The sequence below is a fragment of the Aythya marila genome, assembly GCF_965140915.1.
Source record: "Aythya marila genome assembly, chromosome: W".
NCBI classification, from domain to species: domain Eukaryota; kingdom Metazoa; phylum Chordata; class Aves; order Anseriformes; family Anatidae; genus Aythya; species Aythya marila.
The window spans coordinates 14,191,164-14,311,695 of NC_139081.1; the positions used below are offsets into that span (position 1 = coordinate 14,191,164).

Genomic DNA, 120,532 nt, shown 5'->3' on the forward strand with positions numbered 1-120,532 from the left:
CTAGTTCGGGTCACCTGTCCTGGGTCTGTCCCCTCCCAGCTCTTACTGCACCCCCAGCCTGCCTGTTGGCAGGACAGAGCAAAAGTCTGAGGTGTCCTTGGCTTGGTATAAGCACTGCTCTGCAACAATTAAAACATCGGGGTGTTATCAGCACTCTTCTCATCCTAAGCCAAAACACAGCATTCCACCAGCTACTAGGAAGAAAATTAATTCTGTTCTAACTGAAACCAGGACAGGCTTTCAGTGGCTAAGGGTAGGCAGAAGAAGGGGTCTTTTAAATCCAGTACGGTAAACCAGACTTGACTGTTCTTTAATTTAGTCAGCAAAGTATAAAGGTTTGCCACTACTGGATGTATGTCCTCGGTGATCTTATTTATGGCCCTCAGATCCTGAACTAGCCTATAGCTTTTTCCATCTGCCTTTTTAATTGGCAATATGGGTGTATTGTATTCTGATTCACATTCAATCAATAATCCATACTGTATAAATCTATCAATTATCTCTTTAATTTCTTTCCTATCTTCTATCCTCAAAGGATATTGCTTAACCTTAATGGGTTTTCTTTCCTGGCTTTAATTTTATAATTATTGGGGTCACATTTTTAGCTCTTCCAGGGACTTCAGTGGCCCAAACTCCTGGATATACTTGATTTATGATCTCTAAGGGTATTTCACTTTTAGGGTCTGTTTGTATTAGTGCCAGGCTTAACACATTTATTAGTTGTTCTTCTCCTATCCTTAATTCCATTTTCCCTTTTTCAAAGATAATTTCTGCTTCTAATTGTTCTAACAAATCTCAACCTAATAGAGATTTTGGAGATCCAGGTGGATATAAAAACCTATGTATCCCCATTTGTTTCCCGTTATAAATGAGGTCTGAATTTTGTAATATTTATAAAACAAATATTTCTAAAAGGTATTAAAGTCAAGTAAACAGTGCTGGGTGTGCGGGGAGTCTATGCTCCATTAACACGCACACACAATCATCAAACTTTATAAATACATGTATACAGAACATTGCTTTACATAATAACCCGAGTATGACTATACTTACATACAATCAGGGTAGGTAACTGTGGTGGTTTTACTGTGCTGGGCAGCTAAACCCCACAACCGCTCTCTCACTCCCCCTCCTTTAGATAAGGAGGGGGAGAAGTAAAGCAAAGAACAACTCACGGGTTGAGATAAGGATAATTTAATTAAAGGGAAATAATTATAATAATTAAATAAAGACTACCATGAACTAAACAATTTAACTAAGGGGAAAATAAAAGGGAAAGGGGAAAAGGGAGGAAAACAAACAAACAAAATAAATGAAAGCTATATGGAAGTGCAGAGGAAAGAAATTACTCTCTACTTCCCACAAATGAGCGATGATTGACCACGTCCTTGAAGCAAGGCCTCAACGCACGCAGCCGGTGTTCGAGAGGAGGACCGACGTCTTCTCAACGAGAGCCCACCCCTCCCCTCTTCTTCCTGTTTCCACCTTTTATTGCTGAGTGTGACACCACATGGTATGGAATATCCCTTTGATTGGTTTAGGTCAGCTGCCCTAGTGATGTTTCTCTCCTCACTTTTTTGCCCACCCCCTAGGAGGGTTAGAGAAAGGCCCAACGCTGTGCCACTGCTGCTCAGCAGTAGACACAACACTGGTGTGATAACACTGCTGTTCCAGCTACAAGTACAGAGTACGGCACTGTATGGGCTGCTGCCGGGAAAGTTAACATTCCAGCCAGACCCAGTACAGTAACAAAATTTCTGCTAGTCAGAAAGCTGGTTTTGGTCTCTCAAAAATATTTGTAGGTGAATTTTAGGTTGGTCATATGTGATGTAATTTTTATCTCTAAGGCTGATTGCTAATAAAGGTAAGGAACTGCAAATGCTCAGCCTACTGTATCAACTTTGACAATCATTCTTTTTGGGGATCACATCACAAAACACTGAAGATTTTTGAACTGTGAGTTATATTGTGAGAAACACTCCGTAGCCAATAACTTAGGCTCAGGCGAGGATCTCAGTGAAGTAGTAATTTATTCACGATTGCAATGGCGGGCGCTCACAAGCAGGAGAGAGAGCACATCTACTAGTTCCAAAATACAGTTTATATACTTTTTGATGACAGGACCCTCCCCTGTTTCCCCACTGAGTGGGTAATCCAGGTTCACAATCTATCTGATGCTTCACAAACAATGCATGGCCTTTCATTAAATTTCAATTTCCTTTTGCCATTTTTACTGTTTGAAGTGGTAATGTTTCTTCACTTATCTGACTTGACTTAACAGTGTGATTTTCACCTAATTGTCCTAAGGAGTCTGGTTGTCTGCATTTTACAAGGTCATCTGCCACATTCCTTCCTTCTAAACAATGTAACTCTACAAAAACAACATTTATTTTCCCACAATTCCTCCCTTTTCCTTTTTTATAAACTGTTGATTTTTGCAAAAACTCTTTTTAAACTTTTTTTTTTTTTTTTAAAGGTGTAATTTGGTAAATATCTTCCTCTTCTTCACTTTCTTTGCTCTCCATTTCCTCTAATATCATCATTTTATCTGAGTAGGGTGGTGGATCCATGGTCATTTGTTTCAATAATGCGGTTTCAATTAACCGCTGAACAAGTCTCCTTACACAGGGGAGAATGCAACAGCCAATAGCTGTCAAAACTTCTGCTACTATGATCAAGGATGTAAATATGGACATTACCATCCCTTTCCGTTTACCAAATGTCCTGGTTTCAGTTAGAACAGAATTAATTTTCTTCCTAGTAGCTGGTGGAATGCTGTGTTTTGGCTTAGAATGAGAAGAGTGCTGATAACACCCCGATGTTTTCATTGTTGCAGAGCAGTGCTTATACCAAGCCAAGGACACCTCAGACTTTTGCTCTGTCCTGCCAACAGGCAGGCTGGGGGTGCAGTAAGAGCTGGGAGGGGACAGACCCAGGACAGGTGACCCGAACTAGCCAAAGGGGTATTCCATACCATCTGACGTCATGCTAAACAATATATAGGGGTGGCTAGCCGGGGGGAGGGGGCCGGACTGCTCGGGGTTAAGCTGGGCATCGGTCAGCGGGTGGTGAGCAATTGCATTGTGCATCACTTGTTTGTACATATTATTATTAGTAGTACTATTATCATCATTGTATTATTATTATTATTATTATTATTATTATTTTCCTGTCTTATTAAACTGTCTTTATCTCAACTCACGGGCTTCACTTTCCATTTCTCTCCCCCGTCCCAGAGAGGGAGGGGGGAGGGTGAGCGAACGGCTGCGTGGTGTTTAGCTGCCAGCCGGGTTAAACCACGACAGTCTTTTTGGCGCCCAACGTGGGGCTCGAAAGGTTGAGATAACGGCAGATCTGACCAGAGTGTGTTAAACTAAAATTGGTATAAGTATTAGACCTGCTTAATAGTCACTTGTCATAATGCTGATTGCTTTAATCTCAACTGTGCTGCGCCTGTTTTCCAAATTGAGTATTATAGCACGTTATTTTCCGTATGTGCTCTCTGTCATGTTGTTTATCCTCTCCGGGCCCTGGTTTCAGACCATTATGGTACTGTGTGTTGTATCAGTGGCTTATGAGATGATGAAATATCTGGCCATGACTCTAACCTGGTATTTGTACTCAGTAACATCTTCGATTCTATACTTTGGAAACTGTATTTTGGAAACTATTAGCAATTGTATCTGTTGCCTTTTTTCATTAGGGAGTCAATCTGTGGAGGGGAAAGGGGAAGATAATTTTTCTTACTGGATCACTCTCCCTTTCTCCTTCACCACCCCTGTACCCTCCTTGATCACTCTCCCTTCCTCCTTCACCACCCTCTTATCCTCCGAGTTTATTACAATAGCTCTCCAAGATATTGAATATCCTTGGGATACTCAGACCAGCATAGTCTTGTTGTTCTGCCTCCTGAATGCACTTCAGGTTCTGCTTAAAGTTAAACAACTACTTAGGAAGCTCATCCGGAGATCTGCCCGGAGGCAGTATAGTTGTGGGTGGCAGGGAGTATGGGAGGATATGGGCAGGCATCTAGACCAGTTGGCACCCCCAGTGTTTTGGAAATTCACCCCTGAACAAGTGCAAAATCCTCAAAAACTGGCAGAATGCTTGAATAAAAGGTGTCGCGATTCGGGAAGTTCCAAAGTAACACAAATCATTGTAACATGCTGGGGCCTGGCTTACGCCTATCGAGCTGCCATTGATACTGCTATCAACTTAGTGACAGACCCTGCGGCCACTCCAAGTCCCGTGACAGATCCAACGGCCACTGTGACCCCTACGGTGGATTCTGCAGCCGCTCCAGTCCCAGCTCCTGCAGCCGCTCCAGTCCCAGCTCCTGCAGCCGCTCCAGTCCCAGCTCCTGCAGCCGCTCCAGCTCCAGCTCCTACTGCTGCTCCAGTCCCAGCTCCTGCAACTGCTCCAGCTCCAGCTCCAGCTCCTGCAGCTGCTCCAGTCCCAGTTCCTGCAGTCGCTCCAGTTCCAGCTCCGGCCGCTACTCCAGTCCCAGTTCCTGCAACTGCTCCAGTCCCAGCTCCTGCAACTGCTCCAGCTCCAACTCCAGCTCCTGTAGCCGCTACAGCTCCGGTTCCTGCAACTGCTCCAGCTCCTGTAGCCGCTCCAGCTCCTGTGGCCGTGTCAGAGAAACGAGCTGTAGCAGTGCAAGTTGACCCTGCAGAGGGCATTCCAACCCCTGTGGCAGACCCTGTAACAAAGTCAGAGAAACGAGCAGTAGCAGTGCAAGCTGCCCCTGTAGAGAAGGTGAAAATATGGTATAGAAATTCAAGTCGTTTAGAACGCAGAGAGTCTTCTGCCAATCCAGGTAAGGCTTCTGCCAAAACTAAGTATAGAGATGACGAAGATGATGACGACGCTGGGCCGTCAAGGATTCAGGAGGAGGAAGATGAGGATGCCGAAAGAGCAACAGTAACTACCCGAAGCCTAAACGAGCGCGAGCTACGAGATGTGCGAAAAGATTTTGGTCGCTGTATAGGTGAGCAGCTTGTCACCTGGCTGCTCCGGTGCTGGGACTCTGGAGCCAATTGTGTGGAATTAGACGGCAGGGAAGCCAAGCGGCTGGGATCCCTTGCTCGAGACGCCGGCATTGACAAAGCAATTGCAGATGGAGCACGACCCACCAGCCTCTGGAGGCGTCTCCTCTCAGCTGTGAGGGAAAGGTATCCCTTCAAGGAAGATATTTTATGTCTACCAGGCAAGTGGACCACTATGGAGAAGGGAATCCAGTACCTGAGGGAATTAGCCGTACGGGAAGTGATTTATGAGGATCCAGACCTCAAACAAACATCCACAGATCCAGATGAAGTCAAGTGTACACGACCCATGTGGCGGAAGTTTGTACGGAGTGCACCATCATCATATGCCAGCTCATTGGCAATAATGGCCTGGAAAGAGGATGAGGAACCCACAGTGGGTGAAGCGGCTAAACAACTCCGGCAGTACGAAGAAAGTCTCTCCTCTTCCTTACAGGCCTGCGTCTCAGCTGTGGAGAAACTTTCTGAAAAGGTTCACCAACTTGAAGAGAATCTATTGTCCTCCCCACCTGAACCAACCAGTGCCCACCGACCAAAGGAGAACACTTGGGAGAAACTTTCTGAAAAGGTTCACCAACTTGAAGAGAGATTATTCTCCTTCGCACCTGTACAAAGCAGTGTCTCAGCTGTCAGGGGTAGGCGTTCACCCACACAAGGAAGACGATATGGTGGGTACTCACCCCGTGCCACCCTGTGGTTTTACTTACGAGACCATGGAGAGGACATGAGAAAGTGGGATGGAAAATCTACCGCGACCCTAGAGGCACGGGTACGTGAGTTGCAAAAGAAAACAATCAGGAAAAAGGGATTCTCCGAAAAGTTTGCTGCTCCAACTTCCAGCAGACAGTCCTTCAAACACAAAAACGAGGAAGATTCTGACCAGGATTAGGGGGGCCCTGCCTCCAGCCAGGGGGAGGAAAGGGACAATCGAGTTTATTGGACTGTGTGGATTCGATGGCCTGGCACATCACGCGCACAGAAGTATAAGGCTTTAGTAGACACCGGTGCACAATGTACTATAATGCCATCGAGCTATAAAGGACCAGAGCCCATCTATATTTGTGGAGTGACAGGGGGATCTCAGCAGTTGACTGTATTGGAGGCTGAAGTGAGTCTGACTGGGAATGAGTGGGAAAAGCACCGCATTGTGACTGGTCCGGATGCTCCATGTATCCTTGGCATAGACTATCTTAGAAGAGGATACTGCAAGGACCCAAAAGGGTTCCGGTGGGCTTTTGGTATTGCTGCCTTAGAGACAGAGGGCATTAAACAATTATCTACCTTGCCTGGTCTCTCAGAGGACCCCTCTGTTGTGGGGTTGCTGAGGGTCGAAGAACAGCAAGTGCCAATTGCTACCACAACTGTGCACCGGCGGCAATATCGCACTAACCGGGACTCCCTGATTCCCATCCATAAGCTAATTCGTCAATTGGAGAGCCAAGGAGTGATTAGCAAGACTCATTCACCTTTCAATAGTCCCATATGGCCAGTGCGAAAGTCTAATGGCGAGTGGAGACTAACAGTGGACTATCGTGGCCTGAACGAAGTGACGCCACCACTGAGTGCTGCAGTGCCGGACATGCTGGAACTTCAGTATGAACTTGAATCGAAGGCAGCCAAGTGGTACGCCACAATTGATATCGCTAATGCATTTTTCTCCATCCCTCTAGCAGCAGAGTGCAGGCCACAGTTTGCTTTCACTTGGAGGGGAGTCCAATATACTTGGAATCGACTGCCCCAGGGGTGGAAACACAGCCCTACCATTTGCCATGGGCTGATCCAGTCTGCACTGGAGCAGGGGGAAGCTCCTGAACACCTGCAGTACATCGATGACATTATTGTGTGGGGTGACACAGCAGAGGAAGTTTTCGAGAAAGGGAAGAAAATAGTCCAAATCCTTCTGAAAGCTGGTTTTGCCATAAAACAAAACAAAGTCAAAGGACCTGCACGAGAGATCCAGTTTTTAGGAATAAAATGGCAAGATGGGCGTCGTCAAATCCCAATGGATGTGATCAACAAAATAACAGCTATGTCTCCACCAACTAACAAAAAAGAAACACAGACTTTCCTAGGTGTTGTGGGGTTTTGGAGAATGCACATCCCAAATTACAGTCTGATTGTAAACCCGCTCTACCAAGTAACCCGTAAGAAGAATGAGTTTGAATGGGGCCCTGAACAACGACAAGCCTTTGAACAAATTAAGCAGGAAATAGTCCATGCAGTAGCCCTTGGGCCAGTTCGAACAGGACCAGATGTAAAGAATGTGCTCTACACTGCAGCCGGGGAGAACGGCCCCACCTGGAGCCTCTGGCAGAAAGAACCTGGGGAAACTCGAGGTCGGCCCCTGGGGTTTTGGAGCCGGGGATACAGAGGGTCTGAGGCCCGCTACACTCCAACTGAAAAGGAGATACTGGCAGCATATGAAGGAGTTCGATCTGCTTCAGAGGTGGTCGGTACTGAAGCGCAGCTCCTCCTAGCACCCCGATTGCCGGTACTAGGCTGGATGTTCAAGGGAAGGGTCTCTTCTACGCATCATGCAACTGATGCTACATGGAGCAAGTGGATTGCACTAATTACTCAGCGGGCTCGAATAGGAAACCCCAGTCGCCCAGGAATATTGGAAGTGATTATGGACTGGCCAGAAGGTAAATACTTTGGGATATCATCAGAGGAGGAGGTGGGTCGTGCTGAAGAAGCCCCACTGTACAACCAGTTACCAGAAAATGAAAAGAAATATGCCCTGTTCACTGATGGGTCCTGTCGTATTGTGGGGAAGCATCGAAGATGGAAGGCTGCTGTATGGAGTCCTACGCGACGAGTTGCAGAAGCTGCTGAGGGAGAAGGTGAATCGAGTCAGTTTGCAGAAGTGAAGGCCATTCAGCTGGCTTTAGACATTGCTGAACGAGAAAAATGGCCAGTTCTCTATCTCTACACCGATTCATGGATGGTAGCAAATGCCCTGTGGGGATGGTTACAGCAATGGAAGCAAAACAACTGGCAGCGTAGGGGCAAACCCATCTGGGCTGCTGCATTGTGGCAAGATATTGCTGCTCGGGTAGAGAACCTGGCTGTGAAAGTACGCCACGTAGATGCTCATGTGCCCAAGAATCGGGCTACTGAAGAACATCAGAACAACCAGCAGGTGGATCAGGCTGCTAAGATTGAAGTAGCTCAGGTGGATCTGGATTGGCAGCATAAAGGTGAATTATTTATAGCCCGATGGGCCCATGATACCTCAGGCCATCAAGGTAGAGATGCAACATACAGATGGGCTCGTGACCGAGGGGTGGACCTGACCATGGACGCTATAGCACAGGTTATTCATGACTGTGAAACATGTGCTGCAATCAAGCAAGCCAAACGGTCAAAGCCTCTTTGGTATGGAGGACGATGGCTGAAATATAAATATGGAGAGGCCTGGCAGATTGATTACATCACACTCCCTCAAACTCGCAATGGCAAGCGCCACGTACTTACAATGGTGGAGGCAACCACCGGATGGCTGGAAACATACCCTGTGCCTCATGCCACCGCCCGGAACACTATCCTGGGCCTTGAAAAGCAAGTCCTATGGCGACATGGTACCCCAGAAAGAATAGAGTCAGACAATGGAACTCATTTCCGAAACAACCTTATAGACACTTGGGCCAAAGAACATGGTATTGAGTGGGTGTATCACATCCCCTATCATGCACCAGCCTCCGGGAAAGTTGAACGATACAATGGACTGTTAAAGACTACATTGAAAGCAATGGGCGCTGGGACATTCAAAAACTGGGATACGCATTTGGCAAAGGCCACCTGGCTAGTCAATACTAGGGGATCTGCCAACCGAGCTGGACCTGCCCAATCAAACCTGTTACGTACTGTAGATGGGGATAAAGTTCCTGTAGTGCATGTAAAAAATATGCTGGGTAAAACAGTCTGGGCTACTCCTGCCTCAGGAAAAGGCAAACCCATTCGTGGAATTGTTTTCGCTCAGGGACCTGGATACACTTGGTGGGTGATGCAAAAGAACGGAGAGGTCCGGTGTGTACCTCAAGGAGATTTAATACTGGGTGAGAATAGCCCATGAACTGAATTGTACCATGTTAATTGCTATATAATACTGTATGTTATCACTACTATGACTACTATAGGTGACTAATTAGAATGTATGGAAAAGAGTGTAACCTGAGCATGACATAAATGGTATGGAATAAGGGGTGGATAGATGTCCTGGTTTCAGTTAGAACAGAATTAATTTTCTTCCTAGTAGCTGGTGGAATGCTGTGTTTTGGCTTAGAATGAGAAGAGTGCTGATAACACCCCGATGTTTTCATTGTTGCAGAGCAGTGCTTATACCAAGCCAAGGACACCTCAGACTTTTGCTCTGTCCTGCCAACAGGCAGGCTGGGGGTGCAGTAAGAGCTGGGAGGGGACAGACCCAGGACAGGTGACCCGAACTAGCCAAAGGGGTATTCCATACCATCTGACGTCATGCTAAACAATATATAGGGGTGGCTAGCCGGGGGGAGGGGGCCGGACTGCTCGGGGTTAAGCTGGGCATCGGTCAGCGGGTGGTGAGCAATTGCATTGTGCATCACTTGTTTGTACATATTATTATTAGTAGTACTATTATCATCATTGTATTATTATTATTATTATTATTATTATTATTTTCCTGTCTTATTAAACTGTCTTTATCTCAACTCACGGGCTTCACTTTCCATTTCTCTCCCCCGTCCCAGAGAGGGAGGGGGGAGGGTGAGCGAACGGCTGCGTGGTGTTTAGCTGCCAGCCGGGTTAAACCACGACACCAAACCAAGATTCCAACCATCCTGTGATGGAAGTGTCTGCTCATGAATTTTCTGCCAATTCATTGGCAAGGGTGGTAAGCCTTTGCAATGCTCTTGTTACTGTGCCATCTGGGGCAGTATTGTTAGGGATGAAAGTACAACAACGGTTGCCCAGCATCATGCATACACCACCCTTCTCCGCGAGCATCATATCTAATGCTATCCTGTTTTCCCAAGCCATTTTGCTGATGGCATCTAGTTGTTCAGCAATTCCTCTTATCGCATCCCTGGTATAATTGATGAATCTCTGCTGATTATAATAGATATAAATAATCCAATCCACATTCTTATTGATTGTTACCCACCAGAACACTGACTCAAACCCTGCAGCAATTTGATTCCTGGCTTTCTGTTCATCGGGAACTCCTCTAGGCACCCCAATAGAATCTATGTACACTCTATCATCAAATGATAAGCCTCCTAAGCCTCTTTTACTTCTTCTGGGTATTTGTGATGTTTCTCTTTCAAATGCCGGGGTGAAGGGTATAGCTAATTGAACAAGTGCACAAGTGCCTCCCCAATTAGATGGTACGGTGGACCGTAAGATCTTCTCTCCACAGTACCGCCAGAGATCTGCCCTGGGGATCTCAAGTCCTGAGTAATTTCCCATCAAGTCCTTGGTAGTAGCATTCAAGGTCCTTGTGCACAAGGCAAATTCTCCCAGATGCTGGGTAGCATTCACACCCTGCCGTGAGAGGCAGGCTGTATGGTTACCTATGGCTGTGGAGAATACAGGAGGAGCGCTGATATTGCTATTATGCAAGGAAGGGAATAGCAAAGAGAGAGACTTACAGGCCTCATTTCCCCAGGCAGTCTTTTCTTGGTGCAATGCAATCAGACATCACATCCCTTGGGATTCTTCGGTCCACCCCAATGGGAAGGGCACTATCTGGGCAATTGTAGTGGGTTTACGTGACAAGGTTTAGGTAGCAGGGAGCCATAGGGGTGGTTTCTGTGAGAAAGATCTAGAAGCTGACCCATGTTTGGTAAGGGCCCCATTGTTTTCCAGAGCTGAGCAAATAAGCGATGTTTCTTTGAGCCTCTGTGAGAGCATATTTAAGACAGGGAAAAAAACGCTGCGCCACACAGCAGCCGGGAGAGTCAAGGGAGTGAGGAACGGCACCAAGGTCAGTGTAGAAGGAGGGGGAGAGGTACTCCAGGCGCTGGAGCAGAAGTCTCCTGCGGCCTGTGGTGAGGACCATGGTGAAGCAGGCTGTCCCCCTGCAGCCCATGGAGTACCACGGTAGAGCAGGGTTCCACGCTGCAGCCCGTGGAGGAGACCATGCAGGAGCAGGTGACCTGGCAGGAGCTGCTGCCCGTAGGGGAGCCAGGTTGGAGCAGTTTTCTCCTGAGGGATGGACCCCGTGGTACGGACCCATATCTGGAGCAGTTCTGGAAGAGCTGCTGCCTGTGGGAAGCCCACGCCGGATCAGTTCATCAAGGACTGCATCCTGTGGGTGGGACCCCACAGCACAGGGGACGAGAGTGACCGAGAAGGAGCGGCAGAGAAGAAGTGCTGTAGACTGACCATAACCTCCATTTCCCCGTTCCCCTGCGCCGCTCGGGGGGAGGAGGTGGAAGAGGGTGGATGGGGGGGGAAGGTGCTTTTGTTTTTTTTCCCTTTGTTTTCTCACTTCTCTAGCTTGTTAGTAATGAGCAATAAATCTTACTATCTTCTTATGCTGAGTCTGTTTTGCCCGTTACAATAATTATTGCGTGATTTTCTCGTCCTTATCTCAACCCTTGAGCCCTTTTCACATATTTTCTCCCCATTCCTCTTTGAGGAGGGGGAGTGAGAGAGCGGCTGTGGTGGAGCTCGGCTGCCCACTCAAGCAGAACCACGACAGCAATCGGTCGTCCCGAGGCACAAGCATAGCAATTGCTATGGTTGAGACTCTGGACAGTATATCTGACCCATTCTATCCAGGCATTCACATCTCCATACCCTGTTTCAATCTCAAATGTTTGCCTAAGATATTTTATTTCTTTAACTGTGACAACTGCTGTATTTCGAAGAGGTTCTCCTGTTTTCTCTCCTGCTTTCTCCTTGAGTTTCTCCTTGAGTTTCTCCCTTTCTCTGATGGCAGGAGAGTATCGTTCCCTTACAGCTATTCTCAGTCTGGCTGTTGGGTCTCGTCCAGTTACATCTGCTCCAAGACCATAAGTACGGTTTGTAAGGTAGTCAGCCTGATTAACTGTTATAGTTATTGGATTACATTGTAGATGCTGACAGTTGGGCTGAACCATTCCTTTAAATATGTTAATTTGTTTCTTTAATCTCATAAAGTAGATAGATGAGGTGGGTGTAGATGACCATCCTTTATGATTGGTCGTCCACCATACATCAGCCCAATCCGGGCAATGGGGTCCTTCAAACATACTGCTTGTCTTAGGTTCAGGGCAGAGATATTTGTGTTCTTTGCTCAATCTCCACAAGTTAACACCTCACAAGCATCAAACGTAATAGATTGTGGTTCATAACTCTCTGTCACATTCACCCATAATTTGACAGGATATCCTGTCTTTGCTATCATCTGGTCAAATCTTTTCCAAGTTTCCACTTGACCAAGGCCTCCTCTGAGGCTTATAATTACCAGAAACAAAATTAATAATTGATTTTTCCCTATCATCGTTTTTAAATCTTAGGCTTCCAAATAATTATTAATACACAAAAAAACAATAAAAAAAATAGGATGTACTATAATAAACTCCTCTTGGGAGCAGTTCAATTTGTTATAGGTCTGTCCTTTTTAGTTACCTGTGAAAATAAAGGGTTAGTTTACAACTATAAGCTTTTATCCTGCTCAGAGTCTATTACGAGATTTTTCTTTTTGATTTTAACTTTCAACAAGTCTTCTGTAGGAACAACTTCCCAGGCACTAGGGTCAGTAGATGCTTTCACTCGAGTATAGTGAGTCCAACCTTTTTCCGCAGTTCTTATGGCCGTTTCAGTGGTTAGCAGTACTTGGAATGGTCCTTCCCATTCAGGCCGAAGTTTTGATTCTCTGCAGGTGCGTATCAGGACCCAATCTCCTGCATGGAATGAATGTACTGGGAATTCCAAAGGCGGAGTTTGAGCCAACAGTCCACAAACCCTGAGAGATGCTAAGGAAGAAGATAATCCAAGTATATAATTTTTGAGAAAAATATCTTTAGTTTCAAAAATAGGTGTCTCACCGTTTCTACCGAGGTATGGTAGTCCAAACAACATCTCATATGGTGAAACTCCTACATCTTTTCTAGAAGCAGTTCGAATTCTGAGAAGTGCTAAAGGTAAACACTTTGTCCAGGGAAGCTTAGTCTCTAAAACCAGCTTTGACAGATGTTTCTTTAATGTCTGATTCATTCGCTCCACTTTCCCTGATGAGAAAGGATGCCATGGAGTATGAAATTCCTATTTTATTCCCAAGGCTCCCATTAATCCTTGTAAAATAGATGAAGTGAAATGACTTCCTTGATCTGAATCTATATTTTCAACAATCCCATATCTAGGGATTATTTGTTCCAGGATTACCTTTATCACCACACTAGCTGTTGCTGATGCTGAAGGAAAAGCTTCTACCCATCCTGACAAATGGTCAATCAACACCAGCAAGTACTTAAATCTGCCTACTTTAGGTAATTCAGTAAAATCTATTTGGATGCTCTGAAAAGGTCGAAGCCCTGGGTCCCGTCCGCCCAGGGGTTGTTTCCGTAGAGCCTTCTTATTCACTCGTTGGCATGTTATGCAACTATTACACACTTGTTTAGCTACAGTATACATGCCTATACATATATATTTTCTTAATACAGCGTCACACATTGCCTGGACTCCCCAGTGGCTTCCTTGGTGTAGAACAGCTAAAATTTCTCTCATTATCTGTTTGTTTACCATTTCTCTCCCATCAGGGAGAGTCCACTGCCCTTCGGACTCTTTTGTTCCTAATTCCCTAAAGACTTCTATTTCCTTTTTACTGAATATTTGCTTTTCAGGTGGAGGTTTTATTTCAGGTACAAGAAGCAGCTTTGCTTCTACTTCCAATTGCAAAGCTGCTTCTTTAGCCTTTTCATCTGCAATCCTGTTTCCCCATTCAACTAGGGAGTTTCCTTTTCAATGTCCTTTCACATGCACCACAGCAACCTCCTCTGGTAGTAACAGACTTTCCAAAATCTGTCTAATTAATTCTTCATGGACCAATTCCTTTCCCTTGCTGTTTCCTAAGCCCCTTTCTTCCCATATTTTTCCAAATGTATGTACCACCCCATATGCATATCGTGAGTCAGTATATATAGTTCCCTGTTTCCCTTTTAATAGTCTTCCCATTTCTTCGACATTCCCATCCATTCCTTCAATGATGGCATAACCATTACATCTCTTTCCTTGTACCACCTTAGAAGATCCATCTATAAACAATATTTCCCCTTCCTCTAAGGGCATCTCTTGTAAATCTAATCTTACCTTTGTCTGGTAATTTATTAAATCTAAGCAGTTATGTTCCATATTTATTGGATCCTCAATTCCCTTTGACAAGAAGGAGGCAGGATTCAAAACAGATTCTGCAGTTATAGTTAAATCATCCTTTTTAATTAGTATAGCTTCATATTTTAGTATTCTGGAGTCTGTCAGCCACCTTCCTGCTTTCTGAGTGAGAATAGCCTTCACTTGGTGAGGGGTAACAACAATCAGTTGTCCTCCAAAGGTTAATTTCCTGCTCTCTTCTACTAATAAGGCAGTTGCTGCTACTGCCTGAATGCATTCTGGCCATCCCTGGGATACAGGGTCTAATAATTTAGACAAATATGCTACAGGTTTCTTTTTATCTCCCCATTCTTGGGTTAACACCCCCAAAGCAGCACCCTCACTTACAGTTATAAAAAGATAAAATGATTTCTTTAGGGCAGGAAGAGCTAAGACTGGTGCTGTAATAAGGTCTTTTTTTATTTTTTCCATTACTTCTTCTTCCTCTTTAGTCCAGTTCAGTATATTAGGTTCTTCCTCCAATAATTTGAGATATAATTTCTTTTTTTTTCTGTGCATATGCTTCTATCCACAGTCTGCAATATCCAATTAAACCCCAAAATTTTCTCAACTCTTTCTTTGTTTTAGGGAGAGGAAGTCGCACAATTCCCTGAATCCTCTCGGGGTTTATTCTCCGTCTGCCCTCAGAGACTAAATGTCCCAAATACTTAACTTCTTTTTCTACATACTGTAATTTATCTTTAGATACCCTTAGCCCATGTTCTCCTAAAAAATTCAGGAGTTTATTGGTGGCTTCTTTTACCTCCGATCTTTCTTCCCCAGACACCAATAAATCATCTACATACTGTAACAATGTCACCCCTTCTGGAATCTGAAATGTTTCTAAAACCTTTTCCAATTCTTGCCCAAACAAATTGGGAGATTCAGTGAATCCCTGAGGCAAAACAGTTCATCTATATTGCTCTTTACGACCTGTCTCAGGGTCTTCCCATTCAAATGCAAAAATATCTCGACTTCCAGGATCTAATGGGCATGCCCAAAAGGCATCCTTTAAATCTATAACACTGAACCATTTGTGCTCATAAGGGATTTTACTCATCAGGGTATAAGGGTTAGGAACCACAGGGTGGCGCTTCCGTGTTATCTTGTTAACTTTTCTCAGGTCTTGTACTAATCGGTATGAACCATCTGGCTTTCGTACTGGTAAAATCGGAGTGTTATATGGTGACATACAAGGCTCCAAAAGACCATCTTTAACTAAAGTTTGCACTATAGGTTTCAGGCCCATTTTTCCTTCACGAGAGATAGGATACTGTCGTTGTCTAACTATTCCGCTCCCTTCTTGAACAGTTATCTTTAAGGGAGTTATGTTAAGCCCTCCTCGATTTCCTTCCCTTACCCATACCATGGGATTTATTTCTTTTTCATCGTTTTCTGTTAATAATTTCATTGCGACTGTTATTCCTTTTTCACAGGTCTTCGATTGTAATCCTAATTTGACTATTAAATCTCTCCCTAATAAATTGGTCCCTGCTTCAGGTACATATAACAGTTGCCCAGTGACGGTTTTAGTTCCTCAAGATAATTCAGTAGTTTCAAAAAGTGACACTACCATACCAAATCCTTCTACCCCTGTTACTCGTAGAGTATTATTAGTTAAATTGAGTCCCGAAATTTTATAAGCTAAAGAGGATCTGGCTGCTCCTGTATCTACTAAAAATACAACCTCTTCTTTATTAGGTCCCACTTCTAAATTTATCAAGGGCTCTGGGTGGGACCACTGTTCAAAGAGCCCCTGACCCCCCTATTCAGTGTTTATGATGGTAAACAATCTTTCTTCCCTTTTCCATTCAGGACATTCTCGTTTAAAATGTCCCGTTTTCCCACATTTATAACATCTTCCCTGTACCTGCCGTGGCTGAGGAGGCAGTGGCCACTTTGATCTCATATTCCTGTTTCCTTTTTCTTCCTGATCCCATCCCAAACCTTGTTTTTCTTGAAACCCATTTTCCCATCGGTTCCCCATTCTCTGCCCCACCACTTGATTCACTGTGGAGATCATCATTTTCGTCTTTTGTTTCTGCTTTTCATCTTCCCTTCTAACATACACTTTCTGCGCTTCCCTCAAAAGTCTTTCTAACGGCTGTTCATTCCATCCCTCCAGTTTCTGAAGTTTCCTTTGTATGTCCGGCCACGCTTTCATTACAAAATTAATCTTCAAAAGACCCTGCACTACAGGGTCGTCAGGATTCATTCCTGAATACCTTCGCATCCTATCCCTGAGCCTTTCCAAGAAATCACTTGGGGTTTCATCTTTATTCTGCTGAACCTCAAATGCTTTAATAAAATTCTGAGACTTAGGTACAGCTTCTCTAATTCCTCTAATTACCATTTCTCTCAAGTCTCTCATATTAACCCTATCCTGCACATTATTGTTGTCCCAATTGGGGTCCACATTTGGAAACTTTTGTTCTGCTGGAATCACTCCATCTCCTGGAGGATGATCCTTTTCCCATTCCCGCATTGCTGCCCTTCTGATCATTTCTCGTTCTTCCCCTGAGAATAGCAGATTCAGAATTGCCATCATTTCTCCCCAGCAATATAGATTGAGTCCCAAAAACTGATCTAACTGTTCTGCTAATCCAATGGGATCCTCAATCAGAGATTTCATTTCCTTTTTAAAATTTCGCACTTCTCCGCTAGAAAGGGGGGCATTTACATATCCTATCTGCCTAGGTCCCAGCGGCACTTCACGGAGAGGATACATAGCAGCTTCATTAGTGTTAGTAGTATTAGCACCAGGGAGTGGAAAATTCTCAAGGTCTTTTTTGCATTGTTCCAATTATTTTACAAGTCTGGGGTACCCCCTGTTCCCAGAGTTAATGTTATTTACAGTTCCTGTTTCTTCTCTCAGAGAAGGTGTTACAGTGACTGCTGCTATTGCTGCAGCCTGGGGGTTATAAGGAGGAGGTAAGTTATCCAAAAGGTCCCATTTATCACTTGTCTCTTCCCCTTTCTTTTCTTCTTTATTCTGATTTTTGCTTAAAACCAAATTAGATCCTTGTATCCAACAAGCTGCATACTCCGATTCTTCTTCCGAAAATGGAAATTTGTTATTAACATACAAGTTTAAGGCCTGACATACCCAATCTTTGTCAGACCCGTATTTTGGTCAAAATACTGCAGTTCCTTTAATTGGTTCTGTTATAAATGAGGTCTCAATTCAATCTGAATTTTGTAATATTTATAAAACAAATATTTCTAAAAGGTATAAAAGGTATAAAAGGCAAGTAAACAGTGCTGGGTGTGCGGGGAGTCTACGCTCCACCAACATGCACACACGAACATCAAACATTCTAAATACATGTATACAGAACATTGCTTTACATACTAACCAGAGTATGCCTATACATATGTACAATCAGGAAAAGTTAACAAACAATCCTTTAAGTTCCATAACATAACAGTCTCCATTTACCATTCCTTTTGAACAATATGTCTCGCTTTAAGTTGTCAAGCAACTCAGCCTTCGGGCCTTATGTATCCTGTCCTTCCCAGATTGAAGAAAAACATATCCATCTCCTTTTCAAGGCCAATGAGGCCTGGGTCAAAAGGCACGTCCAGGTCAACAGGGGGCGTAACAGCAAAAGCCTTCGATGGCTGTAGCAGCAGAGGGGCCAATGGCCATGGCGTAGCAGTCGGATCAGTAAAGGAGCCCGCAGCTCCTTCACTATCAGGCAAGCCACACATTTGTGATTGTGGCTCCACAGGGCTCTTTAAGGCCTCAGAGATTGCTCGCCAGGTGCCGAGCAATCCCACTGCAACCTTGTCATTTTTAGTTGCAGGGGCCCACACCTTGACCTCAGTTTGGTCCAATATTTTAGGCTCATAAACTGTCCAATTTTAATAAGGAGAATAAGCTGTAAGGTTACCAGAACAGTCTTTGTTCCTAAGGACGTATGATTCCCCATAATGCGCAACTGCTTACCAGCGAGAGGCAGTTGTGTGCACAGGTCCGCTTCTCTCATCTCGAGCTTCTCTCCAGCTCCAGTGCACCTATTTCCAGCGACTTTCTGTACAAGCTTCTCTGAGCAGTTTGCTGAGTTTGGCCGAACCTATCTTCATGAGGCAATCAAAGTGCCTGTTCCCATCCTGGTCTCCATTCTGCCAGCCTGTTCCTCTTCACTTCTTTTTCCTGCTTCTTTATTGATGACGTAACTTCATCATGCTGCCTCTTTTATCTTGAGGGCAGGCTCCCCTCTTATACCCTTCTCTCCACAGCAGTTCTTTTCAAAACAACTTTTCATTGGTCAAACAACTTTGAATGTAACAACAACAGCAAACACCCAGTGTAGTGGGTTTACGTGGCAAGGTTTTGGTAGCAGGGGGCTATAGGGGTGGTTTCTGTGAGAAAGATCTAGAAGCTGCCCCATGTTTGGGAAGGGCCCCATTGTTTTCCAGATCTGAGCCAATAAGCGATGTTGTTTGCGCCTCTGTGAGAGCATATTTAAGACAGGAAAAAAACACTGCGCCACACAGCAGCCGGGAGAGTCAAGGGAGTGAGAGAACAGCCTTGCACCAAGGTCAGTGTAGAAGGAGGGGGAGAGGTGCTCCAGGCGCCAGAGCAGAAGTCCCCTGCGGCCTGTGGTGAGGACCATGGTGAAGCAGGATGTCCCCCTGCAGCCCATGGAGTACCACGGTGGAGCAGGGTTCCACGCTGCAGCCCGTGGAGGAGACCACGGTGGAGCAGGTGGCCCTGCACCGACAGAGGCTGCCGCCTGTGGAAGACCCCTGCCGGAGCAGATTCCGGGCCGGACCTGTAGCCCGTGGAGAGGAGCCCACGCAGGAGCAGGTGACCATGCAGGAGCTGCTGCCCGTAGGGGAGCCAGGTTGGAGCAGTTTTCTCCTGAGGGGTGGACCCCGTGGTACGGACCCATATCTGGAGCAGTTCTGGAAGAGCTGCTGCCTGTGGGAAGCCCACGCCGGATCAGTTCATCAAGGACTGCATCCCGTGGGTGGGACCCCACAGCACAGGGGACAAGAGTGACCGAGAAGGAGCGGCAGAGAAGAAGTGCTGTAGACTGACCATAACCCCCATTCCCCATTCCCCTGCGCCGCTCGGGGGGAGGAGGTGGAAGAGGGTGGATGGGGGGGGAAGGTGCTTTTGGTTTTTTTTTTCCTTTGTTTTCTCACTTCTCTCGCTTGTTAGTTGTAGGCAATAAATCTTACTATCTCCTTATGCCGAGTCTGTTTTGCCCGTTACAATAATTATTGCGTGATTTTCTCGTCCTTATCTCAATCCTTGAGCCCTTTTCACATATTTTCTCCCCATTCCTCTTTGAGGAGGGGGAGTGAGAGAGCAGCTGTGGTGGAGCTCGGCTGCCCACTCGAGCGGAACCACGACACCCAGAAACATCCATGCCTTAATGGTGGCTGGAGAACAAGAGAACCACCTGGAGAACAAGAAGCCCTGAGACTGCATGGAGTCTCCTGAATCACCCTTCTTTGTTCCCTCTAAACTCTTTTATATTCCTGATGGCCTCGTCGTTAAGAGTCTAATGTTATCTCAATCATGGGGTTTTCCAGCCCCCATGGCCACATTCCCAAATCTCCCCCTTCTTTATTAATATCAACCATTTTCTCGACACGAATTACCACTCCATATATAACACTTCTTTTGTCCAGACTGATACACAATATTTAACCATCTTCTTCCTATCTTTCTCCTTAGTTTTGGGGTTATTTTTCCAATTTCTCATCATCCTTCCTAAAGGACAGTCGGTAGGCACTCCCCCAGGGATATCTCCCTGTCCCCTGGAACTCATATTTCCCATTTTTCCTAGCCCTCGTCAGTAAGTTGCTACAGAAATTTCCCTTCTGCAGTGTACCACACACTAACGTTCCGATTCTGGAAAATGGGTGTGTACTGCCAAGCACTTTCCCGTGCAAGGGTTACCGTACACCAAATTTCCCTGGTGTAGTGCCAGTACTTCCCCTTGCGAGGGCTTACCATACACCAAATTTCCCGAGACTCTTCACACAGAGTCTCACCCGACCCCCAAGGCAATACTTAATATTTCTTACCTTGGTGTGTGCACAGAGTTACGGGATCGATTCTTAAAAACCTGGAGTGCCGACCTTCTTCCTTTCTCCACTACTTCACAGATCCTGCCTCTTTAACCAGACTCGGGCCCTCTGCCAGCTTTCCACAGAACAGCCACCGTTAATGCACAGGACCGCTGAAATCAGCGGGGAATGCCTTCCTGCTGCTGTGGCGGTGGAGCTCCCCAGTAGGTGACTGGATCCTGGACGAGCCCCCAAATTGTGAGAAACACTCCGTAGCCAATAACTTAGGCTCAGGCGAGGATCTCAGTGAAGTAGTAATATATTCGCGATTGCAATGGCGGGCGCTCACAAGCAGGAGAGAGCACATCTACTAGTTCCAAAATACAGTTTATATACTTTTTGATGACAGGACCCTCCCCTGTTTCCCCACTGAGTAGGTAATCCAGGTTCACAATCTATCTGATGCTTCACAAACAATGCATGGCCTTTCATTAAATTTCAATTTCCTTTTGCCATTTTTACTGTTTGAAGTGGTAATGTTTCTTCACTTATCTGACTTGACTTAACAATGTGATTTTCACCTAATTGTCCTAAGGAATCTGGTTGTCTGCATTTTACAAGGTCGTCTGCCACATTCCTTCCTTCTAAACAATGTAACTCTGCAAAAACAAAATTTATATTCCCACAGTACATAAGACGATATCTAGGCTTCTAGCAAGCATCTAAAAGCAGTATAGGTTTGCGTGTTTTTTTTTTTTTTTTTTTATTGTTTTTTGGGTGTAGGGAGAGATTCATCTATTAGACCAGTAAATATAGTTGAAAAGACACTGACAGACTTTTGTGTATACAATTCCTTCATCAGGTCTGTCTGTATAAGGAAATAACACATTTTGGTCCAGTTTCCTAAAGGAAGCATATGTAGTAACAATACATACTTTTAAAAAACATAACAATTTCTACATTGATTGTGGGCAAAACTTGCAGAAAATCCTTCTAAAACTGTTTGTTCAGTTTAATTGGATATGAAAATTTCCTAAATGTATTTAGGTGTTAAAAAATTAGGGAAATAAAATGTTAAGTTGGTGTCAATACAGATTTTAAAAGAAAAAAAGGATAAAGCATATAGATTTGTCTGTGAAATTAACTTCATTAAAATAGGAGATCTGCTCAAATTTAAATATGTGCAAGATCCTGTCATCATACTGGTCATCTGGTCTCCTTATTTCAAAATCAACATGCTCTAAGTTCACAAGTTAGCTCGGTGCATTTTAAGAAAAACACAGGAATTTCATTTCATAGAGAGAAGTGTAGGGTAAAGATAAGTAAATTAGTAAAAAATAGTCATTTAGTATTGTATGTTTAGTTTATAATTCCTTCAACTTGTTCCTTTTCATCTAAATTGTTCCTTGTGATTAATAGTTATTATTTTGAAGTTTTTGAGAAATTTAGAACAGTGGGTATTCACTTGCTGTTATTTCACTTTCCTGGGAGAACCAGGACAGAAGTTGAGTATATTTAGGATTTACTTGCTTATTATTTTAGTGAAGGTATATAGTCATATAATAAGACTTTGATGATGGGATGAAGTATGAGGCCAAAAGTTTAAAATCTAAAGTCATATATATATGGTGTATATGTGACTATGACTATGGTGTAAATTCATATAGATATAACTTTATCATTAAACAGAATAAATATCATGTAGACAGCATTCATTTGGGACATATTTGAAGAACAGTTGCACCCTTTAAACCTCAATTCATTAGATGGATAATTTACATGAAAGGACTGCTAATCAATGTAGAAAAAAAAAAAAACATTTAAAATAGTTTTATATAACTCTTGTTTTATTATTACTTAATATTTTCGAAACAGTCCTAGAGATGAATGCTCTTATTGCTAAAGGGGAAAAAGTTACTGGTCAGGCTATTTTCAGTTACAACATGGGTGAAGAACTTGAAATGGAGAACCTATTCTTTTAAAAGCTTGATTCTTTAAAAAAAAATTTACCTTCCAATTAGTATAACAAAAGAATGGCCTCTGGGTTCTTATCCTGGCTTTTCACTAGTGTCACAAAAATATTGATAACATGAGAAACACTCTGTAGCCAATAACAGGTTCAGGCGAGGATCTCAGAGAAGAAGCATTTTTATTTGTGATCGCAATGGTGGGTGTCGTGGTTTAACCCGGCCGGCAGCTAAACACCACACAGCTGTTTGCTCACCCTCCCCCCTCCCTCTCTGGTACTGAGAAGCTTCAGTACCAGAGAAGCTGCGCTTCAGTACCGAGAACATCCGAAGCAGATCGAACTCCTTCATATGCTGCCAATATCTCCTTTTCAGTTGGAGTATAGCGGGCCTCAGATCCTCTGTATCCCCGACTACAAAACCCCAGGGGCCGACCTCGAGTTTCCCCAGGTTCTTTCTGCCAGAGGCTCCAGGTGGGGCCGTTCTCCCCGGCTGCAGTGTAGAGCACATTCTTTACATCTGGTCCTGTTCGAACTGGCCCAAGGGCTACTGCATGGACTATTTCCGGCTTGATTTGTTCAAAGGCTTGTCGTTGTTCAGGGCCCCATTCAAACTCATTCTTCTTACGGGTTACTTGGTAGAGCGGGTTTACAATCAGACTGTAATTTGGGATGTGCATTCTCCAAAACCCCACAACACCTAGGAAAGTCTGTGTTTCTTTTTTGTTAGTTGGTGGAGACATAGCTGTTATTTTGTTGATCACATCCATTGGGATTTGACGACGCCCATCTTGCCATTTTATTCCTAAAAACTGGATCTCTCGTGCAGGTCCTTTGACTTTATTTTGTTTTATGGCAAAACCGGATTTCAGAAGGATTTGGACTATTTTCTTCCCTTTCTCAAAAACTTCCTCTGCTGTGTCACCCCACACAATAATGTCATCGATGTACTGCAGGTGTTCAGGAGCTTCCCCCTGCTCTAGCGCAGACTGGATCAGCCCATGGCAAATGGTAGGGCTGTGTTTCCACCCCTGGGGCAGCCAATTCCAAGTATATTGGACTCCTATCCAAGTGAAAGCAAACTGTGGCCTGCACTCTGCTGCTAAAGGGATGGAGAAAAATGCATTAGCGATATCAATTGTGGTGTATCACTTGGCTGCCTTCGATTCAAGCTCGTACTGGAGTTCCAGCATGTCCAGCACTGCAGCACTCAGTGGTGGCGTGACTTCGTTCAGGCCACGATAGTCCACTGTTAGTCTCCACTCGCCATTAGACTTTTGCACTGGCCATATGGGACTATTGAAAGGTGAATGAGTCTTGCTGATCACTCCTTGGCTCTCCAATTGACGAATTAGCTTATGGATGGGAATCAGGGAGTCTCGGTTGGTGCGATATTGCCAGCGATGCACAGTTGTGGTAGCGATTGGCACTTGCTGTTCTTCGACCCTCAGCAACCCCACAACAGAAGGGTCCTCTGAGAGACCAGGCAAGGTAGATAATTGTTTAATGCCCTCTGTCTCTAAGGCAGCTATACCAAAAGCCCACCGGAACCCTTTTGGGTCCTTGAAATATCCTCTTCTAAGATAGTCTATGCCAAGGATACATGGAGCATCCGGGCCAGTCACAATGCGGTGCTTTTCCCACTCATTCCCAGTCAGACTCACTTCAGCCTCCAATACAGTCAACTGCTGAGATCCCCCTGTCACTCCGTAAATACAGATGGGCTCTGGCCCTTTATAGCTCGATGGCATTAGAGTACATTGTGCACCAGTGTCTACCAAAGCCTTATACTTCTGTTCGTCTGACGTGCCAGGCCATCGAATCCACACAGTCCAATAAACTCGATTGTCCCTTTCCTCCCCCTGGCTGGAGGCAGGGCCCCCCTAATCCTGGTCAGAATCTTCTTCATTTCTGTGTTTGAAGGACTGTCTGCTGGAAGTTGGAGCAGCAAACTTTTCAGATAATCCCTTTTTCTCGATTGTTTTCTTTTGCAACTCACGTACCCGTGCCTCTAGGGTTGCAGTAGATTTTCCATCCCATTTTCTCATGTCCTCTCCATGGTCTCGTAAGTAAAACCACAGGGTGGCACAGGGTGAGTACCCACCATATCGTCCTCCTTGTGTGGATGAACACCTACCCCTGATAGCTGAGACACTGCTTTGTACAGGTGCGGAGGAGAATAATCTCTCTTCAAGTTGGTGAACCTTTTCAGAAAGTTTCTCCCAAGTGTTCTCTTTTGGTCGGTGGACACTGGTTGGTTCAGGTGGGGAGGAAGATAGATTCTCTTCAAGTTGGTGAACCTTTTCAGAAAGTTTCTCCACAGCTGAGACGCAGGCCTGTAAGGAAGAGGAGAGACTTTCTTCGTACTGCCAAAATTGTTTAGCCACTTCATCCACTGTGGGTTCCTCATCCTCTTTCCAGGCCATTATTGCCAATGAGCTGGCATATGATGATGGTGCACTCCGTACAAACTTCCGCCACATGGGTCGTGTACACCTGACTTCATCTGGATCTTTGGATGTTTGTCTGAGGTCTGGATCCTCATAAATCACTTCCCGTACGGCTAATTCCCTCAGGTACTGGATTCCCTTCTCCATACTGGTCCACTTGCCTGGTAGATATACAAGTTCTTCCTTGAAGGGATACCTTTCCCTCACAGCTGAGAGGAGACGCCTCCAGAGGCTGTGAGGTCGTGCTCCATCTGCAATTGCTTTGTCAATGCCTGCATCTCTAGCAAGGGATCCCAGCTGTCTGGCTTCCCTGCCCTCTAATTTCAGACTCTTGGCTCCTTTGTCCCAGCACCGGAGCAGCCAGGTGACAAGCTGCTCACCTATACAATGACCAAAATCTTTTCGCACATCTCGTAGCTCACGCTCGTATAGGTTTTGGGTAGTAACTGTTGATTTTTCGTCATCCTCATCTTCCTCCTCCTGAATCCCTGATGGCCCAGCATCGTCGTCTCTATACCTAGACGTAGCAGAAGACTCTCTGCGTTCTAAACGACCTGAATCTCTATACCATTTTTTCACCTTCTCTACAGGGGCAGCTTGCACTGCTACAGCTCGTTTCTCTGACCCAGCCACAGGAGCTGGAGTGGCTGCAGGAGTTGGAGCTGAAACAGCTACAGGAGCTGGGACTGGAGCAGCTGCAGGAGTTGGAGCTGGAGCGGCTGCAGAATCCACCGTAGGGGTCGCAGTGGCCGTTGGATCTGTCACAGGGCTTGGAGTGGCCGCAGGGTCTGTCACTAAGTTGATAGTAGTATCAATTGCAGCTCGATAGGCAGGAGCCAGGCCCCAGCACGTTACAATGATTTGTGTCACTTTGGAACTGCCAGAATCATGACACCTTTTTTTCAAGCATTCTGCCAGTTTTTGAGGATTTTGCAGTTGTTCAGGGGTGAATTTCCAAAACACTGGGGGTGCCAACTGCTCTAGATGCCTGCCCATATCCTCCCATACTCCCTGCCACTCACAACTATACTGCCTCCGGGCAGATCTCCGGATGAGCTTCCTAAGTAGTTGTTTAACTTTAAGCAAAACCTGAAGCACATTCAGGAGGCATAACAACAAGACCATGCTGGTCTGAGTATCCCAAGGATATTCAATATCTTGGAGAGCTATTGTAACAAGCGCGGAGGATAAGAGGGTGGTGAAGGAGGAAGGGAGAGTGATCAAGGAGGATAAGGGGGTGGTGAAGGAGAAAGGGAGAGTGATCGAGTAAGAAATAATATCTTCCCCTTTCCCCTCCACAGATTGACTCCCTGATGAAAAAAGGCAACAGGTATAATTGCTAATAGTTTCCAAGATACAGTTTCCAAAGTACAGAGTTGACGATGTTACTGAGTACAAATACCAAGTTAGAGTCATGACCAGATATTTCATCGTCTCATAAGCCACTGTTACAACACACAGTACCATAATGATCTGAAACCAGGGCCCGGAGAGGATAAACAACATGACCGAGAGCACATACAGAAAATAATGCACTATAATACTCAAATTGGAAAACAGGCACAGCAGATTTGAGATTAAAGCAATCAGCATTATGACAAGTGACTATTAAGCAGGTCTAATACTTATACCAATTTTAGTTTAACACACTCTGGTCAGATCTGCCGTTATCTCAACCTTTCGTGCCCCACGTTGGGTGCCAGAAAGAGTGCCATGGTTTAACCCGGCCGGCAGCTAAACACCACACAGCCGTTCGCTCACCCTCCCCCCTCCCTCTCTGGGACGGGGGAGAGAAATGGAAAGTGAAGCCCGTGAGTTGAGATAAAGACAGTTTAATAGGACAGGAAAATAATAATAATAATAATAATAATAATAATAATAATAATAATAATAATAATAATAATAATAATAATAATAATAATGTGTACAATCAAGTGACGCACAATGCAATTGCTCACCACCCGCTGACCGATGCCCAGCTTAACCCCGAGCAGTCCGGCCCCCCCCTCCCCCGGCTAGCCACCCCTATATATTGTTTAGCATGACGTCAGATGGTATGGAATACCCCTTTGGCTAGTTTGGGTCACCTGTCCTGGGTCTGTCCCCTCCCAGCTCTTGCTGCACCCCCAGCCTGCTCGCGGGCAGGACAGAGCGAAAGGCTGAGATGTCCTTGGCTTAGTATAAGCACTACTCTGCAGCAATTAAAACATCGGGGTGTTATCAGCACTCTTCTCATCCTAAGCCAAAACATAGCATTCTACCAGCTACTAGGAACAAAATTAACTCTGTTCTAACTGAAACCAGGACAGTGGGTGCCCCACAAGCAGGAGCGCGCCTACTAGTTACATAGCAGTTTATATACTTTATTTCTTGACCAGCGGGACCCTCCCCTGTTTCCCCATTGACTGGGTACTCCAGGCTCACAACCTATCTGACCCTTCACACATAACACATGGCATTCGGTTGCCAGCCTGTTAAATTTCAAGTTTCTCTGATTTTTTATTCTGTGAGGTGGTAATATTTCTTCCCTTATCTGACTTGACAACGTGATTTTCACCTAATTGCCCTAAGGAGTCTGGTTGTTGTCTGCATTTTACAAGGTTGTCTGGTAAGCTTTCTTATCACTGCCAGCATGTCTCAATATCACATTCATTCCTCCTAAACAATGTAACATCTCTTTGCAAAAACACAAAAACACTCTTTCTTACAATAACAGTCCTTATCTTTAGAAAGATAAAATGATCAATTAATTCCAGTAACATAAGCCAAAATTTTACTTCTGTCATTCAAAATGCATACCTCAGTATTACTTCAAAGTATGAAATTAGTTATGTACAGCTTTATTGAAGTCCTTGCACAGACTAAATGCTGTTCCCATTAAAGTCAATGCTTAATATAAAAAATAAATTATTGAGAAACAAATGAGTCAACAAGCCTTTTATGTTTTAATTTTCAGACACTTTTAGCACTTGCCAGCTGTGCTGGCACTGGACACCAAGATGCTCAGAACTGTTATAAATGAAGTCTCAACTCAATCTGAATGTAGTAATATTTATACTTATAAAAGGTATAAAAGGCAAATAAACAGCACTGGGTTAATAATCTGTAAGGTTACCAGGACAGTCTTTGTTCCTAAGGACGTATGATTCCCCATAATGCACAACTGCTTACCAGAGAGGGGCAGTTGTGTGCGCAGGTCCTCTTCTCTCAGCTTGAGCTTCTTCCCAGCTCCGGTGTTCCCATTTCCAGCGACTTTCTGTACGAGCTTCTCTGAGCGGTTTGCTGAGTTTGGCCAAACCTATCTTCATGAGGCGATCAAAGTGCCTGTTCCCATCCTGGTCTCCATTCTGCCAGCCTGTTCCTCTTCACTTCTTTTTCCTGCTTCTTTATTGATGACATAACTTCATGAGATCGTGTTGCCTTTTTTATCTTGAGGGCAGGCTCCCCTCTTATACCCTTCTCCCCACAGCAGTTCTTTTCATTGGTCAAACAACTTTGAATATAACAACAACAGCAAACACCCAGCAACTTCCATGCCTTAATGGCTGGAGAACAAGAAACCCCAGACTGCATGGAGTCTTACCACTCTATATATAAGTGGACTCTTGAAAAATCAAATAATTAGAGGTTAAACATCCTACAATGTAAATACTAATGTTCATTTAACAGTCAAATCTCATTGTCTTATTTGTATAAGTAGACCCACTGAAATCCAGAAGCAAATGGAAAAGTCATCTTACCTTCTTTCAAGGCAGGGATAATAGACAGGTACCATTATTTTATACCAGTGTTCGTTATGTTACTACAAATGATAATGACTGGATGTTACTGTTATAAATTCTGAGTCAATTTAGCTTTATAAGGTTTATTTATGGGGTTAATAAAAGGCAAATGTTATATATGGAGTGGTAATTCGCGTCGAGAAAATGGTTGATATTAATAAAGAAGGGGGAGATTTGGGAATGTGGCCATGGGGGTTGGAAAACCCCATGATTGAGATAACATTAGACTCTTAACGACGAGGCCATCAGGAATATAAAAGAGTTTAGAGGGAACAAAGAAGGGTGATTCAGGAGACTCCATGCAGTCTCAGGGCTTCTTGTTCTCCAGGTGGTTCTCTTGTTCTCCAGCCACCATTAAGGCATGGATGTTTCTGGGTGTTTGCTGTTGTTGTTACATTCAAAGTTGTTTGACCAATGAAAAGTTGTTTTGAAAAGAACTGCTGTGGAAAGAAGGGTATAAGAGGGGAGCCTGCCCTCAAGAAAGGAGAAGAAGAAAAAAAAAAAAAAGGCAGCACGATGAAGTTACATCAATAAAGAAGCAGGAAAAAGAAATGAAGAGGAACAGGCTGGCAGAATGGAGACCAGGATGGGAGCAGGCACATTGATTGCCTCATGAAGATAGGTTCGGCCAAACTCAGCAAACTGCTCAGAGAAGCTCGTACAGAAAGTCGCTGGAAACAGGCGCACTGGAGCTGGAGAGAAGCTCGAGATGAGAGAAGCGGACCTGTGCACACAACTGCCTCTCGCTGGTAAGCAGTAGTGCATTATGGGGAATCTGTCCTTAGGAACAAAGACTGTTCTGGTAATCTTACATCTTATTCTCCTTATTAACAATTGGACAGTTTATGAGCCTAAAATATTGGACCAAACTGAGGTCAAGGTGTGGGCCCCTGCAACTAAAAATGACAAGGTTGCAGTAGGATTGCTCGGCACCTGGCGAGCAATCTCTGAGGCCTTAAAGAGCCGTGTGGGACCACAGTCAGAAGCATGTGGTTTGCCAGACAGTGAGGGAGCTGCGGGCTCCTTTACTGATCTGACTGCTACGCCATCGCCATGGGCCCCTCTGCTGCTACAGCCATCGAAGGCCTTTGCTGTTACGCCCCCTGTTGACCTGGACGTGCCTTTTGACCCAGGCCTATTGGCCTTGAAAAGGAGACAACTTAAAGCAAGACATTGTTCAAAAGGAATGGAAAATAGAGACTGTTAAGTTATGGAACTTAAATGATTGTTTACTTGGTTACCTATCCTGATTGTATGTATGTATAGGCATACTCAGGTTATTATGTAAAGCAATGTTCTGTATACATGTATTTAGAATGTTTGATGTGTGTGTGTGCATGTTGGTGGAGCGTAGACTCCCCGCACACCCAGCGCTGTTTACTTCCCTTTTATACCTTTTATAGCTTTTATACCTTTTAGAAATATTTGTTTTATAAATATTACAAAATTCAGATTGAATTGAGACCTCATTTATAACAGCATCAATAATGTGCCTATAAAACGAACAGGACAGACAGGTTTTCGGAAAAACCTCTTCATACAATAGCTTGAAATTCTTTTATTGTTTTTAAAATTATTTCTTAAACTTGTGATTTTGACTGAATTCTACTCGTGTCATCCTGCGCTGTTTACTTGCCTTTTATACCTTTTATAGCTTTTATACCTTTTAGAAATATTTGTTTTATAAATATTACAAAATTCAGATTGAATTGAGACCTCATTTATAACACAAGTAAACAGCGCTGAGTGTGCGGGAGTCTTGGCTCCTCCAACATGCACACACATTACATCTCAGGCGGCTGTTTTTTATGCTCCTAGGCTAATACATATTCATTAATACTTCTAGAAAAGGTAGGGTTATTGTAATTTGTTCCCGGAATCTGAACCCTCCCACTGGTGCATGCGTATCAGTCTCTGGTGATCCCTCTGGGGGTCTCTTGTGCTGAAGGCTCGTAGTTTTCCTCCCAGGCTTTGTCCTTGTCCTTGTCCTTTGTCCATCTTGGCCGGATATCAGAGACTTGCGCAGCGTTCCATGCAAGCTTTGTCTTTTAGTCATCCCTCGTCCTTCGCTTCCCTTTTCTCCTTGATCTCTTGGCCAGATACCAGATACTTGTGTAGTGTCCCATGCGATAGTCACAATAGTTAGCAGTTATTCTGAAACCCCTTTGTTCTCTTATCCCTGGATATCAGAGACTCAAGGTTTACCCTTCAAGCCCTCTATTGACACAAATTGCTGGAACATTCCTTACATTGCTATGTACTTTTGTATGCTGATTACATTCTTTTGATATTACTTCTTAAAATGTTTCATATTGTGAACATGCAGATGAAACATTTAAAACCTGGAAACGAGGTGTCCTGGTTTCAGCAAGGACAGAGTTAATTTTGTTCCTAGTAGCTGGTAGGGTCCTATGTTTTGGATTAGGATGAGAAGAGTGTTGATAACATGTTGATGTTTTAATTGTTGCAAAGCGGTGCTTATGCTAAGCCAAGGACTTCTCAGCTTCTTGCTCTGTCCTGCCAAAGGGCAGGCTAGGGGTGCAGCAGGAGCTGGGAGGGGACAGACCCAGGACAGTTGACCCAAACTGGCCAAAGGGGTATTCCATCCCATCTGACGTCATGCTAAACAATATATAGGGGTGGCTAGCCAGGGTGGGAGGGCCAGCTGCTTGGTGATAGGCTGGGCATGGATCAGCAAGTGGTGAGCAATTGCATTGCGCATTGTTTGTTTCGTACACATTATCAGTAGTAGTACTATTATCATCATTATTGTTATTATTAGTGTTATTATTATTTTCCCGTCTTAATAAACTGTCTATCTCAACTCACAGGCTTCACTTTCCCGTTTCTCTTCCCGATCCCAGAGAGGGAGGGGGAAGGGTGAGCGAATGGCTGTGTGGTGTTTAGCTGCCGGCCAGGTTAAACCACAACAAGGGCATATGTCTTCTCATTTTCTGGTAGCTTGTTGTACAGTGGGGCTTCTTTAGCACAGGCCACCTCCTCCTCCGATGATATCCCAAAATATTTGCCTTCTGGCCAGTCCACAATCACTTCCAAGATCCCTGGGCGACTGGGGTTTCCTATTCAAGCCCGCTGAGTAATCAGTGCAACCCACTTGCTCCATGTAGCATCAGTTGCATGATGTGTAGAGGGGACCCTTCCTTTGAACATCCAGCCAAGTACAGGCAGTCGAGGTACCAGGAGGAGCTGCGCTTCAGTACCAAACACTTCCGAAGCAGATCAAACTTCTTCATATGCTGCCAATATCTCTTTTTTTTCAGTGCGAGTGTAGCAGGCCTCAGATCCTCTGTATCCCTGTGCTGGTTTTACTGTGCTAGGCAGCTAAACACCACAACTGCTCTCTCACTCCCCCTCCTTAAAAAAGGAGGGGAAGAAGTAAAGCAAAGAACAACTCATGGTTGAGATAAGGATAATTTAACTAAAGAGGAAAAAAATAATAATTATTAAGGAAAGATTATTATTAATCAAACAATTTAACTAAAAAGAACAAAGGGAAAGGGGAAAGGGAGGGGGAAAGGGAAAACAAAATAAAACAAGTATAGGCTATGTGGAAGTGCAGAGGAAAGAAATTACTCTCTACTTCCCACAAATGAGCGATGCTTGACCACGTCCTTGAAGCAGGGCCTCAATGCACATAGCCAGTGTTCGGGAGGACAGGTGTTTTCACAACAAGAGCCCACCCCTCCCCTCTTCTTCCTGTTTCCACCTTTTATTGCTGAGTGTGACATCACATGGTATGGAATATCCCTTTGGTTGGTTTAGGTCAGCTGCCCTGGTGATGATTCTTGCTCACCTTTTTTCCCACCCCCTAGGAGGGTTAGAGTGAGTCCTGATGCTGTGCCAGCACTGCTCAGCAGCAGACACAACACTGGTGTGATAACACTGCTGTTCTAGCTACAAGCGCAGAGCACAGAATGGTATGGGCTGCTGCAGGGAAAGTTAACATTCCAGTCAGACCCAGTACAATCCCCAACTCCAAAACCCTAGGGGTCAACTTCGAGTTTCCCCAGGTTTTCTGCCAGAGATTCCAGGTGGGGTCATTCTCCCCAGCTGCAGTGTAGAGCACATTTTTTTACACCTGGTCCTGTTCAGACTGGCCCAAGGGCTACTGCATGAACTATTTCCTGCTTAATTTGTTCAAAGGCTTGTCGTTGCTCAGGGCCCTATTCAAAATCATTCTTCTCATGGGTTACTTGGTAGAGCAGGTTTACAATCAGACTGTAATTTGGCATGTGCATTCTCCAAAACCCCACGACACCTAGGAAAGTTTGTGTTTCTTTTTTGCTAGTTGGTGGAGACATAGCTACAGTGAAACACGGAGAGACACGATGAGATTCGGGATGCGGTGAAATGCGGAGAGACGCGGTGAGACGCGGTACGCGGTGAGATGCGGAGAGACACGGGACAAGGAGAGACGTGGAACAGAGACCCAGTGAGATGTGGGTTGCGGAGAGACGTGGAACAGAGATGTGGTGAGACACGGAACAGGGACACGGTGAGACGCGGAACAGGGACGCGGTGAGACGCGAGACGCAGAGAGACGTGGGATGCAATATTTTATCAGACTCGCAGTATGCTGAGCAGGACCAGTGTGGGTACCAGCCGATTTGTGAAGGCTGCCCAAGATGTCTCAAGGGACTGGGAAGTTGCTGATGGTGATTCTAATACTGCCAGCAGGGCTTGCGCTTGTGACCAACATCGAGGTGGAACGAAATCTGTGGATAACATGGGCTAATCAGTCTGGTATATCAGAATTTTGTCTGTCCATGGCATCGTCCACAGATGCGTTCAGGACTTGCCTCATAGGTATACCTGTGTATGAGCCTTCTGAGTTTGGCCAGTATGCTACACGATATTAGTCCTTTCGATCAATGACTCACTGATTTGTTTGGGACGATGCCTAGATGGTTACAGGGATTAATCAAAGAGGGATTAAGGATTCTGTTTATTATGGTGTTAATCATCATTGTGTGTTTTATTGTAATAAATGTGGTTAAAAGCTTACTTGCAAAACTGTTACATCAGGCTTGGATTGCTCAAAAAGAAAAAGGGGGAATTGTTGAGGGATTTTTGAAACAGCAAGGAGGCCATGACTTGCTGCAGCTGAGCAAACCAAGCTACCAGGACGACTACAAGGAGTTGCTATAGCGATGTTGTTCTATCGCCTGATTGAGGAATTAAAAATATTGTTGCCAGCAGCCAGCATTTCTTCAAGGACAAGGTCTACATGATTGCTACCACAAGGGGGGTGTTTTCTTCCAGGTGGGGTTGTTTTCTTGCAGTTATTTGTCTGAGTTCTTTCGACCAATAATCTTGTGTGAAACACTATCCGCCCGTGCTGAATTTACTATAAGAGTCAAGCTATTTGGGTAATAAAGGTAGAACATGATCTGACCATATTGGTGTGTGTCACTGACTTCGGCCACTAGTCCTGCAACACATAGCTGTTATTTTGTTGATCACATCCATTGGGATTTGACAACGTCCATCTTGCCATTTTATTCCTAAAAACTGGATCTCTCGTGCAGGTCCTTTGACTTTATTTTGTTTTATGGCAAAACCGGATTTCAGAAGGATTTGGACTATTTTCTTCCCTTTCTCAAAAACTTCCTCTGCTGTGTCACCCCACACAATAATGTCATTGATGTACTGCAGGTGTTCAGGAGCTTCCCCCTGCTCCAGCACAGACTAGCAAATGGTAGGGCTGTGTTTCCACCCCTGGGGCAGCCGATTCCAGGTGTATTGGACGCCCCTCCAAGTGAACGCAAACTGTGGCCTGCACTCTGCTGCTAGAGGGATGTAGAAAAGTGCATTAGTGATATCAGTTGTGGCATCCCACTTGGCCGCCTTTGATTCTGGTTCATACTGAAGTTCTAGCATGTCCAGCACTGCAGCACTCAGTGGTGGCGTGACTTCGTTCAGGCCACGATAGTCCACTGTTAGTCTCCACTCACCATTAGACTTTCACACTGGCCATATGGGACTATTAAAAGGTGAATGAGTCTTGCTGGTCAGTCCTTGGCTCTCCAATTGATGAATTAGCTTATGGATGGGAATCAGGGAGTCTCGGTTGGTGCGATATTGCCACCAATGCACAGTTGTAGTAGCGATTGGCACTTGCTGTTCTTTGACCCTCAGCAACCCCACAACAGAAGGGTCCTCTGAGAGACCAGGCAAGGTAGACAACTGTTTAATGCCCTCTGTCTCTAAGGCAGCTATGTTAAAAGCCCGTCAGAACCCTTTTGGGCTCTTGAAATCTCCTCTTCAGTATGCATGCTCCTTAACCCTACCGGGAAAGCATCATTTTTGCAGCTCAGGTCAAGGTAAAGGATGAGGTAGAAAAATGAGACTGCAATGCAATTAAGGTTGTGATGGGCACCTAAGAAAACCACCACTGCTGTTAGGAATTGGAATTGGGGCTGAGTAGTCAGAATTGACCTGAAGGGAAATAAGACCATAGTGCTCTCTGAGGTTTTCTCATTTTTAATGGTGGAATTCTCATGTATCTTTCTACTTTCTTGTTAATTTTTGCTTTCTAGTAATTTTATTTTCAGAGAATATATATGTCTGCAAAACCCATTTAAAAAATCCTAAGATTTGTCAGGATGATGAGATTTTTGTCTAAAAATCAATCCATCATTTCAGTTCCTACAATAATTTAAATTAAATAGAGGAAACTGCCAATCAAAGAAAATACAGAATCAAATGCAGGTTCTGAAAACATTTGCCAGTACAATTTCTAATGACATTTAAGCATATTATTGTATATTTTTTATGTAGCCAATTGCAAAATAGTTTGACTTGCAATGGAAACGAGTTTTCCAAATTGCACAGTGTAATTTCAGGCATTTAGTTTCCAGGCCAAATGAAGGTGCATCGTATTTCTGACACAGTGAAAACTCAATAACCAAAGTTTTTAAGCAGGTATTCTTTATTACAGCGGTGGGTGTGAGGGGGATCGCTCCGCCTAACAGACACACCAAGGGTTACTGGCTGTGTGCTTATATTAGTGGGACAAATACATGTTCATTTCATTTCCTGTAAGGCTCTTGCATATTCATCAGGTCTCTGAAGAATCATTAACGTAGGTTCCCGCCCCTATTCGCATGCATAATGGAGTCCTTGGTTGGTCGTCAGATGTAATCTGGTGGTCTTTTGATGAAGGCCAGATGTCTTCCTTGCTGCTCAACTCCTGACCCTTCCTTTCTTTGACAGACTTCAGCAGTCAAGCCAGTTCTTGCTGGTTCCATTATCTATGTGTGAGGAATGTTTTAACAATTTGTGTCCATAAAGAACAATTCTGTTTGAATCCTGTCTGCCTCTGGGCCCTGCACTGGCAATTTAATTCTTGAACCACAGCTGCAGTGTGTCCCAGTCTCCCCCTCATTCTAGTCAATTTATCACTTCTTAAATTTATGAACCTGTTTGCTTTTGTTATTCCGGACTTCTATTTCTAACACTGCTATAGATGTGTCTGTGAATGGCTGGGGAAGAATGTTTTAATTACTCGTGTGTCTGGGAGTTTCAGAACAACTGATAACAACTAGTGACTGTTATGGGATACTATGCGGATCTTTGGTATCTGGTTAGGGGGGGCCGAGAGATAAAGAAGAAGGAGAAAGAAGCTGAAGGACGGCTGGGAGACAAGACTTGAAGAGGATGTTCTGTAAACTTGGTATGGTGCCCAGTAAGTACAAAGGGGGAGAGGAAGACTACGAGCCTTCAGCATGAAAGACCCCTAGAGACCCCCAGAAGAGACCCCAGAGGAGACTGCGCATGCTCCAGTAGGAGGGACTGCACCCCGGAAGCTAATTTTAATAATCTATTTTTTTTAGAAGTAGTCATGAATATGTATTAGTCTAGGAGCATAAAAATCAGCTGCTTGATGTAACTGGTGTGCGTCCTGGTGGAGCGGAGACTCCCGGTGCACCCAGCGCTGTTTGCTTACCTCTATTCCTTTATATTCTTTCAATAAATCCTATTTTTTTTATTTAATCCTAATTTGAATCCTGAGCCATTTATAACATATGCATACAGTCTTTTACTGCCTTATCTTTGGGGCCGTTTACATACCATTGCGCTAGCTAAGACCTACGGAATCAACATCCTTTATCTTGTTCCCTGACTCACTTCTTTAAAAAAGGTACGCGTCAAATGCAATATGTTAAACGTATTTTCACTCGTAAGTTCAAGCTATTTTTATAAATTTAATGAAAATGCTATTTTTTTTAGTTAGTTTGTTTAAACGGTGATACTGGGCTCTCACTAGTTTCAAATCCGGCGAGCAGGGTAACTTAACTCTGTTGCCTTTGCTAGCAGCGCTCAGCCAGCCGCTGCGGGCAGCGGCTGGGCCGCGCAGTTCCCTACGCAGCCCCGCCCACCCGACGGTGGGTGATGTTCTACTGGTCTCTTCCGCCCACATCCGTGGGAAGATCGTAAGGCATGCATCTTTCAGCGGTGTCTGGGATGGTTTGTATGATCGCGGCCTGAGCGTTCGTTTCAGTGACTGGTCCTGGCCACTCGGCGGCTTGTACCAGTGTACGGCCGCTAGGGCCAGTAAGGCTGCGCCGCCGCACAATTCATTACGTCGGTGCTGGGAACTCCCGCGGGCGAGGCAGGACGCACGTTAAGGATTTCCCCGCCGTCCCGCGTTGAACGTTCGGGATTGTTCTCATAACGTCACGGCAGAGAACTCCTGCAGGCGAGGTGGGGTCGCATACCTCGTCGGCGGCCGGTAAGCCCCACCTCAGGCTCCTGTGGAATCGCGCGGTAGCTCTCGCGAGGTTTGGGCGCGCTGAACGTTGTAGCTCGGAGTGGCGCCATTTTGGGAGTGAGGTGATTGGTGTTTGTACATGTGTGTTTGCGTGTGTGGTGCTCTTGCGTCTGGGGGTTCTTCGTGATTCTTGGGGGTGGAGAGTCGCTGTTGCTGCGTACGGTGTGGTGGCGGCAGCAGCAACAACAACCGCCGCCAGGGAGCAGAGGTGGAGTATTTAGGGTGGGTGCTATTGTGAGGGGTGTGGGGCTGCCCCTCTTCTTCCCTTGCCGTAGGGTCCCGTGTGGCGGGAGGCCCGCCCAAGGGAAGGCGGGGGGGAGCCCTGCCTGGGGAGGCAGGTCTGGCGGAACCCTTCACGGCTCCCGACGCTTTATCAGTAGCAAAAGCTCTCGCGGAGAAGCTAGGGATTTCCCTGGGCTGTTCCCCCACGCTGTGGCCGGCTGCCTGCCTGCCTCGGTGCTGCTCCCTGCGGCTCAGGATTCCTCGGGCAGCCCCCGCCACTTTTTCGGGTTTGCTTCGTGCCTTGTTTGCTGTCTCTAGTCTGGGTCAGCGCCTTCCTTCTCGGGTGTCCTGCAGGCTGATTTTTTTTCCCAATAAAATGAGAAGCGTCCTTTTTTTTTTTTTTTTTTTTTTTTTTCTCCTCTTTTCCTCGGAGACCGGAGAAGAAGATGCCTGCTTCTTTTATAAGGACAGGAGAACGTTAGCACTGAAGTGCTGTGTTCTCCGGTGCATGCCCGCTGCGCTCTCCAGGGTGTGAGTGCAGGTTTCACTAGCCTTCTGTATTGGGATTTTGTTGCCTGACTGCATGCACGTTTACTTTTTAAGATTCAGATATATCTATTTGTTTGTAATGCCGGTTAAGATTTCAAAAGTGAAAACTGATGGCTCTGATTCTTTTCCCTTAGGTAATTTGGATTACAGAGAGAGCCCTGGATGTTTGGCTTGTTTTGCCTTAGCTGGTAGGGAGGAAGAATGGTGGAGATCGACCTGCTGTAGTTGCTTTTTTTTGAAAGTGGGGAGATATCGGACACTGATTGTGGATTACTTGTCCAAGTGTATCCTCCTGAAAAGGCTTCTGGAACAATCAGTAGGCATCTGGAAAGTGAATTGGAAGTTGTGAGCTTTCTCTTTCTAGAAGCACAGAGCGCTTCACCCTTGGACACTTCACATGTCATGGATACATGGCTGAATGTATCAAGTTTGGAATGCTTTGGTTGTCAAAATAACGTGCTTCTTGGTTTTTAGTTACTTTTTTTCTTTCAAGCGATGTTCTGTCTGAGTCATAGGCATAACCAATTTTGTGAACTGACTCCAGATTAAGTGCAGCCTGAGTTACTGTGTAGATGTTGCTGAAAAGTTTCATGGCAGATATTTTTACCCCCCCCCTTTTTTTTTTGATTTTCTAATATAGTCTTTTGTCATTTTGCACTAAGACCTATTTTCTAAATGAAAAACATAACAGTAATTTGTTTGTAATTACTTCTGTTGAAAAATGTTGTTGCCGGTAAGCAATAGAGTGATATCCAGATAGCTGTTGTTTACAAATGTCTCTGCTCTCTGAAATTAGGAAATGCTATTTAGTTCAGATATAAAAATTGTTGGTTTTTTTTTGGCTTTACAGTTTACAGTATAAAAAGTGTATTTATTTCATCTGGAGTTGATGCTTCTTATAGTGATATGTATATGGAATAGATGAGAGGAGAAGCCTTCAGAAAGAAACACAAGCTTCTTAAGTTAGAGACTTAGCAAGCTTTGTAAATAGCCTTGTGGAATCTGTAAGCAAGAAGGATGGGTAGCTGATTCCTGTGATGTCAAATTCATGTCAAACAGCTATGAATGTAGTATCAACAATAGCTTGTGATATTATCTCAAGGAAAACAAACTGGAAAAACATAAATCACGTGGTGCTAACGACACCTCGTGTGGTCCTCTTGGATTAGGTAAGTATTGTAGTGTTCATAAACAAATTTACACTTGAATAAATATTTTGTTGGTAGAATGGTTAAATTAGTAACAGTTTCTGCCTAGAGGATGCTGTTTTTCTTTTGAGAACATTGAAATGAGCTTGCAGAATCTAGGTTTTATTTGTCAATTAATGGAATATCTGTAAGGATTTGAAGAATACATGCACTACTACAGAGAGCAATTTGTATGTAGGAGTGTGATTCTTCTGGGAGACTTAAAAAATACATCTAGACTGAATCCATAGGTAACTTATCCCTTTGTGTTAATATTGTAATCTCAATAGTGAGCTGTTATGCTTCTTGAATAGGTCTGTTGGATGGCTTGTCCTTCCAACAGGCATTTTTGTAGCACGAAGGTATTGATGTAGCTTTTTAAAATCTATTTCCTTTCGCTGTTCTTTGTCCTGTATGGAAGCAAATTTCTATTCTTTCCATTGAAACTTTAAGGTTGTATTCAGAGTAATTTCCTGTTCTGTAATGGGAATGAGTCTGGTTTGAAACTATATCATAACAAAAAAAGCAACCCTCCACAACTTTCTTGTGAAGGATTTAAAACCAAAATATATTGGCTAACTAACCAATTTTATGTGTTAGTTGTATTGGTGCCATCTTCCCCTGTAATTGATTTATCAATGTAGATACAGTTAACCGTGGAAATTAATATATATTTGTAATATTTTTCTTTGCAGGCTTGATTTCAGCTGAATTGCTACTGCCTCAAGGAAAATTAAGATGGACGGAACAACTTAATTCAAAAGTCAGTGGTAATTTTATGTAGTCGTGTGTCGTTTCCCCCCCCCCCCTTCCCCCCCCCCTTCCCCCCCCATTTATTCATAAAGCTTTAAATAATTAAAGCATTATTGGGTAGACTATAAATCGAGTCTCTGTTAAAGGTGACACATTTATTGTAGTCACCATCTTTTCAAAAATAATTCAGAGACTCTGTGATACTAAACTATTAGTAATACTGAGATAATAAAATAAAAAGAAAAAAATCTAAGGACATTGCAAAGATTTTTGAGAATATGGCTTGCGTTAAAGCCTGGCAGAAAAGTAACTTTAAGCATGGGAAATTATGCTGAAGGACTGCTACAGTGGTTTTTTTTTTTTTTTTTTTTTTTTTTCCTGTAACGTTTTATTTTTACTACAAATAACACTTGCTTCTAAGTAAATATTTTAAATTTCTTAGGATCAATGAAGTAGTTCTATTTTGTGTTACCTTGTCAGTATCTAAAAGTTGGATTTAGCTTCGGTATTTTGTTTTCTTTGAATGACTTTGCTGTTTTGTTACTTTAACTTCTGTCTTTTCAAAACAGCAAAACTGAAATAGGAACTGTTTAAGATAGGAGTCTTTCTGTAATTTCTTTCTTTTCTGCATTGAGTTTTTTAGTGTGGCTGGGATTTGAGTGAATGAACTGAGCCACTTGTAAAGGAACCAAACTAATAGAATTGCCTTCATTATTTTAGCTGGAGTAGTCTGTTTTGCTTTAAACCATTTGGTGAATGGAAAGAATTCAGGCATAAGTGGCTATTAGATTTTGTTTATTATATGCCCACAAACATAGTAAAATGCATACTTGTTCTTAATAGAAAAAAATCGTCTGTTTTTCAAGCTATTAACTTTCAATACTACAAGAAACTTTTACTTCTTGATGGGGGAGGGGGTTCATGCTGAAACTGAGGAACTATATCCCCTTACTGCTTGAAATCACATCTTTCTCTTGTGGATGTTTTGAAGTTTGCCTTTTAACTTTATTAAATTATTTATTTAATCATACCAGCAACCAGAAAGATGTATTCTTTTTTGCCTATTTTTATACTGTTTGCACTTGGAAAGTGCAACTGTTCTGATTTGTATGCATGTGCATTTGACGTGGTGTGCTTTACAGCTGTGCCCTTGTACAGTGAGCAAAATTCAGAGTTGGATGAGGCCTATTCAGGAGAAAATGCTTAGCATGACGGTCTACTGTAATACCACCTTTAGGTTTTTATTTGTGTAGTGCTGACAGTACGTTAAGTGGTTTGTAGATAAACATGAAAATAAGGTACTTGCCCCAGGGAGCTTATACTTCAAGCCTTTATTTAAACATACCTTTTGTATTGGAATAAACGAAGTGGAATTTGCCGAGGCGATCGGCTCCATTTGCCGAGGCGATCGGCTCCGGGGCAGACGCGTTCTGCAGCGGAGCGGGGGATCGGGCCAGGCAGGGCTAATTTTTTCCGGCATCGAGCCTACTTGAGGGAGCCGCCAGGACCCGGCAGCCCTCGTGAGGGAGGCTGACGAGGCGAAGGCGGAGCCAGCAGCGCCCCCTCCCCAGCCGTTCAAAAGCTGCCCCTAGGGAGCGCGAGCGACCAGGGCGTGGCGCGTCAGAAGGGCGTGGCGCGGCAGTTCGCGCAGGCAGGGCGCGCAGGAAGGGCAGAGCGCTCCCCCTACACACAAACAACACCTCGTTAACAACAGCCGTAACTAGGTGATAATGGTCGCCACCAGGCACGGTGCGCTCTCCAGAAAGTCGGTACACACGCAGACCGACTACCCGTTAAAAAATGCAGCAGTTCAGGTCACCGGATGCATGGAGTGTCTGAGCCTGTTGCTGCCATCGGCAGGAGGCAGAGAAACTGCGTGCATGAGGTGCGAGCAGGTGGATGATCTGGTCCGCATGGTGGCGGAGCTCAAGGAGGAGGTGGAGAGGTTGAGGGCCATCAGGGAGTGTGAGCGGGAGATAGACTTCTGGAGTAACTCCCTGCAGGGCCTCAAGGGGAGGTGCTGAGGTGAGACTCCTCAAATGGGGGTGGACCCCCTGCCCTGTCCCCATCGGGCAGAGGGAGGGGATCTGGGAGCTGAGGAGGAATGGAAACAGGTCCCTGCTCGACCTCGCAGGCGATGCCCTCCCCTTCCGGCCCCACCTTCCCAGGTGCCCTTACGCAACAGGTTTGAGGCCCTGGAGCTCGACAGACCAGTAGCTGAGGAAGAGGTGGCAAATGTTCCCAGGAGGATGCCTGGGGCGAGGAGGTCAACTCCGCGCCTCAGGACTGCCTCCACCAAGAAAGACAGGAGGGTTATTGTTGGAGACTCGATTCTTAGGGGAACAGAGGGCCCTATTTGTCGGCCTGACCCTACCCGTAGGGAGGTCTGCTGCCTCCCTTTGGCCAGGGTCAGGGACGTTGCCAGGAAGCTTCCTAACCTGGTACGCCCCTCTGACTATTACCCCCTTTTGATAGTCCAGGCGGGCAGTGATAACATCGAAGAGAGAAGCCTGAAGGCTATCAAACGAGACTTTAGGGGGCTGGGCCGGTTAGTGGAGGGAGCGGGAGTGCAGGTGGTGTTTTCGTCCATCCCTACAGTGGCAGGGAGGGGTTCAGAGAGGACACGGAAAGCCCACCTGTTAAACACGTGGCTCCGGGACTGGTGCCAACGCAGAAATCTTGGGTTTTTTGATCATGGGGCACTTTACTCAGCACCTGGCCTGATGGCCGCAGACGGGTCCCTATCTTTTAGGGGAAAAAGGATCCTGGGCCAGGAGCTGGCAGGGCTCATTGAGAGGGCTTTAAACTAGGTAGGAAGGGGGATGGGGCTGAGGCTAGGATTGTTGGGGCTGTGCCAGGGGGAACAATGGCAAGGCCAGAGGATAAGGCAATGACCCAGCTGAAGTGCATCTACACCAATGCACGCAGCATGGGTAACAAACAGGAGGAGCTGGAAGCCATCGTGCGGCGGGCAGGCTACGACTTGGTTGCCATCACGGAGACGTGGTGGGACCAGTCTCATGACTGGAGTGCTGCAATGACTGCCTATAAGCTCTATAGAAAGGACAGGCAGCATAGAAGGGGTGGTGGTGTGGCTCTCTATATTAGAGAGTCTTTTGAGGTTGTAGAACTCGAGGCTGGGAATGACAAGGTCGAGTCCCTTTGGGTTAGGATCGGCAGGGTCAACAAGGCTAGTGTCCTAGTCGGGGTCTGCTATAGACCGCCGAACCAGGATGAGGAGACGGATGAGGAGTTCTACAGGCAGCTGACAGAAGTTGCGAAATCTTCAGCTCTTGTACTCGTGGGGGACTTCAACTTCCCTGACATATCCTGGAAGCACAACACAGCCCTGAGAAAGCAGTCTAGGAGGTTTCTGGAGAGCGTGGAAGATAGCTTCCTGATGCAGCTGGTTAGTGAGCCTACCAGGGGTGGCGCCCCGCTAGACCTTCTCTTCACAAACAGAGAAGGACTGGTGGAGGATGTGATTGTCGGGAGCTGTCTTGGGCAGAGTGACCACGCAATGGTGGAGTTCTCTATTCTTGGCGAGGCCAGGAAGGGGACCATTAAAACCGCTGTATTGGACTTTCGGAGGGCTGACTTTGAGCTGCTCAGGACACTGGTTGGTGGAGTCTCTTGGGAGGCGGTTCTGAAGGGCAGAGGAGTCCAGGAAGGCTGGGCGCTCTTCAAGAGGGAAGTCTTAATGGCGCAGGAGCAGTCTGTCCCCACGTGCCCAAAGACGAGCTGGCGGGGAAGAAGACCGGCCTGGCTCAACAGAGAATTGTGGCTTGATCTTAGGAGGAAAAAGAGGGTTTATAAGCTTTGGAAAAGTGGGCAGGCCACTAAGGAGGACTTTAAAGAAGTAGCGAGGCTGTGCAGGGACAAAATTAGGAAGGCCAAAGGTCATCTGGAGCTCAATCTGGCTACTGCCGTTAAAGATAACAAAAAACGTTTCTATAAATACATCAACACAAAAAGGAGGACTAAGGAGAATCTCCATCCTTTACTGGATGCGGGGGGAAACTTAGTTACAAGAGATGAGAAGGCGGAGGTGCTCAATGCCTTCTTTGCCTCAGTCTTTAGCGGCAATACCGGTTGTTCTCTGGATACTCAGTACCCTGAGCTGGTGGAAGGGGATGGGGAGCAGGATGTGGCCCTCATTATCCACGAAGAACTGGTTGGTGACCTGGTACGGCACTTGGATTTGCACAAGTCGATGGGGCCAGATGGGATCCACCCAAGGGTACTGAGGGAACTGGCAGAGGAGCTGGCCAAGCCACTGTCCATCATTTATCAGCAGTCCTGGCTATCGGGGGAGGTCCCAGTTGACTGGCGGCTTGCAAATGTGACGCCCATCTACAAGAAGGGCCGGAGGGCAGACCCGGGAAACTACAGGCCTGTCAGTTTGACCTCAGTGCCAGGAAAGCTCATGGAGCAGATCCTCCTGAGAGTCATCATGCAGCACTTGCAGGGGAAGCAGGCGATCAGGGCCAGTCAGCATGGCTTTATGAAAGGCAGGTCTTGCTTGACGAACCTGATCTCCTTCTATGACAGAGTGACGCGCTGGGTGGACGAGGGAAAGGCTGTGGATGTGGTCTACCTTGACTTCAGCAAGGCTTTTGACACCATTCCCCACAGCATTCTCCTCAAGAAACTGGCTGCTCTTGGCTTGGACTGGCGCACGCTTCGTTGGGTTAGAAACTGGCTGGATAGCAGGGCCCAAAGAGTCGTGGTGAATGGAGTCAAGTCCAGTTGGAGGCCAGTCACTAGTGGCGTCCCCCAGGGCTCGGTGCTGGGGCCGGTCCTCTTTAATATCTTCATCGATGATCTGGACGAGGGCATTGAGTGCACCCTCAGTAAGTTCGCAGATGACACCAAGCTAGGTGCGTGTGTCGATCTGCTTGAGGGTAGGAAAGCTCTGCAGGAGTATCTGGATAGGCTGCACCGATGGGCTGAGGTCAACTGCATGAAGTTCAACAAGGCCAAGTGCCGGGTCCTGCACCTGGGGCGCAATAACCCCAAGCAGAGCTACAGGCTGAGAGAGGAATGGTTGGAGAGCTGCCAGGCAGAGAAGGACCTGGGAGTGATGGTGGATAGTCGGCTGAATATGAGCCAGCAGTGTGCTCAGGTGGCCAAGAAGGCCAACGGCATCCTGGCTTGTATCAGGAACAGTGTGACCAGCAGGGCTAGGGAGGTGATCGTCCCCCTGTACTCAGCTCTGGTGAGGCCGCACCTTGAGTCCTGTGTTCAGTTTTGGGCCCCTCGCTACAAGAAGGACATCGAGGTGCTTGAGCGGGTGCAGAGAAGGGCGACGAAGCTGGTGAGGGGCCTGGAGAACAAGTCCTACGAGGAGCGGCTGAGGGAGCTGGGCTTGTTCAGCCTGGAGAAGAGGAGGCTCAGGGGCGACCTTATCGCTCTCTATAGGTACCTCAAGGGAGGCTGTGGAGAGGTGGGGGTTGGTCTTTTCTCCCACGTGCCTGGTGACAGGACGAGGGGGAATGGGCTTAAGTTGCGCCAGGGGAGTTTTAGGTTAGATGTTAGGAAGAACTTCTTCACTGAAAGGGTTGTAAGGCATTGGAACAGGCTGCCCAGGGAAGTGGTGGAGTCACCATCCCTGGAGGTCTTCAAAAGACGTTTAGATGTAGAGCTTAGGGACATGGTTTAGTGGGGACTGTTAGCGTTAGGTCAGAGGTTGGACTCGATGACCTTGAGGTCTCTTCCAACCTAGAAAATTCTGTGATTCTGTGGAATTGAATCTGTAAAATGATGTAGGGAAACTGTGTAGATAATTAGCTTTCTTAGTTAGTGCTTCATGAGCTAATGTACTTGAAGTTACTTTTCTTCCTCTCTCTTCTGAGTTGCTTCTATTTTAAAATGTGTGGATAAAACAGTTTGACAATTATAATTTATCAGGGATGTCTGGGGAAGTTGCTCATTTCTTTTAGTACTGGGAATACTTTTTACCTGCAAGGAGAACTATTCACAGATCTGATTGAAAATTAACTTGAGTGAGGCTTGGCACACTTCTTTTTTTTAATTTTGTTATTGTGTTTTTGAGTAGTAATGTTACACAGTGACTGATGATAAAATTGTATGTCGTGCTATCAACTCTTCCACAGTTTTTTTTTTTTGTTTTTTTGTTTTTTTTTTTTGTAAGTATGCTCAGGGAAACAGCTGAAATACATAAAATCATTTTTCAGCTTTATATACTTGGGGTATTTCAAAGCTGCCATCTTTTACAACTGTTTTTTCTTTAAATTCCTTGTGAAGACTGCAAAGTGCATACAAGTGTTAGGTAATGTATGCTGAACTGATGTTTCACTAATGTTTCAGCTTTTGGACTTTGGTCTCTTGCCTTGTAAGGTTCAGTGTTTATCCAGTTTTCCACTAAATGGTACTGCAAGTGTAGGATTTCAAGCAGAAAGAACCTGGTTGTAGTTTACCTTCAAATAAGAAGTTATTCAGTGCTACAGAATACCACTATTTTTGCTTTTTTTTTTTTTTTTTTTTTTTTTGGGGGGGGTGGTTTAGTTCAAAGAAGACAAGCTTTTTTTGGATAAAAGTAGTGATCAAGTTATTTTAAGCTTTCTCACAATCCTGTCTGTTTCTAAAATGTCTAAAAGATGTTTTGATTTGTGACACTAATACTGAAGTCACAGGAGTGACCTAAACTCCACTGCTCATAAAGCATATCTATATACAGAAAACAGACCATATGATAAAGAATAATAGCTGGGAATTTTAGAACATCTGTCTCTCAGGAAGTCTACTGATGTTCTAGGTCCTTACAATGGTAGTAAGTATTCCTCAGTAGAGTCATCCCCATGTGAAGAACTTCAGCACTAAGTAGGAATGAAGGTGGGTTTTCCTTGTATTTTTGTTTGTTTTGCTAAGTCACTATAATGTTGGGTCTTACAGTTGTATCTTTACCAGATTATTAATGTTGGCTTAAATGATTAAAAAATTGACTGATGCAGTTTGATGTCCTGCAGTTCTCATACCTTGGCATGTCACAAGACTTCTGGAGGTGTTCAAATCTGATGGGGACTTCATCCAGTTCCCAGTGCAGGAAGCCGTAGTTCTCATGCAATTATTTTTAAAGATGAGGCAAGAAGGTAAATTAAAAAAAAAATAAATCATTTTTTCTCCCTCATTTTCCAATGCTAGAGTTCTCAACAGAACAATTCTGTATTGGATGGTGAAATAGTGAAACAAACTGGAGATTTTACTTGCTCTGCAGTAGCACAGTTGAGAAAGAAGAGACTTCAGCTAGGTTGTTCAGAACTTCTGAACATACGTTGACCCTGTGTGAGAGAAGACCTTTAAAGGTTCAATTATATTGTCAAAAACTTGCACCTCTAATAAAGGTAAACAAATTTCAGAGAACCACAGAACTTTAGGGAATTACTGTATCTAAACTTAACCTTGTTTGTAAATTTTTTTGTCTGTAAACCATCTTCTACCTTGAAATAAGGGGTGGAATTTACACCCACACTTTCCCTTTAAAGTGTTTTAAGGTTAATTATAAAGATTTAAGCTTACTTTGTTACAGTGTTACAGCTGTGGCTGTGCATCTACATAGAGAGAAAACAAGGAAATTAATCTTTTCATGGAATTATAGTCATTAAGGTTGGAAATGACCTCCAAGGTCATCTGGTCCAACCATCCCCCCCCTACCATCAGTATCACCTACTGAACCATGTCCCTAAGCACCACATCCAACCTTTCCTTAAACACTCCTAGGGACAGGAATTCCACCACATCCCTGGGCAACCTGTTCCAATGACTAACCACTCTTTCTGACAATATTCTTTTTTCATAACTTCCAACATGAGAACTGTTTTGTTGTAATAGTTGACTGGTCATAAATCACTGCAAAAGCACAAGTGTTTGCACTTTCAAAAATGGCAAAGCTTATGTTAGGACTTGAATGTTCTTTTCTCTTATGAATGTACAGTTTTTAGATAGCAAAATAACTTGAAATTAGCTTGTTTCGCTTTGTTCAAACTAAATGAAAATGTAAGGAAGTTCTCTAAAACGAGAATAAAATGGAGGTATATAAGGTTTAAACAGAAGTATTGTTTAAAGCTTACACTTAGAAACTTCAAATTAGTGCTACTCTGAACTTAGAGAAAACAGGGAAGGATGTGTTATCACAAGAAATTTTCTGTTTAAAAGAAGGTGGTTTTGCAGAAAAAGGAAAAACTTTTATTTAACTACTTAATTGAGGTAAAGATCCTGAACATTTCTCTTTATGAAGAGGGACTAGTCTGGCTAGGACTTGAGCATATACTATCTTAGAATTCAGAGCAAAATTTTGTAATTCTGCAGTTGATGCTGTATCAGGTGAGGTAAATTAATGAACCTGGCCCAAGATGGGAAACCTGTAGGGTCAATTCATTCTGTAGCTTGGTTATTCCAGAGTTGCTCTGTTTCAGTGAGCATGTTGCCTGCTACTTCTCCAGAAAGCCCTTTGACCTTGGCAAATAGATTTCTCTTTGTATTGTAATGAAATGCAGTACAGTTGGTGCTCGATATCTCTGCTAGTGTGAACATTGTTTTAATTTCCCTGTAGAAAATCATGTGTCTTCATTTCCTTCTATTGTGGTTTAACCCAGTCAGCAGCTGAACACCACACAGCCATTCACTCACGCTCCCCCCCCATCCCTCTCTGGGATGGGGGAGAGAAACGAAAAAGTGAAGCCTGTGAGCTGAGATAAAGACAGTTTATTAAGATGGGAAAATAATAACGCTAATAATAACAATGATGATGATAATAGTACTACTAATAATAATGTGTATGAAACAAGTGATGCACAATGCAATTGCCCAGCCTATCCCTCAGCAGCTGCCCCCGCCACCCCGGCTAGCCACCCCTATATATTGTTCAGCATGACGTCAGATGGGATGGAATACCCCTTTGGCCAGCTTAGGTCAGCTGTCCTGGGTCTGTCCCCTCCCAGCTCTTGCTGCACCCCCAGCCTGCCTGCGGGCAGGACAGAGGGAGAAGCTGAGACGTCCTTGGCTTAGCGTAAGCACTGCTCTGCAACAATTAAAGCATCAGTGTGTTATCAACACTCTTCTCTATCCTAATCCAAAACATAGGACCCTACCAGCTACTAGGAGGAAAATTAACTCTATCCTAGCTGAAACCAGGACATAAATCCACCCCTTATTCCATACCATTTATGTTGTGCTCTGGTTGCACTCTTTCCAATACATTTAAATTAATCACCATTTTCATCTATCGTATATAGCAATAATGGTAGTGATGACATACAGTATTATATAATAATTAACATGATACAATTCAACTCATGGGCTATTCTCACCCAGTATTAAATCTCCTTGAGGTACACACCGGACCTCCCCATTCTTTTGCATTACCTACCAAGTGCATCCAGGTCCCTGAGCAAAAGCTATTCCACGAATGGGTTTGCCTTCTCCTGAGGCAGGAGTAGCCCAGACTGTTTTACCCAGCATGTTTCTTATGTGCACTACAGGAACTTTATCCCCTTCTACAGTACGTAACAGGTTGGATTGGGCAGGTCCAGCTCGGTTGGCAGATCCCCTAGTGTTGACTAACCAGGTGGCCTTTGCCAAATGCGTATCCCAATTTTTGAATGTCCCAGCGCCCATTGCTTTCAGTGTAGTCTTTAACAGTCCATTGTATCGTTCAACTTTCCCAGAGGCTGGTGCATGATAGGGGATGTGATACACCCACTCAGTGTACTCTTTGGCCGAAGTGTCTATAAGGTTGTTTCGGAAATGAGTTCCATTGTCTGACTCAATTCTTTGTGGGGTGCCATGTCGCCACAGGACTTGCTTTTCAAGGCCCAGGATGGTGTTCCAGGTGGTGGCATGCGGCGCAGGATATGTTTCCAGCCATCCGGTGGTTGCTTCCATCATTGTAAGTACGCAGCGCTTGCCATTGCGGGTTTGAGGGAGTGTGATGTAATCAATCTGCCAGGCTTCTCCATATTTATATTTCAGCCATCATCCTCCATGCCAAAGAGGCTTTGACCGCTTGGTTTGCTTGATTGCAGTATATGTTTCACAGTCATGAATAACTTGTGCAATAGCAGTCATGTTCAGGTCTGCCCCTCGATCATGAGCCCACCTGTATGTTGCATCTCTACCTTGATGGCCTGAGGTGTCATGGGCCCATCGGGCTATAAATAATTCATAGAATCATAGAATATCCTGAGTTGGAAGGGACCCTTAAGGATCATCAAGTCCAACTCTTGACACCGCACAGGTCTACCCAAAAGTTCAGACCATGAACTAATAATTCACCCTTATGTTGCCAACCCAGGTCCACCTGGGCCACTTCAATCTTAGCAGCCTGATCCACCTGCTGGTTGTTTTGATGTTCTTCAGTAGCACGATTCTTGGGCACGTGACCATTAACGTGGCGTACCTTTACAATCAGGTTCTCCACCCAGGCAGCAATATCTTGCCACAATGCAGCAGCCCAGGTGGGTTTGCCTCTGCGCTGCCAGTTGCTCTGCTTCCATTGCTGTAACCACCCCCACAGGGCATTTGCTACCATCCATGAATCTGTGTAGAGATCGAGAATTGGCCACTTTTCCTGTTCAGCAATATCTAAAGCCAGCTGAATGGCCTTCACTTCTGCAAATTGACTCGATTCAGCAGCATCTGCAACTTGTCGTGTAGGACTCCATACAGCAGCCTTCCATCTCCGATGCTTCCCCACAATACGACAGGACCCATCAGTGAACAGGGCATATTTCTTTTCATTTTCTGGTAGCTTGTTGTACAGTGGGGCTTCTTCAGCACGGACCACCTCCTCCTCTGATGATATCCCAAAGTATTTGCCTTCTGGCCAGTCTACAATCACTTCTAAGATTCCTGGGCGACTGGGGTTTCCTATTTGAGCCCGCTGAGTAATCAGTGCAACCCACTTGCTCCATGTAGCATCAGTTGCATGATGTGTAGAGGGGACTCTTCCATTGAACATCCAGCCTAGTATCGGCAGCCTGGGTGCCAGGAGGAGCTGCGCTTCATATGCTGCTCCTTTATAAGCTGCCAATAACTCTTTTTTCAGTGGGAGTGTAGCGGGCCTCAGATCCTCTGTATCCCTGACTCCAAAACCCCAGGGGTCGACCTCGAGTTTCCCCAGGTTCTTTCTGCCAGAGGCTCCAGGTGGGGCCATTCTCCCCGGCTGCGGTGTAGAGCACGTTGTTTACATCTGGTCCTGTTCGAACTGGCCCAAGGGCTACTGCATGCACTATTTCCTGCTTGATTTGTTCAAAGGCTTGTCGTTGCTCAGGGCCCCATTCAAACTCATTCTTCTCATGGGTTACTTGGTAGAGCAGGTTTACAATCAGACTGTAATTTGGCATGTGCATTCTCCAAAACCCCACAACACCTAGGAAAGTTTGTGTTGCTTTTTTGCTAGTTGGTGGAGACATAGCTGTTATTTTGTTGATCACATCCATTGCAATTTGATGACGTCCATCTTGCCATTTTATTCCTAAAAACTGGATCTCTCGTGCAGGTCCTTTGACTTTATTTTGTTTTATGGCAAAACCAGTCTTCAGAAGGATTTGGACTATTTTCTTCCCTTTCTCGAAAACTTCCTCTGCTGTGTCACCCCACACAGTAAAGTCATCGATGTACTGCAGGTGTTCAGGAGCTTCCCCCTGTTCCAGCACAGACTGGATCAGTCCATGGCAAATGGTAGGGCTGTGTTTCCACCCCTGGGGCAGCCGATTCCAAGTGTATTGGACTCCCCTCCAAGTGAACGCAAACTGTGGCCTGCACTCTGCTGCTAGAGGGATGGAGAAAAATGCATTAGCGATATCAATTGTGGCATCCCACTTGGCTGCCTTCGATTCTGGTTCATACTGAAGTTCTAGCATGTCCAGCACTGCAGCACTCAGTGGTGGCGTGACTTCGTTCAGGCCATGATAGTCCACTGTTAGTCTCCACTCACCATTAGACTTTCACACTGGCCATATGGGACTATTGAAAGGTGAATGAGTCTTGCTGATCACTCCTTGGCTCTCCAATTGATGAATTAGCTTATGGATGGGAATCAGGGAGTCTCGGTTGGTGCGATACTGCCATCGATGCACAGTTGTGGTAGCAATTGGCACTTGCTGTTCTTTGACCCTCACCATCCCACAATAGAAGGTTCCTCTGAGAGACCGAGCAAGGTAGATAATTGTTTAATGGCCTCTGTCTCTAAGGCAGCTATGCCAAAAGCCCACCAGAACTCGTTTGGGTCCTTGAAATATCCTCTCCTGAGATGCACGGAGCACTGCTCTGCAACTAGTAAAACATCAGCATGTTATCAGCACTCTTCTCATCCTAATTGAAAACATAGCACCCTACCAGCTACTAGGAGGAAAATTAACTCTGTCCTAACTGAAAGCAGGACACCTTGTAAATGATCACTCTTTTGTAAGATGTCCTGCAGGCTTGCTTATTGGGTCTCTCTGAAACTCATATGCTTGATGCACCTTCCTGAGTTAAGAAGAATTTGATTTATTTGCCATAGCTCATTACCAAGCAAAGCAGCAGCACCTATCTGAATACGAACAACATTGAATAATATATACCTATGTTTTTTTAAGTCATAATGAAACTATAGTATATTTTAATGCTGATGGCTTATTTATTTTATCTATTTATACATATACTGACCTTATGATGGTAAGGTGGGGGTAGATTATCAAACAAGTTTGTAGCTGAAGGGTAGAGTTAAGGTTCCAACTTACGGTTTGTGGTATGCTGTATTTAAGGTAATAATCTGTGAGGCAGTAGGTAAAAGATCATAAGGTATGTGCTGTTTAGATGTGCATACATGTCAATTTTAGATTTTTCTGAAAACTGTGTGCATATATGTGTTTTTATTCTGTACATGTGTTTCGCTATACAAATCAATAGACTGAAGTTCTAAACTGCTCTTCAGGGAGCATCAAGAAATTTGAATTTGTCTTCATTTAAAATCTTATAAAATCTAACTTCGGGAATTCATGGCTAGAAGCTTCCTTAAATTTAATATATTTACTACTTCACTCATAAGCTTCGAGTATTCCTACTTGTTTGAGTTTATAATTGTGTTTTTTAATCTTCTAACAACCTCTGAAATACCGTGTCATAGAAATTGCTTCCTGTAAAATAATTTAGGCTATCCACTAAGCATGAGAAATATAGAAACTGAAAATGTAGAACTATTATTTCCTTGTATCTAGCTTCTGGTCATGGCTTCAGCTGTCAGGTTTTTCTAATTTTTAGTATTTTGAAATTTAGTTTTTGTATAATACTTTAGTTGGCTCTATTTAAATGGATTGTATTTAAGATGATAAATCCTTGAAATGGTCAAAAGTAAACAATCTTTTAGTAAATGAAGTTTAGATTCTAGGTGTTGTGGTGACTTTACTATTTTTCTGAACAGCTTTCTCCTTACTATAGTGGTGCCATTGGTCTTATGCCTCCCTGCTAGGACATAATGAAAAAGCAAAACTATTTTTATTTGTTCCAGTGGTTCAGACAGTGTTATGGACTCAAATATTTCTTGCCAACAGTAATGAAGCATGTCTTCAATATTGAAGACAGTTCTCTGGGCTAAGGAAGTATTTCTTCTGTATACTGAAGAGAACTCCCTTCTGCTGGCCCTCTTCAACACCAGTGGGACTGTCTTTCCTCTGCCTGCTAAATACTGGTTAGACAAGTTAACATGCTGTTAAAATTGGGTGGGGACAGTCTCTGATCTCCTGTCCTTGTCATCTTGATGTTCTGCTGTGCTTTTTTTTTCCAACCTCAGTAGAAGGAGATCATGTTAGGGAACACTTTAAGATATACAGGAGTCCATGGGGCCTGACCAGATACACCTATGAGTGCTGAGGGAGTTGGCTGATGTCATTGCAAGGCCATTTAAGCTTCTAGAAGATCATGGTGATTGGGATAGGTTCTAGAAGAGAGCACACGTTAATCCTCATCAGAAAGGGGATCCAGGGAGCTATAAGCCTGTTAGCCTCTCTTCAGCCTAGAGAAAGATGGTGGAACAACTGACCCTGGATGCAATTTCCAATTGCCTCTTGGTCCTTTGTGTGTTTGGGAACAGTCAGCATAGCTTTATGAAGGGGAATTCATGCTTAACTAAGCTAATAGCTACAGTAAAGCAACTAGAATGGTAAATGAAGGGAGAGCAGTGGATGTTATTTATTTTCAGAAGACATCAAAAGTCTATTACATTCTCAATAGAGAACCTGTCAAAGTATGTGTTAAACAACTGAACAATCCCAAAATAGGCTGAGTGGCCAGGCCCATCTCTGGTGGGGTAACTCAGTATAAACTCAGGTGGGCAGATGAGTTCCACCGCAGCCGCACTCCCCCTCTTCCTCCTCAAAGGGGAAGAGGGAGAAAATATGACACACAGGGATGAAGGTTTGAGTTAAGGATGATCCAATTTTTAGGAATAAAATGGCAAGATGGACATCGTCAAATCCCAATGGATGTGATCAACAAAATAACAGCTATGTCTCCACCAACTAGCAAAAAAGCAACACAAACTTTCCTAGGTGTTGTGGGGTTTTGGAGAATGCACACGCCTGTCGTGGTTTAACCCGGCTGGCAGCTAAACACCACGCAGCCGTTCGCTCACCCTCCCCCCTCCCTCTCTGGGACGGGGGAGAGAAATGGAAAGTGAAGCCCGTGAGTTGAGATAAAGACAGTTTAATAGGACAGGAAAATAATAATAACAAAATAATAATAATAATAATGTTACAATGGTGATAATAGGAAAGTAATAATAATATGTACAAACAAGTGATGCACAATGCAATTGCTCACCACCCGCTGACCGATGCCCAGCTTAACCCCGAGCAGTCCGGCCCCCTCCCCCCGGCTAGCCACCCCTATATATTGTTTAGCATGACATCAGATGGTATGGAATACCCCTTTGGCTAGTTTGGGTCACCTGTCCTGGGTCTGTCCCCTCCCAGCTCTTACTGCACCCCCAGCCTGCCTGTTGGCAGGACAGAGCAAAAAGCTGAGATGTCCTTGGCTTGGTATAAGCACTGCTCTGCAACAATTAAAACATCGGGGTGTTATCAGCACTCTTCTCATCCTAAGCCAAAACACAGCATTCCACCAGCTACTAGGAAGAAAATTAATTCTGTTCTAACTGAAACCAGGACACCTATCCACCCCTTATTCCATACCATTTATGTCATGCTCAGGTTACACTCTTTTCCATACATTCTAATTAGTCACCTACAGTAGTCATAGTAGTGATAACATACAGTATTATATAGTAATTAACATGGTACAATTCAGTTCATGGGCTATTCTCACCCAGTATTAAATCTCCTTGAGGTACACACCGGACCTCTCCGTTCTTTTGCATCACCCACCAAGTGTATCCAGGTCCCTGAGCGAAAACAATTCCACGAATAGGTTTGCCTTTTCCTGAGGCAGGAGTAGCCCAGACTGTTTTACCCAGCATATTTCTTACATGCACTACAGGAACTTTATCCCCATCTACAGTACGTAACAGGTTTGATTGGGCAGGTCCAGCTCGGTTGGCAGATCCCCTAGTATTGACTAACCAGGTGGCCTTTGCCAAATGCGTATCCCAATTTTTGAATGTCCCAGCGCCCATTGCTTTCAATGTAGTCTTTAACAGTCCGTTGTATCGTTCAACTTTCCCGGAGGATGGTGCATGATAGGGGATGTGATACACCCACTCAATACCATGTTCTTTGGCCCAAGTGTCTATAAGGTTGTTTCGGAAATGAGTTCCATTGTCTGACTCTATTCTTTCTGGGGTACCATGTCGCCATAGGACTTGCTTTTCAAGGCCCAGGATGGTGTTCCAGGCGGTGGCATGAGGCACAGGATATGTTTCCAGTCATCTGGTGGTTGCTTCCACCATTATAAGTACCTGATGCTTGCCATTGCGGGTTTGAGGGAGTGTAATATAATCAGTCTGCCAGGCCTCTCCATATTTATATTTCAGCCATCGTCCTCCATACCAAAGAGGCTTTGACCGTTTGGCTTGCTTGATTGCAGCACATGTTTCACAGTCATGAATAACCTGTGCTATAGTGTCCATGGTCAGGTCCACCCCTCGATCACGAGCTCATCTGTATGTTGCATCTCTACCTTGATGGCCTGAGGTGTCATGGGCCCATCGGGCTATAAATAATTCACCTTTATGCTGCCAATCCAGGTCCACCTGAGCTACTTCAATCTTAGCAGCCTGATCCACCTGCTGGTTGTTTTGATGTTCTTCAGTAGCCCGATTCTTGGGCACATGAGCATCTACGTGACGTACTTTCACAGCCAGGTTCTCTACCCGAGCAGCAATGTCTTGCCACAAAGCAGCAGCCCAGATGGGTTTGCCCCTGCGCTGCCAGTTGTTTTGCTTCCATTGCTGTAACCATCCCCACAGGGCATTTGCTACCATCCATGAATCGGTGTAGAGATAGAGAACTGGCCATTTTTCTCGTTCAGCAATGTCTAAAGCCAGCTGAATGGCTTTCACTTCTGCAAACTGACTCGATTCACCTTCTCCCTCAGCAGCTTCTGCAACTCGTCGTGTAGGGCTCCATACAGCAGCCTTCCATCTCCGATGCTTCCCCACAATACGACAGGACCCATCAGTGAACAGGGCATATTTCTTTTCATTCTCTGGTAACTGGTTGTACAGTGGGGCTTCTTCAGCATGACCCACCTCCTCCTCGGATGATATCCCAAAGTATTTGCCTTCTGGCCAGTCCATAATCACTTCCAATATTCCTGGGTGACTGGGGTTTCCTATTCGAGCCCGCTGAGTAATCAGTGCAACCCACTTGCTCCACGTAGCATCAGTTGCATGATGTGTAGAAGGGACCGTTCCCTTGAACATCCAGCCTAGTACTGGCAATCGGGGTGCTAGGAGGAGCTGCGCTTCAGTACCGACCACCTCTGAAGCAGATCGAACTCCTTCATATGCTGCCAATATCTCCTTTTCAGTTGGAGTATAGCGGGCCTCAGATCCTCTGTATCCCCGACTCCAAAACCCCAGGGGTCGACCTCGAGTTTCCCCAGGTTCTTTCTGCCAGAGGCTCCAGGTGGGGCCGTTCTCCCCGGCTGCAGTGTAGAGCACATTCTTTACATCTGGTCCTGTTCGAACTGGCCCAAGGGCTACTGCATGCACTATTTCCTGCTTGATTTGTTCAAAGGCTTGTCGTTGCTCAGGGCCCCATTCAAACTCATTCTTCTTACGGGTTACTTGGTAGAGCGGGTTTACAATCAGACTGTAATTTGGGATGTGCATTCTCCAAAACCCCACAACACCTAGGAAAGTCTGTGTTTCTTTTTTGTTAGTTGGTGGAGACATAGCTGTTATTTTGTTGATCACATCCATTGGGATTTGACGACGCCCATCTTGCCATTTTATTCCTAAAAACTGGATCTCTTGTGCAGGTCCTTTGACTTTATTTTGTTTTATGGCAAAACCGGCTTTCAGAAGGATTTGGACTATTTTCTTCCCTTTCTCAAAAACTTCCTCTGCTGTGTCACCCCACACAATAATGTCATCGATGTACTGCAGGTGTTCAGGAGCTTCCCCCTGCTCCAGTGCAGACTGGATCAGCCCATGGCAAATGGTAGGGCTGTGTTTCCACCCCTGGGGCAGTCGATTCCAAGTATATTGGACTCCCCTCCAAGTGAAAGCAAACTGTGGCCTGCACTCTGCTGCTAGAGGGATGGAGAAAAATGCATTAGCGATATCAATTGTGGCGTACCACTTGGCTGCCTTCGATTCAAGTTCGTACTGAAGTTCCAGCATGTTACAATGATTTGTGTTACTTTGGAACTGCCAGAATCATGACACCTTTTTCTCAAGCATTCTGCCAGTTTTTGAGGATTTTGCAGTTGTTCAGGGGTGAATTTCCAAAACACTGGGGGTGCCAACTGCTCTAGATGCCTGCCCATATCCTCCCATACTCCCTGCCACCCACAACTATACTGCCTCCGGGCAGATCTGCGGATGAGCTTCCTAAGTAGTTGTTTAACTTTAAGCAGAACCTGAAGTGCATTCAGGAGGCAGAACAACAAGACCATGCTGGTCTGAGTATCCCAAGGATATTCAATATCTTGGAGAGCTATTGTAGCAAGCTTGGAGGGTAAGAGGGTGGTGAAGGAGGAAGGCATAGTGATCCAGGAGGATACAGGGGTGGTGAAGGAGAAAGGGAGAGTAATCAAGTAAGAAAAAATATCTTCCCCTTTCCCCTCCACAGATTGACTTCCTAACGGAAAAAAGCAATAGGTATAATTGCTAATAGTTTCCAAGATACAGTTTCCAAAATACAGAGTCGACGATGTTACGGAGTACAAATACCAAGTTAGAGTCATGACCAGATATCTCATCGTCTCATAAGCCATTGCTACAACACTCAGTACCATAATGATCTGAAACCAGGGCCCGGAGAGGATAAACAACATGACAGAGAGCAAATACGGAAAATAATGTACTATAATACTCAATTTGGAAAACAGGCGCAGCAGAGTTGAGATTAAAGCAATCAGCATTATGACAAGTGACTATTAAGCAGGTCTAATACTTACACCAATTTTAGTTTAACACACTGTGGTCAGATCTGCCGTTATCTCAACCTTTCGAGCCCCACGTTGGGCGCCAAAAAGACTGTCGTGGTTTAACCCGGCTGGCAGCTAAACACCACGCAGCCGTTCGCTCACCCTCCCCCCTCCCTCTCTGGGACGGGGGAGAGAAATGGAAAGTGAAGCCCGTGAGTTGAGATAAAGACAGTTTAATAAGACAGGAAAATAATAATAACAAAATAATAATAATAATAATGTTACAATGGTGATAATAGGAAAGTAATAATAATATGTACAAACAAGTGATGCACAATGCAATTGCTCACCACCCGCTGACCGATGCCCAGCTTAACCCCGAGCAGTCCGGCCCCCTCCCCCCGGCTAGCCACCCCTATATATTGTTTAGCATGACATCAGATGGTATGGAATACCCCTTTGGCTAGTTTGGGTCACCTGTCCTGGGTCTGTCCCCTCCCAGCTCTTACTGCACCCCCAGCCTGCCTGTTGGCAGGACAGAGCAAAAAGCTGAGATGTCCTTGGCTTGGTATAAGCACTGCTCTGCAACAATTAAAACATCGGGGTGTTATCAGCACTCTTCTCATCCTAAGCCAAAACACAGCATTCCACCAGCTACTAGGAAGAAAATTAATTCTGTTCTAACTGAAACCAGGACAACGCCAAATTACAGTCTGATTGTAAACCTGCTCTACCAAGTAACCCGTGAGAAGAATGAGTTTGAATGGGGCCCTGAGCAACGACAAGGGGAAAAATCAGAGGTGGGAGGCTGCTGTATGGAGTCCTACACGACAAGTTGCAGATGCTGCTGAATCGAGTCAATTTGCAGAAGTGAAGGCCATTCAGCTGGCTTTAGATATTGCTGAACAGGAAAAGTGGCCAATTCTCGATCTCTACACAGATTCATGGATGGTAGCAAATGCCCTGTGGGGGTGGTTACAGCAATGGAAGCAGAGCAACTGGCAGCGCAGAGGCAAACCCATCTGGGCTGCTGCATTGTGGCAAGATATTGCTGCCTGGGTGGAGAACCTGATTGTAAAGGTACGCCACGTTAATGGTCACGTGCCCAAGAATCGTGCTACTGAAGAACATCAAAACAACCAGCAGGTGGATCAGGCTGCTAAGATTGAAGTGGCCCAGGTGGACCTGGGTTGGCAACATAAGGGTGAATTATTATTATTAGTTCATGGTCTGAACTTTTGGGTAGACCTGTGCGGTGTCAAGAGTTGGACTTGATGATCCTTAAGGGTCCCTTCCAACTCAGGATATTCTATGATTCTATAAATGTTACTACCTCTGTAAAATCCCTGGATACTCTGTAACAAGTCTTGTATGTGTCTGCACTGTAATCTGTTTTTAAAGTGTGTGGAGATATGAGTTCTGCTAACAGGTGCTTGCTAGGTTCTGCACTATGCTTGCCCTATAATGGTCTTACACTTCCTGGTTAGAAGTTACTGCAATATATTGCCAGTTTGCCTGCTTATTTATCGGTTGTGATTTAACCTGTCAGACTGTTAAATACTACACGCTTGTTTGCTTCCCCCCACCCCCAAGTGGGATAGGGGAGAAAATTGAAAAGTGCAAGAACTCATGAGTTGATAAGGATAGCTTAATAATAAGAAGGAGGGGAATAAACCAAGTGATGCACAATGCAATTGCCCAGGCAGCCCCCCAGCAACGGTCCCCTCAATTTTTATTGTTCTGTGTGACATCCTATGGTATGGACTATCCTTTTGGGTCAGCTGTCCTGGTTCTGTCCCCTCCCAGCTTCTTGTGTACCCTTAGCCTCCTTGCTGGCAGGACAGCATGAGAAGCTTGAAAAGTCCTTGATTTAGTGTAAGCACTGCTCTGCAACAGCTGAAACAGCGTGTCGCCTGCATTATTTTTCTCCTAAGTCCCACACACAGCACCGTACCAGCTACTAGGAGGAAAATTAACTCTATCCCAGCCAAAACCAGGGCATTATTGAAATCCTTCAGGAGTGAAGGAGGGTGAAATCTGTAACTGACAGTTCTGGTGGCAGGAGTCCTTTTTTCCTCCTGGTGAGTGGGGGGGGGGGGGTGGTAAGATTTTTATATATTCAAGAAAATGCAGAAGTCTTATTAAAAAGCCACCTAGCATTTTCAGAATGGAGGAAAAGGAGGAAAATTTTCGGGGGGGGGGGGGGGGGGGGGGTTTAGTCTTGTCGTGGTTTAACCCGGCTGGCAGCTAAACACCACGCAGCAGTTCGCTCACCCTCCCCCTCCCTCTCTGGGACGGGGGAGAGAAATGGAAAGTGAAGCCCGTGAGTTGAGATAAAGACAGTTTAATAAGACAGGAAAATAATAATAACAAAAGTAATAATAACAATAATAATAATAATAATACAATGGTGATAATAGGAAAATAATAATAATAGTATGTACAAACAAGTGATGCACAATGCAATTGCTCACCACCCACTGACCGATGCCCAGCCTAACCGAGCAGTCCGGCCCCCTCCCCCCGGCTAGCCACCCCTATATATTGTTTAGCATGATGTCAGATGGTATGGAATACCCCTTTGGCTAGTTTGGGTCACCTGTCCTGGGTCTGTCCCCTCCCAGCTCTTACTGCACCCCCAGCCTGCCTGTTGGCAGGACAGAGCGAAAGGCTGAGATGTCCTTGGCTTGGTATAAGCACTGCTCTGCAACAATTAAAACATCGGGGTGTTATCAGCACTCTTCTCATCCTAAGCCAAAACACAGCATTCCACCAGCTACTAGGAAGAAAATTAATTCTGTTCTATCTGAAACTTCTGTTCTAACTGAAACCAGGACAAGTCTCATGGTCACCACCTAAGGGAAAAATGACTTAATTGCAATGTTATATTTGTGTGCATGTATTTGTGTAGTTAAACAGTTTCATGTATAACAATTCTTATTTTCTGGCATTTAAGCATAGTAGGAATTGACAGATTTGAATATTTGAAGTCTTAAAGTTGTTCCAGAATCCTGTTCTTCTGATCTTCAAAACCCCATTTCCAGCTGTGTTTTTTTTTTAATTATTTTTTTTTTATTGTCATTTTGTGGTGTTTTGGATTAAAACACCTCTTTTCTCAGTGGAATTTACTCCTTCAGATGTTTATGACCAATGGTTAAATATATCTTAGTTCCTCATTTTGTGAGGCAAAGCAAGCAGAGAAGTTTTCTTAGAGGCTTCTTTTGTCCATGATGACTGAAGTAGTTTGCTATTGCCCTTGGAAAAATTTTGAATTGATGACGGTATTCCAAATGTGGCCTTACTTGTATTTTGTTTTGTGATGATATAAAAAAGAAAATGTTCAGGGAAGAACGACTGTGCTGTTTAACATTTGTTCGTTTGTTTGTTTTTAATTAATTTGGTAAGCCCAAGCTAAAGATAGTTGTTTTAGTTCCATCTTTTTGTTGTGTTTTTTTTTTTTTTTTGGTAACGTGGAGTTCTGGGAGTTGACTCTAGATGATGTTTTTCTTAGCCTTTTCACAGAAGTCTTGACTTCTGATTCATGCGGTTGCTTTCAATTTCCCTTTTCTCAACACGTTACTACTCTTTCTAAAACAGAGGCAAAATATATTAAGCTTTCCTGAATACTGTTGTGCTAAGACAACTTTGTTTTAAAAGTGTCTCCAGCTACTTTAAAACTGATGAAAAATACTTTGTCACAAAAGGACCCTATCAACTCCATCATGAAAAAAAAAAAAAAAGACAAACTGATTTTGATTGTTTGATTATACGGTGTAGTGTTCTCGCTTCAGCTGCTAATGTGGCTCAAAGTGGGTGACTTATCTTTACGAGATCAAATCTCTTCACTGTACAGTGTTTGGAACTAGCTGTTCATTTTTACTTGGTGTTCGCTGCCTTATTGATGTTCAGACCTCACAAAACAATAGAATTAAATTTTCAGTAATTAAATACTGGAATAATTTTTGCACGTTACCTGAAACAAAATTCTTTACAGACTTCTTAGATGACCCTCAAGAAAAAAAAATGAATTAATTTTTTCTTTGCTGCAAGCTATTCTACTATCCACGTGCATAGCAAAACATACATTTTGTGAAGATTTTAATCTAAATCTATACCAATGGAAGGCTTTTTTATGAAGTCACTATGCAGAACTTGAATCAGACATCAGAAACTATTGCTACCGTGAGACTTAATCAGACTGCTAAAAATGTTCAGGAAACTGAAATGCATTTGAACGTTAATAGTAAGAGGATAGCAATATTTCAGTATCCTTTTATTGCCTTTTTAGAATTTTACAGCTCTGTTTCAGTGATGGGCAACCTAAGCCAAGTTAGCTTTCAGGATACTTTTACTAAAGGCAGGTATGTTTTGAGTTTGTGCTACTAAAGAACGATGAGTTCATCGTGACAAATTTTGGGCTTAATCTTTTGTTACCAAGACAGCTTCTGAAAACAGTAGAATCACCGTATTCAGATCTATGGAGCTTACCTCAATACATTTCTGATAGCCGTTTTTTAATGTTGGGAGTACAACTGTTTTATCATGGAATCATGGAATGGTTTAGGTTGGAAGGGACCTTAAAGATCATATAGTCCCACCCCCACACCCCCCCATGAGCAGGGATGCATTCTACCACCTTCCGCTAGACCAGGTTGCTCAAAGCCCTGTCTAACCTGGCCTTGAACAATTCTAGGGATGGGGCATCCACAACTTCTCTGGGCAACCTGCTCCAGTGCCTCACCACCCTCTGAAGAATTTCTTCCTAATATCTAATCTAAATCTATCCTCTTAGTTTAAAGCCATTACTCCTTGTCCTATCGCTACATTCCCTGACAAGGAGTCCCTCCCCAGCTTTCCTGTAGGCCCGGTTTAGGTACTGGAAGGCTGCAATGAGAACTTCCTGGAGCTTTCTCTTCTCCAGGGAACAACCCCAACTCTCTCAGCCTGCCTTTCTAGGAGAGGTGCTCTCTGGTCATCATTTATCAATGTTAATGAACAGTGATTGATCTGGTGTGTCTCTTCTTAGGGGAACAGAGGGCCCTATTTGTCGGCCTGACCCTACCCGTAGGGAGGTCTGCTGCCTCCCTTTGGCCAGGGTCAGGGACGTTGCCAGGAAGCTTCCCAACCTGGTAAACCCCTCTGACTATTATCCTCTTTTGATAGTCCAGGCAGGTAGTGACAACATTGAAGAGAGAAGCCTGAAGGCTATCAAACGAGACTTTAGGGGGCTGGGACGGTTAGTGGATGGAGCGGGAGTGCAGGTGGTGTATTCATCCATCCCTACAGTGGCAGGGAGGGGTACAGAGAGGACACGGAAAGCCCACCTGTTAAACACGTGGCTCCGGGGCTGGTGCCAACGCAGAAATCTTGGGTTTTTCGACCATGGGGCACTTTACTCAGCACCTGGCCTGATGGCTGCAGACGGGTCCCTATCTTTTAGGGGAAAAAGGATCCTGGGCCAGGAGCTGGCAGGGCTCATTGAGAGGGCTTTAAACTAGGTAAGAAGGGGGATGGGGCTGAAGCAAGGATTGTTGGAGCTGTGCCAGGGGGAACAATAGCAAGGTCGGGGGATAAGGCAATGGCCCAGCTGAAGTGCATCTACACCAATGCACGCAGCATGGGTAACAAACAGGAGGAGCTGGAAGCCATCGTGCAGCAGGCAGGCTACAACTTGGTTGCCATCACTGAGACGTGGTGGGACCACTCTCATGACTGGAGTGCTGCAATGGCTGCCTATAAGCTCTTCAGAAGGGACAGGCAGCACAGAAGGGGTGGTGGTGTGGCTCTCTATATTAGAGAGTCTTTTGAGGTTGTAGAACTCGAGGCTGGGAATGACAAGGTCGAGTCCGTTTGTGTTAGGATTGGCGGGAAGGCCAACAAGCCTAGCGTCCTGGTCGGGGTCTGTTATAGACCGCCAAACCAGGATGAGGAGACGGATGAAGAGTTCTACAGGCAGCTGACAGAACTTGCGAAATCTTCAGCGCTTGTTCTCGTGGGGGACTTCAACTTCCCTGACATATCCTGGAAGCACAACACAGCCCAGAGAAAGCAGTCTAGGAGGTTTCTGGAGAGTGTGGAAGATAGCTTCCTGATGCAGCTGGTTAGTGAGCCTCCCAGGGGTGGCGCCCCGCTAGACCTTCTCTTCACAAACAGAGAAGGGCTGGTGGGAGATGTGGTGGTTGGAAACTGTCTTGGGCAGAGTGACCACGAAATGGTGGAGTTCTCTATTCTTGGCGAGGCCAGGAAGGGGCCCAGTAAAACCGCTGTATTGGACTTCCGGAGGGCTGACTTTGTGCTGCTGAGGACACGGGTTGGTAGAGTCTCTTGGGAGGCGGTTCTGAAGGGCAGAGGAGTCCAGGAAGGCTGGGCACTCTTCAAGAGGGAAGTCTTAATGATGCAGGAACGGTCTGTCCCCACGTGCCCAAAGACGAGCCGGAGTGGAAGAAGACCAGCCTGGCTGAACAGAGAATTGTGGCTTGATCTTAGGAGAAAAAAGAGGGTTTATAATCTTTGGAAAAAAGGGCGGGCCACCGAGGAGGACTATAAGGATGTTGTGAGGCTGTGCAGGGACAAAATAAGAAAGGCCAAAGCTCATCTGGAGCTCAATCTGGCTACTGTCGTTAAAGATAACAAAAAATGTTTTTATAAATACATCAACACAAAAAGGAAGGACTAAGGAGAATCTCCATCCTTTACTGGATGCGGGGGGAAACTTAGTTACAAGAGATGAGGAGAAGGCGGAGGTGCTCAATGCCTTCTTTGCCTCAGTCTTTAGCGGCAATACCGGTTGTTCTCTGGATACCCAGTACCCCGAGCTGGTGGAAGGGGATGGGGAGCAGGATGTGGCCCTCACTATCCACGAAGAACTGGTTGGTGACCTGGTACGGCACTTGGATGTGCACAAGTCAATGTGGCCGGATGGGATCCACCCAAGGGTACTGAGAGAACTGGCGGAGGAGCTGGCCAAGCCGCTTTCCATCATTTATCAGCAGTCCTGGCTATCGGGGGAGGTCCCAGTTGACTGGCGGCTTGCAAATGTGACGCCCATCTACAAGAAGGGCCGGAGGGCAGACCCGGGAAACTACAGGCCTGTCAGTTTGACCTCAGTGCCAGGGAAGCTCATGGAGCAGATTCTCTTGAGAGTCATCACGCAGCACTTGCAGGGCAAGCAGGCGATCAGGCTCAGTCAGCATGGGTTTATGAAAGGCAGGTGTTGCTTGACGAACCTGATCTCCTTCTATGACAGAGTGACACACTTAGTGAATGAGGGAAAGGCTGTGGATGTGGTCTACCTTGACTTCAGCAAGGCTTTTGACACCATTCCGCACAGCATTCTCCTCAAGAAAATGGCTGCTCGTGGCATGGACTGGCGTACACTTCGTTGGGTTAGAAACTGGCTGGATAGCAGGGCCCAAAGAGTTGTGGTGAATGGAGTCAAGTCCAGTTGGAGGCCAGTCACTAGTGGCGTCCCCCAGGGCTCGGTGCTGGGGCCGGTCCTCTTTAATATCTTCATCGATGATCTGGACGAGGGCATGGAGTGCACCCTCAGTAAGTTTTCAGATGACACCAAGTTAGGTGCATGTGTCGATCTGCTCGAGGGTAGGAAGGCTCTGCAGGAGGATCTGGATAGGCTGCACCGATGGGCTGAGGTCAACTGCATGAAGTTTAACAAGGCCAAGTGCCGGGTCCTGCACCTGGGGCGCAATAACCCCAAGCAGAGCTACAGGCTGAGAGAGGAATGGTTAGAAAGCTGCCTGGCAGAGAAGGACCTGGGAGTATTGGTTGATAGTCAGCTGAATATGAGCCAGCAGTGTGCTCAGGTGGCCAAGAAGGCCAACAGCATCCTGGCTTGCATAAGAAACAGTGTGACCAGCAGGGCTAGGGAGGTGATTGTCCCCCTGTACTCGGCTCTGGTGAGGCCACACCTCGAGTCCTGTGTTCAGTTTTGGGCCCCTTGCTACAAGAAGGACATCGAGGTGCTTGAGCGGGTCTAGAGAAGGGCAATGAAGCTGGTGAGGGGCCTGGAGAACAAGTCCTACGAGGAGCGGCTGAGGGAGCTGGGCTTGTTCAGCCTGGAGAAAAGGAGGCTCAGGGGCGACCTTATTGCTCTCCAGAGATACCTTAAGGGAGGCTGTGGAGAGGTGGGGGTTGGTCTGTTCTCCCACGTGCCTGGTGACAGGACGAGGGGGAATGGGCTTAGGTTGCGCTGGGGGAGTTTTAGGTTGGATCTTAGGAAGAACTTCTTTACCGAAAGGGTTGTTAAACATTGGAACAGGCTGCCCAGGGAAGTGGTGGAGTCACCATACCTGGAAGTCTTTAAAAGACGTTTAGATGTAGAGCTTAGGGATATGGTTTAGTGGGGACTGTTAGTGTTAGGTCAGAGGTTGGACTCAATGATCTTGAGGTCTCTTCCAACCTAGAAATTCTGTGATTCTGTGTATATATAAGAGAAGGCGTGCTAGGAGACGAGTTCTTCATGGTCTGTCATTATAACTAAATCACTCTTGTTAATGGCACTCTTGTTAATGGGCACATACTACTTATTTTCATTCTATCCAAATTCTTAAGGTGTGAATTTTTAGTTAAATGTGGGACAGTCCTGTATTTCTCAAAGGCAGAAATGTTCTTCTGAGATGCTTATCAGCGCTACCTATTTGCCTTAGGCTCATCAGTCTTTGCAAAGGTAACTGTTTGATGTCAAGCTGGAAGGACATATCAAGTGAACTAAATAGGTCTCTTCATTTTTTTTATTAATATCTGCAATAATGAAATAGAGCATACTTATTAAATATGTAGGTAGTACAAATCTGAATAGAGGTTGCAGTCGCTTTGGGGGGTACAGAATGCAGAAATGTCTCTGACTGCTGGGGATAGATGAAGTAAATGACTTGAATAGCAGGGGAAGAAACAAAAATGGTCAGATCTTGTAGAAGAAATCTTTGAAACGATGTAAGAGCAATTCAGTGCTGGAACGTGTTGCAGAAGAAAGTGGTAGTCTAACTTGTTGGTGTAACTTAATTTGAAATCAGCCAAAAATCAAACTGATGTTTGGCAACCAAACTGACTGTAAATGGTTTAGGCATAGCAAATCTTGCCTGAGGTGACGGTAGTCTTGCTGGCCTTCCGCTCTCACTTGGCGACCTGTTTTCAGTTTGCCAAAAATATTTTCCTGGGGATGAAGAGTACTCTAGTGTTGATACTTGTAATGAAGCAGAGCTCATACTTGTAATGAAAACATATTCTGTATTAAAATACATTCTAAGGCAAGCTTGTTGGCAACATCAGAAAGGTAGCAACTAAGAATATTTATGGAGCCTGGTAAAACATGGGGTTGGTAACTTAAAGCTGGATAGGCTGTATATTCTAAAATGTGGTTTAAAGAAAAGCTAACCGATCAGGTGGATGATTAGTTGCGTGGCACTAGCCACGCTCAGGGTTTTGGGTTCTACAATCTCAGGTGCACTTTTGACCAGCCATGTTGGCACTGGATGGTGCACACTTGACCAGGTGGTGCAAGAGCATTCTGGGTAGCAAGTTGGCAGGATTTATTTGAACTAGATTTAGCGGAGGAAGGAATGTACTTCTTACAGAAAAGAACCAGGGACTGCTGAAACTTTAGGAAGCAACAGGGGAAATAGTTGTGAGTTGTCACAAAGGAAGGAGGAATTGTCACAAATTGTCACAAAGAAACTGTCAGAAATAGGAGGGCTCCTATAAAAAGACCTGGTGGATGAGATACCCTGGAACACTGTCCTTAGCTCTGTTCATCTCCTTTGTCCCTGGCAACTCTTTAAGGATGTTTTTCTTAGAGTGCAAGAACTCTCCACCCCCCTGTGTAAGAAAGAAAGCAAGCAGGGAGGGCAGGAAACTGGGATGGCTGTGCAAGGACCTGCTGGTCAAACTGAGGCGCAAGAAGGAAATGCACAGGCAGTGGAAGCAGGGGCATATGGCATGGGAAGAGTACAGGGATGCTGCCTAGACGTGCAGGGATAGGATCAGGAAAGCTAAAATGAAAGAAAAAACAAACAAAAAACCAGCTTTAGTATGAATTCATGGCATAAAAAAAAGAAGCAGCAACTCAACTAAGTAGTGCAGTTTGATACTTACAAATTTGCTAAACTTCTTTTTAATTGTTGAAATTTCTCTTGCTGGAAGTCTGCAGTAGCCCAATTCAGGCCAAAATGCAATAATATCAGTTACCTAGTTCAGATTCCACAGTGCTTGTTAAAACTTATCAAATTACAGCAGTTTTAGATTAAAGTGACCCACGTCTGTGTTCACTAACAGATTTGCACTCTGTTGTGCATAGGATGGAATACGTTTATTTGCTTTTCCCTATAGCATGCGCTTGGATGTTAATTATGTTTTCACTACATGAATTTCTAATAACGTGTATATCATACTTAAATATTTTTGAGTCATTGATAATTTTGCGGTATCCAGCCGTAGAGCATGATTCCCTTATAATTCAGGTAGTGTTTCATCCATTTCTTTCCTTTCAGTGCTATTGTTCAGCTTTAAGCAATAGTTTATATTACCTTGCATTCTCTTGTTTACTGAGAAATGTTTCTCTGCCTGTGGGGAGAACAAGGGGTAGAAAAAGTACTCTCGGGTTTTGCCTTAAGCCATTACCTTCTCTTGCCCATGTTCAAACTAGTGAATTTTACTGGATTTTGGCAGTATTTCTGGATATTCAGGTTCTGTTTCCATTCAATCGAGAGGAAAGTACGGCGTTCTTGGCATCTAGTTTTCTCATGAGGAATCTTAATGTGGCCTCTGAGATTAACTTTCAGGGGCTAATTTGGGAAATCAGCTTCTTCTAAGAAGCTAGTGAAATAGCTTCTATAATCCATTCTAGACAGTATCAGAAAATATTTCAATGAGATAATTTTGCCACAGCTTTCTGATCAGACGTCACGCAAGATGCTTCATCCAATTTGCAGGAGGAAATAAAGGAATGAATATTAGTTCTAATTTTATGATCTTTTTGAAATATTTGATTAATGTGACACTTTGGTAATAAAAGGACAAATGTGACGCTGTAATGAGATAAGGCTAGCTAGATTACAAATCATATCTGTTTGAGACAACAATACCAGACAACAGAAAGGAGGTAGTGATTATACCACAAGCATAATGTTCTTGAAATGAGTACTTTTTAGATGTTTACCTTGTTTTTCCAATTACAGGGACTTGCCATGGGGTGCTGAAGCCTTGTCTCATTGATTCAGAGACCTAAATGGCGCAGCATGACTTTGCTCCAGCCTGGCTTAATTTTCCTACTCCACCATCATCAACAAAGGTATGTTTTTGCTGTTCTGATCAGGCAGCTTCAATATTAAAGAAGTCTAAATGTCATAACGTCAATCATAATAAAAATAATAATAAAACATAATAAATATGGGCGGAGCTCAAGGAGGAGGTGGAGAGGTTGAGGGCCATCAGGGAGTGTGAGCGGGAGATAGACTTCTGGAGTAACTCCCTGCAGGGCCTCAAGGGGAGGTGCCGAGGTGAGACTCCCCAAATGGGGGCGGACCCCCTGCCCTGTCCCCGTCGGGCAGAGGGAGGGGATCTGGGAGCTGAGGAGGAATGGAAACAGGTCCCTGCTCGACATCGCAGGCGATGCTCTCCCCTTCCGGCCCCACCTTCCCAGGTGCCCTTACGCAACAGGTTTGAGGCCCTAGAGATTGAGAGGCCGGTGTGTGAGGAAGAGGTAGCAAATGTTCCCAGGAGGATGCCTGGAGCGAGGAGGCCGACTCCGCGCCTCAGGACTGCCTCCACCAAAAAAGACAGGAGGGTTATTGTTGTTGGTGACTCGATTCTTAGGGGAACAGAGGGCCCTATTTGTCGGCCGGACCCTACCCGTAGGGAAGTCTGCTGTCTCCCTGGGGCCAGGGTCAGGGACGTTGCCAGGAAGCTTCCTAACCTGGTACGCCCCTCTGACTATTACCCCCTTTTGATAGTCCAGGCGGGCAGTGATAACATCGAAGAGAGAAGCCTCAAGGCTATCAAAAGGGACTTTAGGGGGCTGGGTCGGTTAGTGGATGGAGCGGGAGTGCAGGTGGTGTTTTCGTCCATCCCTATGGTGGCAGGGAGGAGTTCAGAGAGGACACGGAAAGCCCACCTGTTAAACACATGGCTCCGGGGCTGGTGCCAACGCAGAAATCTTGGGTTTTTTGATCATGGGGCACTTTACTCAGCACCTGGCCTGATGGCCGCAGACGGGTCCCTATCTTTTAGGGGAAAAAGGATCCTGGGCCAGGAACTGGCAGGGCTCATTGAGAGGGCTTTAAACTAGGTAGGAAGGGGGATGGGGCTGAGGCTAGCATTGTTGGGGCTGTGCCAGGGGGAACAATGGCAAGGCCGGAGGATAAGGCAATGGCCCAGCTGAAGTGCATCTACACCAATGCACGCAGCATGGGTAACAAACAGGAGGAGCTGGAAGCCATCGTGCGGCAGGCAGGCTACGACTTGGTTGCCATCACGGAGACGTGGTGGGACCAGTCTCATGACTGGAGTGCTGCAATGCCTGGCTATAAGCTCTATAGAAGGGACAGGCAGCATAGAAGGGGTGGTGGTGTGGCTCTCTATATTAGAGAGTCTTTCGAGGCTGTAGAACTCGAGGTTGGGAATGACAAGGTCGAGTCCCTTTGGGTTAGGATCGGCAGGGACAACAAGGCTAGTGTCCTGGTCGGGGTCTGCTATAGACCGCCGAACCAGGATGAGGAGACGGATGAGGAATTCTACAGGCAGCTGACAGAGGTTGCAAAATCATCAGCTCTTGTACTCGTGGGGGACTTCAACTTCCCTGACATATCCTGGAAGCACAACACAGCCCTGAGAAAGCAGTCTAGGAGGTTTCTGGAGAGCGTGGAAGATAGCTTCCTGACGCAGCTGGTTAGTGAGCCTACCAGGGGAGGTGCCCCGCTAGACCTTCTCTTCACAAACAGAGAAGGACTGGTGGAGGACGTGATCGTCGGGAGCTGTCTAGGGCAGAGTGACCACGCAATGGTGGAGTTCACTATTCTTGGCGAGGCCAGGAAGGGGACCAGTAAAACCGCTGTATTGGACTTTCGGAGGGCTGACTTTGAGCTGCTCAGGACACTGGTTGGTGGAGTCCCTTGGGAGGCGGTTCTGAAGGGCAGAGGGGTCCAGGAAGGCTGGGCGCTCTTCAAGAGGGAAGTCTTAATGGCGCAGGAACGGTCTGTTCCCACGTGCCCAAAGACGAGCTGGCGGGGAAGAAGACCGGCCTGGCTCAACAGAGAATTGTGGCTTGATCTTAGGAGGAAAAAGAGGGTTTATAAGCTTTGGAAAAGTGGGCAGGCCACTAAGGAGGACTTTAAAGAAGTAGCGAGGCTGTGCAGGGACAAAATTAGGAAGGCCAAAGCTCATCTGGAGCTCAATCTGGCTACTGCCGTTAAAGATAACAAAAAACGTTTCTATAAATACATCAACACAAAAAGGAGGACTAAGGAGAATCTCCATCCTTTACTGGATGCGGGGGGAAACTTAGTTACAAGAGATGAGGAAAAGGCGGAGGTGCTCAATGCCTTCTTTGCCTCAGTCTTTAGCGGCAATACCGGTTGTTCTCTGGATACTCAGTACCCTGAGCTGGTGGAAGGGGATGGGGAGCAGGATGTGGCCCTCATTATCCATGAAGAACTGGTTGGTGACCTACTACGGCACTTAGATGTGCACAAGTCGATGGGGCCAGATGGGATCCACCCAAGGGTACTGAGGGAACTGGCAGAGGAGCTGGCCAAGCCGCTGTCCATCATTTATCAACAGTCCTGGCTATCGGGGGAGGTCCCAATCGACTGGCGGCTAGCAAACGTGACGCCCATCTACAAGAAGGGCCGGAGGGCTGACCCAGGAAACTACAGGCCTGTCAGTTTGACCTCAGTGCCAGGAAAGCTCATGGAGCAGATCCTCCTGAGAGTCATCATGCAGCACTTGAAGGGGAAGCAGGCGATCAGGCCCAGTCAGCATGGCTTTATGAAAGGCAGGTCATGCCTGACGAACCTGATCTCCTTCTATGACAGAGTGACGCGCTGGGTGGATGAGGGAAAGGCTGTGGATGTGGTCTACCTTGACTTCAGCAAGGCTTTTGACACCGTCTCCCACAGCATTCTTCTCAAGAAACTGGCTGCTCTTGGCTTGGACTGGCGCACGCTTCGTTGGGTTAGAAACTGGCTGGATAGCCGGGCCCAAAGAGTCGTGGTGAATGGAGCCAAGTCCAGTTGGAGGCCAGTCACTAGTGGCGTCCCCCAGGGCTCGGTGCTGGGGCCGGTCCTCTTTAATATCTTCATCGATGATCTGGACGAGGGCATCGAGTGCACCCTCAGTAAGTTTGCAGATGACACCAAGTTAGGTGCGTGTGTCGATCTGCTTGAGGGTAGGAAAGCTCTGCAGGAGGATCTGGATAGGCTGGACCGATGGGCTGAGGTCAACTGCATGAAGTTTAACAAGGCCAAGTGCCGGGTCCTGCACCTGGGGCGCAATAACCCCAAGCAGAGCTACAGGCTGGGAGAGGAATGGTTGGAAAGCTGCCAGGCAGAGAAGGACCTGGGAGTGATGGTGGACAGTCGGCTGAATATGAGCCAGCAGTGTGCTCAGGTGGCCAAGAAGGCCAACGGCATCCTGGCTTGTATTAGGAACAGCGTGACCAGCAGGGCTAGGGAGGTGATCGTCCCCCTGTACTCAGCTCTGGTGAGGCCGCACCTCGAGTACTGTGTTCAGTTTTGGGCCCCTCGCTACAAGAAGGACATCGAGGTGCTTGAGCGGGTGCAGAGAAGGGCGACGAAGCTGGTGAGGGGCCTGGAGAACAAGTCCTACGAGGAGCGGCTGAGGGAGCTGGGCTTGTTCAGCCTGGAGAAGAGGAGGCTCAGGGGCGACCTTATCGCTCTTTTTAGGTACCTCAAGGGAGGCTGTAGCGAGGTGGGGGTTGGCCTGTTCTCCCACGTGCCTGGTGACAGGACGAGGGGGAATGGGTTTAAGTTGAGCCAGGGGAGTTTTAGGCTAGATGTTAGGAAGAACTTCTTCACTGAAAGGGTTGTGAGGCATTGGAACAGGCTGCCCAGGGAAGTGGTGGAGTCACCATCCTTGGAAGTCTTCAAAAGACGTTTAGATGTAGAGCTTAGGGATATGGTTTAGTGGAGGGCTGTTAGCGTTAGGTTGGAGGTTGGACTCGATGACCTTGAGGTCTCTTCCAACCTAGAAATTCTGTGATTCTGTGATTCTGTGAAGGGTGATAACAGATGATATATATCAAATCTTGCTGTCATGATTTAAATAGTTGAACCTTGGTTCTCAAGCTCATATCTCTAGTAGGGGGTTTCTGCTTGAGCACCTGAGTTCAAGGAAAGAACAATGCGGACACATTGCCAGAGCTGTTGTTAGATTAAAATTTCCTTCATCAGTAGCTCAAAATGAATTATTGTATTGCTGGAAAAACTGAGAGATATGTGCTTGATGTTCTTGCTTCTGATTTTGCTTTGTCCTATACATTTTAGAGAATGTTTTTTCTTATTCCATCATCCAAGTGAATAAAAAAATGCTTCTGAAAATAGACCTTCTGAAATGTCTCATCAGTTACTGGTGGTAGTGTGTGGTGCTTTCAAATAGTTTAAAATAGTTACTTATGCATCTGCACACACATGCATGCATGCACTTTTTTATTCAGGTCATTGAATATTTTTATTGCTCTATTTATCTTCTACGCTGAACTAGCTAGGTTGTTTATTGTAGTCTATCAGCAACTGTCAGTTGCTATTACGGGAATGTTAGGCTCATCTGTACCTGAGACCTGTATGTTTTTAATCTGCTTGATTTCTGAGATATTCAACTCTTTGATCTGCTTTTTCTAATTTAATACACTTTCAGTAGGAAAAGTAATTAGAGCTTATTTTAATGTAGCGTCCCAATTATAAAACGATTTTATCTGTGTGTTTCATGAATCTGCTGGAAGGGACTTACCTGCATACTTAAAATGCCAGTACAGCATGATAAAAGCAAGTTCCAGCATTGCCCAAGTACTATTCAAATATATCTGAGGTGTGAGTTTTTTTTGTTGCCTCCTTCATGAATTGTGCATAGCTTCATTTCAAACATCTGTCTTCCATGAATCTTTACCTGAAGGAATTTAGATAAGCTTTCATTTCTTCCAAAAGCTTTGTAGTTGCATGCTTTCTCTGTTACAGTCCTTGTGCTTCATTGTCTGTATTGCAGCTTATTTCCTCGTGTTACCTCTTCCTTTAGTGATGAGCATTTTGTGATACACAGCCCGTTTGGATGTTAAGCACTTAGTCTTTTTGGTCCTACCCATGTGTAGTAATTCCTAATTTACATCATAAGGCTTGTTCTGTCCTTCCTTCACAAGAAAGATCTCAAATGTCGTAGCCCCCTGGGTCCCCCCCCCCCCCCAACACTTCCTAGAATAGGTGTTTGTTTCTGCTTCCCATATCTGAACAAGGCAGCTGAAGAAAAGAGCCAGATAAGAGGGATGGAGATGGAGAAAGAAGGGAATGCATCTCATGTTTCATGCAGAATGGGGCTGGGATGAAGCTGTGGTATCAACAACATCTAGATTGGAAAAGGAGAAACTGAACTCTGACCTGTTTCCCTGAAGAGGCCCCTTTATGAACCGTATCTTCAGGAGTTTGGCTCCCTCTCAGTGCCGCGTAGCTGAGGCTTTCCCTCATGTAGGTAAAGGTCAGTATTAGAAAAACCTGATACAAGGAATCTGGGAATGTGAATGAACTCTCATAATGTGACTGAAATGAATTACATCTAGATTAAAATTCAATTCACCTATTGCTCCTGGTTTCCTTTTAAGGTGAAGTTTTTGATAAATAAGTGATAGGGAGGTGATATAAAGCTGGGTAGCCACTGCTGGGCAGCTTTAGTTGAGGTCTGGAACTATGTTGTGGTTTAACCCAGCAGGCAGTTAAGTTTCCCCCCCCCCAGTGGGATGGGGGAGAGAATCAGGAAGAAAAAGTAAAAGCTCATGGGTTGAGATACAGTTTAATAGGACAGGAAAGGAAGAGAAAACTGAAGTTCAACAAGGCCAAGTGCTGGGTCCTGCACTTGGGGCGCAACAACCCCAAGCAGTGCTACAGGCTAGGAGATGAGTGGTTAGAAAGCTGCCTGGCAGAGAAGGACCTGGGAGTATTGGTTGATAGTCGGCTGAATATGAGACAGCAGTGTGCTCAGGTGGCCAAGAAGGCCAAACAGCATCCTTGCTTGTATCAGAAACGGTGTGGCCAGCAGGTCTAGGGAAGTGATTGTCCCCCTGTATTCAGCTCTGGTGAGGCCACACCTCGAGTACTGTGTTCAGTTTTGGGCCCCTCGCTACAAGGACATGGAGGTGCTCGAGCGAGCCCAGAGAAGGGCGACGAAGCTGGTGAGGGGTCTGGAGAACAAGTCTTATGAGGAGTGGCTGAGGGAGCTGGGGTTGTTTAGCTTGGAGAAGAGGAGGCTCAGGGGTGATCTTATCATTCTTTATAGGTACCTTAAAGGAGGCTGTAGCAAGGTGGGGATTGGTCTGTTCTCCCACATGCCTGGTGATAGGATGAGGGGAAATGGGCTAAAGTTGCACCAAGGGAGGTTTAGTTTGGATGTTAGGAGAAACTTCTTTACTGAAAGGGTTGTGAGGCATTGGAATGGTCTGCCCAGGGAAGTGGTGGAGTCACCATCCCTGGAAGTCTTTAAAAGACATTTAGATGTAGAGCTTAGTGCTTAGCTGCCTGCCAGGTTAAACCACAATACAGTGGTATTACAGGAAGTAGCCCAGATTAATGAAGAATGAATCTTGATGGAACCAGAGAAGTGAAGTGGTGATGTTACCAGAACTGGCTTTAGCATGCAACAATCCAACACTACATACCATCTCTACTGTCCAGAAGGACCACTATGATGGAGGGAGCCTAAAATCAATCCCACTGTGGGCCCATGGGGCATGTAAGCGAATGGCTGGTTTAAAATGCAACAGAAGGGTAACTAGAACTTACAAAAGTTTCTAATGATTATTTGGGGGTAGCAGTTCATTACTGAGGTCTAGATTAAGGCAGAATGCAATTTTTTATATATATATATATAAATATTTATTTATTTATTTTATCCTAGTCTTGCTGCTATCAGAATAGTGTTTTGCCTTTTCCGTCTCAACTCAGAATGTGTAAGAATAGGAACTGGTATATTATGGATCATGATTTGTTATGTGTTTACAAGTATTATATGAATAAGCCATTACTGCTGTCTTTTAGGGGGTAGACAGAGGAGTGGGAGGGGGAGGGTTTTTCTCAGGAATAAGCTTCAGGCAGCAAAATCAATACTTTTGTGTAGTGAAGCTAATACTCCCAAGAACTGCTAAACTTATTTTGCTTACATAGTACATTTTTCACATAGCTACAAAAGCAAAAATGCCCAACTATTATGGCACTAGGGAATGTTTGATTTCTTGCACATATGCAATACAGAGGGCTCAGTGCACAGTAAGTCTGGTGCTGGAGGGAAGGGGAAACTTTTTGCTGTTATTGGGAGATGCGTGGCGCGTAGAACAGTAAGACAGCATTATTTTTGCAGAAAGAAAAGTTATTCTTGAAATTTTAAGGTGTAGTAGCGAAAGAAATGTATTTCCTACTGGTATATTAAAGATTTACTTTAAAAATTCTATAATCCCTACTTATAAGTTGATAACTTGAAGGATATTTGTGAATCTATACTTTTGACTGTTGTTGAGGGATTTCTTGAAACAGCAAAAATCTCATGGCTTGCTGTAGCTGAGCAAACCAAGCTACCAGGGCAACTATGAGAAGTTCCCATGACAGTGTTCCCACATCGCCCCATTGATGAATTCAGAAAAATATTGTTACCGGTAGCTGGCTTCAAGGACAAGGTCTATGTGACTGCTAATCACAAAGGGGTTGTTTTCTTGCAGGTGGGGTTGTTTTCTTGTAGCTGTTTGTCTGAGTGCTTTTGACCAATAATCTTGTGTGAAACACTGTCCTCCCCTGTTAAGTTCACTATAAAAGTTAGGCTATTCAGGCAATAAAATGGAGCATGATCTGACTCTACTGGTGTCTGTCGTGCTTTCGGCCGTGCTTCCTGCAACATATGGCGCCCGAACAGGCTGAGACCCGCACAGGCTGAGACCCGAACAGGCAGAGGGATCGCAGCGGCGCCGGGACACTGGAGCGGCGCCGGGAGACCTGAGGCACATGGAAAGCCTATCACCGCACGGAGAGAGCATTGACTGACGCTGCAGGGCTACGGCCAACTACGAGAGACACGGACAGACCTGGCGGACGCCGGAACACCTGAGAGACGTTGAAACACTCTACACACCGACCTGAACAACGGCCTTGCGGTGAGACACGGGAAACGGAGTCGCGGAGGGACGCGGGAAACGGAGCTGCGCAGGGACGCGTGAAATTGAAGTAATCGCGGTGCGACGCGGGACATCCGAGATCGAGTTGCTATGGGAGACCAGAGGCGTCAGTGGACAACGGCAGCCCACCCTCACCGTGTGGCGAGTCTGCACATAGCAGAGGGGCGGAGATCAGGACCTTGCAGACTGTCTGACGTAACCATGGAAGCAGCGGCGGCTGTGCTGCTTCTCTCTGGCATTCTTTTTATAAGAGGTTTATCTTGCAATGCAAAAAAGACTATTCGTCCCCAGATCGGTGTTATAACTACGTTTCTGGATAAGATTCCGTGGGGTTGCCACATTCTACGGATTACTAATGACGACTTAGCTCTATTGCGGGGCAAGAGTGCAGAGACGCAGATTACACTGCCAAATGACCACCGGCAGGCTCTTTCACAAACTGCTTCTAAGGTTGCAGCTGGCACTGCCTGCAGCCATATAGCAGACGTTACACTCTCTTTCCTAACTAGTAATCATACGTCTCATCCATTTGTGGTGAATGGTCAGTGGCAAAAAGAAAAGGGGGAGAGTAAGGGGCGACAAAGACAGAAACGGTACCAGGAGGATGCCACTGACACTAATAGCATGGGTAATAGGAGTAGTATAAGTGACACAGGTGCAGGGCAGCGGCAGGCGCTGCCGCGCTGCGGGGAACTCTGCCTGCTGCTCGCCCTCGCCTGCCTGTGCACTGCTGACGACGGTGCTAGAGCAAAATGTGAAGACTGCTCAGATGGCAGTGATGAGAGTGCTTGTGTGAAGAAGAGGTGTGCTGAATCTGACTTTGTGTGCAACAGTGGTCAGTGTGTGCCAAACATGGCAGTGTGATGGGGATCCGGACTGTGAAAATGGGTCTGATGAGAGTGCTGATCTGTGTCATATGAGAACATGCCAGATAAATGAAATCAGCTGTGGTCCTCAGTCCAACCCAGTGTATCCCAGTGTCCTGGAAATGTGATGGTGAAAAAGACTGTGACAGAGATCCTGATTGCAAGGATGGAAGTGATGAATTCAACTGCCCTTCTCGGACCTGCAGGCCAGACCAGTTGAGATGTGAAGATGGGAACTGTGTCCATGGGAGTAGGCAGTGCAGTGGTGTGAGAGACTGTCTGGATGGCACTGATGAAGCAAACTGTAACAATGTTATTCAGTGCTCTGGACCTGGCAAATTCAAGTGCAGAAGTGGAGAATGCATAGATATCAATAAAGTGTGTAACCAGCAGAGAGACTGCAAGGACTGGGGTGATGAGCCCCTGAAGGAATGCAACATAAATGAATGTGACTGTCCAGCTGGGTTTGAGTTTGTAGACAAGAGAAACTGTGGAGATATTGATGAATGCCAAAACCCTGGTATCTGTAGTCAAATCTGTATCAACCTGAAAGGTGGCTACAAATGTGAATGTAGCCGTGGCTATCAGATGAATCCTGCTACAAGAACCTGGAAAGGGCCATACGGGTACAGAAATACAAATAACACCCATGATTACAATGACGCTGCTAAGCAGGGTTTAGGGGCTTATGGCATGGAGACAAGGGGTAATAACTACAGTGTTTGGAACAATTGTACAGCTTTGGTCTTACCTCCTGATGTTTTTCTGATTTGTGGGGATAGGACCTGGCAAGGTATCTCTGCAAATGCTATCAGATGTCCATGTTACTTAGATAAACTCATTGTATTTGCTCCTAGCTTGTTACAGTTGTGTGAGATCACCAGACATAAATGGGCATTGCTTGCATCGGATTGCAATGATAATGTTGAATTGTGTGGGGTTGCAGCTAGAGCGGCATTGGCAATTTTAGTGCCTGGAGTGGCACCTCCGGCCGCACGTAACAACTTAGAAAAATTGGTATGCTGGGCCGAGAAGCAAGCCTATGCCACGACAGAGATACTTGAGGAGATGTTACCAGATCAAAATAGTCTGCGACATGTGCTTTTACAGGATCAAGCTGCTATTGACTACTTGATTTTGGCTCAAAGGAATGGGTGTGAGGACTTTAAGGGAATGTACTGTTTAAACCTTTCTGATCATAATGAGTCAATTCACAAATCCATTACTTTCCTGAAAGAGCACATGAGAAAGATTCAATATGGTATCAATCCTTTCAATCAATGGTTCACTGATTTGTTTGAAACAATGCCTAGATGGTTACTGGGATTAGTCAAAGAGGGATTAAGGATTCTGTTTGCTGTGGTGTCAATCATCATTGCATGTGGTATTGTGATAAATGTGGTTAAAGGGTTACTTGCAAAAATGTTATATTGGGCGTGGTTTGCTCAAAAAAAGAAAAAAAAAAAAAAAAGGGGGGAATTGTTGAGGGATTTCTTGAAACAGCAAAAATCCCATGGCTTGCTGTAGCTGAGCAAACCAAGCTACCAGGGCAACTATGAGAAGTTCCCATGACAGTGTTCCCACATCGCCCAATTGAGGAATTCAGAAAAATATTGTTACCGGTAGCTGGCTTCAAGGACAAGGTCTATGTGACTGCTAATCACAAGGGGGTTGTTTTCTTGCAGGTGGGGTTGTTTTCTTGTAGTTGTTTGTCTGAGTGCTTTTGACCAATAATCTTGTGTGAAACACTGTCCGCCCCTGTTAAGTTCACTATAAAAGTTAGGCTATTCAGGCAATAAAATGGAGCATGATCTGACTCTACTGGTGTCTGTCGTGCTTTTGGCCATGCTTCCTGCAACAGACTGTTTTATTTGCATTTCTTAACTAGTTGAGTTTGCCTTATTGAAATTTAATTACAAGACTAACATAATAAACTGGGTCTTTTGGTACTGCTACTGTGATCAAAGCAACTCCTTGTTTTCTGTGCAATGCATGCATGGTCTCTGACAACCCAAACTAAGATCCCAGATATTGAAATATCCTGCCTTCCAAATTATGTTCTTGTGTCCTTTCTTACTTTTTTTTTTTTTTTTCTCCCTCTGCTGCAACACATGACACTTGTCTTCATTCTGCTGCCAAAGCAGAATAAACACTTGACCTTTTTACCTTGTGTCGCAAGCATGGTCCTCAACACTGTTTCGGTGTCCTGGAGTGGAAGACACAGCTTCCACTTCTGCTGGCATGAAAGGTGATGAACATGTGCATACTTGAGAGTTACTGTATTGTCTGTCAAAGTCATTTTTAAAATGGCTCAAATATACCATGAGTAATGCATGTTACGGTTCTGATAATTCAGTTTTGTTATTAATCAGATATCTCGGGTCTACTACTTTTGCTCCTTTATAGTCATCACTGAACTTTGAGAGACATTCTGAAAACATTTTGTGGACAGAGAATCGTTATGAAGTAAATCGCAGAAGACGCAACTCCTCAGATGGGCTTGATTCTAATGTTGGACGACATTATGGAGGTATAATTTAGCTTTCATGGAATGCTTTTACATCACTGATGTGTAGCACTGGCTAGGAAAAAAAAAATGATAATAGTTGTCCTATGCTAAATGTTGTGTTCTGTAGTGACATTAGAGGTGATGGAAAGATGGATCATCTGGGAGAGAATAATGTGATGAGTAAGGGTTAGCCAGAGTAATGCGATTCCAGGTGTATTTCTATCTTAACTCATTCTTATTCTTAATTTTCTAGCTAATGACATTTAAATGAGTAGCCAGGAAAAGGGGTTGAGTAGTCTTAATGTTGGACTACAATCCTCTTTCTCTAGAACTGTTTTATGAGATTCTTCCCTACTGCTTATATGAATAAGTTCACTATGCTATCACATCCCAGAGTACAGGGCTGCTTGCTTGACTCCTCTAACAATTTTGTAAAAGTAGAATGTTCTTCCAAAACTGTCTGTTATTACATTTCTTTAAAACTTAAAAATCTAAGGACATTTTGGAAGAAAAGAGAAGAATGGTTGGCGTTCACAAGGCAGAAATGGTACAGAAAATATAAACTATCGTGGGGGATACCATGGCGAAGGTTCCCGTGCTCATACCAGCCCTTCCCACTGTGGAAAAAGCCAAGGACTGCATGAAAACAATGTACCTGATAATGACACTGGGAAAAAGGAAGACAAGGAAGTACCTAAACAGTTTGAGGCTGAGGATTTTGTAAGTTAATTGTAATAAACTAGATTCTATTGTTTCTGCAAGTTCCATTTTGTCCATTACAAGCTACTTCATGAGATTTCACCAGTTACAGGTTATCGTGTAAGGGATCACCCTTAAGGGGGTGTTAGTTATTTGTCAGCTAACTTGTTTCTCTTTTCATCTCCGTTTTTATCATTGTATGTTTATTATTGTCACTTAAATGTTTAAGTGAAACTACAGTTGGGTTCTAAGTTGATTTTTTTATAGTATTTTGCCACAGTAAACTGTAGCACGTGTAATTGTGTAGAATTTAATACATACCTTACTGGAAATTTAAAGTACTAACAAAGTTATTCTGCCACTGGTCCTTTGAGGTTTCACGTTTCAACCTACAATTTTAGGATATAAGAGGAAGGATAAACTTCCTCTTTGAAGAACCACACATCACTTTTTTTTTTTTTTTGGTTTGTTTTTGGCTTTCTTCAGATAGTTTATATAATGGTATTGACTGCTGCTTGAGATCACAGAATCACAAAATTGTAGGGGTTGGAAGGGACCTCAAACAATCATTGGGTCTAACCCCCCTGCCAAAGCAGGTTCCCTAGAGCAGGTTGCCCAGGTAGGTGTCCAGATGTGTCTCAAATATCTCCAGAGAAGGAGACTCCACAACCTCCCTGGGCAGCCTGTTTCAGTGCTCCATCACCCTCACCATGAAGAAGTTCTTTTGCATGTTGGTGCGGAACTTCCTGTGATCCGTTTTGTGGCCATTGCCCCTTGTCCTGTCCCCAGAAACCTCTGAAAAGAGGTTGGCCAAATCCCTTTGTCTCCCACACTTAAGGTATTTATAAACATTAATAAGATCCCCCTCTCAGTCTTCTTTGCTCAAGGCTGAGCAGACCCAGGTCTCTCAGCCTTTCCTCATAGGGGAGATGCTCCAGGCCCCCTATCATCTTTGTGGCCCTCAGCTGGACTCTTTCCAGGAGATCCCTGTCTTTTTTGTACTGGTGAGCCCAGAGATGTTTTATTGAAGAGAAGCAAGTGACCATTGGTATATTTGGGTTTGCAGAGGGCAGTTTCTAGTCTGTCTCCATTTAAAAGTCTTGGACAGCAGAGGTTATACTTCTGATATTGTTGTTGTTCTTTATTTCATTGGTCCTAGAATTCAAGACTCCTTTCATTTTGTTTTAAATAATGATAAACTTTCCTTTCAGCCATCTTTGAATCCTGAATATGAGAGGGAACCAAACCAGAATAAGTCTTTAGCTGCAGGTGTGTGGGGTGAGTATTGTTGATGTTCTTAAATATAAAAATATAGTATAGATTTGAAGTTGTTTTATTAGAAACATAATTTATTTTAGAATATTTCAAATATATAGATGGAAATTGAGGAAATTTCCTCAGTGTTATTACAATGTGAGTATCTCTTTATAAGAGAGGTAATGCTTCTATTTGAATATCAGTCTGGTCTGTAGATACAACCACTGCTAGGGTTCTTGTCCCAGAACAAGTATGTATCTTTTTGTAAAGATGTCAAGAATTTATCTACCAAGAGGAAATGTCACAAAGGTGGGTCACCTAAACGAGTGATGTGATTGCTAGTTGAAGACTTCATGAAAGAATGCTTCTGACTGATTAGAATAGTTAAAGAGCTGGGAGAAAAACCTAGCAGGGCTGGAAAGAGCAGGTTAGCTTGCAAAGACTTAAGGTCTCTTCCTGGAAGCAAATTTCCTGAGCTGATCTGTGTGTTGATGAATTACTTGTAACGAAGCCAACCCTGAGAGCGGGCATTGAACTGAACTGTAGTCTGGGATAACTTTCTCATCTCCACCTGATTAGTACTGTAAAATGATAGCCATATTTTTCTTGAAAGTGGGCTTTTGATACAGAATTGTTCACTAAGAATGTGGCAATAAGGTCTCCCCTGGGCCTCCTATTCTCCAGACTAAACAACCCCACTTTCCTCAGCCGCTCCTCCTAAGACTTGTGTTCCAGACCCTTCACCAGCTTCGTAGCCTTTCTCTAGGTATGCTCCAGGGTCTCCATGTCCTTTTCGTAGTGAGGGGCCCAAAACTAATCGTAGTACTCGAGGTACGGCCTCATCAGAGCAGTGTACAAGGGGATGATCACCTCCCTGGTCCTGCTGGTTACACTGTTCCTGATACAAGCCAGGATGCCATTAGCTTTCTGGGCCACCTGGGCACACTGCCGGCTCATGTTCAGGTGAGCACTGATCAATACCCCCAGATACTTTTCCTCTGCACAGCTTTCGAGTCACTCTGCCTTAAGCCTGTAGTGCTGCATAGGGTTGTTGTGACTGAAGTGCAGGACCCGGCACTTAGCCATGTTGAACCTCATCCCACTGGCCTCTGTCCATCAACCCAACCTGTCCGGGTCCCTCTGCAGGGCCTTCCTACCCTCCGGCAGATCGACACTTCCCCCCAACTTGGTGTCGTCTGCAAACTTACTGAGGGTGCGCTCCACTCCCTCATCCAAATCATCAATAAAGATATTGAAGAGGATGGGCCCCTACACTGACCCCTGGGGAATAATCCAGCTGGTGACTGGTCGCCAGCTGGATTTCACTCCATTCACCACCACTCTCTGGGCCCAGCTGTCCAGCCAGTTTTTAACCCAGCACAGAGTGTACCTGTCCGAGCTATGGGCTGCCAGCTTCTCCAGGAGAATACTGTGGGAGATCGTGTCAAAGGCCTTGCTGAAGTCTAGGTAGACTACATCAACAGCCTTTCCCTCATCCACCAGGTGGGTCACCTGTTTATAGAAGGAGATGAGGTTGGTCAGGCAGGACTTGCCTTTCACGAACCCTTACTGACTGGGCCTGTTTCCCTGGTTGTCCCACATATGCTGTGTGATTGCATTCAAGATGACCTGCTCCATCATCTTTCCTGGCACCGAGGTCAAGCTGACAGGCCTGTGGTTTCTTGGTTCCTCCTTATGACCCTTCTTATAGATGGGCGTCACATTAGTGAGTCTTCAGCCATCTGGGACATCTCTGGATGACCATGACCGCTGATGATGGAAAGCAGCTTGGCAATTGCATCCGCCAGCTCCCTCAGCACCCTTGGGTGGATCCCCTCTGGCCCCATGGACTTGTGACAGTCCAGGTGTAGCAGCAGGTCTGTTTCCACCTGAACTTGTGTGTGTGTGTGGGGGGGGAGGGGGTGTTCTTCTGCTCCCCGTCCCAGGCTTCCAGGTCGGGAGGCTGAGTACTCGGAAGATAAGTGGTCTGACTGTTAAAAACAGATGTAAAGAAGGCATTAAGAACCTCAACCTTTTCCTTATCCTCAATAGACACGTTCCCCCTGCGTCCAGTAAAAGATGGAGAATCTCCTTGGTCCTCTTCTTGCCTTTTTTAATATATTTGTAAAAACATTTTTTGTTTTCCTTAACCAGTGGCCAGGTTGAGCTCATGCTGGGCTTTAGCTTTTCAGATCTTCTCTCTGCATATGCTGGCAACTTCCTTGTACTCTCCCTGAGCTGCCTGTCTCTTCTTTCACCGGACATAAACTCTCTTTTTCTCCCAGATACTCAGCAAAAGTTCCCTCTTCCGCCTTGCCGGTCTTCCCCACCGGCTCATCTTACAGCACACGGGGACAGCCTGCTCCTGCACCTTTAAGAGTTCCTTCTTGAGGAGCGTCCAGCCTTCCTGGACCCCTCTGCCCTTCAGGACTGACTCCCAAGGGACCTTCCCTACCAGTGTCCTGAACAGTTCAAAGCCTGCCCTCTGGAAGTCCAAGGTAGCAGTTTTACTGTCTTGACCCCCCTCCTGACTTCACCAAGAATAGAGAACTCTACCATTTCGTGATCACTCTGCCTAAGACAACTCCCGACCACCACATTTCCTACCAGTCCTTCTCTGTTCATGACCAGCAGGTCTAGCGGGGGACCCCCAGTAGGCTCACTAACTAGCTGAGTCAGGAAGCTGTCTTCCATGCACTCCAGAAACCTCCTTGATGGTTTCCTCTGGGCTATGTTGTATTTACAGCATATGTCCAGGAAGTTAAAGTCCCCCGTGAGAGTGAGTGCTGGTGATTTGGTGACTTCCACCAGCTGCTTGTAGAGTGCCTCAGAATTTACTCAGAATGAGGGCAAATTTAAATAACATGAAAGCTACTATTTGAACTGTTAATAGTAATGAGATCTGAATCTTGCTGCTCATTTTAAGTGGTACTTTAATTTGCTGACTCTTATTCTCATACTTCCCCAGCACGTTTTGTGCTGTTAGGTATTTATTTAGAAGGGGGTGGCCTATGTCTAGTTTTACAGAATTGCGAAGAACTTTTGCAGTAGTCTTAAAAAATTGGACTACTTTCAATTCTTGTGTATTTAGTAGCTTTAATGTGAAAGTCAAGAAATATTTAACTTTCAATAAAAGTGTAACAGTAGCTAATTTTATTTCTATAGCAACTTGAGTGTTTTATCATGTTTGAAGCACTCTGGCTGCTGCGTAGTGTGGCTCAGGTTGATCAGATTCTTGATTCCAGGCTTTTTAGGTATTGCTTCACAAGCAAAGGAAAGAACAGTTCTGTTAGTTAAATAGGTTCTGTAAACTACAGTGCAGTGGCTTGTTACAGCTTACAGTGTGATATCTTTATTATAGCTTGGCTATTGCAAATCTCATTTTGTAGTTGAAAAACTGAAATTAAGGCTCTTTATTCCCTATAAAAGGAAATGCAGTATTCAAGAATGTTGCTGTTCCCTTTAAATGCTTGTTTTTAAAAAAAGGATACTTTTAGATTACATTTTATCTTGTGTACCTGGGATGAGAGCATGCTTGTATTATGAAAATGTATTTCATAACTTTGTACTTATTTCTCATTTAACTTTATCACAAGTGTAACGTTTACCTGCTAAACAAAACTAAAGTAATTTATGCTTTTAAGATAGTTTTCTTTTTTAAATGTAGGATATGGTGACTGACCATGAATTAGAAACACTTGCAGGGGGAGAAGATAATCTTGGAAAAGGTTGTTGATGCAAGATTGGAGGGCATGTGCAAAAATAGTTTTTCCCACTTTTTAGAAATTTTAAACTATTTTTAATAGCTGCTCTTGAAAACTGTCAAATGTCAGTTATTTAGTATGACAGCTGACTGTATGTTTCTAATTAGTACTGTCTTGAACCTGGAAAAGGTGTAGGGTTCAGATGTTCTGTTTTAGACATCTTAGGCATGGAGATAGAAATTGGTCATTGCCATGATCTGGAATAGTATGCATCACTTCTGATAAGAAGTGATGTTTATAAAGAACTTTATGGAACATTGACTCTAAAGTGAGCTGTTAATTATTATGAGTAATAATTCTTTAGTAACCTTAAAAGGAAATATGAAAGCCATATCTTTTGAAGATAACTATTAACAACTAATAGCATTTGGTGTTTAGATTTGCAAACAAAAGCTGTATAGCTAGTTCTTTGACCAAAGAATATCTTTCTGAAAGTAAAATTCCTGCAGTGCCAAGTGAAATATTTTACAAACAATGGTTGTAGAAAGTGGAACAGAACCTTTTTTTATCCAGTTTTGAACAGTGTGTTATTTGTGAAACCTAACTCTGGACTAAGTTTTTGCTTTATGCCTGTTTGTTCTGGACCATATGGCTGTTCAGTAACCTATGAAGTAGAAACTTAAGGCTATATACATATGCACATATTTTTCTTTTTCCAGAGTATCCCTTGAATCCCAAATCTAGATCCTCAAGAATGCTGGTCATTAAAAAGGGCAGTACAAAAGAACTGCAAATATCTGGATTCCCTCTAGTAGGAAGTCTTCATTTACAGACAGTAAAAAATGGAACTGGCACAAGTGTTTATAAAGGATTAGTCCCTAAACCTGCCACTCCACCCGCAAAGGTGAGTTTTGGATACTGGTGGCATGAATAACAAGCCGGGGTGGGAGTGGGGGGAGCTCTAATTCTGAATGTGCTCATTTCACCCCTGAAAATTCTGTTCCTAGAGTATGCTTTCAAGTCTTGCATACCTCAAGTGCTACATGCCCCAAAGTTGACTGGAAACACTTTCTCATTTTTCTTTTAAAATTATACTGTAACTGAAACTTCCTTTATTTCTTATTTACCTTTTTTTTGAGAAGTGCAAGAAGCATCCAAGTGAGAGTGAAAAGAATGTTTTTAATTTATGGAGTAGTAATGCTTTTTCTGTATATGTTTTTAACAGAAAAAGAGATACCAAGTTGGGAGCTATAGTTGGCATAAAAACACCTTCAGAATTTATTCCAATTATTGATATAGACGATGTTGCAACCTCTTAGTGCCATTTTTGGTCCCTCTCCGTATGCAACTTTCCATGTTCATCTTTTGATTTTTGTTTCAGGAATTTTTCATGTGCTCCTAAGAGCACCTGATAGAGCTGTTTATAACTCTAGAACTTAAAGTATTGAAAACATTATCATAGAATCTTAGAATACACTGAGTTGGAAGGGACCCACAAGGATCATAGAGTCCAACTCCTGGCTCCATACAGTACCACCCCAGAATGAAACCATATGTCTGAGAGCATTGTCCAAATGCTTCTTGAACTTGGCAGGCTTGGTTCCCCTCTAAACCCTTCACCATCTTTGTAGCCCTCCTTTGGACATTCACTTATAGTTTTATGTCTGTCTTATATTGTGGTGCCCAAAACTGCACACAGTACTTGAGGTGAGGCTGCACCAGTGCAGAGTAGAGCAGGACGGTTACTTCTCTGGACTGGCTAGCAATGTTGTGCTTGAACTCCAGGGTACAGTTGGCCCTTCTGGCTGCCAGGGCACACTGTTGACTCATTCACTTGCCGTTGACCAAAACCCCCACTTTTCTTTCTGTGGGGCTGCTCTCCAGCTTTTTATCCTCCAGTCTGTCCACATATCCAGGGCTGCCCTATCCCAGGTGCAGAATCTGACACTTGCTCTTTTTAAAATTCTGTTGGTTGGTGATTGCCCAGCCATCTAATTTGTCAAGATCTCTCTGCAAGGCCTCTCTACCCTTGAGGGAGTCAACAGCTCCTCCCAATTTAATGTTGTCTGCAAACTTGTGTAGAATGCATTGGAGTCCTATGTCCATGTTATTTATGAAAACATTAAAGAGAACTGACCCCAAAATGGGACTCTGGGGGAACCCCACCAGTGACTGGCTGCCAGCCTGATGTAATCCTATTTACTATAACCCTTTTATAATTATTTTCAGCTGTTAAAAACTCATATTTTAGTTCTTAATACATGACATATGATGATCTTAATTGTTCTTAAATTTAGCTCTTTATATAAAAAGTGTAAGCTATTTATGAAAGGATTAATTGCTCATAAACAGTTGGTCCTACAGAAAACAGGTGTTTGGACTAAATTATGGTTGTTGTTATGGTTTGCTTTTCCTTAATCAGTTTTCTAAAGATGCCTGAAAATAATTCTTTTGTAGTTGATGATTCTTTAATTTTTGTTTAGACTACGCAGTGGAAAAGCCAAGCAAAAGAAAATAAAACTGGGATTCCATTTCCTCTTGAATCTACATATGGTATTGGCAATTTCAGTCCTTTCAAATCGAACAACAAGGCATTTCCTGTATCACAGAATTCAGTGAAAGAGGTAAAATAATGCTTGTAGTTCTAATATATCAATTTTTTCAATTGTTTGGTTAGATAAGTAGATCAATAAAACTTATGGAGAATTGTATTTAATAAGTTTGTTTTCTAGAAGTTAATGTGAGAGAGGGTAATGTGAAAGGTAGGTACCTCACTGCCTTTAAGTACTACTGTATAATTTGCTTTGTAGGCTTGATTTAGAGTAAAAAATGGTGCACTAGTATGTATAACTTGTTAGGTTTAAAATTTAAAAACTGCTAATATACTTCAGAAGGTCAACTGTTTTTTTAGCAGTGCTCCATAAACCTGCATCTCTATTTACATGCAAGAACCATATATACTGGAATATGGATGTCTTTCCTCTGCTGACTGTGGATATACATGCAACCCAAAACTACAGGTTCTTGAAAGGGGTTTTGTCTTTCATTTAGAAAAATTTCAACAATTGTGCTTCTAAGTCCTTTTTTCTTTTTTTTCCTCACCCCCTACATTAGTGTAATCAGTCAAATTCTTCATCCCCTGTTGACAAAGTTGGTCAGCCTCATTTAACAAAGTTGACAAGAATGCGGACTGATAAGAAGAGTGAATTTTTGAAAGCATTGAAACAAAGAGTGGAAGAACACGAAGATGAAAATCATGCTGGGCGAGAGAAGGTAATGTTCTTCATATGTGTTGTAGATCCAGCAATTGAATCTATGTTGGTTGAGCCTTTGTAAGAGCATATTTAAGAAAGGGAAAAAAACTGCTGTGCAACAGCTGCTGGGAGAAAGAGGAGTGAGGTTTCAAGCTGAATGTAACCTGTAACCTATGTTTTATTTGGCTATAACCAGACTGTTAAGGCATGGTCTTGCATCTCTAAATGTAGGAAAGGAATTACCTTTTGAACTGTAAAACGTTGCTCCAAGTACTACGTTCTCCAGTGCTTCTCAGTAGTTTCTTTTTCTTTCTGCAGAATGTGTTCATATATGTTAATAACTCAGGCAAATCTTGTATTCAGTAACAATAAAAAAAAAAAAAAAAAAAAAAAAAAGAATATTAGTACACTAAACTAATCTTTCTGGAGGGCAGTATATTACAACTTGTCTGCTATCCTTTGTTGTGGTTTAACCTGGCCGGCAGCTAAACACCACACAGCCGTTTGCTCACCCTCCCCCCTCCCTCTCTGGGATGGGGGAGAGAATCAGGAAAATGAAGCCTGTGGGTTGAGATAGAGACAGTTTATTAGGACAGAAAAGAAAAGAATAATGATGATACTACTACTACTGCTAATGTGTACAAAGCAAGTGATGCACAATGCAATTGCTCACCACCTGCTGACCAATGCTCAGCCTATCCCTCAGCAGCCAGCCCCCCCACCCTGGCTAGCCCCCCCTATATATTGTTTAGCATGACGTCAGATGGTATGGAATACCCCTTTGGCTAGTTTGGGTCAGCTGTCCTGGGTGTCCCCTCCCAGCTCCTGCTGCACCCCCAGCCTGCCCACGGGCAGGACAGAGGGAGAAGCTGAGATGTCCTTGGCTTAGTGTAAGCACTGCTCTGCAACAATTAAAACATCAGTGTGTTATCAACACTCTTCTCTATCCTAATCCAAAACATAGGACCCTACCAGCTACTAGGAGGAAAATTAACTCTATCCTAGCTGAAACCAGGACATACATCCACCCCTTATTCCATACCATTTATGTCATGGTCAGGTTGCACACTTACCAATACATTCTAATTAATCACCACTTTCATCTATGGTATATAGAATGTACACTGAATTTGCATAGTCCGTGACTGACTTAGGGCTCCATCAGTCACAGCGGTCTTTCAGGGCAGAAGAGATGGTGAGTGATGTTGGAACACTGCATGTTGAAGCTTCTTCTCGTTCCATCACATCTTTGTGTTTGTCCATTTCTATCAAAATGCATTCATTATTATCTGCATGTATGTTACTATGATACCATTAATAGGACATTGACATATAGCAATCATGGTAGTGATGACATACAGTATTATATAATAATTAACATGATACAATTCAACTCATGGGCTATTCTTACCCAGTATTAAATCCCCTTGAGGTACACACCGGACCTCCCCATTCTTTTGCATTACCTACCAAGTGCATCCAGGTCCCTGAGCAAAAGCTATTCCACGAATGGGTTTGCCTTTTCCTGAGGCAGGAGTAGCCCAGACTGTTTTACCCAGCATGTTTCTTATGTGCACTACAGGAACTTTATCCCCTTCTACAGTACGTAACAGGTTGGATTGGGCAGGTCCAGCTCGGTTGGCAGATCCCCTAGTGTTGACTAACCAGGTGGCCTTTGCCAAATGCGTATCCCAATTTTTGAATGTCCCAGCGCCCATTGCTTTCAGTGTAGTCTTTAACAGTCCATTGTATCGTTCAACTTTCCCGGAGGCTGGTGCATGATAGGGGATGTGATACACCCACTCAATACCATGTTCTTTGGCCCAAGTGTCTATAAGGTTGTTTCGGAAATGAGTTCCATTGTCTGACTCTATTCTTTCTGGGGTACTATGTTGCCACAGGACTTGCTTTTCAAGGCCCAGGATGGTGTTCCAGGCGGTGGCATGAGGCACAGGATATGTTTCCAGCCATCCGGTGGTTGCTTCCACCATTGTAACTACGTGGCGCTTGCCGTTGCGGGTTTGAGGGAGTGTGATGTAATCAATCTGCCAGGCTTCTCCATATTTATATTTCAGCCATCATCCTCCATGCCAAAGAGGCTTTGACCGCTTGGTTTGCTTGATTGCAGTACATGTTTCACAGTCATGAATAACTTGTGCAATAGCAGTCATGGTCAGGTCCACCCCTCGATCACGAGCCCACCTGTATGTTGCATCTCTACCTTGATGGCCTGAGGTGTCATGGGCCCATCGGGCTATAAATAATTCACCCTTATGTTGCCAGTCCAGGTCCACCTGAGCCACTTCAATCTTAGCAGCCTGATCCACCTGCTGGTTGTTTTGATGTTCTTCAGTGGACTTATTCTTGGGCATGTGAGCATCTATGTGGTGTACCTTTACAACCAGGTTCTCCACCCGAGCAGCTATATCTTGCCACAATGCAGCAGCCCAGGTGGGTTTGCCTCTGCGCTGCCAGTTGCTCTGCTTCCATTGCTGTAATCGTCCCCACAGGGCATTTGCTACCATCCATGAATCTGTGTAGAGATGGGGAACTGGCCACTTCTCTCGTTCAGCAATATCTAAAGCCAGCTGAATGGCCTTCACTTCTGCAAACTGACTCGATTCACCTTCTCCCTCAGCAGCTTCTGCAACTCGTCATGTAGGACTCCATACAGCAGCCTTCCACCTCCGATTTTTCCCCACAATACGACAGGACCCATCAGTGAACAGGGCATATTTCTTTTCATTTTCTGGTAGCTTGTTGTACAGTGGGGCTTCTTCAGCACGGACCACCTCCTCCTCTGATGATATCCCAAAGTATTTGCCTTCTGGACAGTCCACAATCATTTCCAAGATTCCTGGGTGACTGGGGTTTCCTATTTGAGCCCGCTGAATAATCAGAGCTGAGTAATAAGAGTAAACTACTTACTCCATGTAGCATGGGTTGCATGATGTGTAGAGGGGACCCTTCCTTTGAACATCCAGCCTAGTACCGGCAGTCAGGGTGCCAGGAGGAGCTTTTTCAATACTGACAATTTCTGAAGCAGATCAAACTCCTTCATACGCTGCCAATATATCTTTTTTGGTGGGAGCGTAGGAGACCTCAGATCCTCTGTATCCCTGACTCCAAAACCCCAGGGGTCGACCTCGAGTTTTCCCCAGGTTTTTTCTGCCAGAGGCTCCAGGTGGGGCCATTCTCCCTGGCTGCGGTGTAGAGCACTTTCTTTACATCTGGCCCTGTTCGAACTGGCCCAAAGGCTACTGTATCTCACATTTAATCTGTTCAAAGTTTGTCGTTGCTTGGGGCCCCATTCAAAGTCATTCTTCTTACGGGTTACTTGGTAGAGCGGGTTTACAATCAGACTGTAATTTGGCATGCGCATTCTCAAAAACCCCACAACACCTAGGAATGTTTGTGTTTCTTTTTTGTTAGTTGGTGGAGACATAGCTGTTATTTTGTTGATCACATCCATTGCAATTTGATGACGTCCATCTTGCCATTTTATTCCTAAAAACTGGATCTCTCGTGCAGGTCCTTTGACTTTATTTTGTTTTATGGCAAAACCGGCCTTCAGAAGGATTTGGACTATTTTCTTCCCTTTCTCGAAAACTTCCTCTGCTGTGTCACCCCACACAATAATGTCATCGATGTACTGCAGGTGTTCAGGAGCTTCCCCCTGCTCCAGCGCAGACTGGATCAGTCCATGGCAAATGGTAGGGCTGTGTTTCCACCCCTGGGGCAGCCGATTCCAGGTGTATTGGATGCCCCTCCAAGTGAAAGCAAACTGTGGCCTGCACTCTGCTGCAAGAGGGATGGAGAAAAATGCATTAGTGATATCAGTTGTGGCATCCCACTTGGCTGCCTTTGATTCTGGTTTGTACTGGAGTTCTAGCATGTCCGGCACTGCAGCACTCGGTGGTGTGACTTCGTTCAGGCCACGATAGTCCACTGTTAGTCTCCACTCACCATTAGACTTTTGCACTGGCCATAGGGGACTATTAAAAGGTGAATGAGTCTTGCTGATCACTCTTTGACTCTCCAGCCGGTGAACCAACTCATGGATGGGAATCAGGGAGTCTCGGTTGGTGTGATATTGCTGCCGGTGCACAGTTGTGGTAGCGATTGGCACTTGCTGTTCTTCGACCCTCAGCATCCCCACAACAGAAGGGTCCTCCGAGAGACCGAGCAAGGTAGACAAATTTTTTATGTCCTCTGTCTCTAAGGCAACTATTGCAAAATCCCACCGCAACTCTTTGAGGTCCTTGAAATATCTTCTTCTAAGATATTAGAGGAAAAATAACTGTATCCTAGCTGAAACCAGGACATCCTTCAAAGCGATTAATGGAAAAACTTTGTTCTTTTTCTCAGATTGTTTCCTTTCTAATTGGAGGGCTTAGATACCCAGAAATTCTCTGTTCTTAGTTTTGTCGTAGGAGCAATATTTTCACAGAATCCCAGAATTTCTAGGTTGGAAGAGACCTCAAGATCATCGAGTCCAACCTCTGACCTAACACTAACAGTCCCCACTAAACCATATCCCTAAGCTCTTCATCTAAACGTCTTTTAAAGACCTCCAGGGATGGTGACTCCACCACTTCCCTGGGCAGCCTGTTCCAATGTTTAACAACCCTTTCGGTAAAGAAGTTCTTCCTAAGATCCAACCTAAAACTCCCCTGGTGCAACTTAAGCCCATTCCCCCTCGTCCTGTCACCAGGCACGTGGGAGAACAGACCAACCACCAATTTTGATTTATGCATATATAAAGAAACTGCTTCTACTTTGAAATCGAGAACTTGAAGCTCTGTACTGTATGATTCTAGAATCTAGAATCCTTCTATGATGATACTGTATATAATATTATGTCAGATTTCTTTCATTGTGGATCAGTTCATGCAGTGCCTGGCTGATGCGCTGAGAATAATTTGTCAGTGCTACCTGCCGCCAAAGAGCTATAAGCATAGTTATGTTATGTAGTATGTGTGAAGGTAAATAATGTGTTATTCAGGTTGAGGTGATTACACATCTATGAGTGGTTTAAAAATATATATATATATTTTTAAAAAGTGATCTTGAAGGGTTACTCAGAGATGAAAAAGACAACAACAAAAAACAACAGTGCCACTGTGCAATGCTTGTAAGACTAACTTTTCTGACCCTGTTTCTATTTCAGGAAAAATAAAATTTGCTGTAATGGGACTGTACAACTTAACTGTATGTGTGTGTTGGGTTTACGTGGCAAGGACTTGATATCGTGGAGCTGCAGCAGTGGCCTCTGTGAGAAGAGTCCAGAAGCTGCCCCATATTAGAGAAGAGCCGGTTCCAGCCAGCTCCAAAAAGGACCAGCCGCTGGCCAGAGCCAAGCCAATAAATGATGTTGGTTGTACCTCCGTAAGAACATATTTAAGAAAGGAAAGAAGAAAAAAATCCTGCTGTGCAACAGCAGCTGGGAGAGCAAGGAGTGAGAAACAGCCCTGCAAACACCAAGGTCAGTGAAGAAAGAGAGGGAGGAGGTGCTCCAGGCACTGGAGCAGACGTTCCCCTATGGCCTGTGGAGAGGCCCATGGTGAAGCAGGTTGTCCCCCTGCAGCCCATGGTGTATGATGACGGAGCAGATCTCCACACTGCAGCCTGTGGAAGGAGCCCATTGTGGAGCAGGTGAACCTGACCTGAAGGAGGCCCATGGAGAGCCCCTCAGGAGCAGGCTCCAGGCCAGACCTGTAGCCCTTGGAGAGGAGCCCGTGCAGGAGTGGGTGATCTGGTGGGAGCTTCCACCTGTGGAGGACCCATGTGTCGTGGTTCCACTTGAGTGGGCAGCCGAGCTCCACCACAGCCGCTCTCTCACTCCCCCTCCTCAAAGAAGAATGGGGAGAAAATATGTGAAAAGAGCTCAAAGGTTGAGATAAGGATGAGAAAATCACGCAATAATTATTGTAACGGGCAAAACAGACTCAGCATAAGAAGATAGTAAGATTTATTGCTCATTACTAACAAGCTAGAGAAGTGAGAAACAAAAGAAAAAAAAACAAAAGCACCTTCCCCCCCATCCACCCTCTTCCACCTCCTCCCCCCGAGCGGCGCAGGGGAACGGGGGAATGGGGGTTATGGTCAGTCTACAGCACTTCTTCTCTGCCGCTCCTTCTTGGTCACTCTCATCCCCTGTGCTGTGGGGTCCCACCCACGGGATGCAGTCCTTGATGAACTGATCCGGCGTGGGGTTCCCACAGGCAGCAGCTCTTCCAGAGCTGCTCCAGATATGGGTCCGTACCACGGGGTCCATCCCTCAGGAGCAAACTGCTCCAACCTGGGTCCCCTATGGGCAGCAGCTCCTGCCAGGTCACCTGCTCCTGCGTGGTCTCCTCTCCATGGGCTACAGGTCCGGCCTGGAATCTGCTCCGGCAGGGGTCTTCCACAGGCGGCAGCCTCTGTCGGTGCAGGGCCACCTGCTCCACCGTGGTCTCCTCCACGGGCTGCAGCGTGGAACCCTGCTCCACCGTGGTACTCCATGGGCTGCAGGGGGACATCCTGCTTCACCATGGTCCTCACCACAGGCCGCAGGGGACTTCTGCTCTGGCGCCTGGAGCACCTCTCCCCCTCCTTCTGCACTGACCTTGGCACCTGCAAGGCCATTCCTCACTGCTCTCTCTCTCCCAGCTGCTGTGTGGCGCAGTGTTTTTTTCCCTGTCTTAAATATGCTCTCACAGAGGCGCAAAACAACATCGCTTATTGGCTCAGATCTGGAAAACAATGGGGCCCTTCCCAAACATGGGTCAGCTTCTAGATCTTTCTCACAGAAACCACCCCTATGGCCCCCTGCTACCAAAACCTTGCCACATAAACCCACTACACCATGTTGGAGCAGTTTGCTCCTGAAGGGTGGATCCTGTGATACAAACCCATATTGGAGCAGTTCTTGAAGAGCTGCTGCCTGCGGGAAGCCCATATACGATCAGTTTGGGAAGGACTACATCCCATGGGGGGGACCCCATGTTGGGGCAGGGGAAGAGTGACCATGAAGGAGTGACAGAGGTGAAGCATTATGGACTGACCACAACCTCCATTCCCCATGTTGCTGCTTGGGGGAAGGACACAGAAGAGGGTGGATAGGGTGGGGGGTGGGGGTTTTAGTTTGCTTTTAGTTTCTCTCTGTTCTGGCCTGCTAGTGATAGGCAATAAATTACATCAGTCTCCCTATGCTGAGTCTGTTTTGCCTGTGATGATAATTGTTGAGCGATCTCCCTGTCCTTATCTCAACCCTTGCACCCTTTTCATCATATTTTCTCCCCCTTTTCCTTTGAGGAGTGGAGCGAGAGAACAGTTGTGGTGGAGTTCAGCTGCATAGCAGAGTAAAACTTACACAGTGAGTGAGTTAGGAAACGTCTGCATTTTTTTATTTGGTATTGTATTGCTGAATACACCCTGAGGTGGGTGTTGGGTGCAGTGTTGTTTAAGAAATGCACAAAGATTTTGATTGAAGATTAAAAAGTTCTTGGTTAACAGTGTTTTGAGCTTCAGAATTCTGAAAATATTATGTGAACATGATTGGAGTTTCTGTTCCTGAAATTGTCTTGAACTCTTAATATCTTCATGGTATTTATGTCAAATGCATTTGGTTGTCTCGCTGTACACAGCTGATTTTCAGATGCAATGTATTTTGGAGGGGAAAAAAAAGGTCATAATATCGTTGGACAGATGTATGTAACACGTAACAAATACTCTAAGCTTTTAATTGCATGTATTTAGTTCCCTGCCATTGCTGTTTCACTAACTGGTATCAAAAGATGTTCAGGTGTAACAAATCATATAACTGTAATAGTTGTCCAGCTTCCAACATTAATTTAAATGATTATCAGTAGAAGATGCACTGTGTAACTGAGTGGTTAAGTAGATAACTTCACATCAGTCTTTTATAATGTGATGATGTTGATAATTTTTAAGGCCTGCAGTGACAGGCTTCACCTCTGAAATAATGATGCAAGTTGTGATCAGCTTCTGAATCATGCTTGGAGGAAGGTTTTTTGCCCTGATACACTAAAATTCTTTAATATTTTGATGAATTTTCTTTGATAATCTAAGATGTATTTTCCAGGTTAATAATTTAACAGCTGAACATATGTTTACTGGGATACCTCTTAAGAATTTCTTGCTAAGCATTCTAAAATTTCTGGAAGCAGATAGCACTGAATGGAAGGGGAATGGTAATGATGGTCTCAATCCTGGACTCAAAAATATTTCTTACAAGTGCAGAACTGGCTGAGTGATTGCCTCCTGCTATGGGTAATGCTGTTATATGCCAAGCCTCGGGCTTTTGTTGTCAAAAGAGTGCTAGCTAGATAATCATACTCTTCTTTGTTTTTTCAGTTGCTAAGACTTCTGAGGTAGTTTGGCTAATTACTGAATAAAAATTACAAGTTGACGAATGAGTAGAATAAACATTTTAGATTTATGGGATTAAAGAACTTTTAATATTTGAGTGAGCCTGGACAGTCTGCTTTCTAAATAAGCTTTCTTCCTAGTTCTTATATCACGGCTAGTAAGTTACAATTGCTGTTACAACAGCCTGGGAATTTTGCAGCATTTGTAGAGGTTTACTTGAGTGGAATTTACTTTTAAACTCTGTAATGTATAATTGCTTTAACAGGATGACTCCTTTAACTTGCATAACAGCAACAGTCCTCGTCATGAGAGATATATAAATCAAAACTTTGAAAATGAAATTCCGCAAGAGAATGGCAATGCTTCAGTTACATCTCAACTAGTCATTAGATCTTCAACTTTTCCTCAGGCAGATGTTCTTTCAAGCTCACTTGAGGCAGAGCATAGGTATGTATTTATTATATAAAATGTTTCTTCATGGTAAGTGAGTGTCTTCAGTTCTTACAAGCTTAGAAGTCAGAATCTGGAAGCTGAGAAGACGATACTTAATAAGAGTTTAAGTTTTAGACATACTAATTTAACATTGAATATACTTTGCTTCTATTAGGCTTGTGTACTGGCATCTTTAACTTGCTTTACTAAAAATTTGATATTTCCTTAATGAAATAAAGCAAACTACATAGAGACTTTCATCCCTCTGATTTTGGGCTGTATATCTAGGAGGAACAACGTGTGTAATTGCTATCTGTATTAATAATACTTCAAATGTTGCATCTTATGTAAAACTCAGTGAACTTTTCCTTGTTAAAGAAATGGATCGTTTTTATAGCTATTTGACATGGTCAGTGATATCACAAGACAATGCAACAGAAAGGGAGAAAGTAACTTCAAAAAAGGATTGAAATATAATTCTAGTATCTCCTAGGTGTAACTGCAGTAGCAGGTGATACAGATGAGAATGGTGCTGCTAGGAAATCATAACTCAGTCTGCAAGCGAGCTTGTCATGAGTGCTGTTAATTTCTTACTGTTAACTAAGGAAATAGAGTCTTTTTTTCAGTGATAGATTCTATGTATACATTGGACTAGAGAAATTTTCCTTCTGTAGTACCCGCAGAGACTTTCATGACTTCTTCTCCATTAAGAGTATAGAAGGTGAAACGTACCCTGTTCTGTTTGTGGTTTTTCCCTGTTTTTGTGTGTGTGTGTGTGTGTGTGTGTGGATTTCTGCATGCATGAAGACGTTATGGTAGGCCTTTTTGTGGAAAAGTGGACTCGAAGTGTCCAGCTTAACTCACAGGATGCTTGTGCATGCCTAATAACTATTGGCACATTGTACAAAATAAATCTTGGACTTTCCTTCTGCTGGGGGAGTTTCCAGCATGCAGTGATTATATATTCATCCTGTAGGTGTTGAGTTTGCTAATCTGAAATTTTTAGTGTAGTTTACATTCTTAACTGTCCTAGAAGCCTAACGCTGCTTTAAAGAGACAATGTTGCTTAAGTTATTTAGCTATTGCCCTAAATTTTACTTAAATTAACAGCTATATAACTGTTCAATTATACATAATACTATTAAAATCCTAGCTTGCCTGCAGTAAAACTTTGACTCAAATTACTGTTGCTAAAAATATAACTATCATTGAAATGCTTTTGGCATTACATAGTAGCAAGTCTTTTTTTTTTTTTTTTCCTCATAAAAGAGAAGCTTTGGATGATTTGTGCATTATTTCTGCTGATTTCACTGCTCTGGCAATCGCATTGTCCAGTTAGGTCTAAGCAATACAGAGGGATATAACTTCCATTTCTGTTGCTGTCCCGTTAACTTTTTTTAAGCAGACTAAGTAGTGCTGTCCCATCCCTCTACAATTTGGGGCTTTTAGTATGGTTTTAATAACGGTTAGTGCTGTCATTGGTTGCATGCAGGGTTGTCCAGTGCACATCTGTTGTATTTTTTGTAGGGAGAGTTATGTTGAAGAGTGTTTCTTGATGACATCTGGCTAAATGGAGTATCAGGTACACAACATCAACTTGAATTCATCTAACTAATTCTGTTTTAATATATTCACTGTTCTTCATCTGTGTCAGTACCCTGTGCCAGTTCTGGCATATACTTTTAGAAACATCTTTAATTTTTGTGAGATAGCGGTGTGTTTTGCTTTTGCTTTTTAACCTCTGAAGATTTAAGGTCAATAGACCTTAAGGTTTGCCTGAAGAAGGTGCTAATCCTGTTGGAAAAAACTTTGCAGCAAGAGAATGTGCTATCTTTGTTAAATGCCAGTCTTCACCCTCAGATTAAACCCCTGTTTTCAGTGTCTTAATGCTTAAAACCACTTTCTTCATGCTCAGTTACTGCTGTACCACTTTTGGTACTAGCTAAAATACTTTGATTATTTCATCTTTTGAGATATCTCAAGTTTAATCACCAGAGGAATGTCTCCATTTCTCTTCCTCCCTGCATCCCAAAACTCGCTCCTAGTTATAGTCTGTACATGCTGCGATATCAGCATTTGCTGTCAGGTGAGACTTGAAAAATTACAAAGAAGCCTGTCCGGGCTCTGACACTAGCATGTGCTAGAAAAATAGAAACTATATGAGGCCATTGCATCCTGAATTGTGCCTCTGTCACTGAAGAGCAATGCAGATTTTCTCAGGATTTGATGCAGAAGGTGGTGTAGGTTGAAGTGAGTGCTAGCTCCCATGGAGGAAACTCCACCAGCATTCCTTCTGGTTGCTGCTATCCAGGAAAAAACGCAGATTGCCTCAGTGTGAATATTTGCCTCTTTACACTTTTTGAGGAGGTACACTGTTGTTCCACCAAAGCAGTTATGCAAAGGAAATGCATTCTTTTCCACCTTATATAGTCTTCTTCTAGTCTTTACTATGGCCAAGGTGGCCACCTATCGCCACCTCACTCACCAGACCCTCCCTGTTTACAAGCAACAGGTCTAGGAGGGCACCTTTCCTAGTCAGCTCTCTTTGTACCTGTACCAAAAAGTTATCATCAAGGTGCCTCAGGAATCTCCCGGACCTCTTTGTCTCAGCTATGTGATATTCCCAGTTGATATCTGGCAGGTTGAAGTCCCCCATAAGGACAAGGGCAGCTGATCTAGAGGTATCTCTCAGTTCCTTAAAGAATAGTTCATCAGTGTTGTCATCCTGGCCAGTTGGTCTATAGTAGACTCCTGTAACAACATCCCCTTTATTTGCTTGTCCCTTAATCCTTACCTAGAGGTTCTCAACTGTGTCATTGCTTACTGCAAGCTCTGTACAGTTCAGTCCCTCCATTACATACAGTGCCACCCCTCTGCCTCACCTGCCCTGCCTATCCCTTCTGAAGAGCCTGTAACCATCCATCGTAACACAACAGTCACAGGTCTCTTCCCACCAGGTTTTGCTTATGCCAATAATGTCATAGCTCTAGGACTGGGCCAAGGCTTCTAGCTCCTCTTGCTTGTTCCTCATGCTGCATGTGTTTCTGTAGAAACATTTCAGATGTGCTTCACTGTACCCAATGCTTTAGAGCAGACAAAAGGATCTCACTAGCATGCAGTCCTTCCAATTTTGGCATGCCATCCTATAGCTTATTGCTGACGGGCCCATTTTTGTCCCTTTCCCCCCTCAAATCTAGTTTAAAGCCCTATCAATCAGCCATGCTAACTCCTGGGCAAAAATCATTTTTCGCCCTCTGAGAAACGTGCATCCTATCAGGTGGTAGCAGGCCTGGTGTTGTGTAGACCATCCCTTGATTGAGCAACCCTAAATTCTGCTGATGCTATCAGCCTCGGAGCCACATATTGGTCAGCTGGGTCTGCCTATTCCTTTCAGTATTGTTCCCTGCTACTGGAAGGACAGAGGAAAATATTACACTTAAGCAGTTGCCCCAAGGCCCTGAAGTCCCTTTTGATTGCCCTTGGACTTCTGTTTGCTACTTCATTCCTGCCAGCATATAAAACCAATAAAAGGTAACAATCAGATGGCCATACCAGGTAAGCGACTTTTCTAGCAGTGTCTCTTACCTGGGCCTCAGGGAGGCAGTAGACTTCCCTATGGGTTGGGTTGGGTCGATATATTGGGCCCTGAGTTCCCCACAGAAAGGAGGAGGAGTCACCTATGACAGTACCTCTTTTTTTTTTCTTTTTTTTTTTTTTTCCTTGATGGAGCCTGTTGTGATATAGGGGATAGGGGCTGACTTGCCCTAGGCATCATCTCGAACCTTGTTAGACCTTCATCTACATCATTGTTTGTCTGTCAGTCATGTTCTAGAGCCTCATAATTGTATAAGAACACCCAAGGAGGTGAAGTAGGCAGGGAGGGGGGTTGCCTGCCACCCTGGGCAGAAACCTGCTTCTATTCCCTTCCTCCCCTGCCATCTCTTAGTTCCCCTCCTTTTGCCTGGTGGTGAGAGGGTAGGGAGGATCCTTTGTTTCTTGTGTTGTGGCTGGCCCACATGCCTGTCTCAGGGATGGTAAAGTATGATTCCACCAGTTGATCTTCTTCTCTGACTCCCTGCTGCTCTTCAGCCTGTCCACTTCCTCCCGAAGCTCTGTCACCAGGCTGAGCAGTTCTACCTGGGCATACATCCCCACATGTATACTCACTGCTGCCATCACTGACGGAAAACTTGGGCGTGCTCTGCAGTCTGAGACTGGCTGCATGTTGCAAGGGAAGCTCTGTTGGGGTAGCTGCATCAATTCCTGTGGCTGGAGAGGCCAGAGGGGGCGCAGAGGGTGTATGCTATGACTAGAGTTCCTTGCACACAGGTGTGGTAGTTTTATTCTGCTATGCAGCTGAACTCCACCACAACTGTTCTCTCGCTCCACTCCTCAAAGGAAAAGGGGGAGAAAATATGATGAAAAGGGTGCAAGGGTTGAGATAAGGACAGGGAGATCACTCAACAATTATCATCACAGGCAAAACAGACTCAGCATAGGGAGACTGATGTAATTTATTGCCTATCACTAGTAGGCCAGAACAGAGAGAAACTAAAAGCAAACTAAAACCCCCACCCCCCACCCTATCCACCCTCTTCTGTGTCCTTCCCCCAAGCAGCAACATGGGGAATGGAGGTTGTGGTCAGTCCATAATGCTTCACCTCTGTCACTCCTTCATGGTCACTCTTCCCCTGCCCCAACATGGGGTCCCTCCCATGGGATGTAGTCCTTCCCAAACTGATCCTATATGGGCTTCCCACAGGCAGCAGCTCTTCAAGAACTGCTCCAATATGGGTTTGTATCACAGGATCCACCCTTCAGGAGCAAACTGCTCCAACATGGGTCCTCCACAGGTGGAAGCTCCCACCAGATCACCCACTCCTGCACGGGCTCCTCTCCAAGGGCTACAGGTCTGGCCTGGAGCCTGCTCCTGAGGGGCTCTCCATGGGCCTCCTTCAGGTCAGGTTCACCTGCTCCACAATGGGCTCCTTCCACAGGCTGCAGTGTGGAGATCTGCTCCGTCATCATACACCATGGGCTGCAGGGGGACAACCTGCTTCACCATGGGCCTCTCCACAGGCCATAGGGGAACTTCTGCTCCAGTGCCTGGAGCACCTCCTCCCTCTCTTTCTTCACTGACCTTGGTGTTTGCAGGGCTGTTTCTCACTCCTGCTCTCCCAGCTGCTGTTGCACAGCAGGATTTTTTTCTTCTTTCCTTTCTTAAATATGTTCTTACAGAGGCACAGCCAACATCTTTTATTGACTCGACTCTGGCCAACGGCTGGTCCTTTTTGGAGCTGTCTGGAACCGGCTCTTCTCTAATATGGGGCATCTTCTGGACTCTTCTCACAGAGGCCACTGCTGCAGCCCCCCTGCTACCAAGCCCTTGCTATGTAAACCCAAGACAGCAGGTTACAATCGCTGTTGGAAGTGGCAGTGACAGTGCCCTTCTGCACAAATTGCCCCACCACTCCCTAGCTGATGCACTACGCCCTGTTTGCCTCCCTTCTTAACCCTCCTCCTGGTTGATGGTTCTCCATTGGTGATGCTTTTGTACATGTGGGGCTGGCTGCCACTGCTCCTGGCCCTGTCTAAGCCTCATTAGAGGCCTTGCAGGAACTCCCCTGCATGCCATCATTCCTTGTTCCGCTGCAGAACTTGCCTGTACTGCAGCTGATCACCTTGGCGAGTGGTACTCAAGGTTGTACTCTAGTGTTTAGAATAGAATAGTTCAGTTGGAAGGGACCTTCCAAGATCATCTACTCCGATTGCTTGATCACTTCAGGGCTTACCAAGAGTTAAAGCATATTAATGAGGGCATTATCCAAATGTCTCGAATGCTGGCAGGCTTGGGGCATCAACTGTCTTGCTAGGAAGCCTGTTCCAGTTTTTGACCACCCTCACAGTCAAGTAAATTTTCCTCGAGTCCAGTCTGAACCTCCCCTGGCACAATTTTGTGCACTTCCCATATGTCCTGTCATTGTTTACTAGGGAAAAGAGACCAGCACCTCCCTCTCCACTTCCCCTTCTTAAGAAGTTGTAGAAAGCAATGGGGTCACCTCTTAGCCTTCTGTTCTTCAAACTAGACAACTCAAGTGTCCTCAGCCTCTCGTCATAGGACATGCCTTTGTCACAAAAGGAATTATTCACTTCACTTGTAAGAGAGAAGCAGCAATATATTTATTGATGAAAATAGTGATTTAGCAGAGAGATAAACTGTGGTTGAGACAGCAATTTAATAAAGCTCTAATGGTAAATGTGGCATTAAGAAGATTCATGATGGCAAGGTCACTTGATTATTTACTGCATAGAGGACAGGGTTAGACAAAGTATCAGGGAGATCCTCACATTGAGTTACGAGGTTCAGAATGGAGTCCCTTTTGCCATACAAACTCTGAGGAGCCTAGATATGAGTGGATCATATCTCAATCCTAGACTTATCAGTTTATATGCACAATCGTTCCTTTATATCAGTTAAGATTACAAAGTTTCAGCGTGCTTAGCAAATTACTTGCAAAGTTTCAACAAGCTAGCTATTAGTCACTTACCGAGTATCTGTCCCAGGTAAGGAATCTCTTGACCTCGAGGAGTAACCTTGAGAGACATCCCTGCTAAAGGGGAAGATCTTGGCATACAGGTTGCTGCAGTACAGGAGAGCTTAGCAGGCTCTTGTCTGTCCCCTATTTATGGGCTAAGAAGATTGACTACTAGTCATATTTGCATACCAGCCATATTTGTTGCATGATCCATTAGTCCTTGGATTTATCTCCCCTGAATCTACCTTGAGCCAGGTTAGGCTGTCATGACCAGGAGCATTCATCACAATCGCCACTGATGGTTATCACCTGAGCAGGGTTACAGGTGAAGGGTCAGGTTTGGGGGGAGCAAGAAGAGTACACAGCCACAGGGACTTATTTCCAAAACAACCTCATAGACACCTAGGCCAAAGAGCATGTCCATGAGTGGGTAAATCACATCCCCCTATCGTGCATCAGCATCCACAAGACTGTGATGGACTATTAAAGACTAGACTGAAGGCAATGGGTGCTGGGACATTCAAAATTGGGATGCACATTTGGCAAAGGCCACCTGGTTAGTCAACACTAGGGGATCTGCCAATTGAGCCAGACCTCCCCAGTCAAACCTGTTACATACTGTAGAAGGGGATAAAGTCCCTGTAGTGCACATAAAAATGCCAGCCATATTTGATTGGTGCATGGTCTGTTAGCCATTAGATCTATCTCCCCTGAATCTACCTTGAGCCTAGTTTAACTGTCATGACCAGATGCATTCAATATGGTTGTCACTGATGGTTATCACCCAAGCAAGGTTACAGGTGAAGGGTCAGGTTAAGGGGGGCCAGGAGTACACTGCCACAGTTTTCCAGCCCTTTTACCAGCTTTGTAGCCCTCTGCTGGATGCTTTCAAGTACCTTAACATCCTTTTTATGTTGTGGAGCTCAGAACTATGCTCACTATTCAAGGTGAGACCACACCAACACTAAATATAGTGGGAGAATCACCTCTTTTGACTGGCTGGCTATGCTGTGTTTAATGCATCCCAAAATGTGGTTTGCCCTCCTGGCTGTCAGGGCATGCTGCTGACTCATGTTGAACCTATTGTCATCCACCACCCTGGATTCCTTTCTGCTGAGCTGCTCTCAAGCTACTCATCTTACAGACTATCAGTGTCTGGCATTACTTCATCCTTGATATAGAACTTGGCATTTAGCTTTGTTGAACTTCATGCTGTTGCCGATCGCCCAATGCTCCAATCTATCTAGATCCCTCTGCAAGGCCTCTCATCTCTTCAGGGTGTCAGCAGCACTTCCCAGTTTAGTATCATCAGCAAGCTTGCTGAGGATGCATTCCACTCCTGCACCCACATCATTGATAAAAACATTGAATAAGACTGGCCCAATTGTGCTCTGGGGAATGCCTCTAGTGACTGGCTACCAGTGTGGTGATTTTACCGTGCTAGGCAGCTGAACACCACAACTGCTCTCTCACTCCCCCTCCTTAGATGAGGAGGGGAAGAAGTAAAGGAAAGAACAACTCACGGGTTAAGGATAATTTAATTAAAGGGAAAAAATAATAATTATTATTATTAAGGAAAGATTATTATTAACTAAACAATTTAACTAAAGGGAAAAACAAGGGAAAGGTGAAAAGGGAGGGGGAAAGGGAAAAAAGAAAAACAAAAAACAAACAAAACAACTAAAGGCTATATGGATGTGCAGAGGAAAGAAATTACTCTCTACTTCCCACAAATGAGCGATGCTTGACCACGTCCTTGAAGCAGGGCCTCAACGCACATAGCCGGTGTTCAGGAGGACAGATGTTTTCACAACAAGAGCCCACCCCTCCCCTCTTCTTCCTGTTTCCACCTTTTATTGCTGAGCGTGACATCATATGGTATGGAATATCCCTTTGGTTGGTTTAGGTCAGCTGCCCTGGTGATGATTCTTGCTCACCTTTTTTCCCACCCCCTAGGAGGGTTAGAGTGAGTCCTGATGCTGTGCCAGCACTGCTCAGCAGCAGACACAACACTGGTGTGATAACACTGCTGTTCCAGCTACAAGTGCAGAGCACAGCACGGTATGGGCTGCTGCAGGGAAAGTTAACATCCCAGCCAGACCCAGTACAACCAGCTAGATGTAACCCCATTCACTACAAGCCTTTGAGCTCTACCGTTCAGACGGTTCATCACCCAGTGTAGCATGAACTTGTTTATCTCATAATTGGACAGTTTGTTTAGAAGGATGCCATGAGGCTAAGTATGAAAGGCCTTAAAAATTCCAGAATGATTACGTCCAATGTTTTCCTTTCACCCACCAAGCAGGTGACCTTATCGTGGAAGGAGATCAAATTACTAAGGCAGGCCTTTCCCTTGATGAATCCATGAAGTCATTTACCTTGGATAACTTCTTAGATAAATATCTTGACAATGGAAGTTGGAGTTTAATGGTCTGTAAAGTCTACGTCATGGCAACACTAGATAAGCTTTCAAGAGAAACACTTCATCAACAGCTGAACTTGCATATGGTCCAAAATATTTTCTCTTTTGCTTTTTTTATTGCTGCAGTTCTGGAGAGCAGCCATCCAATTGAAACAATAGGAAAAACTGAGGTTCTTATTAGCCTGGTTTCCATAAGAGTTTATTTGAAACATCAGGCAGTTTATGTTGAGAGTGGCTATATCTGGGAATGTTGTCAGTTGTTGCACACTGGAACAGGCTCCCCAGGGAAGTGGTCACTGCACCGAGCCTGTCTGAATTTAAGAAGAGATTGGACTGTGCACTTAGTCACATGGTCTGAACTTTTGGGTAGACCTGTGCGGTGTCAAGAGTTGGACTTGATGATCCTTAAGGGTCCCTTCCAACTCAGGATATTCTATGATTCTACGATTCTATGATTAATAAATATCTTGAAGCGATACAACAGGAAACTTAGCTTTTGTTGGTACATTTACTGGATTGGCAGAAGGGGGCAGGGTCTGTTTTGTATATGAAACCTGATGGCAGAAAATTTAATACTTGGTGTGTGCAAGTAATGGTGTAGATATTTGCTTGAAATTAAGAATGTGTTCTATAGATAAAATATTACTACTTAGGTTTTGTAGCCTAATTAAATGTAGTAGCAAAAACAGGGTCAGCTGTGAAGGACCTGAGAACTTCTCAACTTCTGTGCTTTATGTATCTTACGCTTTTAACCTACTTTTATATAAGAGTTTGTTTAAAAATCAAATTATGAACTAATCCATATATTACACATCTTTACCTATTCACGTAGGCAGAGCTTGAAATGTCTGAGTACGTGTAGAAATTCCTTAATATTGTCCTTTTTATTTTAAAGGTTGTTAAAGGAGATGGGCTGGCAGGAAGAGAGTGAAAATGATGAAACATGTGCTCCACTAACAGAGGATGAGATGAGGGAATTCCAAGCCATTAGTGAACAGGTAACGTTAAGTTGATGTTCCATTATGAACTTGCAAGTGGCTACCCTAAATACCTACCTTTTAAGGAGGATCCCCAATAATTTTGATAGTTAAGGGTGATGCCATTTCAGTACCCTGTTTCTTTCCTCTCCTTGCCTTCCTTGTCCTTTCAGAAAAACAGCTGGTTAAAAAAGATATGGGAAGCAGTACTTATTTTAGATGAGGTCTATTCTCAAAATATCAAAGAAAGAAGAGAGGATGGATTCTAATTAGTTTCAGCATTGCTGGTTACAGAATTGCACAGGCCTTCTAGCTCCTCAACTCAGCCTGAGGAAAGGGAATTTTCTTTCAAGGTCTTTATGCAGCTTCCTTGGCTTCCTTCACTGTAAATCGAGGAACATATAATTCACTAGTAACAGAGTCTGAGCACACAATCTACAACTGATTTTTTATTTTTTGAAGTAGTAGACTGCTGGCTTGGGTTTATGCGGCAAGGTTTTGGTAGCAGGGGGGCTGCAGGGGTGACCTCAGTTAGAAGAATCCAGAAGCTGCGCCATGTTAGATAAGAGCCAGTTCCAGCCAGCTCCAAAAGGGACTTGATGCTGGCCAGAGCCAAGACAATAAATTATGTTGTTTATGCCTCTGTAAGAGCATATTTAAGAAGAGGAAAATAACTGCTGTGCAACAGCAGCTGGGAGAGCAAAGAGTGAGAAACAACCCTGCAAACACCAAGGTCAATGAAGAAGTAGGGGGAGGAGCTGCTCCAAGAGCTGGAGCAGAAGTTCCCCTGACGTCTGTGGAGAGGACCAGGGTGGAGCAGGTTGTCCCCCATGGTGTACAACAGCAGAGCAGATTTCTACACTGCAGTCTGTGGAGGAGCCCATGGTTGAGCAGCAGGTGAAGCTGATCTGAAGGAAGCTGTGGCCTGTGGAGAACCCCTGCTGGAGCAGGCTCCGTGCTGGACCTGTTGCCTGTGAAGAGGAGCCCATTCAGGAGCAGGTGACCTGGCAGGAGCTGCTGCCCGTGAGAGACCCGTGTTGGAGCAGTTTGCTTCTGAAGGATGGAGCTGTGATACAGACCCATATTAGAGCAGTTCTGGAAGAGCTGCTGCCTGTGGAAGCCCACGAAGGATCAGTTTGGGAAGGACTTTATCCTGTGGGAGGGACCCCATGCTGGAGCAGGGGAAGAGTGACCATGAATGAATAGCAGAAACAAAGTGTTATGGACTGACCACAACCCCCATTCCCCAGCACTGCTTGGGGGGAGGATGTTGAAGAAGGTAGATGGGGGGAAGGTGTTTTTAGTTTGATTTTAGTTTCTCTCTGTTCTGGCCTGCTAGTGATAGGCAATAAATTATATCAGTCTCCCTATGCTGAGTCTGTTTTGCCTGTGATGATAATTGTTGAGTGATCTCCCTGTCCTTATCTCAACCCTTGAGCCCTTTTCATCATATTTTCTTCCCCTTTCCCTTTGAGGAAGGGGAGTGAGAGAGCCATTGTGGTGAAGTTCAGCTTCCCAGCTGAGTAAAACCACCACAACTGCAGAAAAATGGACTGCATCATGAGAGAGACCACTCTGAGAGTCACTGGGGTTAAATGTCTGAGGAAGTAGATGGGAAGAGAGTAAACTCTTGTTCACTTAGCTTAGTATGATTGGAAGCTCTTGGATGCAGGTGGCTGGTTCAGAAGTGAAGGCTCTCAGGTGAATTTTCATTTGTGTGTATATAAAACACATAGTGCTGTGGATCTAATGTAGCCCATAAATGAAGACAGAGAATGTTGAAATGCAACAGGTTGTTGTGTTTTTCTCTCTCTAAATAAATCTGTTTGTTTGTTTGTTTTTTCAGTTACAAAAAAATGGCCTTCGGAAAAATGGCATTTTGAAAAATGGCCTTATCTGTGATTTTAAATTTAGCCCCTGGAAAAACAGCACTTTCCAACCTGCTCTGGAGAATGATGATTCTGAGACAAGCAGCAGTGATACATCAGATGATGATGATGTGTGAAGATTTCTGTAACATCTGTAGATGCTCATTTTGTTCTCATGAAAATATGGGGATGTATTGTTTAAAACAAATCTTAATTTATGTTGTAACATGCCTCATTAGAGGAAGATTGATGGGACTTCTCTCTGAAGAAAGCAAGGAACGTTGTGTTGGGTGTGTTGAACATTGCTATAATTTCTTTGTAAACAAATGTTTTAGAATGAGGACTTAGGTTGACCCAGCATTGACTTTCTTCCTCACTGCAGCATTTCTGACTAGCAATGTGACAATGTAACAAATCAGACTCTCTCATTTAATAATAAAAGCAAAAAGAATTGCAATATCTTGCAAAGCTTCTGTCTTAGTGTCCAAGTATAGACTTGAAAAAAAAAAAAAGCAGCTTAACACAGTTTTGCTTGTCATTTCTTTCTTACAATGGAAATCCTCAAATCCACTTTGTATGCAAAAAGGGCAATGTAGAGTGCTGTCTAAAATGAGCGAAGTACACTAAAACTCTTTTCCTTAATTTATCTGTTCTACTTCTTCCACACATAATTGTTCTTTAGCTATTGTAGTGTAGTCATTGTTATTAATGACAAAAAGACCTGATGTTACGGTTCCAAATTTCTAGAAGTAACCTTTAAATTGAAAGCTTTATGGGTTATTGCAAGACCCAATATGCCACAGTGAACACATTCTTTTGGGAAAATAAGTACTTTGAATTTACTTTTCACCGGCAGAAAAATAATTAAACTGACTGGATTTGTCCACTACATTGAAAATAAACTGATTTACAGAGTATTGTCTCAGTGCATAGCATTAACGGTATTGTTTTTAAATCTAGTAAGTTTTGTTTGCATTTATATTAAATGTACTCTGGCAGGAGTCATTGCATTTCAGAATGACATAAAGATATTTTTATCACCAGTTCTTGCTTTGTAGCAGCAGAAGTATATCTATGCAATAAGCATCTGTTTTGATTATATATTTTCCACAAGGTTGTGTAAACTATGTAGCATTAATCCATGAGCACAACTGCTCTCAGTGATGTCACATACACTTATAGTACAGCTTATATAGACATTCCTCGTCAAGATATTTTTGAATTGCACTACTTTTTATAGTAAGTAATTCACAATTTTAAACTCTAAAGCAAAAATATCAAGATTAGCTTTTGTCCATGTTTAACTTTTTTAGGAAAAACCTTTTTAAATAAGGTGATATCTAACAATTTTGGGCCAAAGATGTAGCGTGTTTTTCTTTTTCCTTTTTATTAGTTTAAATAAGGGGGGTTATTCAATACATCATTTTTTTTTCATTTCTTTCTTTGAACAAACATTCAAATGTTGGTGTAGTTTATTTTGGCACAATGTTTTCAAATATGCCATTTTGTTGTCTAAATTTTAGAGGATAAAAATGTTTGTTTTTTTGAAGAGAAAACTGCTGTATCAGTAATGAAGTCTTTCCTAATTGTATGCCTTAAACATGTGTGGAATAATTGCCTGAGGTGACTTGGAAATTAAACTGATATTCACATTTTAAAGAAAAGGTTTTGAAAGGACTGAAGAAGCTTCCAGGGTGGAGTGTAGCTGCACTACATAGGAGTTCCCTAAGCCTTCAATCTTAGATGTTAATCACACTGGGGGAACTTGGTGTGCTGACTCTAAGAGGAACAGTACAGAGTGTGGAGCGGAGTGGAGACACCGAAGCTAGGCTCTGTGATAAGATGGGAACTTGATTGTTCTTGTACAGACCAAAACTGATAAACTTCACATTTGCTACCCTGAGCCAACGGCCTGTCATGTTTTTGACAAAATGCTGTACTGCAGTGAACTTTTCTCATTATATTATAATACCAAAACACACCTCCATCCCAAAAACTACCCATCTCCAAGGTGTGACCACCCCTCACCGAGCATGCACTCTGGATTTCTCTGAAACTATACTTTTAAACACAAGTGAGAAAACTTTGCAGCAATTGTAACCAAGATATGTATGACTAGAGTCACTCAAGCTCCACCTAAAAGATAGAAAATAATATAAATTGGCTTAAGAGAGAAAGGTTGTTAGGGAAGATACCATTGTGAAGGATACCTTCTGACTCCTGGGATCAGTTGACAGGCTGAGTCTCTCTTCCTCCCCCATTGGGACGCCTTTGGGTAAGATTTGAACGCTTGGTTATACCAAGTGCCTCCCTGGGAAACTTATAAATCTCTATAGAGTCGCTTTATACTTTTTAACATGTTTATAGCCAGGCTGTGTTACTCATACTTTTGGTATTGATTCAAAGATCGAAGCCGAAATTCCTTTAAGTGGTATATTCTTTATTGCAGCGCTGGATGCACGGGGGATCTCTCCACCTATCGTGCATACCCAAAGCGGAAAGCAGTCTTGAATTTATACAATCAATCTATCAATATTCTACAAGCGCCTATACATATTCATTACCTATCCCCGCCTTCCCTCGCTTCTCATGCTAATTAGCCTTTTGGCACCTTGCGCCTGCGCAGAGCCTTCCAAGAATTGTGGGCAGGGGTCTTTGGGAGGAAGACCCCAAGTCTTCCTCACAGTGTACTTTTCACCTTTGGTCAGGAATCTGCTGAATTGGCATGTTTCTTAATTGCAAGAGCTGGTTGTTGCTAATTCTTCCGTTTGTTGTATCTTTATAATGAATTCCAATGTCCAGTTTTGAGATTTATAGTCCTTACGTTTGTTTCTCTGTCTGTCTGCCGCTTCCTTATCATGAGTTCCAGTGTCTTGTTTCGAGATATACAGTCCATGTCTGGGGATTGTCCTTGCCTCCCCAATGCGTTTTATTGTGTTCTGTAAGAGCTATGGGCCATGTCAAACTAGAGGGTATTACTATGTGGTTATCTTTTAAATATACTCATCCATCTGGTTTCATTTTACCTTTCAAATCTTCAATTAATTTTAAGTCTTCTTTTGTATAATTTGGATATAGTTTGGATTTTACCGTCTGGTATCAAAGACAATGCCTTCACCTCAGTTATTTCAGCTGCCTGCTTAGCCTCTGCCAATCGATTTCCAATTTCAAAATCGGTGTTCCCCTTTTGGTGTCCCTGACAATGCATGATAGCTACCTTTTCTGGTTGTTTTACAGCCTCTAACAATTTTAAAATTTCTTCAGCATACTTTGTGTTTTCACTGAGCGGTCAGCAATCCATGTTCTTTCCAAATTGCTCCATGAGCATGTACCACGCCGAATGTATATTTAGAATCTGTCCAAATATTTACCCTTTTTCCTGCTGCCAGTTCCAATGCTCTCGTGAGAGCAACTATCTCCGCCTTTTGAGCTGATGTTTCAGGGGGTAAAGGCTTAGACTCGATTACCTGCTGAGTAGTTGTTATAGCATATCCAGCTTTACGTTGTCTTTGCATAACAAAACTGCTCCCATCCGTGAACCAAGTTTCTTCCGCATCTTCCATGGGCTCCTCCTTAAGGTCTGGTCGGCTGGAATACACAGTCTCTATAGTTTCTAAACAATCGTGAATCACAGGTTGTGCCGGAGCATCACTAAGAAAAGAGGCTAGATTCACAATATTAGTTATCACAATTTCCACGTTGTCCTGTTCTACCAATATTGCTTGATATTTCAAAATCATCAATTCTTGTTTAAGTTGTTTAAAGACTTTTTGTGCTTCTCCAGTCCAGACTAACTTTGACTGGTTAATCTTTATCAATTCACATAGAGGCTTTACCAATAGTCCATAATTATAAATCCAAAGGCGACACCAACCTGTCATTCCTAAAAAGGTTTGTAGCTCCTTTACCATTTGAGGTTCTGGAGTCTGGCAAATGACTTCCTTATGTTCAGTTCCTAGTTCTCGTTGTCCTTCCGAAATTTCAAATCCCAGATAGGTCACACTTTGTTGAGCCAGCTGGACTTTCTGTCAAGAGACTTGATATCCATTTAAACCCAGAAAATTGAGACGACTTATAGTCCATTGAATACAACTCCCTTTAGTCTCGGTAGCTATTAAGAGATCATCTACGTATTGTAACAAAGCACCTTCAGTGTCCGGAGGCATCCATGTTTTGAGTTCCTTGCTAATTGGTTTCCAAAAATAGTGGGGCTATTCTTGAATCCTTGAGGTAGTAATGTCCACGTAAGCTGCGTCTTTCTGCCTGAATCGGGATTTTCCCATTCAAAGGCGAATAGGTTTTGGCTTTCTGTGGCTAAGCCTAGGCAGAAGAAGGCATCTTTTAAATCCAGTACGGTAAACCAGACTTGACTATTCTTTAATTTAGTCAGCAAAGTATAAGGGTTTGCCACTACTGGATGTATATCCTCAGTGATCTTATTTATGGCCCTCAGATCCTGAACTAGCCTATAGCTTTTTCATCTGCCTTTTTAATTGGCAATATGGGTGCATTGTATTCTGATTCGCATTCAATCAATAATCCATACTGTAAAAATTTATTAATTATCTCTTTAATTCCTTTCCTATCTTCTATCCTCAAAGGATATTACTTAACCTTAACGGGTTTCTCTCCTGGCTTTAATTTAATAATTATTAAGGTCACATTTTTAGCTCTTTCAGGGGTTTCAGTAGCCCAAACTCCTGGACATACTTGATCTGTGATCTCTAAAGGTATTTCACTTTTAGGGTCAGTTTGTATTAGTGCCAAGCTTAACACATTTATTAGTTGTTCTTCTCCTATACTTAATTCCATTTTCCCTTTTTCAAAGACAATTTCTGCTCCTACTTGCTCTAATAAATCTCTACCTAAGAGTGCCCATGAGGAGCTAGGCATATATAAAAATCTGTGTATGCCCCATTGTTTCCCTAACTTGTACTTCAAAGGTTCACAAAAATAAGCCTTTTCGGTTACACCTTGTCCTGGTTTCAGTTAGAACAGAGTTAATTTTCTTCCTAGTAGCTGGTAGAATGCTATGTTTTGGCTTAGGATGAGAAGAGTGCTGATAACACCCCGATGTTTTAATTGTTAAAGAGCAGTGCTTATACCAAGCCAAGGACATCTCAGCCTTTTGCCCTGTCCTGCCAACAGGCAGGCTGGGGGTGCAGTAAGAGCTGGGAGGGGACAGACCCAGGACAGGTGACCCAAACTAGCCAAAGGGGTATTCCATACCATCTGACGTCAGGCTAAACAATATATAGGGGTAGCTAGCCGGGGGGAGGGGGCCGGACTGCTCGGGGTTAGGCTGGGCATCGGTCAGTGGGTGGTGAGGAATTGCATTGTGCATCACTTGTTTGTACACATTATTAGTAGTGGTACTATTATCACCATTGTATTATTATTATTATTATTATTATTATTATTATTATTATTATTATTATTTTCCTGTCTTATTAAACTGTCTTTATCTCAACTCACAGGCTCCACTTTCCATTTCTCTCCCCCGTCCCAGAGAGGGAGGGGGAGGGTGAGCAAACAGCTGCGTGGTTTTTAGCTGCCGGCCGGGTTAAACCACAACACACCTTTTACCCTAACATAATAATTCTGTGAAGGCATTAATGCTTGATTTAGAACTGAATACGTTGCCCCATATCAATAAGAAATTTCACTTCCATTCCTCCCCTAGCTTCATTATAACCAGTGGAGGATCCGCTAGGGTAGATTCCCCAGGTCCCCATTATTCCTGTTGAAATCAGGGGTCAATTACCCTAGGAAAAGGCTAGTCAATTTGTCCTCCGAAGCCAGGTCCAAACCGTTTTGTTTTATTTATTTATTTATTTATTTTCATTACATTTCAGAGTTGGTCTAAAAATTCCATAGGGGTTTCTTTTAGACCTTGTTGGAAGCATATTCTCAATTCCCAATTCATCCAGGTTTTAGTATTTACTTAACCGTTCATAATTTTCAGGATGATTTGGGTCTTAGTGGGGGTCGGTCAGGGGAATGCAATTGTCCACAGTTCCCTGAGCGGTCCCATCGGCAATCTGAGCTCGCACATGAACTCAGGTTGTTTTAAGAGTTAGCTGCTTTTCTGTTTCTGTGACAACTCTCTCGGACCCATCATGGTCCCTTTGCCCTAAAGGGCTAACACCCGTGATTTTAAGATCTCTGCCTCGGGCAGAGGCAGAACTATTAACATTCCTACATCCTCTTTCCCTGCTCATTCAACTTCAAACACCTTTAACACTTTCAACAACCCTTTTAACACTTCCTTTATCTTTCTCCAGCCTGTACTTCTCTAATGCCATCATCAAAGGCTCAGTCAGGGGCCAACTTAATTCTGTACCTTTTCCCACCAAGATGCTGAAACATCAGTATACAACATTTCATCCTGTTCTGCTTCTCCAAAAACAACACTAACTGTAGCAAAATATTATAGTTTAAAGTTCCATTTAGGGGCCACTTTTCTCCACATTCCAGCTTATAAAGTGGCCACCACTGATTACGATATTTTATCAATGTTTTCCTGTTCACACTTCCACCGGCAGATCCTCCAATATCCTTCCAGTGACTTAAAACACATCCTAACACACTTTTCTTTAAAATTTCACTGCTTGTTTGCCCCCCCATTTTCCAGTTTACACTTTCAGAATACACGTTACTTACAAAAGCGTATCACAAAACGTATCACTCACAAAAATACGGGCACGCAATATCTTTCAGTAGCGATGTCACAAAACTACTATTACCAGCAATATTGCCAAAATCACAATAACAATAGTCAGAGTCAAATTCCACGTGCGATAAGTCAGAAAACCGAACTGTGTAACACCGTAACGATATCTTTCTTATAACAATGCCACGAACCTACTATTACCACCAGGAAAATAGCCAAAATCGCAGTAACAATAACCAGAGTTAAATACCATACTCCATGAGTCAGAAAACCGAAATAGACAACACAATTCCAGATGGACCTTAAAGCGAGCTCCTTCCTTAAGGTCCCCAAACATATACTTATGGTGCTAACCACAAAGTATATACCAAACACTGCCTCGCAGAAGATCACCTTCTGACTTACAGACAGTTCCAGATGACCGGTCTACCAGAAAACCAAACCAGAATAAAGAATATACTCACTTACAATGATGGGGTCCTTGTCTGCCTCCGCAGTGATCCGGTGAGTCGAGGAGTCCCTCCGGGAAATCCCGGGGGTACCCTAGGGAGTCCTGTTCCCAGCGGGTCCTGCGGTCCGGCAGAGAGGTTGTCCCATCTGGGGTGCCAGATTGATTCAAAGATCGAAGCCGAAATTCCTTTAAGTGGTATATTCTTTATTGCAGCGCTGGATGCACGGGGGATCTCTCCACCTATCGTGCATACCCAAAGCGGAAAGCAGTCTTGAATTTATACAATCAATCTATCAATATTCTACAAGCGCCTATACATATTCATTACCTATCCCCGCCTTCCCTCGCTTCTCATGCTAATTAGCCTTTTGGCACCTTGCGCCTGCGCAGAGCCTTCCAAGAATTGTGGGCAGGGGTCTTTGGGACGTGGGCAGGGGTCTTTGGGAGGAAGACCCCAAGTCTTCCTCACAGTGTACTTTTCACCTTTGGTCAGGAATCTGCTGAATTGGCATGTTTCTTAATTGCAAGAGCTGGTTGTTGCTAATTCTTCCGTTTGTTGTATCTTTATAATGAATTCCAATGTCCAGTTTTGAGATTTATAGTCCTTACGTTTGTTTCTCTGTCTGTCTGCCGCTTCCTTATCATGAGTTCCAGTGTCTTGTTTCGAGATATACAGTCCATGTCTGGGGATTGTCCTTGCCTCCCCAATGCCTCCCCAATGCCTCCTTAATCAGTATTTGTATGTGCTTTGCAGACAGTGAATTTATCACCGGCAATCCAAAGAACCTGTGTACCGTTTGCTTTAATAAATTGCACTCACCTTTAATGCAACAGAGAAATTGGTGTATTTGGCAGGATTGCCATGGATAAACTGCAAACATACAAATGTCCCCCTTCCCAGGCTGGGAAGGAGTGGGCTCAAAAATTTTAGAAATATGGAGAGACAGTGGTAGAACGGATTAAGCAGTGTCAGGTTATGCAAAAGATTGGAGTGAAAAAAGGTGAAGGTGTAATTTGTGCAGTATTAGGAGTCTGTTTGTCTTACACTCAGCAAGAAGCTAAGGAAATTTCTGCTCCCAAACTAGTTTCTGATGTGGAATATACAACTTTAAAATGGGAAAATGTGGTGTTAAAGTCATCATTAGCCTTTGAAAGGGAGACAGGAAGAACATTAGGAATCAGTTGCTAAACTTTTGAATTAGAATAGTCATCTTAAACAATTGCTGGAAAGGTTTAATCATTTCTTAGATAAAATGCAACCTGCTCCAGTTAAGCAGGTTCGTAGATTAACGCATAGTGCAGACCCTGAAAGTACCATGCCAGGAGAGCATAACTGCTCCTTAACTGCATGAGCTGCATACTGGGCAGGTGGTATAGATCCTCAGGAGAGGGGAAACACTAGAAATTAGAGCCACAGGCTATTCCAACCTGGCTGTAGCAGTACAGAAAGCAGCCTGCATACAGGTGATATATGAAAGATTTGAATTTAGGAAATCCCCAGTGTTAGCCCTTATCGACCCAGCTCAATTAACCCCTCTCATCCGTGGACTCCCTGATTGTTTTAAGATGTTTGTAGCAAATACCCAGGATTGCATACAAGCTGTTCATAGGGAAGGTGATTGTGGTTGTAGACAAAATCTGCACTCTCCCATTCCCACCTGGAGTGAATTTGCACAAGACAGATAAGTATGGACGCTGAATGGGCTGAATTAGTTCATCCAGTATTAAGTCCCCAGATCACTCCTGGCGAGTTCACCAAATCCACACTCAAAACCCCAAATACCCCAAATTCAAAGAGAGGTTCAAACCTAATAAGGAACAGGGTGAGTTGTGGTGTAAGGCCCTAGATTTGGGTGTACCCTGACCAATCTTGCTTGGCATCTCTATGGAGGTTCTCCATACATTAGTCCAATCTCTGGGTAAGAAAAATATTCCAGCTGGGGAGAATTGCCTAACTGGAAAACTCCCAACCCATAAGGAAAGTACACCTTCTGCACTGAGCCCAATTGACGAGGCAGAAGCTAACCAAAAAAACTCCTATCTCCGGGGAGGGCAGTGAGCCACCCTGCTTGGCAGGTATTAGCAATTCAATGGCTCTGTTGAATACTCTGACCCTACCATTGCCCTTCCCACTGGACCCCGAAAAATACTGCTAAACTTTCTCATTGACACTGGGGCCCAAATGTCAGTAATTACCCATGAGACAGCACAAACCCTGGGTATAAGACCTGGTTGACACATGGTTGAAATCACAGGAATCGACAGTGTGAAGAAAGAATGTCCCACCACAAAAATTTCACTCTGGCTGCCAGAGGTATGAAAATTAACCAGGGCAGAAGTATTAGTTGGTGCTGCATATACTAATATTTTAGGATTTGACATACTGGGTAGATGAATGTGGAAACTCCCAGATGGGATGGTGTGGAGTTTCACGACACATCAAAGGAATTCAGGCACA

The 120,532-nt window shown here is 44.4% G+C and overlaps 1 protein-coding gene across 6 annotated transcripts; it reads left to right on the forward strand.

The window, feature by feature from the left end:
• Window positions 1-37,260: 37,260 nt before the first annotated feature.
• Window positions 37,261-111,798, forward strand: LOC309889418 (vasculin-like). 6 transcript variants are annotated; one of them, XM_082782238.1, is made up of 13 exons: window positions 37,261-37,364; window positions 40,057-40,124; window positions 49,931-50,021; window positions 69,856-69,968; window positions 81,326-81,449; window positions 81,925-82,148; window positions 83,339-83,405; window positions 87,808-87,992; window positions 89,572-89,712; window positions 90,203-90,361; window positions 98,981-99,162; window positions 109,001-109,103; window positions 110,929-111,798. In XM_082782238.1, the coding sequence occupies exons 4-13, from the start codon at window positions 69,906-69,908 to the stop codon at window positions 111,085-111,087; spliced, it is 1,407 nt and encodes a 468-aa protein (XP_082638364.1). In that variant the 5' UTR covers window positions 37,261-37,364; window positions 40,057-40,124; window positions 49,931-50,021; window positions 69,856-69,905; the 3' UTR covers window positions 111,088-111,798. The 6 variants fall into 6 exon arrangements, with proteins under 6 accessions (XP_082638364.1, XP_082638366.1, XP_082638367.1 ...); XM_082782240.1 differs by lacking the exon at window positions 110,929-111,798 and adding an exon at window positions 100,675-100,729 and having other exon boundaries at window positions 109,001-109,106; XM_082782239.1 differs by lacking the exons at window positions 37,261-37,364; window positions 49,931-50,021 and adding exons at window positions 37,463-37,611; window positions 39,277-39,343.
• The last annotated feature ends 8,734 nt before the right edge of the window (window positions 111,799-120,532 follow it).

Excerpts from the sequence above, each read along its gene's own strand:
- LOC309889418 (XM_082782238.1), top strand. The coding sequence starts at position 69,906 with ATGGCGCAGCATGACTTTGCTCCAGCCTGGCTTAATTTTCCTACTCCA. Across the intron at positions 99,163-109,000 it reads TCACTTGAGGCAGAGCATAG|GTTGTTAAAGGAGATGGGCT; the intron begins GTATGTATTTAT and ends TTTATTTTAAAG. Across the intron at positions 109,104-110,928 it reads TCCAAGCCATTAGTGAACAG|TTACAAAAAAATGGCCTTCG; the intron begins GTAACGTTAAGT and ends TTGTTTTTTCAG.